This window comes from Mesoplodon bidens, assembly GCF_964165515.1.
Source record: "Mesoplodon bidens genome assembly, chromosome: 4".
In the NCBI taxonomy this organism is placed as follows: Eukaryota; Metazoa; Chordata; class Mammalia; order Artiodactyla; family Ziphiidae; genus Mesoplodon; species Mesoplodon bidens.
This window is the reverse complement of record NC_138160.1, coordinates 21,491,175-21,635,353: the sequence shown is the minus strand read 5'-3', so window position 1 is coordinate 21,635,353 and position 144,179 is coordinate 21,491,175. Positions and strand designations below refer to the sequence as shown.

The following is a 144,179-nucleotide window of genomic DNA, read 5'->3' as shown; positions in this document are numbered from 1 at the left end:
CTGGTGAGCATTTTAGACAAAAGTTGAAGGTTAAATATGAGATTGAACTGAATAATCTCAGTTGAGACTGAAATGCTGACAATAGCAACACAGAACTATCCTTGGGTTGACGTTGGAAACTTAGGCAGCCTGCAGGCCTATAATGATCTAAATAAGTTAGCAGTTAAAGAGATAAAGATGTGTTAGCAATTTGATAATGAGCTCTTCAGCAAAATCATGAGGAAGAGTAGATCTCAGAAAGGAATCCTGAGATATATAATATCTTTTCATGTGTGTTAAATTGTGTGGATTGTTCCTAAATTTCTCTATAGAATAGGTGATGAAAGTTTTGCTAGATGGAAGGATAACTGTGCATGTGTTAGTATATATGTTGTTCTGTGGGTATCTCTCTGTGTGTTCTGTTATTATATAATGCACTCAGATATATAACTTCTTAGGTAATAAGGAAAATCTTCTAAAAAGTTGGTAAATAACTACAATAAAATAATATGTAAACTGTATATTGTAATAAGTAAGAAACACCAAAAAAAGAAAAATCATAGTAGAAATTCAAACACTAGGTATCAAATGATGGACAGTTTGCAGTACTGGCTATCAAGTAACTTACATATATTTGCATGTGGGAGATAGGCAAACTGACAGTTACAACATAGATTGGTAGGTACTAACCAATCTTAGGGTGTCACAGGCCAACTGTATGCAGGTAACTCAAACGTAGGAATGAGTATAGAAACAGAAACCCTTCCTGGATTACTGGGTTTTTTTTTTTTTTTTCATCTTGGATCAGGGAACTTTGAGTGAGGCACAATATAATGTTTCACAAATTATTTCCTACCTAGCATGTGAGACATGTTTCAGAACCCCTTGAAACAGAGGGAGTGTTACATAAATGAAAAAAGATACTTCATTGTACTTTGTCTGTTTATGGTGAATACCTACCACAACCTATATATCCCTGCAGCTGTATTTTCTAGAGAAGAAGAAATATGCAATATCAGTTGAGAAAATCAACTGTTGTAAGAGCAGAACTGGTTAAAAAGAAAACAAAACAGAAGATGTGAAAGAGTGTAAGATCTTTGGGCCCATGGGAAACGAATGGAAACAGAAGGAAGACTGGATTCCCTGTAACAATAGTGGGATTATGCTCAGAGGGGAAATCTGTGATTGAATTATTGGCATTTCCCAATGGAGTTATGATTTAAGAAAAAAATTGATTCTTTGTACACATAGCTAGGTGCATGGATAGGCTTCCTATCTCTAACCACATTTCTTCCCAAACACTATAGTTACTTTAACATTAATTCCCTCTTTCTTGAACATAGCTATGTTTTTTACTGACTGTTGACAGTTCACATGATTCAAGTTAAATGTGTGGATAGTCGGTGCCTTCTTTTGCACTTTTACTCTCTGTGTGTTCCTATCATATTGAAATTTCCCTTAACTGGAGCATGACAAGTCTCAGGTCTTGTTTTCCAGGGCATTGCTTTTACTCCCTATCACTCAGTCTTTATTGCAAACCTTTCCTCTGGACCATTTATGACCATATATGCTGCTCCAGTCTCCCTTATATCTCACATGATATACCGCCTGTGTTATTAAGACTTGTTATGTTTATGTCCCCCAGAACACCTCTATGATCATCACATTCCCCTGTACACACACACACACACACACACACACAAATAGGTATAATATCCTTACACTATATAAAATGAATGTGAATAGTATGTTAATCCCAAATGTTAATTAATTTAACCTTGGCTAGTTTCTAGACAGTATTTTTATTTTGTTTATTTGTAAAATTAATTTACTCTTTAGTTTTCTGAATTTGAAAGTTTTCTTAGAGCATGGTAAGAGAAACTAAATTGTTGATATAATCTTTTTTACAAAATTGTTAACTATTCAGAATTTTTATCAGTAACTAGTAGATAATAATTAAAAATTGGGCAAACTTCCCCTGACAGCAGCTTTCAAACTTCTTTCCCTCAGACGTGACACATTAATATGTAGTAATATACTTATAAAAATAAATGATTTTTAAAAACTACCTTAAGTTGAAAAAAAGATAACTGTGTCAAAATGGAAATATATAGTCTTTAGCATTTTACATATTAAAACAATACAGTTTAAATTTCCAATCAAGAGGGTTGTTTTGAGAATTTATGAAAATGAAGACTTGTGTCCAGACTTTACTAGAGACTTGATATTGAATGTTTGAATGATGAACCTTTCCTACCTAAAATAAACATATAATCTAGTTGAGAAATAAGAGAGGCATAAAAGTGATCTGCATTGTACCACATAACGTGCTATTCTGTTAGCGGCACTAAATGCTATATCAGTTTAAAAGCAAGGTGTGAGACTACTTCAAAGCTATGAAATGTAAAACTTGCGATTTAGTTGAAATGGGAGGTAATATATTGATAGGAAGAAAAAGCATGAGATGGGTATGGGCCACCTCATGTTTTTATTCTCTCATGAGCAGATAATAAAAATAGCAAAATGTAGAGATTAGAAAGTAGAAGCATATTCGGGAATGGTTTTCATGTCCATAAATACATGAAAGGTTCAGGAATTTAGGAGGAAGGGTAGTTCTGATTTCAGATAGTGGGAGGGAGTGTCAACTTTTAATCCATTTGCAAGGCATGAAAAATAAATCTTGTATAATTATAGAGATGACATAATATGATCAGAGACACTCTTTTTGAAAATATAATGAACACTCTTCACAAACTGACTGATTCTAGAAGTGGAGCACATAATGAAAATTAGAATAATGCAGGGAAGAGGAAATCACTGTAAGAAATAGCATTAGGAAAAGCAGATTGTGTGGAGATTTGACCAAACATAACTGAAAGTAGATTATCTTTCCCCTACTTAATTTAAACTATTAAGTAAAGCAATTATACAAATTTTAAGACACATAAAAGTACATATTCTGGCATCACTTTTGTATATAGACTGCTTTCTAGTCAATAGTAAATTATGCAGTTTGTTAAAAAAATGTCATTACATTTTCTAATTTGGTTGGGAAAAAAAGGACATTGTTGCTATATTGTGGTATATCTGATGTTAAGAAGATATATTTTGAGCAAGAGAATAGCAGCCCCTGACACAGGAGCTCTTCTGAACTCTCACATCTAGGACTCAGTATTGCAGGGATCCAGCCTGGCATTCATGGCCTCATGTGGCGTTCTCAAAGATAATCTCACAGGACAGCAACATCAGACAAGATCACTCTGGGATCATGATAAAGGGAGATGGAAAACAAGACTGCATCATAATCCTGACTAAATACAGAAAAACACAAGTCACTGCTGAAAACCTCAAAAACATGACTCATTTTTAATTTCAAATTTGCTATTATTCTTCCTTTGCCAGTGAATTTCTATTTGTTTCTCAGCAGTGTGAGGTGTTAACTTTAATTTAAAAATTGGTATTGGGGCTTAGTTATTAATTTTTTTTCTTACAACATCAAAGCCTCTGAAAACTTCCATAAACAATCAATCAGTTTTAAATATGAATCGAAAAATCAGTATTTGATGTTCATGAAGTTTAATTAATGGCAATAGGTTGGAAAGATTCACAGAAACACACAAAGTCACTTTAATATTTTAATACATCTCTCTTCTAAATATAATTCTGTCATATTTTTTACACCTATATAAACAGCTTAATAAGTTATTTTAAGAAATAGGAATGAAATTAAAGGAAATAACACCTTAAATTTTTATTAATTATCAAAAGCAAAATAATCAAAAATAAGAGTAATGAACTCTTATACAAGTGCACCCCTTTTCTACAACAAAGAAAAATAACACTTTCAAGAAAGTAAGTAATTGTAAGAATATAGATAGTGTACTTTGTTTAAACAGCTCTATAGTTTACCTGGATGAGACTTATTGCATACATATTTTAACAGTTTAAAAATTTCTCCAGATTTAAATGTTAAGTCCCCAAATTTATAACATTATATACCACATTTCATTTCAGAAGAGAAAATGACCTGGTCTCATGGGTAGTTGCTTACAGCTTGGATATTTTGTAAACTTTTATATGAAGTATTAATACAATTTTTTTCATTCAGACAATTAAAACAATTTTCCTGGAATATAGTAGGGTACAAAATGTGTAGAAATCTTATAGTTAAATGGGATCAAATCAGACAGAAAAGATTTCCCAGACCATAAAATCTATGAAACCAGGAAGCAAGTGATTTAGCTTTCAAGATGTTAATTTACAGATCTAACTATTCATTTATGTTTGACATTAAAACAAATTTTGAATAAGTATTGTTACAGCACTTTTTCTAGGGACAATCTTATACTGGTTGGGTTATTCTGTCAGTTATTATATATTCATTATTAGATCATATAATTAATTACTGGGAGTCTACTCAGCTTTGTTCCATTTCATTAATTGTAAGGGAATATTTATCAAACGTCTTAAATCAAGGCTTAAAAGACAATTGAAGATATGAAGATATGAAGACAATTGAGTCACAATCATTTTGCCTCTATAAAGATTACCAAAAGATACATTTCCTATTTGATCTATTTAGAATTATTTTGTTGAAAAAATAATTATGTAAGCTCCAGATAAAGAGACATTTTACTCTTCAAATTGCAAGAGCAATGATAGATAGCAATATTCTAAATTATTCTTCTATACATATTTCACACTTGGCAATCCTATTCCCATTAAATTAACCAATCACCTTCCTGGGGTGAGAATTTCATGCTTCAAATATGGGTTGATTAAAGATTAGTATTCCTGGGAATTGGTCACCTGCTTCATCATTAGAGTTCAAGGGCTGTGGCTGCTCAGATGAATGAACACTGCAGAAAATTCTGAATATTTTAAATGCATGATTTGTTTCCCTGCTTTCTGTGTGTCTGAAATTGCTCAGTATGCTTACATAATTTTTTTCTTTGTGCCATACTCATATACTATTACTGACTACACTTAGAAAAAATATAAAATCAAGAATATTTTAACTGAATTTTAATTTAAAATTATACCTTGAGTAGAGGTTTATTTTACTTTTATTTTCACAAGTAAATATATTGTTGAAAATGTGCTTACTAGTTAGATAATGAAAATGTAGCACTCATATAACAGGAGATTATTTTTCTGGAAATTAACTTGAGAAGTCATCTAATTCCTCTCTTTTCCCATTAACAATAAATACTCAAATCATCTCAGGAATCCATATTTTAAAACTTTCAGGAAATGAAATACCATCTATAACTTTTTTAACCATTGCAGTCCTTCATATAATTACCTTAAAGTTTTAGAAAATAAAGATTAAAATATTTTAAAACACAGATTTGTCAGGAACTGTATTAATATTTGTTTCTCAACATCCAAATATCCATATTGGACTAAAAGTGTCTAAATAACAGATGGAAGTTCTGGTATCTGCCTTCCCAACTTCTTGCTAAGAAGATAATTTGGGAAAACAAATTAACTCTTAAGCCACCAGAGTACCGTTTGGCACACTTCTAAAAGTCTATAGACCCTGAGGTGTAATAATAAATCACTTATTTCCCGGCAAGGCTATGCATATTTGTCTGCCTGCCTAAGTAAGTAGGTAACATACAGTGAAGAACTTTTCTGTAAAACCACTCCATTTTTCTAATTATTTTAAAGTAGTGGTTATTCTATAATTACAAAGTAGTCATTTAAAACTCAGTAAGATGAAAGAAAAAATCAAGTAGTAAATTCTGAGACAGAATTAGAATGCCTGTGATGAATCCCCACTGTGGTAAAAATTAAGCATATAATCTGCAGGAGTGAAAGCACATTTTGAAGATTCTGTTCAAATAGTTGATGTAAAAAAGAATAGAAAATTTGTCAAGAATAGATGATATGCTGTAAAAGCCTGAAAGTTATTTACTCTAAATTATATTTTTATTATTAGCTCTGTCTTAGTAATTTGGAAATAAAAAATAATCCCCAAAGCCCAGAAAAACTTTAACTTAGCTTCTAAAATATAAATTATGCAGTTGGATCATGAAATGATTGGCATTATAGGCACAATTCATTTCAAAAAGCAAAATATAGCATATGAAGTCATACTCTTTCATTGTATGTGTTATTTCCTATGCTTATGGGGGATGAAGGGCATAACTGTTCTACATATAAAAATAGGTTTAAGCTTATTTTGAGTGTACATGTATATGACAAAGTTGGAAAAAAAAATGAAACCATACCTCTCCCTTACCCCAATCTTCCAGCTCCCCAAATCTTCAGGAAAATATATCATGTTTGTGTTTTAGCTTTGTGTTATGAATTGAATTGTGTCTCCCCAAAAAGATACATTGAATTCCTAACTCAGAATATGATCTTTGAATATAGTGTCTTCACAGAGGTAATCAAGTTAAAATGAGGTCATTAGGGTGGGCCCTAACCAATAAGACTGGCATTTTAAAAAGGCAGAATTTGGATAAAGAGACAGGCATGCAATGAGGGAAGGCAGTATGAAGACACACAGAAAGGAGATGGCCCTGTGACTAGAGCAATGTGTCCGTCCACTAGTCAGGGAACACAAGGATTGCCAACAAACACCAGAAGCTAAGAGAAACAAGGACGGATTCTCCCCTAGAGACATCAGAGAGAACATGGCCCTACTGACACCTTGATTGTGGGCTTCTAGCTTCCAGAACTCTGAGATAATAAATTTGTTAGTTTAAGCCACACAGTTTTTGGTGTTTTGTTATGACAGCCATAAGGGATCACACCCTAGATCACTGGGATAAACACAGTTCAGTCTGAGAAATATTCACTAAAATGGATTAGCCAGGGACAGTATATAAAAGAAAGATATGGTGAACAGAAGAAAGAGGAGAAAAAGAGGAAACAGTTACTGTAGCAGCAAAAGGTTTCACAAAAGAAAACCTGCAGAACACAAACTTCAGTATTAAAAGGAATATAATCCAATGACATAGCCTAAAAAATAGTGTACACAAATGTGGGAGATAGATTGTACTGTATTAAAAGAAAGCAGGGAAGTGGAAATGCAAATAGTAAGCTATAGAAATAACAAAAAATGAAGAACTACACAAAGGTGATTCCCCTGGTTTTCTTTGTCTCCTACCAAAGTAAAGGGAAATAGTCAAAATCACCACAAAAGACTCTTGAGTAGACATTTTAGAGAAGGCAAATCTCCATGGTAAAACAAACTTGAAATGTATTCAGTTGGTAGAAATAGTAAAATAAAAATAGTAAAATGCATTTTAATCTTTGGAGGTTTAAAAAATTCAATTTCTTGAATTTCTAGAGAGGTTATAATACCTGTACATGGTTCAAGGTCCTGAAAATATAAAATACTTTGCATTAAAAAAAAAGAAATAACAAAAAAGAAAGGTATAGGGATGGAAGAAAGGCTTGGACTTCTCAATTTTGTGATCACTGTTTACTGTCAGGAGGAGCTTTGTAGCTGACTTGTGCAATGGAACCATGTTACATTGACTTGAGAATGGAAACAGAGATAAGGAAATACATACTTGAGGGGTTGTCATTTTCTTTTTAACAAATTTGTTATTCATTCATCTGTGGTTCTAAGACATGCACTCATATATTTCTTGAATTATCTCTTGGTTATTTTGCTTTAATTTTGAAATGAATATGTTTAATTACCTGTATATGATTTTACTGATATGTTCAATTTTTTTTTTTACTTTTTCAAGATATTTAATGTATTTCAGACATTAATCATTATTTTCAAAATGGTATTTACTTCCAAATTTCTGACTGAACTTTAGATACTACAATATTACTATATAACTTGAAACTTCAAGTGTCTCCAACAATAGACAAGTTGAAAATGTCAGAATCTAAGCAGGAAACAGATGGCATATTCAAAAAAAGGAGTCACTTAAGACAATTTAGTGAAAGCATTCTGTACAAGATATGGGAAGGTTAAGAAGCATAGGATTAGGACTAATAAGAACAAAGGAAGTAGTGAAGGAAGTCTTTATCACCCTTAGGCCTGAAATGCAGAAGTAAAATGAAGTCCACAACCTTTTAGAGCTGATGGTTAGTAGAGGACTAAAACAGCCACTGTAGCATTAGATACAGGGAGTAGCCACTGTCAAGTGGTTGCCCAGTAGAAGACGAATCAGGGTACCGCATTCTCTGATTTCTCTTCTCCTGTCTCCCATTAGCTGAGCATAATTAAATCCATAGGTCAAGGTAGCTCAGTAGCACGGAGGTCAGCCTTCTGGATGTCAATGTCAAGGAGGGTTGATTAAGATGATGAAAACAGAGAATAAATAAACAAGTATATATATATATATATATATATATATATATATATATATATATAATTATGTAAGGTATTTTTTTCAGTAAAAGTAAATGTGATGCTAGCTTTATGAATTACTCAGAATAAAAGGTATAGTAAAACTATTTGATAAGTTATTAGGTAAATAAAATATCATATGAAAGAGGCAGGTGAAAAAAAGTAAATTAGAACACATTCTTAGAGTATACTTTGAATTTATCAATAGAAGTAAAAATAATATTAGGTACATTAAAACCTAACCTAATTTTGCATAAGGAAAAAGTCTAATAGGAACTTATTAAACTTTCATTGGAAGTTAATTGCATTATTTATATTAATACTGTTTACATTTATACTGCTATTAATTAATTATCAATTATAAATTTATTTAGAGTAAATGTGCTAAGAAATTTGAGTCCCTAGACAGCACTTTTAGTTTCCCTTCCCTCTAATTTATGGAAATGTATACTAAATACAAAACAGAATTAATAATTTCAAAGAAAATATCCTTAAAATAATTCAACTCAACTCAGTAGATTTGTATTTAAAATGAAAAGTTGTTATGCAATATTTAAATTACGTCTAACATAGAAAAACAAAACATCTTAAAAGTTTGATTGCCACAAGCTATTTTTAATTAAAAGTTAAATAAGAATAGTTTAAATTTCTGGCACTTCAAATTTAGGAAAAATATCTAAAAATAATTATACCTCAGCATGAAATATGTTATCCCTTTGAAAATATACTAATTCAATCTTCAAAAAATATTTAAGCCTAGTCTTACTCATGATATATTTCATGATTCTAATGATTCTTAATAATATATAGCTTATATCTATTTAACATCTATTAAATATAAACATTCATTGTTTTTACTGAACCTCTAAAGTTGCTGCTGCTTTTTTAGTAATCTTCCTCCATTCACAAGAATCCCCTGTTCTTCTCACAAGTGGAGAGTGGAAGCATTAAGGGTCCAGAAAACCGTTTTAAATGTGAAGTCATCCTTTTCTTGTTCCATCAGTCTCTATTTATGAATAATTCCTTCCTTATTTTCATTTGACATATTTAAACTGCAATGCCTATATTACATTACTGAGAAAGAGATCCCTTTGAGATGCTTAATATGTCTCTGTATGTTATTGCAGATGTATTGTTGAACTTCAGTGTATAAAGCTCCCTTAGCAGCATTCATACGTGGTGTGAGAAGGACCACCTCATACATATAATTTCATTTTGATTAACTTTTTAACATATTCATAGAGGCACAATCTCATTGACTTGGGTCTAGTATCAGTAAAGTAATAGCAGATGATTAAAATTCAGTGCATCAAAGTTATCCAGCCATCATTCATCCATATGTTTATCTTTCAGCAGAAATTTGCTGGTGTTAAGAAAATGATTGCATTTATATGTAAGCTCTTTTCCACTGAGCCAGCTATTCAAGAACAGGTATTTATTAAAGGAAGGAATTAGACCTGTGAGATAGGTATTTATAATTTAAGAATAGTAGAACTTCAGGATAGAACCTGAGAGGAAATAGGGTCTCCATGGACAGAGGAGTGAGGACAAGAAGAGGGGGAACATTTTTCACATTTCAGTTTTGTTTGTTTTTAACCTGTAAAATGCCATTAACAATAATATTGGTAAAATTATGTGACACAGTACATGTAAAAGTTTTATAACAATGCTTAACATTTTCCTTGCTGTTGTTTTGCTATTACAGAACTTCCTAGTAGAAAACAGAAATTTTCCATGACATAACTTTTCTTCAGGTGAAGAAATATCATAAAATGTCTTCCAAATTAGTATCTATAATTTATTTTTTTCATTTAAGTAAAAGGTGTTATTTTGAAATGTAAAAACAGATTACTTCTGTTTTGAAACCATATTATTTGTAATACAAGCTAAACGTAAGTGAAGAATCCTGGGATAAAGATCCAGACAGAGAGAACCCCAGAAAACAAGATCAACCTATTAGGGGCATTTCTTTCCAAATTCAAAAGCAGTGACTAAGACACTGAGGAGTAAACCGATATTTTGGCAGATCATCAGGGCAAAATTACAAATCAAGTTCCACCAAAGATGAAGTGTCCTGCTGACTCCCCAGCTTTCAGTTCAAACTCTGAAATGCTACACTACAGGCTACACTATAAACTTGAAATAGAACATCCCTCCTCAAATTCTTATCCTTCAAGAGAATAGAATTCCTGACTTTAGTCTGGGATAAGTCAATGACTGGTACACTTCTGGAAATAAGGACACCTTTTATACTCTTAACCATTATTGAAGGCTCCAAAGAATTTTGTTTACATGATTTATATTTATCATATTAGAAATTACAACATAATTTTAAAATATAGTTATTTATTTGCTTATAACAAAATCTAAAAAAAGTTGACATAAATAAAATACTTGATGAAAAAAGTATTTTCAAAAAACATAAGTGTGAGGCATTGTTTATTTAATATTTTTGGAAATACCTTTAGTCTAGTGTAATAGAAGACCACTAGACTACAGTATTTGCTTCTGCATTTGATCTGTTGTGGCATAACATGTCATGTAACTTCAGGAAAATGTCACTGTGCACTCATGAGAGAATAAGTGTAAAAAAGTGAAGTAGCATCTTAGCATTATTGTGAAAAATCATTTTGTCCCAGTGAACCTCCTGACAGTTATCCAGATCCCCACTGGTTGCCAAACCATGTTTTAAGAACCCTGTTCTAACTTAACTGCCTGACAGTAGGAAACATGGTTATTCTCAAGAGCAGTGTTTCTCACTTTTTTTTCTTCATTATCATACTGCTAAAGAACATTTTTTGATATATTTTTGCTAGTCACACTCCCTTCATGAAATTATTAACTAAGGAAAAAGATTCTGTTTGATAGGATTGAACTTTCAAATGCCACAAATCATTGTAACATCTAAGGAAATTTTTCACATGTCAAGAGGTGGTATTGCCCAAATTACACTGTATGATCTAGAGAAAGTCACTGTCATTCAGTCTCATAATATGTCTTCATTTTATTTAATTTACAAAATATGATTGGAATATAGATGATGGTGATTGTGATAGATGATTGAGAGGTAGATAGATAGATAGATAGACAGATAACAGGCAAAATAGATATAGACACACAGTAGGCCCAGTTAATTATATAATTAGACTTTATAAGATATGACTTTAGAAGTATAGAGATTATTTTTTCAATAATAAAAGACAATATTGTATATTTTCATAGACAGATAAAAGCTATAAAATTAAATAAAAATGATGTCCATGTCTAGGTCTGATTAAAGCAATAGTTGTGCTGAAAACAAACACAAAGTCAGATTACAAAATATGAGGACAGTTTTTCAATTTTAATTTTTAAAAAATTACAGGTTTACTGCAGAATATTTAAAAATGCATATATTTAATGATACAATTTGATAAGTTTGGAAATATGCATATGCACCATGATACCATCAGCACAGTCAAGGCAATAAACATATTCATCACCCCCAGTTAAGAATTACTGCTTTAGGGCCTCCCTGGTGGCGCAGTGGTTGAGAGTCCGCCTGCCGTTGCAGGGGATACGGGTTCGTGCCCCGGTCCGGGAGGATCCCATATGCCGCGGAGCAGCTAGGCCCGTGAGCCATGGCCGCTGAGCCTGCGCATCCGGAGCCTGTGCTCCGCAACGGGAGAGGCCACAACAGTGAGAGGCCCACGTACCGCAAAAAAAAAAAAAAAAAAAAAAGAATTACTGCTTTAAACATGGATGGACCTAGAGATTATCATACTAAGTGAAGTAAGTCAGACAGAGAAAGACAAATATTATATGCTATCGTTTATATGTGAAATCTAAAAAATATGATAAAATGGACTTTTTACAAAACATAAACAAACTCACAGACATAGAAAAACAAACTTATGTTTACCGAAAGGTAAAGGTGGGGGAGGAGAGATAAATTAGAAATTTGGTAATAACATATACACACTACTGTATATAAAATAGCTAAACAACAAGGACCTACTGTGTAGCACAGGGAACTACAGTCAATATTTTGTAATGACCTATATGGAAAAAGAATATATATATATATATATAAAATAAATAAAAATTAAAAAATTATACTGAAATTAGCAATACATTTCTCCTTAACAAAATAGAGAGCAGAAGACAGGGTAAAAGTCCTTCAATGTGCTTAAAGAGTAATAATTGTTAATCTTCAGTGCAATTCTCAGCTAAATCACTATTCAAAAATAAAGACAAATTAAATGTAAAAAAAAAAAAAAAAAAAAAGAAGCTTAATGCTATTCCCAACCTCCCTACTCAGGATCTTTCCCCTCTTTTCCTCCTTCTTTTGGTTGTTAAGTTATCAGTAAGATACATGAGGCCATCCAACTTTAACAGTCTCACTATTTCTTCTATATCAATCTGTTATCTATACTTGCTCTGCAGCTGTCATTTTATGACTTCTTTTAATTGAACTCTTATGATGAACTTAGACACTCTTTGTTCCTGGGACATATTTTTATTTGCTTACTTAGAAATAAAAGGTAAATCTGATTATTTTCTTTCCTGAACCAATATTAATCTTGTTTTGGTACACAATTAATATGTGAATGATTATAGATAGAGCTATATGTTCAAAATAATTCTTACTACTTTTTGATGATACCAATTAATTTCTCTCAAAATCCAGTATTATTGATGCTATTTTTTTTCTTTTTTTCTTTTCAATTTTTTTATTGAAGCATAATTGATTTACAATGTTTCAGGTGTACAGCAAAGTGATTCAGTTTTATATACACATATATATACATATACACATATATATTATTTTTCAGATTCTTTTCCATTATAGGTTATTACAAGATGTTGAATATAGTTCCCTGTGGTTATTGATGCTCATTTTTATTCAAGTTTAATATCCTTTCATTGTGGATATCATATTTATGTCACCAACTGACACTCAATTATTTTTAGGATTTTTTTTTAAATCTTGGATGATCTGAAATGTCACAACAATATATCTGGGTGATTTGTTCCATTCCTATTCCTAAGCATTATTGACTTACAATATATTTTTGCTTTCTAGGTCTTAGCATATTTATAATCTTGTATTGGTCTCTGTATTTTATTTTTTGGGATGTTTGGTATGTCTGCCTTTTTATATTCTCTAGTCTGTGTATTACCTCTAAATTTCCTTTCAAGCTTTCTGTACCTTGTCTTTAAATTTTTAAAAATTGGAAGTTGGGATTGACATATACACTACTATATATAAAATAATCAAGAAGAACCTACTGTATAGCACAGGGAACTCTACTCAATACTCGATAATAACCTATATGGGAAAATAATCTGAAAAAGAACAGATGTATGTATATGTATAACTGAATCACTTTGTTCTACACCTGAAATTAACAGAGCATTGTAAATCAACTATACTCCAATAAAAAATAAAAAATTTAAATAGCATGTAATTTTTATTTTACAATATATTTTATTAACTATCCTAGTGTGTACTATTTAAAATACTGTAAATAAATGAACAAATAGAAAGATATAACATGTTTCTAGATGGGAAGTCTCAACATCATAAATATATTAATTTTCTCTAAGTTAATTTATGTGCTTCAATTCCAGTAAATATCATCAGTTTAATTTTTTGAACTAGAGAAGTTTATTATAAAATTTAGAATAAATTTTCAGAAGAGTAGTCAAGATACCCAGAATAGAATGTGAGTGAGCCACTCCTAGCAAGCTTTTAAACTTATCATAAAATCTATATACTTAGAGCAGTTTAGTGTTGACAAGAAAATTGACAGACATCCCAATGAAATGGTAGAAAACCTAGGATTATACAAAGTATATTTGTAAATCATTATACAGTAATGAGACATCTCAAAACAGTGAAAAAAAGAGGACATAACAAAATCATTGATATTGGGACAGCTACATTGTTTGAGGGGGGAAAAAGAAAGCTAGATCCATTTTTCACCTCTATATCAGCATATATAATGAGTATATCAGATATATAAATGTAAAAAAATAAATACATACAATTACTAGTGAATTGTGAATTGTGAATTGTGAAGTGAATTTTTAATACATGAGTAGGAGAGTTTAATAAATATTCAAAATTCAGTAACACTAATGAAAAAGGTTTATAAATTTGATTATATAAAACATTACATAACAAAACACCATAAGAAAACAAGACAAATGAAAAACTGCAAAATGAAATTACAACTTATTTAAAAGAAAATGATTTCTAAATTTCTAAAGGACTTGGAAAATTGATTTTAAAAAAGGCTCGGAGGACAAAAGCAAATACTATGAATATTAAATGCCAAAAAAAACACACAAAAAAAACCAATGCAGTTGCTCTTATATATGTGACAAGAATCTCTGCCTCACTAACAGTAAGAAAAAATAAATAAATAAATAAATAATTGAAATACTATTCATTATCTCTCATATTGATAAAAATCTAAAAGTTGGATTATATGTTCACTTGGCAAGTTGTAGATCACAGAGACTTTATATATTCTTTGTGAGAATTCAAAATGGTATCACTGTTTGGGAGGAATTTGACAGTATTTTCCAAAATTGCACTTTCATTTACCCTTTGAACCAGAAATTCTATTTCTAGGAATCTATTCAAAGATAAAAGTTGCAAGTGATGTGAAATGGCTTATGGACAAGTCATGCATTTTAGCATTATTTGAAAAAAGTTAAAAGACCAGAAATAACTTAAATGCTGTTTAGGTTAACTGGTTGGAAAAATTACATTGCTTAGGAAACTGGCCACATAAACTGTGAAAAATCACCCAGAGAATGCTATGCCACTGGAAAGTAGAATGAAGAACTTTATAATTTTCTAAGCAGTTATCTCCAAAAAATGTTGTTAAATGAAAAATACAATGTGTATATAACTATATATAGTGTGCTATCTTTTTGAGTATCAAAGAGGAAAAATACAGAAATATATGAATATGTGTTAACATTTTAAAAGTAAACAGTGGCAAGATATATGAAATCTCAATAAAAACAATTACTTCTAGGAGCAAGGAGAAAACAAATAGTAGTAAGAAAAGATCAATAATATTCTCTTAAAATACTATTTCCTTTAGTATGATTTCATATCTTTGTGTGTGTGTGTGTGTGTGTTTCTTAATATCATTAGGAACAAAGATTATCTGCATTAGTTAAAATATACACATATATAATATATAGAAGTTAAATAATAGTCTTCAAATGTTAATTTCTTTTGGAAGTGTGTATTTAAGTGCATACTGTTTTTCCTCTAATTTTAAGAAATGTTAAAAATTATTTCCTAGCTTTGTTCATTGAAAAGCCCTAGAAATAAGGAATAACCCAGTAAAAATAATCACTGCTGTTTTCCAGATAGTTGTCCATAAGTACCATTTCTTATTGAGGTGATCCAGAGTTCCTTGGAGGGATCGATGATGTAGCTTCATGCCTTGTGATATCTTTTCATTCTTGGAATCAAAGGATTATCAACAAATCTGAGGGTTTTGTCATAAGACATATGAGCCTATATAAAGCAAGTCTCAGTTGACAAAGATAGAACAATTTGACCATAGGGAAAAAAAGTAGCTATAGCGAATTTAATAAACTTAAATATATAATTATAATAAATATATAAAATACATAATTATTCATGAGTTCATAATAACACTTCAAAAAATGTTACCTTTGGTAGTTTGTTAGAGTGCCAACTCATTATTTTGAAAATTGAGAAAGAATCAAGCATTTGCCTGTCTTTGCTCTGTTTCAGGGTATCAAAATAGTTGATGAGGAGTATTTTTACAGAGAAATCACGAATAAGAAATGCAAAAGGAATGCCAGAATTAGAAACTTAACATATTTTAACACTAATGAATTAATAAATCCAGGCAATATTCATCAATGGCTGTCTTAACCATTCATTGAAAGATTGGCACACTGACACTACATGAAACCACTAATCAATCTTAGTATCATTAGAGGAGGGATAAATAAAAAGTTTGTGCTGCTTGATATGCTGCAATATAACACAAAATCGCCTATAAGTTCTATTATTAAAATGATAAAAACAAAAGCATATACTTGGATCTAATCAAGTCTCCACAAAACTATCAGTTAACAGAAATATGACTGACGGAGAACATGCTAAATTATCTATAAAAAGAAAATTCCAGATTGTGGAAAGCACTTGTATTTACAAATGTATTCAGTTCTTTAACAAATAAATGGGATGGGAATAAAAGGAAATGGGAAGAGAAATAGGGAACTGTTGTAAATTAATGATTAAAGAGATATTAACCAAATGTAATGTGTTCTTTTCTAGAACTCTGTTTTGAACAAACAACGGTTATACATTTTAAGGAAAAGTTGATTTGGTGTAATATAAAGAGTGTTTCTCTGGGATGACAACTTTCACTCTTAAAGCACTAGCTCCTACCAAAAAGTTCGCTAAATTTATTTTGCGGGTGTTTCTCTGGTTTCATCCTAAGTGTAAGTTTAATTTTGGCTATTATTTAAACCAATCACCATGATTTCCGGCCTTCCTTCTCTCCATATTCTCCATAGTGGTTGAAATTTTGCTGTGAAATAGAACTCTAAAAACTCTCTGAACTTCTCTTGTATGTGATATCCTGCAGTGCTTTACTCATCAATTTGATTCAGTTTTCTCAGAAATTTGTGAATGTCTTGGTTCCACTGATGTCTCCTATTTCTGTCAGAAATTTTAGAAACATAATTCTTAAGAAACTTTTAAAATCTATAACATCAACTGCAATAGAAATGACACTAATGAGTTGTGTTTTATCCATCATGTTTATTTATTTATTTTATTAACATCTTTATTGGAGGATAATTGCTTTACAATGGTGTGTTAGTTTTTGCTTTATAACAAAGTGAATAAGCTATGCATATACATATATCCCCATATCTCTTCCCTCTTACATCTCATTCCCTCCCACCCTCCCTATCCCACCCCTCTAGGTGGTCACAAAGCAGCAAGCTAATCTCCCTGTGCTATGCGGCTGCTTCCCACTAGCTATCTATTTTACGTTTGGTAGTGTATATATGTCCATACCACTCTCTCACTTTCTCCCAGCTTCCCCTTCCCCTTCCTCATATCCTCAGCTCCATTCTCTAGTAGGTCTGAATCTTTATTCCCGTCTTGACCCTAGGTTCTTCATGACTTTTTTTTTTTTTTAGATTCCATATATATATATGTTAGCATATGGTATTTCTTTTTCTCTTTCTGGTTTACTTCACTCTGTCTGACGGTCTCTAGGTGCATCCACCTCACTACAAATAACTCAGTTTCGTTCCTTTTTATGGCTGAGTAATATTCCGTTGTATACATGTGCCACATCTTCTTTATCCATTCCTCTGTCAGTAGACACTTAAGTTGCTTCCATGTCCTGGCTATTGTAAATAGAGCTGCAATGAATATTTTGGTACATGACTCTTTTTGAATTATGGTTTTCTCAGAGTATATGCCCAGTAGTGGAATTGCTGGGTCATATGGTTGTTCTACTTTTAGTTTTTTAAGGAATGTCCAGGGCTTCCCTGGTGGCACAGTGGTTGAGAGTCCACCTACCGATGCAGGGGACATGGGTTTCTGCCCCTGTCCGGGAAGATCCCACATGCCACGGAGCGGCTAAGCCCGTGGGCCATGGCCACTGAGCCTGCATGTCTCGAGCCTGTGCTCCACAACAGGAGAGGCCACAACAGTGAGAGGTCCATGTAACACACACACACACAAAAAAAGGAAAAACAAAAAGGAACGTCCATACGGTTCTCCGTAGTGGCAGTATCAATTTACATTCCCACCAACAGTGCAAGAAGGTTTCCTTTTCTCCACACCCTCTCCAGCATTTATTGTTTGTGGATTCTTTGATGATGACTATTCTGACTGGTGTGATAGACTACCTCACTGTCATTTTGATTTGCATTTCGCTAATGAGTAATGACATTGAGCATTCTTTCATGTGTCTGTTGGCAATCTGTATATCGTCTTTGGAGAAATGTCTATCTAGGTCTTCTGCCCTTTTTTGGATTGGGTTGTTTGTTTTTCTTAACATTCAGCTGTATGAGCTGCTTGTAAATTTTAGAGATTAATCCTTTGTCAGTTGCTTCATTTGCAAATATTTTCTCCCATTCTGAGGGTTGTCTTTTCATCTAGTATGTGGTTTCCTTTGCTGTGCAAAAGCTTTGAAGTGTTATTAGGTCCCATTTGTTTATTTTTGCTTTTATTTCCATTTCTCTAGGAGGTAGGTCAAAAATGATCTCACTATGATTTATGTCATAGAGTGTTCTGCCTATGTTTTCCTCTAAGAGTTTGATGATGTCTGGCCTTACATTTAGGTCTTTAATCCATTTTGAGTTTATTTTTGTGTATGGTGTTAGGGAGTGTTCTAATTTCATTCTTTTACATGTAGCTGTCCAGTTTTCCTAGCACCACTTATTGAAGAGGCTGTCTTTTCTCCACTGTAAATTCTTGCCTACTTTATCAAAGATTAGGTGACCATATGTGTTTGGGTTTCTCTCTAGGCCTTCTATCCTGTTCCATTGATCTATATTTCTTTTTTTGTGACAGTACCATACTGTCTTGATTACTGTAGCTTAGTAGTATAGTCTGAAGTCCAGGAGCCTGATTCCTCCATCTCTGTTTTTCTTTCTCAGATTGCTTTGGCTATTCGGGTTCTTTTGTGTTTCCTTACAAATTGTGAATTTTTTTGTTCCAGTTCTGTGAAAAATGCCAGTGGTAGTTCGATAGGATTACATTGAATCTGTAGATTGCTTTAGGTAGAGGGTCATTTTCACAATGTTGATTCTTCCAATCCAAGAACATGGTATATCTCTCCATCTGTTTGTATCATCTTTAATTTCTTTCATCAGTGTCTTATAATTTTCTGCATATAGGTCTTTTGTCTCCTTAGGTAGGTTTATTCCTAGATATTTTATTCTTTGTGTTGCAAAGGTAAATGGGAGTGTTTTCTTAATTTCACTTTCAGATATTTCATCACTAGAGTTTAGGAATGTAAGAGGTTTCAGTGTATTAATTTTGTATCCTGCTACTTTACCAAGTTCATTGATTAGATCTAGTAGTTTTCTGGTAGCATCTTTAGGATATGCTATGTATAGTATCATGTCATCTGCAAACAGTGACAGTTTTACTTCTTCTTTTCCAACTTGGATTCCTTTTTTTCTCTGAATGCTGTGGCTAAAACTTCCAAAACTATGTTGAATAATAGTGGTGAGAGTGTGCAACCTTTTCTTGTTCCTGATCTTCATGGAAATGGTTTCCATTTTTCACCATTGAGGATGATGTTGGCTGTGATTTTGTCATATATGGCCTTTAATATGTTGAGGAAATTTCCCTCTATGCTTACTTTCTGGAGGGTTTTTATCATAAATGGGTGTTGAATGTTGTTGAAAGTTTCCTCTGCATCTATTGAGATGATCATACAGTTTTACTCCTTCAATTTGTTAATATGGTGTATCACATTGAGTGATTTGCATATATTGAAGAAGCCATGCATTCCTGGGATAAACCCCACTTGATCATAGTGTATGATCCTTTTAAAGTGGTGTTGGATTCTGTTTGCTAACATTTTGTTGAGGATTTTTGTATCTGTGTTCATCAGTGTTATTGGCCTATAGATTTCTTTCTTTCTGACATCTTTGTCTGGTTTTGGTATCAGAGTGATGGTGGCCTTGTAGAATGAGTTTGGGAGTGTTACTCCCTCTGCTATGTTTTGGAAGAGTTTTAGAAGGATAGTTGTTAACTCTTCTCTAAATGTTTGATAGAATTCGCCTGTGAAGCCAGCTGGTACTGGGCTTTTGTTTGTTGGAAGATTTTTAGTCACAGTCTCAATTTCAGTGCTTGTGATTGGCCTGTTCGTATTTTCTATTTCTTCCTGGTTCACTCTTGGAAGGTTGTGCATTTCTAAGAATTTGTCCATTTCTTCCAGGTTGTCCATTTTATTTGCATACATTTGCTTGTAGTAATCTCTCATGATTCTTAGTATTTCTGTAGTGTCAGTTGTTACTTCTCCTTTGTCATTTCTAATTCTATTGATTTGAGTCTTCTCCCTTTTTTTCTTAAGTCTGGCTAATGGTTTATCACTTTTGTTTATCTTTTCAGAAAACCAGTTTTCAGTTTTATTGGTCTTTGCTATCATTTCCTTCATTTATTTTTCATTTATTTCTGATCTAATCTTTATGATTTCTTTCCTTCTGCTAAGTTTGAGATATTTTTGTTCTTCTTTCTCTAATTGCTTTAGGTGTAAGGTTAAATTGTTTATTTGAGATGTTCCTTGTTTCTTAAGGTAGGATTGTATTGCTATAAACTTCCCTCTTAGAATTGCTTTTGCTGCATTCCATAGGTTTTGGGTCATCGTTTTTCATTGACATTTGTTTCTAGGTATTTTTTGATTTCCACTTTGATTTCTTCAGTGATCTTTTGGTTATTAAGTAGTGTGTTATTTAGCCTCCATGTGTTTGTATTCCTTACAGATTTTTTCATGTAATTGATATCTAGTCTCATAGTTTTGTGGTCAGAAAAGATACTTGATACTATTTCAATTTTCTTAAATTTACCAACGTTTGATTTGTGGCCCAAGATATGATCTATCCTGGGAAATGTCCCATGAGCACTTGAGAAGAAACTGTATTCTGTTGTTTTTGGATGGAATGTCCTATAACTATCAATTAAATCCATCTTGTTTCATGTATCATTTAAAGCTTGTGTTTCCTTATTTATTTTCATTTTGGATGATCTGTCCATTGGTGAAAGTAGGCTGGTAAAGTCCCCTACTATGATTGTGTTACTGTTGATTTCCCCTTTTATGGCTGTTAGTATTTGCCTTATGTATTGAGGTGCTCCTATGTTGCACACATAAAAATTTACAATTGTTATATCTTCTTCTTGGATTGATCCCTTGATCATTATGTGGTGTACTTCTTTGTCTCTTGTAATAGTCTTTGTTTTAAAGTCTATTTTGTCTGATATGAGAATTGTTACTCCAGCTTTCTTTTGATTTCCACTTGCATGGAATCTCTTTTTCTATCCCCTCACTTTCAGTCTGTATGTGTCCCTATGTCTGAGGTGGTTCTCTTGTAGACAGCATATATATGGGTCCTGTTTTTGTATCTATTCAGCCAATCTATGTCTTTTGGTTGGAGCATTTAATGCATTTACATTTAAGGTAATTATTGATATGTATGTTCCTATTACCATTTTCTTAATTGTTTTGGGTTTATTATTGTAGGTCTTTTCCTTCTCTTGTGTTTCCTGTGTAGAGAAGTTCCTTTAGCATTTGTTGTAAAGCTGGTTTGGTGGTGCTGAATTCTCTTAGCTTTTGCTTGTCTGTAAAGATCTCACTTTCTCCGGCAAATGTGAATGAGATCCTTGCAGGGTAGAGTAATCTTGGTTGTAGGTTTTTCTCCTACATCACTTTAAATATGTCCTGCCACTCCCTTCTGGCTTGCAGAGTTTCTGCTGAAAGATCAGCTGTTAACCTTATGGGGATCCCTTATGTGTTATTTGTTGTTTTTCCCTTGTTGCTTTTAATATTTATTCTTTGTATTTAATTTTTGATAGTTTGATTAATATGTATCTTGGTGTGTTTCTCTTTGGATTTATCCTGTATGCGACTCTCTGTGCTTCTTGGACTTGATTAACTGTTTCCTTTCCCATATTAGGAAGATTTTCAACTATAATCTCTTCAAATAGTTTCTCAGTCCCTTTCTTTTTTCTCTTCTTCTTCTGGGACACCTATAGTTCGAAAGTTGGTGCATTTAATATTGTCCCAGAGGTCTCTGAGACTTTCCTCCATTCTTTTCATTCTTGTTTCTTTATTCTGCTCTGTGGTAGTTATTTCCACTATTTTATCTTCTAGGTCACTTATCCGTTCTTCTGCCTCAGTTTTTCTGCTATTGATCCCTTCTAGAGAATTTTTAATTTCATTTATTGTGTTGTCCATCACTGTTTGTTTGCTCTTTAGTTCTTCTAGGTCCTTGTTAAACATTTCTTGTATTTTCTCCATTCTATTTCCAAGATTTTGGATCATCTTTATTATCATTACTGTGAATTCTTTTTCAGGTAGACTGCTTATTTCCTCTTTATTTGTTAGGTCTGGTAGTTTTTTGTCTTGCTCCTTCATCTGCTGTCTGTTTCTCTGTCTTCTCATTTTGATTAACTCACTGTGTTTGGGGTCTTCTTTTCACAGGCTGCAGGTTCCTAGTTCCTGTTGCTTTTGGTGTCTGTCCCCATGGCTAAGGTTGATTCAGTGGATTGTGTAGGCTTCCTGGTGGAGGGGACTGGTGCCTGTGTTCTGTTGGAAGAGTCTGGATCTTGTCTTTATGGTCGTCAGGTCCATGTCTGGTGGTGTATTTTGGGGTATCTGTGGCCTTATTATGATTTTAGGCAGCCTCTGTGCTAATGGACAGGGTTGTGTTCCTGTCTTGCTAGTTGTTAGGCATAGGGTGTCCAGCATTGTAGGTTGCTGGTCGTTGAGTAGAGCTATGTCTTGGCGTTGAGATGGAGATCTCTGGGAGATTTTCACCATTTGATATTACATGGAACTGGGAGGTCTCTTGTGGACCAGTGTCCTGAACTTGGCTCTCCCAGCTCATTGGCACAGCCCTGACGCCTGGCTGGAGCACCAAGAGCCTATCCTCCACACAGAAAAAGAGAAAAAGGGAAAAAATATATATATATATATCATTGCTCCCAAAGTCCACCTCCTCAATTTGGGATGATTCGTTGTCTATTCAGGTATTCCACAGATGCAGGGTACCTCAAGTTGATTGTGGAGATTTAATCTGCTGCCCCTGAGGCTGCTGGGAGAGATTTCCCTTTCTCTTCTTTGTTTGCACAGCTCCCGGGGTTCAGCTTTGGATTTGGACCCGCCTTTGCATGTAGGTCGCCTGAGGGCGTCTGTTCTTTGCTCAGACAGGACGGAGTTAAAGGAGCAGCTGATTCGGGGGCTCTGGCTCACTCAGGCTGGGGGAGGGAGTGGTACGAAGTGCGGGGCGAGCCTGCAGCCGCGGAGGCCGGCGTGACGTTGCACCAGCCTGAGGCGTGTCATGCGTTCTCCCAGGGATGTTGTCCCTTGATCACGTTACCCTGGCAGTGGCGGGCTGCAAAGGGTCCCCGGAAGGAAGGTGTGGAGAGTGACTTGTGCTCACACACAGGCTTCTTGGTGGCTGCAGCAGCGGCCTTAGAGTCTCATGCACGTCTCTGGGGTCCGCGCTGAGATCGGTGGCTCACGCCCATCTCTGGAGCTCGTTTAAGCAGCGCTCTTAATCCCCTCTCCTCATGCACCAGGAATCAAAGAGGCAAGAAAAAGTCTCTTGGCAGGTCCAGACTTTTTCCCGGACTCCCTCCCGGCCAGCCGTGGTGCACTAGCCCCTGCAGGCTCTGTTCACTCCACCAACCCCAGTCCTCTCCCTGCGCTCTGACCAAAGCCTGTGCCTCAGCTCCCAGCCCCGCCCGCCCTGGTGAGTGCTGGTCGGCACCAATCCTCTGTGCGGGAATCTCTCCACTTTGCCCTCTGCACCCCTGTGGCTGCTCTCTCCTCCGTGGCTCCAGAGCTTCCCCCGTCCACCACCTGGAGTCTCCGCCCGTGAAGGGGCTTCCTAGTGTGTGCAAACTTTTCCTCCTTCACAGCTCCCTCCCACTGGTGCAGGTCCGGTCCCTATTCTTTGTCTCTGTTTATTCTTTTATCTTTTGCTCTGCCCAGGTATGTGGGGAGTTTCTTGCCTTTTGGGAGGTCTGAGGTCTTCTGTCAGCGTTCAGTAGGTGTTCTGTAGGAGTTGTTCCACGTGTAGATGTATTTCTGATATATCTGTGGGGAGGAAGGTGATCTGTGCATCTTACTCTTCCACCATCTTGAAGCTCCTCTCTCTGAGACCCTTTTGAGCATTTTCTTTCTGAGTCACAGGCATCTACATCTGTTATTTTTCTTGTGCTTCCTTTTCCTTTTGGAAAAATAATGCTAATGAAGATAATACATTGTAGAAAATTATTCTCCTGACATTCTCTTAATTTCTTCTCAGAGAGAAAAAGAAAATGCCGTTTTTTAGTGCTTTTTTCAGCTTCTGGTGGACAGGTACTTATTAATCATACAGTAACACTAAATTGTTTCTATTCTCCTAAAGGGAATATCAGCAAGGTTTTTTTCTTTTCTTTCATTATTGTTGTTTTATTTATTGTTATTATTGTTATCCAATCACCTTTTTGAGGTGTTATCCTTAAGAAAGATAATATTCTCATATTGAGGTGTTATCCAACAACCTCAAGCAGATACCTATGATAATGAAAAAGTCATTTGTCTAGGCTGGATTTTACTTTTTAATTTAATTATTTGAATTAATTTCACTTTTTGTATACTTGCTTGTTTTTTTTTTAATTTTCCTAATTTTGTGATGCCACCTTGATTATAATATGTTAGTCTTATATTATATATTATCATTTCATCTCTATATACTGGCTTATGTATGAATATACTATATATTTTTAAAATCTGGCTTTATTGAGACATAATTGACATATCACATTATGTAAGCTTAAGTTGTGCACATTGATTTACATATTGCAAAATGATTACCACCATAAGATTAGCAAATACCTCCTTCCTGATATCATAAATGTTAGTATCTTAACCATTTTTTAAGTGTACAGTTCAGTAGTGTTAAGTATATTCACATTGTTGGGAAGCAATTTCCAGAACTTTTTTCACCTATCAAAACTGAAGCTCTATACCCTTTAAACAACAATCCCTCTTCTCCCTCTCCTCACAGCCTTGGCAACCACCATTCTACCATCTGTCTTATAATTAATTTTTAAACTATCTCTTATTGCTGAACATTTTGAAGACTTGACACTGTTTAATTTTACTCTCCACTAAAAAGAAAAAAGAAAAAGGAGTACAGTAAGATAAGATTTTTTCTGGTGTTTTCATTACTGTGTCTCTCATGCTAGAAACATATGTCTCAATGTGTAATTTTGGAATGAATGGCTCCTTCCAAAAATGAAACTCCTTCCAATTTTTATGTTTGATGATGAAAAATAATAAAATCTTTGAAGACCATTCAACTGAAGAATTATCAAAAGCTATTGGGCTATGGTTCCATTAAGTACATATACTTCCAAAAATAAATTATGAAATGTGTGACATTCATTTAGAAACATGAAAATGGAAAAGCTTATTCAAGAATGAGCTACTGTTATTTTATACTTATATAACATAAAATACATCATATCTAGGAACATATATGTTCAACCAAATTTTATTTTATTTTATTGTCTGATTTACAAATGACCTCTTTCATTTCAGTAGTCATTTTTAATATCTGGGGGGAATTTTGAAATTTTGTCATTTGAAACTAATGATGTTTTATAAAAAGTGAGAAAAAAATACAGAACATTAAGAATGCTTATTGCTCAGTAGTATTAAAGTCAACTCTAGTTGTAATTAAAATTTCATATAGTTTTGTTTTAATCACATATTAAATGTTAATCTTCTCATATGTTGTAGTTTGCTGAATATTTTTATACTCATCATTTGGGAATCTTGTAAAAACTGTAAAATAAAATTGAAAATATTCTGTTCACAATTGGGAATGAGTAGTAGATGGATAAATTGGCATTGAGACAGAGATGAGAATAAAGAGAGGTTGGTGTCCTAGAAGAACTGTCCTGGATTGATGTCTCCCATGAGATGGCATGTAATAAGATTCTCTCCTAAAAATACTCTTTTGGTACTAATTTCTTAAATCTCATTTGAACAAAAGAGAAAAATGGATGAACATAGAATGAGAAGAAATGACAGCTATTCTTATAATCAGTTGGGAAAAGAACACAGATTGAACCTAATTTTCTAACAATTTCTAATGTCAATTATATTTTCCTTAAAAGGTGTTTAACTATATCAGTGTATTTTGATTAGAGAAAGAAAGGGGAAGGGAGGCTAAATGACAAACAGTATAGAATTTTTCAGTTCTCAGTCTTGTTCATGTGTTAGAATCATCTATGTATGTGTGTCTGTGTGTTTCCACTCTCTGTTTAAAAAAAAAAAAAAAAGAAGCGTAAAATGATTTAGGGCCCAATAATAATTTTATCATTTTAATAAATAGTCATTTTTTTCATAATCTATACAAAATAAACTTAGAAGCTCATGTACACAGCACACACAAAGGAGTTTGGCTATTTTTCTCAAAAGAGTAAGTTGATCCTATTGGGAAAATGAGGTTTTCCTTTTCATGCAAGTAGCTTCTTAGTTGATATTTTAACTCAATCAATTGTAATTAAATTGAGACTAATTAAAATAGGAAATCAAAAACAAATGAACTGACAAGGTGAATCATTCCCTTAAGACTAAGAGGAAACTTAAAATTAAAAGTAATTTTCTCAGGCGAAGAGAAAATTATTGTCATTATAAATCAATTACCTAAGGCATTCTGAAGTAGTTTTATTGTAAGAAATAATGAACATGAGCCCCACATTGTTAAGATTACAAAGGAAAATAGTTGGCCAGGAAATTAATTTTAACATTTTTGTTCCTATGACTATCACACATATTTATTAAACAATAATCTAAATGTAGAGATGTGCCTAAGGTATCAGAAAGTGCAACAAAAGCATGGTTGGTATTATATCCTTGCAATTGTAAACCATAATTTTAGTTTATACATTTTATATGTGTCTAAATCAGTCATTTTAAGTAAATATGAAACATATTTGCTTTGTTTTACACTGTCCTCAAAATTAAATATCTAGGTTCCTGATTTTTGTTTCTCTAACATGTTAAAAAAATAGCATACAATTTCATAAATGAAAAAACAATATTAGATGGAGCCATAAAAATTTTCTATTTCTGTAAGTTAAAATTGGTCAAATATTGGCAATTTTATTTAATTTAACCTATACCATAAAATCAAATTTGTCCAATTTGTCCATAAGGATAATAGGGCCTAGAGAGGATTTTAATTTTTCTGGCATTGACAGCAATCGAAATAGGAGCAAAACCTTTCTGACTTTCACTACAGTGTTCTTTTGCTTATTCCACAAAATGTCAAGTAAAAACATGCTTATAAAATCATATACAGGTGTGAATACCTATGATTTTGCATATAAAAAAATCCTGATGATTTCCAAAGAGCTATTGTATTTCTATACTAGAATGAATCTTTCTTGAGACTAAGGATAAAATTTCAGGTGGGGCCGTCAACCCTAAGCTACTGGAGATGATTAAAGAAAAGAAAACCTCCCAGGATTTCACATCCCTTTTCTGGATCCCACTTGTCACAGTTCTTGTCAAGGCCACCAACACATCTTTCTCCTGAGTTTAGTGCACAGCCTCCTAATTGTAGTCTGGCCTGCTCCACTCTCTCCTCTATGGGCAGCCTCAGCAATTTCAACGGGAGGTCACCCCCTGCTCCTCTACCACCTTCCTCCCCTGCCCCTGACACACACCTTTAAATATCTTTATTGACTTCTTGTTGCCTTTAGGAATAATTCAAATCTTTATGGCTTTTAAATCCCCATTATTCTCTAAATAAATTAACCCCCAGACTCATGATTGTCCATTACCAAATGCTTCCTGCCCCAATCCAATCCCCTCTCCTGGCCAACACATCACACAGAGTGTATTGCATATATCTACACTAAACTTCTTTTCAGTTTTTCAAAATGTGTACTCCTCCATCTCTCTCATTCAGCTTTCCACGTAATTCATACCTTGTCTCTGTAACATACTTACTCAGGACTCCCTTTGATCCTTTGGAATTGCTTATATCTACCCAGTCTTCAGCTATCTGCTCAAGTGACACTTTTTTCTCAGATAGCTTATGTGACTCCCCAGCATACTCCATGGGCTGTGCATTAGTATTCTACTGATACTGCAAAAAATTACCACAAATTTAGAACATTAAAACAACAGAAGTGTATTATCTTATAGTTCTGTAGGTCAGAAGTCTGACTCAGATCTAACTAGGCTAAAAACCAAGGTGTCAACAGGGCTGAGTTCTTTCTGGGGAGGCTGTAGGGAGAATTCATTTCTTTGACTTCTTCAGCTTCAAGAGGTTGCTCTCACTCCTTGGCTCATGACTTTGCTTCAGCATCACAGCCAGCAATGGACAGTAGAGTTTTTTCTCAGATTATGTCACTCTGACACTGACTCATACTTCTCTCTTTTTTATAGGTAGCCGCTTGATTACATTGGGCCCAAAGAATAGTTAAGGATAATATTCCTATTTATGGGTCAGCTGATTAGCAAAATTAATTCCATCTGCAACCTCATTTCCTCCTTGCCATGTATGGTAACATATTTACAGGTTCCAAGAATTATATCATGGAAATATTTGAGGGACATTATTCTGCCTAGCGCAGCTGCTAACGAGACTGAATTATTGTGGCACTGCTTAAACCACGGGTATCAGACTCCCCTCCCACTCTCCGTAAACAAATTTAATAAGAATCAAACAATCTTATTCACCTTTTAGTCTTGGTTCTTAGCATACAGTATCTTATATAAACTAGGATCAAATATAATAATTAAACACAAGTTGTAAATAAAGCTGGGCATGTTAGCAATGTTCCAGAAAAATGTTAAATGCTTGGAATTGGCACTAAGGGTTATACCAAGTTGCTTCCTAGAAAATTTAAGAATCTAGATTAAGGCTCCACTCACTTTCATTCATGGCTCCCTTATTCTGAACAAGGATTACTTCTTTGTTGTCACTATTTTTCTTTTTATCAAAATGTTTTATTAAAAATCATATCCCTTTCAAATATTTTCTCCTCTCATTTGTGTCTGCATCTCTGACTTCCTTCTATACTTTATTCCCATTGCTTTCCATTTTTATGTTTGTTTACTATTTTTAAATAATTAGTGTGGGAGCTCAGAGTGAGTCATGATAATACAAAGTACCAAGAGCAGGCAAACTGTAAAGACAGTGAAAGGGAAAGACAGTTTGTGGGCCTCTTTAGATTACTGGTCTACATTCAAATGTAGTCTACTTGTGAGTTAATTCATTTAATTTTGTAATGGTATCTCATTTAACTATAGGCTTTTAAACTAAACTTTTATTATAGACATATGTGTCTTGGTATTTTCTTCTATTAGGTTATCATACTGTACCTAATGAATGCTTTTGTTATTGTTCTATTTGTTTAATGTCACCCTTACTACTATTATGTCTATTACCAAAGGAAGTAATTTCCCAGAGGATGACTGTGAAGAATTTAGATTCATACAGTTTACCACACAATCCGAACAGAGATGTTTTGACTAATTTACCCAGCGAATAGCAATTGCATTAACTTTTCTTACCTTATTTCTGGCACTACTTCCACGTTATGTGATGTATTACACCTTTCTCCATCAAATTTTGTCACACATGGTTAATTAAGCTTTAATTTTGCTGCAAAGTAATATCGGTGGGGGAGACACAGTATAACATATTCTAAGATCCTCATGCCATAGGGATTTCCTTCTTCATACTAACTTACAAATAGTGTTTATTCATTTTATTTGATTTATACAAATGCTCTTGTGGCCACAAAAATGCTGGAGAAGAAATGTGGAGACTTTTTGTACGCATCATATACACTTGCTGAGATTAACTAAATGATATTGAAAAGTTTGATATATAAATCAGTCATATAATTCCAATTAATTAATGATTATTTAAAATTTTAGCAATATATAAGGCACATCATATGAAACCTCAGAGAATAACATTTCATGATACCAAACTTGTGAAACTTTTATTTTCTGGGATTTTACCTTTTGTTCCCACAATTAATGTATTTATTTTCCTACTCAAATTATATGTAATTAATAAATTGACAAAATATAATATATATTAGGCAATTAATTTGTCCTAAGCCTTTTATCTTATGTATCTCTCACAATAGCTCAAAGTTAGCAGTGCCATTATTGACATTTTGAAACTAAGGAAACCAAACCTTATTAACATTACACTGTTAAAGGATATTTATTAATAAGCAGCTGACTTAGGATTTAAACCTAGAGATATTCAATTCCATAAACCATAATTATAATCAGCACATCATGGCGGACATTTCCAGGTGTTAATATTTCTTAGAATTGCAGCCTTTCAAATTATTCTGGGTGAAACCATGAACTGAGACCTATCATTTCATTTTAATATAAATGCTTGGTGTTTTTTTTTTTTTTTCCTGACTTATTGAGACAAAATTGACATATAACATTGTGTAAGTTTAAAGTGTACAGTGTAACGGCTTGATACACACACATATATATATAGTGAAATATTTACCCCAGTAAGGTTAATTAATCCGTCCTTTCCCTCACCTAGTAACCACTTTGTTGTTGTTATTGTTATGGTAAAAACATTAAAGCTTTACTCTCACAGCAACTTTCAAGTATACAATACTGTGTCATTAATTACAGTCACCATGCTGGACCTTAAATCCCCCAAACTTACTTATCTTATAACTGAAAGTTTGCAACCTTTAACTTGGTGTTTTGAGTTTTATAACAACTCTGACATTTAAGTTTGTTAATTTTCATCAACAATATTTGAATTTCCTCAATCCTTAACAGAATATGTGAGTGTGTGTGTGACAGACAGAAGCAAAGACAGAGAGTGTATGTGTTTGTGTGTGTTTGTGTTTTCTTGTGCCCAATATCCATGCTCCTCTTTTGGTAAACTTACTTTCCTTGGGAAATCACCCATCTCTACTCTCATATGTGGGATCCAAGTGGAACTGAGTCTCTGTTCACTCTTGCTGCATTAGTGGGTACATGACCTTGTACTGATCAATCAGTTTATTTCATAACCTAACCATAGTACTTGGTTTGGGGATGATAGGTCTGGGATGGTAGCTAATACAGTGACTCACATCCATGATATTTGATAGTATTAGAGTGAAAGTAATCTTTTTATTTCTATTGTGATTGCAAGGTATGTAGACATTTTAAGATTGATTTGCAACACCACATGGATGAGGCCTAAGAGGGAAGTAGAGGAGGACGTTGAAACACTAAACCTTTGGCTCCAGATATCTCTGAAGATAGCTTAACCTTGTCTTGATATTTTCATGTGTCAGTAATTCCCTTTCTTTGCTTAAGCCATACAATCTAGTTTGTCAAGCACAGTTTTATTCTATTGCTGACATATAATTTACTCTAGCTAACTTAATCACACAGGAATTCATTACAAGTTATTGGGTTTTAGAATTTACAAAATGAAAAAGGAAAAATCTTTGAGGCTGCCAGGCAGGAAAAGTGATTTTACTATATCACTGCCCATCCTGTAACCTCCGTGAATGTGGGGACTGTTCACTGGAAGCTCCACTACAGCCTCCGCAGAAGAACCATATGCTTCTGCTACCCTACTTGTAAAGAGATGGCCTCTTCCCAGAGAAATGCTATCTCACATTGCTCAATTTTGTCTTCACATCTACATGGAATGTCTACATGGAAGAACACATCTTGTGTGTCTCTTAGCTTTGAGAAAATATTGGAAATGTTTTCCTTTCCTTTCTTTCTGGTCTCTGTGGCACAATGAAGCACTATAGAAAATACTAGAATGGGTTCTGAATCAAGCAATATGCAGTACTGGCAAAATTAGCAACTGAAAGTATCCTGAATCTGAAAGTGAGATTTTGAATCATTCATCTCATAGATCAACCATCATCACCTCTCCAGCTTACCTTATCAGCTCAATGTTACCCTCTGAGAATGACTGCATTTCATGTCCATTTGGTGCTGAGAGTCTTAGCATTTAGGATGTTGTTACCCAATTTTCATAACTGTGAAATATTAGAGATCTAATATTAAAGACTATTTAATAACTCATCTGGGACACCTCAGTTCATACAAGAAAAAATCAGCTAAAATACAACCCATTGCCTTGCCTTAGACCATAGATTACTGGTGACTTCAGATTGTTTAAAAGAACTCGGGGAGACCATTCTAGCTATTCCTTCAATTCCTTTCTGCTGGTATGCCAGAATAAAGGCCCCAAAACAATCCATATTATGAGTGCAAGCTCAGACAGTCAAAGTCTGTGTGCCTTCCTCAACCTCACACAACTTCCCAGAGCAGTAAAGAGTTTTGTGTCTCTAATAAATATTATAGAAGTGTCAAAATTGCAGATTATAAATTATGGGAATTCCAAAACATGTGACCTGTTTCTATTTTTACACTAAAATTATAAAATCAAAATTTCCCATCATGATACAAAATATAAACACTCACTTGGAACAAATTGCTGGGATTTGCCATGGCTAGGGGATAATATGCTTTACCCTGTAGTGCTGGTTCATGACAACCAGTGGAGGCATATTTGTCCTTCTAGCCCTTAGATATTTTTGTTCACTACTCTCAGGGCAGATTATATTTCATATATCTGTCTATGTCAATTGCCAGTCATCCTTCCTTCAATATGTTTAAGCCATGCTAGAATTCTAAGTGTTACTCCAATTTGTTCCTGGTTTAGGATCGTGTCCTTGATGTTTTCTGTCAGTAATGTCCTGTGTCCAGGTGTTCAGGTCAACCCATGCCTGAGTCCTTGTTGTCATTGAGATCTTAACTCAAACGTCACCTTCACATCAAAACTTTCCCTAACCACCACGTCTGACTTGAATTCCTGACTCCAAGAAATAACTACCCAGCTTTATTTAGTTTATTTTTTTAATAACTCTCTGAAATTTTACAATTAATGTATGTTTTACTGGGGTATTGTCTGCTCCATCACTGAAACACAATCTAACTAAAAGCAGAACATCATCTTCCTCAACCCTGTGTTAGTGCCTGAATTGTACCCACATATTAATATAATTATTGATAAATTATTGATAAATAGAATGATTTTACAAACTAAAAAGTGAACTTTCAGGACAATTTTTTGAAAGGTTTGAATTCACCTACTTTGAGAATTTTTTTTTTTTGATCCCAAATCCTTATTTCTTTAATGTAGGTCAGAAGGACACACCTGTGAAATAAAACTGAAGGTCAGCCTTAGATAGTCCAAAATTACTTAGGTAAATTATGAATATTAAACAAAAATAGTGACTCAGGAAGGTTATGAACCTTGCAATTTTACCCCCTAATGATTATTTTCTTATTGAACAGAACTTGAAATTATGAAATTTAATTACTTAGCACTCCAAACATCTGCCATTAGGTTGTAATTAGGAGCAAGAGTTGGATTAGAGAATATACGCACTTTCAGGTGATTTTCCTGTGAGCTTATTTGCCTCCATTTATAGTACTAAAGTGATTAAATGCAACTTGATTCAGTATCTATTATCCTACTCATTACATTTCTTTCAAAGCCCATTTCTATAGAATTTTTTACTAATGGGTATTCATTTTTTCTTTCTTTCTTTTTCTTTCCTTCTCTCTCTCTCTCTTTCTTTCTTTCCTTTCCTTCCCTTCTTATTTTCTCCCTCTCTCTTTCTTTCCCTCCTTCTCTTTTTTTCCTGTGGTATAATAAGAAATATATTTGGTCTTTATCCCCAGTTTCTGGTACAGAGCTTCCAAAACCCTTGGAATTTCCTGAGTGATGGGTATATCTTTTGTTATTCATAAGGAACCTTTTTTGTTTACACTCGATTTTATGCTAATGAAGAGACTTAGAGGGGACCTCTGGATAGCCTTAAGATGGGGCTGGTCATCAGAAAGCCTGTTTGATTACAGGGTTGAAACTTTCAGCCCTACCTACTGACCTCTGGGAAGGAGAAAGTGGTGGTGCTGGAGATTAAACTCTATAAAATCTCTTGAACAATGAGACTTGATGTGCTGCCATTTTGGTGAACATGTGGAGGTACTGGGGAGTGGTATCCCTGGAGAGGACATGGAAGTTTTGTGCCCCTTCCCCCATACCTTTTCCTATTCATCTCTTCCATCTGGCTGTTCCAGAGTTGTATCCTTTTATAATAAATAGATAATGTAAGTAAACATTACCCTGAGTTCTATGAAACATTCTAGCAAATTATTGAATCTGAGCAGCGAGAGGTGGTAACTTTAATTTATAGCCAGTTGGTCAGAGTTTCAAGTGAAAACCTGTCCTTACAATTGGTGACTCGGTGAGGGAAATCTTTTTGGACTGAGCCCTTAACCTGTGGGTCTAACAGTATCTTCAAGTAGATAGTGTCAATTTTGAGTTAAATTTGTAGGACACCCAGCTGATGTCCACTGTGAATTGGAAAATTGCTTGCTGTGGAAAATCCACACATTGGAATATAGAAGTATTCTGAGAGAAGAGAAAGAAACAAAATGTTTTTTTCCTTTTACACTACTCCATGAGTATTTGTGGAGATTCTTAACAATTACTATCCCATTGTTAATTTTGACAACAGAAATGTCAAAAATTATTATTATCTTTGTGTGGTGAGATTAAGGTAATTTGTTCTTAATTTTTCCTTTTAGTATTTTTTAATTAATGATTATTCATTTTCTCTTTCTTTCAACTGAAACTATAAAAATAGAAAATATGTGGAATAATAGAATATTCAGAAGGACAGTTCACTATTTATTATTAAATGTATTACATTTACTTGGATATAAGCATGCACCTGGTGAGTGAAATAGTAATCAACTTATCATTATGTCTTAATATTTTGTCTGTTTTTTATTACCCCAGAAGAATGCACACACACAAAAGGGCATCTCAAAAATGTTAGTGGCTATGAGGTGTAGGATATACTAACATTTTTTCTATGTGAAATGTAGAGTTCACATAAATAACAAATACCCAGTAGAAGACATTTCATCAGACCTTTAATAAAGAATGACAGAGTAATTTACCAGTAAGTATTGCTATCTAATCCTACAGAACTGGGAGCTGAATTCCTAGCAATTTTGTTGTTGTTTCTTTTGTTGTTGTTTTTTCTATTACTGAAATAATCTGCAGGCTCAAAGCATGAGTACTCTGGGTCATTAGGTGTAGGTGTTAGGTAAATCATATGGCATTGCAAGAAACAAAGTCAGCTCTGAACCAGCTCTTATTGCCTGCTTATTTGGTTATCCCAATGTTCTGGAATATGGAATTGTTTTTGACAATTGTCAATCTCCTTACCTACTCTGTTTTTTCCTTCTTAAGACACAAAATTACAGAGAGCTGCCTTAGCATAGGTATCAACAAGTGAATGAAAGATATTCCCATGCTGCACTGTTGGGACTTTATTAACTTAATACTGTATGCATATTTCTTCCATATGAACATATTACAAGAGAAAAATAGACAATACATAGTGTATTAGTGTCATGTAATCATCAGAGAAAAATCCTGAAAAAGCAGAAAGTCTTGTAAATGATGCTAGAATTTTGCATAAACATTACTAACTTCTACAGTAATCTACCACATGCCCTCTGAACAAAGAGCCTGGGACTATGGAGTACATTTTTAAATTAATTTCTCTACTAATTGCAGAGAAGATGAGCCAGAACGGGATGAATTAGACAGTAGTCTGACTTTGTGAGGCATGTACTGCCTAGTCATATTTTAGTGGGAAGAAAAGGCACTAGCAAGTGGGCGTGTTAAATAAAGTAAGAAACAAGCCATGCTTGTTCTTCTGCCTCTGCTCTGCTCTGTTCATGCCTCAATAAAACTCCTCAGAGTTAATGTTAGGCTTTTTCCAATAAGAATGGAAAATGTTTCTTCCATGCAGAGGATGGTGAGAGGGACTGAAAATTTTCCCTATAATAATCTTCAGACTGAAAAGAGAAAGATCAATTGGAAATGCTATTCTTTCCATCACAAACCTATGAGGAAAATAAATGTAGCATTCTGCTTCATAATTATATAATTTTCTGCTTTAAGAGTCTGGGTGTTAAGCATACTTAATTTGAATAGGCTGTGGTTCAGAGAGGTTAGGGAGGATTGGAATAAGCTGACACTGTTAGTAGTGCAGTTGGTGTCTGAAGTCTTTCTTTCAGTTGACTGGCTTGGAGACTTAGAGAAATAGATAACTTATGACATATGAGTTCACTTTCACAAAGTTCTAAGAATATATTTTCAGTGTAGCATACTAGGAGCTATTAAGTTGGCAGTTATTCAATGAAAATTGTTTCTCGTCTGTGTCCAGTTTCTTACAGGAAACTAGTGGTTACAGTGCTGACAGATTGTGGGAAGCTCTGTATTAGGGATCATCAAAACAGCTAAATATCCAAATATATCACCCTAAAAAACATCAGACTATATGTTCACAAAAATTATATTTATAGACCAAGATTCCTTATCTAATATTCAGGTTTGGGACACAGTTTCTTTCCTGGAGCTAAATTTTGCACTGTATCCTAGATATATGATCTAACACATGAGCAGTCAGATTGCATCTAAGTAATCATGCACTGCCTACAGTATGCTTACCAGTTCAAGTTCTAGGACAAGACAGAAAACAGTAGGTAGATCTCAGCTACAAGCCCTGCTATTTAGCCTAGAAAAATTCCTCTTTGGTTCTGGTTAGATGGCCAAAGAAGGCAAAAGAGATCATGGTTCCCCTTAGCCTAACTAAAATCAATCCTACTGTCACCCAAAAATAGTTTTGGTACAAAAGCATTGATTTTAAGTACTCATGCACAGATACTTCCTAAAGGTCTCTGTACCTGGGAAATGGCCTGTAGCCTTTCAAAGTGTTTTGGATGCTCATGTCCTTCAAGTCAGGGATATTATGCACTGTTCAATTGTTTTGACGTCACTGTGCTAAGCCATATTCTCAGTTTTTGTTTGCTTTTTCTGTTTGTTTTAATTGTGTTCTCTGCCTCAGGAAGCTGAGCTCTGTGGAATGAACAAAAATGAATAGTTTTGTTTGAGTTTGACCAACATGATACTCAGGAGATTGGAGGACAGAGAAGGAGTTATATCTGGGTATTGATTTATTCTCTTTTCCATGCTTCTTTGCAACCATGGCTTTACGCCTCATTGACTACTGCTTTCTCTACTGGACCTTCCGGGTTTACCATTGAGTCTTTGCAGAACAAGAATATATAAAAAAGATAAAATTGTTAATATATTACTTCAACTGCTTATCTTTAGTTTTACATGGTCCAATAAATTAAAGAGCTGAGGGGCGCTGCATCACTGCACCATTAATTAAAATAACATGTATATGAATGGACTCAAGTAACCCTCAAAAACACAAGTTATTTGCAGGCAAGCATTGCTGAAATTCCCATAGTACTTCTGATTCATCATGCATTTTTCTTCAAAAAATACCTAAGGCACCTTGAGGAATTCCATGAGTTTAGTTAATGAATATTGAAAATGTGGGTCTCAATTATACATGGAAGAAGAAGAAGTGGATTTTCACTGGATTACAGGCAAAGTGACTCAGGAGGTCATTCTGTGCTCTGGTTATCCTCTGTGGTGTAACGACTCTAAAACAATAATTATTTTATTACATATCATGATTTCATAGGTCAGGAATTTGAGAAGGGCTAAGCTGGGTGGATCATCTATTCTATATGGTGCCAAAGAAGGTCATTTGATAGTACTCATCTGGTGGATTGTCTGGTCTGGAATATTTAAGATGACTTCACTTGCATACATGCCAGTTGACTTGGCATGTATAAAAGGAAGGCTACACTCAGCTGAGGTTGTCAACTGGAGGGTTTAATCATGACCTTTGCAGCATAGTGGCTAAAGAAAATTGAACTTTTAATATGGTGGCTTAGGGCTTCAAGAGTGAGTATTCTCAGTGAGTGAACCAGAAGTTAGTTGGCCTTGTAGAATATATCCTCATAAGTCACACAGTGTTTCTTTTGCTGTATTCCACTAGACAAATCATTCACAAGCCTGCCCAGGTTCAAATAAAAGGGACATAGACCTCCAAATCTTATTGGGAGGAGTGTCAAAGCATCTGTAAACATGTTTTAAAACCACCACACTATAAAAAGAAGTAGTGGGACTTTCCAGGTAGCAAAGTGGTTAAGAATCTGCTTGCCAATGCAGGGGACACAGGTTCAATCCCTGGTCCAGGAAGATACAACATGCTGTGGAGCAACTAAGCCCATGCACCACAACTACTGAAGCCAGCACTCCTAGAGCCCATGCTGCACAGCAAGAGAAGCCACTGTAATGAGAATCCCACACACTACAATAAAAAGTAGCCCCCACTCAGTGCAACTAGAGAAAGCCCACACGCAGCAATGAAGACTGAACACAGCTAAAAGAAATAATAAAATATATTAATAAATAAATAAATTTATTAAAAAAGAAGTGGAGGCAGGAAGTCTACCGTTTTGGCAGAAGTTTGAACAGTACATCTGGTTTTCCACGTTGCTTTGAAAGAAAGATGTTATCAACACATAGTGGCTATTTGGTTTAATGGAAGAACATGAGGAAATTATTGACAAGGATATCTGGTGGAGAATTACAAAATTATGAGAATGGACCTTTTGGAATCAGCACATGGTGTAAAGATATTTTCATTTCATTTAAGTCCACGTAAATAGTTCACAAATCTCTTAAAAATAATTGGACAAGATAACCTGTCCTGTACATGTCAGATAGTTGTTTTTCTAGATACTCCAGTGCTTACTCAATGAAGGTATGTATAAAGTGTCCATGGTGGTACAGATGGATGATATAAATGGGTGCAATAATATGGCTTTTGTTGCCCCAAGTCTTAGCTGGCTATAGCATATCTACTCATTGCCCAAACAATGTGAAATCCAGCAAGATACCATCAACAAAGCCCAGATGGATTCCTGTTGCCAAGGCTAATTACATTATACTCCTTCTACCATGAAGGAGGTGGCACTTTTTATTCATTGAGATAGACAGACATCCAGGTACTTTCTTTGTTCAAAGTGCTTCTATAAGCACGATTTCTTACCTAATAACTTCAATCAAAATCATGATATCTTTCACAACACCTTTTTCCAACTTGATGACAACTATCACTGTTAGAAAAGTAGGGCAGTGGGATTATGCCCATGGACCTTGCTATATTTTCCATGACTCCAAAGTGTCCAGATTAATAGAAATGTGGACTGTCTTACTAAGGACTCAGCTCCAATGTCAGCTAAGAGAAAAGCAGCCTTTCTCTAGGAGAGAGTGTCCTGATATAAGACATATACCATGTGCAATTCCACAAGATATGGGCTTTGGTTTAAGCCAGTGGATATCTCTCCAAGAGCCAAGATATATGGGTCAAGAACCTGTGGTGAAATGGTGAGTGTGGCCTTCCTCACCATTAAACCTAATAACTTATTGGAAGAATATTTTTCTTCACATCCCTGTGATTTGGACCCCTGTGATTTTGGTGGTTCTAATGCCCAAGGGGTAAATAATGTTACCAGGGAACAGTCATGATTATAATATATTGAAAATTGAGGCAGCTACATTTAGGTTACATATGCCTCTAAACCAAAAGACAGAGAATGTGATGGTTGTACTCTCTAAGGTCATTGATTGTGACTTCTGCAGATAGAGTGGGAGGGTATGGATTGGGGTTTCAGGTTTATATTAGATATATATTAGAAGCAAACAGTGTTATGTTTAGATTCCAAGAGGTTCATTGGGATGCCTATCCATAGTATTTTGTCCAATAGCACTGCTCAATGGAACACAATGGCAATTCAATAAAAACAGATTCTTCAAGGATTCAAAAAAAAATTAGTCCACTTAGATGAAGGATTCAGTCCAGTCAACTGCTGAGTTTAAGTAAAGGGAATATGGGATTAATTATATAAGAAGGTAGCTTTTACTTTTGACATAATCTTCCAGACCCACTACAAAAGTTGGATCAAGCTGTTTTATTTTATATTGTTGTTTTAGTCCATCTCTTCCATATATTTTGCTACCTTATGTGAACAACTACAATGGCACATAATGATTTAAATTTCAGGTGAATGGTGATGAATTCAACATAACCTTAAGATGGGATTTTGTGGGTCTCCTATGTTCAGGACACAATGTAGATCACCTTGAAAAAGGATACAAGAGAGTAATGAGGGATAAAAGGGGTTGACTATGCTGAATATATTTAACTGGCTTCCACGGGTCTAAATTCTAATATGTATACCCTAGTTTCTACTTCTTGAAGCAGGTATATTCAAACTACCAGTGTCAACTGTCTTCTTGATAACAACACTCAACAAACCAGAATGGAAGGGACCTTCCTCATCTTATAAAAGATATCTAGAGAATACCCACAGAAAATATCATACCTAATGGTGAAAGACTGAATTTCCTCTTAAAATCAGGAACAAGACAAGGATTCCTCTCTCAACATTTCTATTTAACATTTTATTAGTGGTTACAACCAGGGCAACTAGCAAGAATAAATAAAGTCATCCAGTCTTGAAAGAAGGAAGCAACATTCTCTCTATTTGTAAATGACATAATCTTTTTTTTTTTTTTTTTTTTTTTTTTTTTTTTTTTTTTTGCGGTAGGCGGGCCTCTCACTGTTGTGGCCTCTCCCCTTGCAGAGCACAGGCTCCGGACGCGCAGGCTCAGCAGCCATGGCTCACGGGCCTAGCCGCTCTGCGGCATGTGGGATCTTCCCAGACCGGGGCACGAACCCGTGTCCCCTGCATCGGCAGGTGGACTCTCAACCACTGCGCCACCAGGGAAGCCCCAAATGACATAATCTTGCATACAGGAAATCCTAAGAAATACTGTTAAAAAATATTAGAACTACTGATAAGCAAGTTTCACAAGATATAGGATATGACAGCAATATATAAAAATCAGTTGTATGTCCAGACACTAATAAAGAATATTCCAAAAACATGAAATTAACAAAACAATTCCTTTACAACTGTGTGGAAAGAATAGAATACTTAGAAATATATTTAATTATAAGAAATGAAAAACCTATACTTTGAAAACTCCAAAGCATTGTTAAAAAAAATAGAGAAGATCCAGATAAATGAAAAGACTTCTCATGTTTATGAGTAAGAAAACTTAATATAGGACGTCAACACTTCTCATAATGTCTACAGACTCAACACAATCCCAATAAAAGTGCCAGCTAACTTTTTTGCAACAACTGGCTAAATTGATCTTAAAATTCATGTAGAAAATGCAAGGAACCAAGAATGCTAAGACAATTTTGAAAATAAAGAGAAAAGTTGGAAGACTCTCACTTCCTGATTTCAAAACCAACATTAAATCTACAATAAAAAAGCTAGTACATTGCTAGCATAAATATAAATGTATAGTTCAATGGAACAAAATTGAGAGTCCAGAAATAAACCCTTATATTTACGGTCAATTTATTTCTGACAAGGGTACCAAAATAATTCAATGGTGAAAAAAATAATCTTTCCAAAAAATGGTTCTGCAGCACTGTAAATCCACATGCAAAAGAATGAATTTGGACTCCTATCTCACACCATGCACAAAAGTTAACTCAACATAAATCACAGACCTAAATGTAAGAGAGAGAACTATATAACTCTTGGAAGAAAATGTAGAAGTACACTTTCATTATTTTGGGTTAAATAAAAGCTTCATAGATATGACACCAAAAGCACAACCAACTAAAGAAGAAAAATGGATAAATTGGACTTCATAACAATTAAAAATATTTATGTTTCAGTGAACAAACAAAAACTGAAAGATAATTCATAATATAGAAGAAAATATTTTCAAATCATATATCTAATAAGAATCTTTATCTATTATATAATAAAGAATATTTATAGGTAAACAATAAAAAGCCAAGTAACTCAATTTTAAAATAAGACAAAGGATTTCAATTGGTATTTCTTCAAAGAAGATATACAATGACCAATAAAACATGAAAAAATTCTCAATATATTTAGTAATCAGGGAAATGCAAATCAAAACCATGATACCACCTAGGTGTCACCCACTAGAATGATTAAAATGTTAAAAGACAGGAAATAACAAGTGGTGGTGAGGATGTAGAAAATTTGAACCCACATTCATTGCTGAATTGTAAAATTATGCAGCCAATTTAGAAAACAGTTCAGGACTACCTCAAAATGGTAATGATGGAATTACCATACTTCTCAGTAATTCTACTCCTAAGTATACACCCAAGATAAGTGAAAATACATGTCCATACAAAAATAAACATTTATAGCAGCATTATTTGTAATAGCTGAAAAGTGGAAACAACCCAAATGTCCACCTCTGATAAATGGAAAAATAAAATGTATTGGGGTGGCCAAAAAGTTTTTTCATTTAGCGAATACATTGTTCAATACAATTATTGGTGAAATGAAAAATATGTCTTTTATTGTTACTTAAAACCAAATAAACTTTTTGGCCAACCCAATAGTGTATCCATACAATGGTATATTATTCAGCAATAAAAATGAATGAAGTATTGATACATCTACCGTGTGGCTGTACTTTGAAAGCATTACGCTAAGTGAAATAATCCAGTCACAAAAAAATCCAATTTTGTGATCCATTTATAAGAAATGTCCAGATTAGGCAATTCTATAACGATGGAAATTAGGTCAATTTTAGCCTAGGGCTGGGGAAAGGAGGGAGGGTAGGAAATGACTGCTAATGGGTACAGGGTTTGTTTTGGGGGTAATGAAAATGTTCTAAGATTATATTGTGGTGATTTTTGCATGACCATTGACTTGTACACTTTAAATAGGTGAATTGTTTGGTAGTTTAATTATATCTCAGTATTGCTCTTTTTTAAAAAAAAATAAACCTGCCTATCAGTTATATTTGCTTAAGTCTTAAGGACATCTCACAATGAACCTGTGAAGTTCCCCCTAAACTTAGTAGTAGTGGTACCATAATATTCCCCCAAAATGACCACATACTAACCCTTGGAACCTGTGAATAAGTTACCTTATATGGAAAAAAGGACTTTGTGGATGTGCTCTAGGCAGAACACAGAGGATATATATGTGGGGGAGGAACTATTTTGTATGATACTATAATGATGTGTATATATCGTTATACATTTGTCCAAACCCATGGAATTGCACAACACTGAGAGTAAACCTAAAGTAAACTATAGATTTTGGGCCATGTGGTGTATCAATAAATGTTCCTCAGTTGTAACAAATGGACCATTCTACTGGGTTATGTTAATAAGGGGGGAGGATACGGATGTTTAGGCACAGTGGGTATGTGGGAAATTTCTGCAACTTCCTCTCAAGTTTTCTGTGACTATACAACTTCTCTAAAAAAAAAGTATCTATTAAATCATTAAAAAACAAACCAATCCAAACAAACAAACAAAATAAGCAGTGGGTCAGGTCTGGCATGCAGGCTATCATTTGGTTACTCTTGGCTTAAACTAAAATACTCTACCATCTGTTCACCACAGAATTGCAGTGTTTTATTTATAAAATATAAATCTGATAATGTTCCTTCCTTGCTAGGAAAACATCAGTGAGTTTTCATATACACTACAGTGGAAAAGACACAGCCTCTTCTACTTTTACTATATCTCCAACCCACTGTAACTTCATCCCAGTTCCTAGTTATGTTAAACCAAAACTTGTTTATTTCAGTTGTTTCTTTCTCAGGGAATTTTTCCAGCTATCTTCTACCTTATGCATACTTTCCTCATATTGGAATCTATTATTTAATTCATATTTATTAGTTAAAATATCACTGTATTAGAGAACTTATCCCTATACAATTACATCCAAATGTGTTCTTTCTAGATATTCTTTCTCAGATAACTGTTTCTTAATAGGATGAAATATCACCATTTGTTTCCCTCTCCCCTGTTTTTCTCTATTGTAAGATAAAGTGCAAAAGGGGAGGGATCATGACTACCTTTACTCCCCTCTGCAGCTCTATTGTTAAATACATGCTCCATAAACATTTGTTGAATGCATAAGTGAATGAATGAGTTTCACAGTTAAAAGATGACAAACTGAGTGTCATAATATGCTAAGGACTGACAGTTAGATGATAGGATTATCTCCCAAACTCCCAGACAAACATATCTGAGTTACAGGAAAACTCTCAGATGAATCATCAGTCCAGAAAATATTTGCTCTATCTCTGTCATATAATATGAACCGTTTTAGTTTTCTAAGAAAGATAATACTGGAGTAAACTTTGAAGAATTGCCATGGTACATGATTTTAAGCATTTATTTGTTCTGTTTTGGTTTTGGTTGGTTGTTTTTTCTCTTTATTTCTTGTGTAATTTAGGATCAGAAAAAGCCCTTTTCGTGCAGGATGTCAAAGCACAAGCGTGGTGAGGAGGAATCTGTGCTAGAGAAAAGGTGGTGGAGATGAGAGATTGATTACACAGAGGGAACTGAACAAATAAAGTTGAAAAAATAAAAGCCAGATTTCTCAGTGTCAAAGAATGGTTTACAATATGGAATGGAAATAAAAATGTATGAACACTAATATTGGATAGAAATTGGACATATGGATAATGAAATCATGGCTTTCAATATATAGAAATAAATATGTATGTAAAAACACCTATGTATGTATATATAGAGATATTTATAAATGTAAATTTTATACATATTATATATGTCCACTATATAGACATAAATGCATACATGCATATATATGTGTAATATATATATATAGAGAGAGAGAGAAGGAGAGAGACTGAGAGAAAGAGACAGAAACAGAAACAGAGGTAGAGAATGAGTGCCTGAGAAAATGACACTCTAATGGCAACAGCACACTCAGCGCCCAGATCTTGGTTCTCAATAACCATTGTCCATTGAAAAGGAACAAAGTTCCTTGGAGATATCACTGATTCCAGGGCTGGAGCAGGAAAATTGTAAGATGATTCTGAAACATTTCATGCCAAAAGGCAGGAAAATGCTTGAAAGGTCAAATTGTTGACAGTCTGAGCATTGAAATAATTAATGGCCTAAGTAGGTTATAACCTATTGAATAAAAGAGAAAAAATAGGAGTCCATACTGATATAAATAAATAAATGTTTACATTGAAAGATTAATTAGATATGAGATATAACATAGTTTCAAAGCACATCTCCAAAAAATACTTAAGAAAAATTGGTAACGAGTGTCTTTTCAGAAGAGTAGCCTGACTGAACCCATCTTAATCAAGTGAGTGATCAATGTGAATATTATCAGAATAAATCAAAAGCATGCATCCCCTGAGAGAATGCTATGAGAGCATAGAAACTTTGTAATATTTCCACAAAAGATACATACTTTGAATCTAACCATGAGAAGACAAAAGCAAATTAAGGGATATTCCACAAAGTAACTGATTTGTAGTTATCAAAGTTTCAAGATCATGTAAGTAAAAGCAAAAGGGAGAGACTGTTCAACACTGAAAGAACATAAAGAGACATATCAACTGCATTTAGAACTGGACCATTTTGCTAAAAAGGACTATATCAGGACAAGTGATGAAACTTAAATAGGGCCAAAGTATTAGGTAGTAGTAATGTATCAGTGTTAAATTTCTGATATAGGTGTTTGTATTGTGGTTATATAGGATAATATCCTTGTTTGTAGAAAATATAAACTAAAGTGTTTTGGGTGATGGGTCCTCATGTTGGCAACCTACTCTTAAGTGTCTCAGGGGAAAATGGTCTTTGTACTGTGCTTGTCTTTTCCCTAAGTTAATGATTGTTTCAAATTTAAATAAAGATTTAAAATATTTTAAAAAGTAAAAAGATAAAAAACGATTAATTAATTTAGTAAAAATTCTATTGTACGATTTCCTTACACTGGCTTCATTTCAAAGTGATTTCTGAAGGTCATTCAAAACAGAATGATCTCCACCTGTGAGGAGACAATATGGTGGACAGTTTCCCTCAGATGTTTGATACAGAGGAGTTGCAAATTGGGATGAGGGAATTTCTACTAATCTATAAAGAAGGACAAGTACCAGAGTTTGTTTCTTCCATCAAGAAACATAGAATCCAGGGCTTCCCTGGTGGCACAGTGGTTGAGAGTCTGCCTGCCGATGCAGGGGACGTGGGTTCATGCCCCAGTCCGGGAAGAGCCCACATGCCGTGGAGTGGCTGAGCCCATGAGCCATGGCCACTGAGCCTGCACGTCCAGAGCCTGTGCTCCACAATGAGAGAAGACACAACAGTGAGAGGCCCACGTATCATAAAAAAAAAAAAAAAAGAGAGAGAGAAACGAAACATACAATCTGGAGAAGCAAGAAGAACTACAATCGTGCAGCCTGTGGAAGAAAAACCACATTCACAGAAAGATAGACAAGATGAAAAGGCAAAGGGCTATATACCAGATGAAGGAACAAGATAAAACCCTAGAAAAACAATTAAATGAAGTGGAGATAGGCAACCTTCCAGAAAAATAATTCAGAAAAATGACAGTAAAGATGATCCAGGACCTCAGAAAAAGAATGGAGGCAAAGATCGAGAAGATGCAACACATGTTTAACAAAGACCTAGCAGAATTAAAGAACAAACAAACACAGATGAACAATACAATAACTGAAATGAAAACTACACTACAAGGAACCAATAGCAGAATAACTGAGGCAGAAGAAGGGATAAGTGACCTGGAAGACACAATGGTGGAATTCACTGTTGTGGAACAGATTAAAGAGAAAGGAATGAAAAGAAATGAAGACAGCCTAAGAGACCTCTGGGACAACATTAAATGCAACAACATTCTCATAATAGGGGTCCCAGAAGGAGAAGAGAGAGAGAAAGTACTAGAGAAAATATTTGAAGAGATTATAGTCGAAAACTTCCCTAACATGGGAAAGGAAATAGCCACCCAAGTCCAGGAAGCACAGTGAGTCCCATACAGGGTAAACTCAAGGAGAAACACACCGAGTCACATAGTAATCAAATTGGCAAAAATTAAAGACAAAGAAAAATTATTGAAAGCAGCAAGGGAAAAATGACAAATAACATACAAGGGAACTTCCATAAAGTTAACAGCTGATTTCTCAACAGAAACTCTACAAGCCAGAAGGGACTGGCATGATATACTTAAAGTGATGAAAGGGAAGAACCAACAGCCAATATTATTCTACCCAGCAAGGATCTCATTCAGATTCGATGAAGAAATCAAAAGCTTTAAAGACAAGCAAAAGCTAAGAGAATTCAACACCACCAAAACAGCTCTACAACAAATGCTAAAGGAACTACTCTAAGTGGGAAACACAAGAGAAGAAAACGACCTACAAAAACAAACAAAAAACAATTAAGAAAATGGTCATAGGAACATACAGATCAATAACTACCTTAAACGTCAATGGATTAAATGCTCCAACCAAAGACACAGCCTCACTGAGTGGATACAAAAACAAGACCCATATATGCTGTCTACAAGAGACCCACTTTGGACCTAGGAACACATACACAATGAAAATGAGGGGATGGAAAAAGATATTCCATGCAAATGGAAAACAAAAGAAAGCTAGAGTAGCAATATTCATATCAGATAAAATAGACTTTAACATAAAGAATTTTACAAGAGACAAGGAAGGACACTACATAATGAACAAGGGATCAATCCAGGAAGAAGAGATAACAATTATAAATATATATGCACCCAACATAGGAGCACCTCAATACATAAGGCAACTGCTAACAGCTATAAAAGAGGAAATCGACAGTAACACAATAATAGTGGGGGACTTTAACACCTCACTTACACAAATGGACAGATCATCCAGAATGAAAATAAATAAGGAAACAGAAGCATTAATTGACACAATAGACCAGACAGATTTAATTGATATTTATAGGACATTCCATCCAAAAACAGCAGATTACACTTTCTTCTCAAGTGTGCACGGAACATTCTCCAGGATAGATCATATGTTGGGTCACAAATCAAGCCTCAGTAAATTTAAGAAAATTGAAGTCATATCAAGCATCTTTTCTGACCACAGTGCTATGAGATTAGAAGTGAATTACAGGGAAAAAAATGTAAAAAATACAAACACATGGAGGCTAAACAATACATTACTAAATAACCAAGAGATAACTGAAGAAATCAAAGAGGGAATCAAAAAATACCTGGAAACAAATGACAATGAAAACATGACAGTCCAAAACCTATGGGATGCAGCAAAAGCAGTTCTAAGATGCAAGTTTGTAGCAATACAAGCCTACCTCAAGAAACAAGAAAAGTCTAAAATAAACAATCTAACTTTACATCTAAAGGAACTAGAGAAAGAAGAGCAAACAAAACCCAAGTTAGCAGAAGGAAAGAAATAATAAAGATCAGAGCAGAAATAACTGAAATAGATTCAAAGAAAACAATAGCAAAGATGAATAAAACTAAAAGCTGGTTCTTTGAGAAGATAAACAAAATTGATAAACCATTAGCCAGACTTATCAAGAAAAAGAGGGAGAGGACTCAAATTAATAAAATTAGAAATGAAAAAGGAGAAGTTACAACAGACAACGCAGAAATACAAAGCATCCTAAGAGACTACTACAAGCAACTCGATGCCAGTAAAATGGACAGCCTGGAAGAAATGGACAAATTCTTAGAAAGGTATAACCTTCCAAGGCTGAACCAGGAAGAAATAGAAAATATGAACAGACCAATTACAAGTAATGAAATTGAAACTGTGATTAAAAATCTTCCAACAAACAAAAGTCCAGTACCAGATGGCTTCACAGGTGAATTCTATCAAACATTTAGAGAAGAGCTAACACCCATCCTTCTCAAACTCTTCCAAAAAATTGCAGAGGAAGGAACACTCCCAAACTCATTCTATGAGGCTACCATCAGCCTGATACCGAAACCAGACAAAGATACTAAAAAAAATAAATTACAGACCAATATCACTGATGAATAGATGCAAAAATGCTCAACAAAATACTAGCAAACAGAATCCAACAACAACTTTAAATGATCACACACCATGATCAAGTGGGATTTTTCCCAGGGATGCAAGGATTCTTCAATATATGCAAAACAATCAATGTGATACACCATATTAACGAATTGAAGAATAAAAACCAAATGATCATCTCAATAGATGCAGAAAAAGCTTTTGACAAAACTCAACACCAATTTATGATAAAAACTCCCCAGAAAGTGGGCACAGAGGGAACCTACCTGAACATAATAATGGCCATATATGACAATCCCTCAGCAAACATCATTCTCAATGGTGAAAAACTGAAAGCATTTCCTCTAAGATCAGGAACAAGATAAGATGTCCACTCTCACCGCTATTATTCAACATAGTTTTGGAAGTCCTAGCCTCAGCAATCAGAGAAGAAAAAGAAATAAACGGAATACAAATTGGAAAAAAAAGAAGTAAAACTGTCACTGTTTGCTGATGACAAGGTACTATACATAGAGAATCCTAAAGATGCCACCAGAAAACTACTAGAGGTAATCAATGAATCTGGTAAAGTTGCAGGATATAAAATTAAGGCACAGGAATCTCTTGCATTCCTAGACACTAATGATGAAAAATCTGAAAGAGAAATTAGGGAAACACTCCCATTTACCACTGCAAAAAAAAAAAAAAAAGAATAAAATACCTAGGAATAAACCTACCTAGGGAGACAAAAGACCTATATGCAGATAACTATAAGACAGTGATGAAAGAAATTAAAGATGATACAAACAGATGGAGAGATATACCATGTTCTTGGATTGGAAGAATCAATATTGTGATAATGAGTATACTACCCAAAGCAATCTACAGATTCAATGCAATCCCTATCAAATTACCAATGGCATTTTTTTACAGAACTAGAACAAAAAATTTCAAAATTTGTATGGAGACACAAAAGACCCCAGCTAGCCAAAGCAGTCTTGAGGGAAAAAAATGGAGCTTGAGGAATCAGACTCCCTGACTTCAGACTATACTACAAAGCTACAGTAATCAAGACAATATGGTACTGGCACAAAAACAGAAACACAGATCAATGGAACAAGATAGAAAGCCTAGAGGTAAACCCACGCACCTATGGTCAACTAATCTTTGACAAAGGAGGCAAGGATATACAATGGAGAAAAGACAGCCTCTTCAATAAGTGGTGCTGGGAAAACTGGATAGCTACATGTAAAAGAATGAAATTAGAACACTCCCTAACACCATACACAAAAATAAACTTAAAATGGATTAGAGACCTAAATGTAAGACTGGACACTGTAAAACTGTTAGAGGAAAACATAGGAAGAACACTGTTTGACATAAATCACAGCAAGATGTTTTATGATCCACCTCCTAGCATAATGGAAATAAAAACAAAAATAAACAAATGGGACCTAATGAAATTTCAAAGCTTTTGCACAGCAAAGGAAACCATAAACAAGACAAAAAGACAATGCTCAGAATGGGACAAAATATTTGCAAATGAATCAACAGACAAAGGATTAATCTCCAAAATATATAAACAGTTCATGCAGCTTGATATTAATAAAACAAACAACCCAATCCAAAAATGGGCAGAAGACCTAAATAGACATTTCTCCAAAGAAGACATAGCAATGGCCAAGAAACACATGAAAACCTGCTCATCATCACTAATTATTAGAGGAATGCAAATCAAAACTACAATGAGGTATCACCTCACACCAGTTAGAATGGGCTTCATCAATAAATCTACAAACAACAAATGCTGGAGAGGGTGTGGAGAAAAGGGAACCCTCTTGCACTGTTGGTGGGAATGTAATCTGATACAGCCACTATGGAGAACAGTACAGAGGTTCCCTAAAAAACTAAAAATAGAATTACCATATGATCCAGCAATCCCACTTCTGGGCATATACCCAGAGAAAACCACAATTCAAAAAGACACATGCACCCCAATATTCATTGCAGCACTATTTACAATAGCCAGACCATGGAAGAAACCTAAATGCCCAGCAACAGACGAATGGATAAAGAAGATGTGGTACATATATACAATGGAATATTACTCAGCCATAAAAAGGAATGAAATTGGGTCATTTTTTGAGATGTAGCTCGATCTAGAGACCATCATACAGAGTGAAGTAAGCCAGAAAGAGAAAAACAAATATTGTATATTAACACATATATGTGGAATGTAGAAAAATGGTACAGATGAACCAGTTTGCAGGGCAGAAATTGAGACACAGATGTAGAGAACAAATGTATGGACACCAAGGGAGGAAAGCTGCAGGTGGGTCGGGGTGGTGGTGTGATGAATTGGGCGATTGGGACAATATGTATACACTGATGTGTATAAAATTGATGACTAATAAGAATGTGCTGTATAAAAAAAAATTTGTGATCAAATGTATTCTATTGGAAAGAAGCAAAAATAGACCATATTTACTGTCTAAATTATATAATAATTTAATGTTATTTAGCATCTATTGCTGATGTAAAAAAGAAAAAGAAACATAGAATCTGGTTTCTCCACCCTATACTTTCTACTACTTATAATTTCCCAAATCTTTCAGTATTCTCTGTGATTATTTTATGCATATCTGAAATCATAAAACTTGTATAATGAATTTATCCACAGTGTTATTTTAAGGGAATGTTCTGTGTGCTTGAAACCTTTAAAAAGTGACTATTTTAAATGCAAGTTTATATTGCTACTCAAAGGTGGTCTATAAATTAAAGCTATTATAATTAAGATTAAGTTCTTATATTCATATTTTCATATATCAGTGTGAATAATAGTACTTAACTTTTTTTTTTTTTTTTTTGGCGGTACACGGGCCTCTCACTGCTGTGGCCTCTCCCGTTGTGGAGCACAGGCTCCAGACATGCAGGCTCTGTGGCATGTGGGATCTTCCCGGACTGGGGCACGAACCCGTGTCCCCTGCATCGGCAGGTGGACTCTCAACCACTACGCCACCAGGAAAGCCCAGTACTTAACATTTTGACATCTGATTTTATTATTCTCTCATTCAATATGTAATGATTTCAATGTATTTGAAGACAATTTTATTATTTTTGAAGAGCAATTTTTTCACTTGAAAATGGAAATGAAGTGAAAAATATGATCCAATGTGAAGAAATTTGCTTAACATTTTGTAATTAAAGCAAGCATTTATTCCTTTATACTATATGTTCTTATAAGTTTGTCATAATAATCATTTAAAACCTAAATGTAAAGCAAAACCAGTGATTAGTACCTTTTATTGTATTTAAACTTGTATTTTAAAAATCTTTCTGAAAAAGAATAAGGAGCAGGAAAATAGAGCAAAATTGAATAACTGAATATGCAGCATATAAATGTAACTGGAGTAGGAAAATCAGTTGTCAATTTTGTCTCTGAAAAAGCTTTGGGTTTCAGCCCCCTCTTCCTACCCCCACTATCAGCATGGCTTACTTGGACATGGATGACCACAATCTTAGCTAAGCCTTTTGACATTCCAATTTGGGGCATATGTTGCATAAGAGATACAATGCCCTCTCTATAGCACCATATGTATACTTGCCAATATAATCATTATTGAAGTTATTTATGGAGGTTCCCAAAAAAGTCAGACTTCTAGGAGAATTGAGTTAAAGCTATTAGTGTAGTGGTTCTCAACACTCACTGTGCCTCTAAATTACAGGGCAATGTTTTTAAAATAACAGTGTTTGGGGTTAACTTGTACAGATTCAGTTTTATGTCGTCCAAGATAGGACCTGAGCATTAGAATTTTTTTTTTTTTAAAGAGGCCTCCAGATAATGCTTAAGTTGATAGGTTTGGCCAACAGTGATCTAGAAAAAGCAGCAATCTTTCATTAAAGGCCTTCAGAGAAAGATGAAGGTCAGTGTTTTTTAGAGCATCTTATAGAAATTTGGTTTCAACAGTAGGACTTGGAACATTATATTAGGTGGAAGATCAGGAAAGGGAGAAGCAAGTAAACCCTACACCAATTCAATCAAAGCAGCTATATTTAATTGTGTGCTTTTTTCTTCCTTGAAAATAATTCTCCTATTAAATATATTTTTAAAACACTAATTTAATTCTACCCCAAGAGAATCCCAGAGATGTGAAATATCTTGCCAAGATCACACAGATAATTTAAAGTACTCAGAACATGTTCTGCTGGGAGTTAGTCATGCAGTTATTTTTTCATACTTTCATTTTTTCCTCTCAAGTAAGTTAATTATAATGATGTTGACTGTTGCTGATTTTTAAAAACTAAGTTTTAATAAAATCAGAAATAAATATTTGAGGAACAGTTGTTTTAGGATTCTCTAAAAACCAAAGAACAGGTATCTTTTTTTTTTTTTTTTTTTTTGCTGTATGTGGGCCTCTCACTGTTGTGGCCTTTTCCGTTGTGGAGCACAGGCTCTGGACGCGCAGGCTCAGCGGCCATGGCTCACGGGCCCAGCTGCTCCGTGGCATGTGGGATCTTCCTGGACCGGGGCATGAACCCGCGTCCCCTGCATCGGCAGGCAGACTCTCAACCACTGTGCCACCAGGGAAGCCCAGAACAGGTATCTCTTGCTTTTCAAAAATTCTCTTTATACCACGTCACTTTTATGAAAGACTTAAATTACTACCTGTTTTTTCTAACCAAAAGAAATCCAAAGAGGATTTTCGATTTTATGAAAAAAGAAAAAAAAAAGGTGTTCAACGTTTGTTTTTCAGTGGGCCTCTGTAATTGAGGCAGTGTGCACCCTGAGGGAGAATGGCATCACAAAGCTCCTTCCCCAGGAGCTGCACTTAGCATCTCAGCATCAAGCCACCATAGCTTTGAACTCTGTCTGTGATCATGTGTGCTTTATCTCAATTTATTTTGTATATCCGTTAATAAGATGTGTCCTAACGTAACTGCTTCTTCACTGTAGCCCATTCTGGCTAAAGAAAGATTTCATAGGACTGGTCTACTTTCAGACAGTGGGGGAAACCCTGTAGTTGAAAGATGCAGCTTTCAAGTCAAATGTTATTAATTAAATATAAACTCCACCTAGTGTCAACTTGCTGAAACTGCCGTCATATGCTACATTGATTTTACAAATACTGAAATCACATGCAGTTATCTTTAAAATCGTTTAGTTAGACCTTGTCAAAGATATAGATGAAATCACAAAAGTTAGATGCTTTATTTCTCCAATCACATAGGTATGCAGAGCTAGAGCCACACACAGATATGTAAAAACTATACTTATACTTGCTACTGGAAAAACAGTATGGTCCATATTATTAATCTCAGAACCTCCATGAATCATCAACCCACAAAATAATTTACTGTAACATAGGCACTAAGTTTATCTGTAGGTAACCTGTTCAAAAAATTGAGTTATTGGGAAAGAGAGATTCATCCAATTTTTTGCTATATAATGCACTGAATTTTTAAACTTAGTGTTCTCAGGGCCATTCTCCATATGTTGATTTTTAAGTACAAAAATAATAATTATTCAAATATGATTAGTGACTCTGTATGAGTCATTTAAATTTATATATTAAAAGTAATATATTTGAGATATCATTATAAAAAAGCAATAAGCGTATGTAAACACAAAGTGTTACATATATGTGGGTGGTATAGATTGAGAAAATCATGACCTAAAACCTTTCTCCTGTAGTGAGTTGTTTGAGGCTTGGCAGCCATGGGAGATAAAACACTGCTGCATTTGAAGGCTGGAAACTTTCCACCTATGCAAAGCTTGAATTTGAAATAGAGCAAAGAATTCTAGTTAATGATACAGATTTTGCAGCCAGATATATATATGTACATCCTGGATCAACAACTTCCTCATTATGCTACTTAAATACTCTGTCTTATTTCATAGTCTTTAATTATGTTTTAATCTTTAAATCAATCACAATAATATCTAACTAAGAGACTGGGGAGGATTAAGTGACTTACTATGTATAAAGGGATGCAAAACAGTGTCTGGAAAATAGCAGTTTCTTGATATTTTATTAATTTAGTTTTTATTGAAGTAAAACATATAAAAAGTATAAAAGACATTAGGTGTAGAATTCAGTAAATTGTAAGAGTATTAATATTTAACCATCACCCAGGTCAAGAAATAGATCAATGCCAACAACACTGAAGACTCCCTTTTCTCCCTCCCATTATCTACCTTGTCCTCCCATCCCCAAAGAAACTGCCATTTGACTTCTAATACTGTAGATGTTTTGCCTGTTCTTTTTTAATACACATGTGAAAATATTCAGTATACATTCCATAGCATCTGATTTCTTTGCCTTAATGTATTTTTGAGAACCATCTGATTCTATACAACTTACTTTCCCATTTTTACTTTTGTATGGTATTTCTTTATATGAACATAACACATTAACTGTTTAAAACTACAGGTGAAATATACTGTTTTACTCTCTTAATGATGTTTGTTCATGAGCAGAATAAATTAATTTTATGTAATATTATTTACCATCATTTTCTTTATAGTTGCTGCCTTTTGTCTCACTTAAGTCATATTTCCCTAAGTAAGGATTATGAAATTATTTTCCTGTATTATTTTCTTGAAGCTTTTTGTTTACTTTCACACTCATCTACAATTCACTTAAAAATAATTGTATTTGTTAAGCAGGAGCGAATTTTTATGTATTTCTTTATAGATATATAAATATCCAGTTGACAGAACATCATTCTTTGAAAAGATTGTCTTTTCCATACTGTTCTACAATGCCACGTGTGGTATAAACAGAATGTTCCTACACGCATCAATCTATTTCTGGACTTTTATCTCTGTTTCATAGGTGGGTCTATTTGTCTCTTCTTGCACCAATACCTCATAATCTTATTTGATGTAACTTTATAGGATATCTTGCAATTTGGTAAAGGAAGTCCTTTGACTTTGTTGGACTTCTATATTGTCTTGGATGATCATATTCTTTTACATTGCCATGCGTATTGTGAAATCACCAAGTCCATTTCTGGAAAAAAAAAAAAGCTTCTGGGATTTATTTGGGCTTTTTAAAATCTCTAGACTAATCTGGGTAACATTCTTATCATTATAATACTGAGTTCTGATTCATATACTTTGTAAATGCTTTAATATTTTATTTATTTTTAATATTTCATAACATTTCAAAATGTTCTTTGTAAAGATCCTGCACATCTTCTGTTAAATTGTTTCCATGTCTTTCTTCAAGTTTTATTGAGAAATAATTGACATACTTCACTGTGTAAGTTTAAGGTATACAGCAAAATGGTTTGATTTGCATATATTGTGAATTGATTGCCACATTAGGTTCAGCTAACATCCATCTTCTTATACAAATACAATAAAAAAAAAGTTCTTCTTGTGATAGAACTCTTAGGATTTACTCTCTTAATTTTCTTACATATCTTATAGCAGTATTAGCTATAGTCACCAAGCTGTATATTACATTCCTAGTACTTACTTATAAGTGGAGACTGTACCTTTTGACTATCTTTCTCCAGTTCCCCCCACCCCCTTCACATTCTGCCTCTGGTAACCACAAGTCTGAACTCTTTTTCTATGAGTTTTTTTTTTTTAATTCTACATATAAGTGAACTCATACTGTATTCATCTTTCTCTATCTAATGTATTTTACTTAACATGATGCCTTCAAGATGTCCCCCACTTTTATGGCTGAATAATATTCCTCTGTGTGTGTGTGTGTGTGTGTGTGTGTATACAACTTCTTTATCCATTCATCTATTGATGGACACTCAGACTCAGGTTGTTTTCAAATCTTGAACATTGTAAGTATTGCTGATATGAACATGGGGGTACAGATATCTTTTTGAATCAGTGTTTCATTCCTTTGGATATATTCCCAGAAGTGGAATTGTTGGATCATACTGTAGTTCTATTTTTAATTTTTTGACTATACTCCATATGTGTTACATAGTGGCTGTACAAATTCACAATCCCTCAAACAGTCCACAAGGGTTCCCTTTTCTCCTCATCCATGCCAGCATTTATTTCTTTGATGATGGTCATTCTAATGGTTTGAGGTAGCATCTCATTGTGGTTTTAATTTGTATTTCCCTAATGACTAGTAATTTTGATCATTTTTCATGAACCTATTGACCTTTTATATGTCTTCTTTAGAGAAATGTCTATTCATATTCTTATCCCATTTTTAATTGAGTTATTTGGGGTTTGGGGGTGGGGGTTGTTTGCATGTTTACTATTGAATTGCATGAGTTCTTTATATATTTTGGATATTAACCCCTTATCCGATATATGGTTTACAAATATTTTCCCCAATTTATAGGGTGTCTCTTCCCTTTGCTGATGGTTTCTTTTGCTGTACAAAAGCTTTTTAGTTTGATGTAGTCCTGCTTGTTTACTTTTTATTTTGTTGCTTGTGCTTTAGGTATAATATCCAAAAAATAATTATGAAGACCCATGGCAAGGAGCCTATTCCTAGGTTTTCTTCTAGGAGTTTCACAGTTTCAAGTCTTACACTTAAGTCTTTGACCTATTTTGAGTTAATTTTTGTGAGTGGTGTAAGAAATTGGTCCAGTTTCTTTATATTACATGTGAATATCCAATTATCACAGCACCATTTATCAAACAGACCGTCTTTTCTCTAGTGAGTATTCTTGGCTCCCTTGACAAATATTAGTTGGCTGTTTATGCTTGTTTACTTCTCGGCTCTCAGGTCTGTTCCATTGGTGTATTTGTCTGTTTTTATACCAGTGCCATACTGTTTTGATTATTGTAGCTTTATAATATAGCTTGAAATCAGGAATTGTGACGCCCCGTGCTTTGTTCTTCTTTCTCAGGATTTCTTTGTCTATTCGGTGGTCTTTGGTAGTTCCATGTAAACTTTAGAAGTGTATTTTTCTATTTCTGTAAAAAAAGTGCCATTGGAATCTTGATAGGGACTGCATTAAATCTATAGATGGCTTTTGACAGTACTGACATTTTAACAATATTAATTCTTCCTATCCATGAATACAACATAACTTTACCTTTATTTATATTTTCTTTTATTTCTTTTTTCAATGTTTTATAGTTTTTAAAGTGATCTTTCACCTCCTTAGTTAAATTTATTCCAAAGTATTTTTCACACTACTGTAAATGAGATCAATTTCTTTATTTCTTTTTCAGGAAATCCATTGTTAGTGTAAGGAAAGATTGATTTTTATATGTTAGTGTTGAATTCTGGATCTTTACTAAATTCGTTCATTAGATCTAACAGTTCTTTGGTTGAATATTTAGGATTTTCTATATATAAAATCATGTCATCTGCAAATAGAGAAAATTTTACTTCTCCCTTTCCCATTCTGATACTTTTAATTTCTTTTTCTTGCCTGATTGCTCTAGCTAGGACTTCTAGTACTATGTTGAATAAGAGTAGTGAGAGTGGGCACTCATCTTATTCCTGATCTTAGAGTAAATGCTTGCAATTTTTCACCGTTTAGTATGATGTTAGCTGTGAACTTGCCATATGTAGCCTATTACATTAAGATATACTTCTTCAATGGCTAATTTGTTAAGAGATTTTAAAATCTATGAATGTTGAATTTTGTCAAATGTTTTTTCTGCATCTGTTGAGATGATCATGTGATTATTTTTTTCATTTTAGTAATATGATGTACCAATTTATTGATTTGTGTATTTTAAACCATCTTTGCATCCCAGGAATAAACTTCACTTGATTGTGGTGAATGAGCCTTTCAATGTTCTGCTGAATTTTGTTTGCTAGTATTTTATTAAGAATCTTTGAATCTATATTCATCTGTGATATTGGCCTATAGTTTTGTGGTTTTTTTCTAGTAGTGTCCTTTTCTGATTTTGGTGTCAGGATAATTCTGGCCTCATAAAATGAATTTGGAATTGTTCTTTCCTATTCAATTTTTTGGAAGAGTTTGAAAAGGATTGGTGTTAATTTTTGAAATGTTTGGTAGAATTCAGCAGTGAATCATCTAGTCTTGAACTTTTCTTTGTTGGGAGAGTTTTGATTACTGATTCAATCTCCTTAGTAGATATTAGTCTATTTAGATGTTTAATTTCTTCTGGATTCAGTCATGGTATGTTGAATGTTTCTGGGATTTTTTTCATTTCTTCTAGGATGCTCACTTTGTTGACATACAGTTGTACATAGTAGCCTCTTAATATTCCTTGAATTTCTGTGGTATCCATTGTAATGTTTCATTTTTCATTTATAATTTTGTTGGTTTGGGTTCTTTCTCTTTTTTCCTTGGTTGATATAAGTAGGGTTTGTCAATTTCATTTATCTTTTCAAAGAACAAATTCTTAGTTTGGCTAGTGTTTTCTATTATTTTTATGTTCTCTATTTTATTTATTTCTGCTCTGATTTTTTTTTTTTTTTTTTTTTTTTTTTTTTTTACTAACTTTGGGCTTAGTTTCTTTATCTGGGATCTTTCTTGCTTCTTAATGTAGATGTTTATTGCTATAAACTTCCCTCTTAGAACTGCTTTTGCTGTATTCTGTAAGTTCTGGTATGTTTTATTTCCATTTTCATTTGTCTCAAGAAACTTTTTAATTTACCCTTTAGTATCTTCTTTGATCCATTGTTGTTCACTAGAATGTTGTTTAACTTCTGTGTGTTCATGAATTTTTCAGTTTTCCTCTTGTTGTTGATTTCTAGTTTCATGTCATTGTCAGTAGAGAAGATAGTTGGGATGATTTCAATCTTCTTGAGTTGGCTAAGTTTGTGGTCTAACATATGGTCTATACTAGAATATGCTCTATACGTGTTCTGTTGTTTTTGGATAGAATATTCTGTATGTGTCTGTTAGGCTACTGTACATAGGGCTATTGAATGGCCTACAAAGTTTCCTGAGTTCTCTAGCTAGGTCCCCTGTTCAGACAGGCTTAAGGCTACCCAGAAATGAGTGGGGCTATAAATGAGTGCAGCAAGCAGCTCCAAAGCCATTAAAGCTCTTTGTCGTCTTAACTCAAAGTGACCCACTCCCCAAGTTCTCTGGCTGAATAAGCCACTGGCTTTGCTTTGCAAACTATCAGCTCTGCCTGCCTTTCCACTTGAGTTCCACTGGACCACACATGTACCAGGAGTTGTCACCAGTTCTTCTGGTCAGATAGGGCCAGAAGACACTTTTTACAGTGAGTGGAGCTGTGTCTCAGCTCCTAGTGGAGCTATGTCTCAGCTCCTTTGCCTAGGCAGGAGGGTGAAGGTCCACTCCATGTTACTATCAATTTCCCAAAAAATTATTTCTAGTTCGGAGAGGCCCAGAACTATCACTAGCCTTGGCTATGAATTAACCCCCTTGCCTGGGCATAGCACAGGAATACTCCAGTCCTGATACTGAATTTGCTCTGGGGATGATCAACGCTGTCTGCCCTTCTCATGGCTTGAGCACCTTTGGGCTGCACAGCTTCCAAGAGTAGTCACCAGCCCCCCTAGTCAGATGGGGCAGGAAGACACTCTCTACAGTGGGTGTGGCTGTGACTCAGCTTCTTGCCTGGGTATAAACATCCTAGACTCTAGGGCCAGCAAAACTCCTTGTTTGAAGATGTGAACAGGCAGATCTGCATCCTGTCAAGTTCCCTGGTCAAAGTGTACCCCTGACTTGGTTCTGCAGATGAGCAAAGCCACTGGTTGGGATTACTTACTACTTGGGCACTGCAGGTATGAACTTTGTCAACCAAGATCTGTGTGCTGGTTGTTGCAAGCCCCTCCCCCCTTTCTCCATCACAGTCAGATTCCCAGTAATCACAACCCACAGGTTCCCCTGAAATCCTCATGGTATGAAACCAGAGCAGGGGCTCCCACAAAGCAGCCCCATTGCTAAGAAGTGTTGGTTGTTCCTCCTGGGTTCTCTTTTCCCACTGGAGGTACTGGAGGCTCAGTGGAGGTTGTGCCATGTGATGCTGCTGCACTGGCTTCAGGGAGGGACAGTGTGGTCAGTGTGTAGTCACTTCACTTATCCTTCCACTGCAATCTGTCTTGATCTCTGTAGGGAAAGGGTGGTGCTCCATCCTCACCCCTGTGTTCTAGGATTCTCTCAGTGATGTATTGTTTTATTATCAGTTGTTAGTTGTTCTTCTGAGGGAGAATGAAGTCAGGCACAACCTATTTCATCATTTTGGTGATGTCACTCCCCCCAATATTATTGATCATAAATAGTGTTATTTTTGACAGTTTTATTTTCTAATATTTTGTTTCCACTATATGGAAAAACAATGCTGATTTTTGTATATTGACTTGGAATTCAGGGACTTTATTGAAATCATGTATTTACTGTTGATGTTTATAATTTAATTGTAGATTATTTTGATTCTATGGTAACAATTTTTGAAAATAATGATATTTCTATGTGGTTATATGTCTTTGTCAATCCTTTGATTTCTTTTTTTTTCTTATTGCAAAGACTAAGACTGTGTGTACAGTGTTTAATGTTGATAAAATTTGTAGATTGTTAAACATTTATTTGTGCCTGATCTTAAAGGAAAATTTTCAAACTGCTGAAAAAATTATGTAATATAGGTCAGTAACTGATACCTTATTACCAGATTAAAAAGTATTTCTTTGGGTCTGAATATCCTAAGATTTTTTTTTTGAAACACAAATAGATGTTAAAAATTATCAATTTTGTCTGCATATATTGATATAATAACATTTGTTTTTAATAATATTAATAGGGTGAATACATTGTTTCTTTGTGGTAAGTGCAACTTGTATTCTGAGATTAAAGTAAAATTGGCCATGACTTAGTCACCATTCTGTGTATCATCTGATTAAGTTTGATAATATTTTCTCAATGATATTTCATCTATTTATCTTTAAGAGTTAAAATGCCCTTCACAGGTTGTTGAATCAAGCTTACATTGGCCTTATAAAATGAGATTAATAGTATGATTCAGCTAAAAATATTTTCTATTTACATTTGAGTACTTTCATCTATGGTTTATCTGGTAGTGTTTTGTTTAATTTCAAATATTTGTAGATTTGTTCTTAGTTAACTTTTTGCTATTTATTTCTAGCTTAGTTCCACTATGTATAGAGATCATAGCTGTATGTTTTAAAACATTTATAATTAGATAATATCTACTATATGGCTGAAGAAAAGTCAGTTAAAGTAACTATTCCGAGTACATTTGTGTACTTTTTAGTTGTGGAGTGTGTTATTCAATATATGTCAATCTAGGTTGCTTGAATCATCCATCTTTTTATAATTTGTTAATATACTTGCTTTGTGAGTTTTTAAGAGAGGCATGGTAAAAAATCTAACTTTTTTATATGCTTGAATATTTACCTTTTAGTTATTTCAAACATATATATATATATATATTAGGGCCATGAACATGCAAAGCTAATTGTTGTATTTCCTATGGAATAAACTTTTGATCTTTAAGACACAACCCATTTTTCCTTCTAGTTAAATTTCTCCTTAACATCTTCCTGAGCAGGTATTTCAAGAGTTAAACCATCTTGATTAATGTCCATGAGCTATATTTCTCCATTCTATTAATTCCTCATTTTTCTTACCTTTTAGTAAAGTTGGTTTCTTATAAATTACATATGGTTGGGTCATGTTTTATATTCCCTCAGGAAAGCTTTGTCAATTTAATTTGAGAATTTATTTCATTGAATAGGACGTAATGACTTATGTATCTGAGTAATACTATCTTTTATTTGTCCCACTTGTACCATATTTCTTTTTAATCTTCTTTCTTTTGGATTTTTAAAAATTGCATTTCAGTTCTATATGATTTTATAGTTATACATTCTTTTACTTTTCTTAATGAGGTTAATTATAGATTATAACATGCATCTATAAGTTTTTTAACTTCCAAAAAATTGAAAGATATTAGAACATTTTTACCATTTTCCATTTCCTCATTGAATATGCTATTATTGTTTTCTGTTACACCTATCTATATATATGCATATGTTTATATGTGTATGTGTCTGTGTATATTTGTGTAATGTTATGTAAGTATAATTAAACTCCATAAAATTTTGACAGTAGTATTCATTTAGAAGTGCCACATCTTAGAGTTTCTACTCCTCTTTATTCCTTCCTATGCCTCAAAATTGCAATGTTAGATTATTTTTCTTCTGCCTAAAAGTCAACCTTTAAAAATAGTAGTATGAGACTAAAGATGACAAATGTTCTTTTTTTGTCTATTTCTTTATTTAAAAAATTAAGATCTTTATTGGAGTATAATTTCTTTACAGTGTTGTGTTAGTTTCTGCTGTATAACAGAGTGAATCAGCTATATGTATGCATATATCACCATATCCCCTTCCTCTTACATCTCCCTCTCACCCTCCCTAACCCACCCCTCAGGTGATCACAAAACAGCGAGCTGATCTCCCTGTGCTATGAAGCTGCTTCACACTAGCTATATATTTTACATTTGGCAGCGTATATATGTCAACACTACTCTCTCATTTCATCTCAGCTTACCCTTCCCCCTCCCCATGTCCTCAAAACCATCCTATATGTCTGCATCTTTATTCCTGTCCTTCCCCTAGGTTCTTCAGAACATTTTTTAAAATTTCATATATATGTTTTAGCATACAGTATTTATTTTTCTCTTTCTGACTTACTTCATTTTGTATGACAGAATCTAGGTGCATCCACCTCACTACAAATAACTCAATTTTGTTTCTTTTTATGGCCGAGTAATATTCCATTGTTATATATGTACCATACCTCTTTAGCCATTCATGTGTCAGTGGACATTTAGGTTACTTCCATGTCCTGGCTATTGTAAATAGTGCTGCAATGAATACTGTGGAACATGTCTGTTTTTATCATAAATGCGTGTTGAAATTTTTCAAAAGCTTTTTCTGCATCTATTGAGATTTTCATACATTTTTTGTCCTTCAGTTTGTTAATATGGTGTATCACATTGATTGTTTTGCATATCCTGAGGAATCTTTGCATTCCTGGAGTAAACCCCACTTGATCCTGTTGTATGATTCTTTTCATGTGCTGTTGAATTCTGTTTGCTAGAGTTTTGGTGAGGATTTTTGCATTTCTATTCACCAGTGATATTGGTCTGTAGTTTTCTTTTTTGTGACATCTTTGTCTGGTTTTGGTATCAGGGTGATGGTGGCCTTCTTGAATGATGTGGGAGTGTTCCTCCTTCTACTATATTTTGGAAGAGTTTGAGAAGGATATGTGTTAGCTCTTCTCTAAATGTTTGATGGAATTAATCTGTGAAGCCATCTGGTCCTAGGCTTTTGTTTGTTGGAAGAATTTTAATCACAGTTTCAATTTCAGTGTTTGTGATTATTCTGTTTATTTTTTTCTATTTCTTCCCGATTCAGTCTTGGCAGGTTGTGTTTTTCTAAGGATTTGTCCACTTCTTCCAGGTTGTCCATTTTATTAGCATATAGTTGCTTATAGTAATCCTTCATGATTCTTTATATTTCTGCAATGTCACTTGTTACTTCTCCTGTTTCATTTGTAATTCTATTGATTTGAGTCGTCTCCCTTTTTTTCCTAATGAGTCTGGCTAATGTTTTGTCAATTTTGTTTATCTTCTTAAAGAACTAGCTTTTAGTTTTGTTGATCATTGCTATCATTTCCCTCATTTCTTTTTCATTTATTGCTGATCTGATCATTTTGATTTCTTTCCTTCTACTAACTTTGGGGTTTTCTTGTTCTTCTTTCTCTGATTGCTTTAGGTGTAAGGTTAGGTTGTTTATTTGAGATGTTTCTTGTTTCTTGAGGTAGGATTGTATTGTTATAAACTTCCCTCTTAGAACTGCTTTTGCTGCATCCCATAGGTTTTGGGTCATCATGTTTTCATTGTCATTTCTTTCTAGGTATTTTTTAATTTCCTCTTTGTTTTCTTCAGTGATCTCTTGGTAATTTAGCACTGTATTGTTTAGCCTCCATGTGTCTGTGTTTTTTACAGATTTTTTACTGTAATTGTTATGTAGTCTCATAGCACTGTGGTTGGAAAAGATGCTTGATACAATTTCAATTTTCTTAAATTTCCTGAGGATTGATTTGTGACCAAAGATATAGTCTATCCTGGAGAATGTTCCATGAGCACTTGAGAAAAATGTGTATTCTGTTGTTTTTGGATGTAATGTCCTATAAATATCAGTTAAGTCTATCTGGTCTAATGTGTCTTTAAAGCTTGTGTTTCCTTAATTATTTTCATTTTGGATGATCTGTCCATTGGTGAAAGTGGGGTATTAAAGTCCCCTACTATTGTGTTACTGTCAATTTCCCCATTTATGGTTGTTAGTATTTGCCCTATATATTGAGGTTCTCCAATATTGGGTGCATAAATATTTACAACTGTTTTACCTTCTTCCTAGATTGATCCTTTTATCATTATGTAGTGTCCTTCTTTGTCTTCTGTAATAGTCTTTATTTTAAAGTCTATTTTTTCTGATATTAGAATTGCTACTCCAGCTCTCTTTTGACTTCCATTTATATGGAATATATTTTTCCACCATCTCACTTTCAGTCTGTGTCCCTAGGTCTGAAGTGGGTCTCTTGTAGACAGTGTATATATGGGTCTTCTTTTTGTATCCATTCAGCCAGTCTATGTCTTTTGGTTGGAGCATTTAATCCATTTATATTTAAGGTAATTATTGATATGTATGTTCCTATTGCCATTTTCTTAATTGTTTTGGAGGGTTTTTTTGTAGGTCTTTTCCTTCTCTTGTGTTTTCTGCCTAGAGAAGTTACCTTAGCATTTGTTGTAAAGCTGGTTTGGTGGTGCTGAATTCTCTTAGCTTTTGCTTGTCTGTAAAAGTTTTAATTTCTCCATTGAAAATGAATGAGACCGTTGCTGGGTAGAGTAATCTTTGTTGTAGGTTTTTTTCCCTTTCATCATTTTACATATGTCCTGCCACACCCTTCTGGCTTACAGAGTTTCTGCTGAAAGATCAGTTGTTAACCTTATGGGGATTCCCTTGTATGTTGTTTGTTGTTTTTCCCTTTCTGCTTTTAATATTTTTTATTTTGTATTTAATTTTTGATAGTTTGTGTATTGCCATGTTTATCCTTTGTTTTATACAGTATGTGACTCTCTGAACTTCCTGTACTTGACTGACTATTTACTTACCCATGTTAGGGAAGTTTTCAACTATAATCTCTTCAAACATTTTCTAAGACCCTTTCTTTTTCTCTTCTTCTTCTGGAACCCCTATAAATTGAATGTTGGTGCATTTAATGTTGTGCCAGAAGACTCTGACACTGTCCTGAATTCTTTTCATTCTTTTTTTCTCTATTCTGCTCTGGGGTAGTTATTTCCAATATTTTATCTTCCAGATCACTTGTCCATTCTTCTGCCTCAGTTATTCTGCTATTGATTCCTTCTAGAGAGTTTTTAATTTCATTTATTGTGTTGTTCATCATTGTTTGTTTGCTCTTTAGTTCTTCTTGTCCTTGTTACATGTTTCTTGTATTTTATCCATTCTATTTCCAAGATTTTGGATCATCTTTACTATCATTACTGTGAATTCTTTTTCAGGTTGACTGCCTGTTTCCTCTTCATTTGTTTAGTCTGGTGGGTTTTTACCTTGCTCTTTCATCTGCTGCATATTTCTCTGTCTTCTCATTTTGTTTAACTTACTGTGCTTGGGGTCTCCTTTTCACAGGCTGCAAGTTCGTAGTTCCCATTGTTTTTGGTGTCTGTACCCAGTGGTTTAGTGGCTTGTGTAGGCTTCCTGGTGGAGGCGACTGGTGCCTGTGTTCTGGTGGGTGTGGCTCCATCTTGTCTTTCTGATGGGGAGGGTCACATCCGGTGGTGTGTTTGGGGGTGTCTGTGTAGTTAGTATGATTTTAGGCAGCCTCTCTGCTAATGGGTGGGGTTGTGTTCCTGTCTTACTAGTTGTTTGGCATGGGGCATACAGCAGTGGAGCTTGCTGGCTGTTGGTAGACCTATGTTTTAGTGTTGAGGTGAGGATCTCTGGGCAAGCTCTCACTAAGTGATATTACTGGGGGCCAGAATGTCTCTGGTGGTGGTCCAATGTCCTGAACTTGGCTCTTCCACCTCAGAGGCTTAGGACTAACACCAGGCCAGAGCACCAAGACCCTGTCAGCCACATGGCTCAGGGTCATGAATTAAAGATTCATTTTTTTTTTTTAATTTAATGCTATGTGAGTCTGGAATTTTGGAGAAGTTTGTTTTAAAATATGTTTTCTTTGTTTGGGAGGGTGAAATTTTATGGTTATATACAGTTTTCAATTTATGTTATTCATTCATTAGTCAAATTAATAATTTTTAAAACAAAAGCAAAATCAATCCTGCATTATTATTCACTATTTTACATTTTAAAGATAAAAAGTTTCATTTATAAAAGAGTTTTGCAAACTGTTATGAAAGTTGGAATGATTGGGCATTTGAAACCAAGAATATTTAAGAATTAAGTTAAAAAAACCCACGAGAATGCCATCAAAAGTCAAATATTATTACAATAGTTGTAAATGTCATACAGGTCTGCTATTAATTTTACTGGTATTCTTTAGGTAGCATCTGAAAAAGTAATTTTTCTGTAAAATTTTACTCAAAATATTCATTTATTAGTCATTTATATTTAAAGATCTTTTTAAAAACCTATTCATATGTATAAACTTTTATATTTTTTTATTTTAAAGTTTATTAGTGTAGAGAAACTCTTTTTACATTAAAATAACTTGAAGCTAAAAGTATAGTTCTATATTTAAATATGGCATTTTACACTTCATTTTTTAAGTAAGCATATAAAAGTCCTGAAAAAAACACTTACTCTAATTTTAAAAGGTATACACCTACATATATTCCTGAACATTCTTTTAATGATAAAATCTTGATTGTCATAGGAAAGTCCAAGCATATTTTAATAGTCTATAGAAGTTATCAGATGTGTAAGTACATGTTATCAATTAATATTTGATATGTAAGACACAAATAAATGTTGCTGGAAACTTTTTCAATCTGATTTTTAAAAAAATCTTATTTTAGTCTAAGTAGTACAACAGTGACATTTCACTTTACACTTTCCCCTTAATACAGGTATGTCTTGCCTTCTCTGTTTATAATATTTATAAATATTTTCTTTCTAGCACTATTTCGGAAAATAAATTTAACTGCCAGTTTGGTAATACATTATTTATTAATACTTTTTTCTTTTAGAATCGTTTTAGGTTCACAGCAAATTTTAAGGGAAGATAGATTTCCTACATACCCCCTAACCCAGCACATGCATACTCTTCCCCATTATCAGCATCACTCATCAGAGTGGTAGATATGTTACAATTGGTAAAGCTACATTGATACATCATAATCTGGCAAAACCATAGTCAACCTTAGGGCTCACTCTAGTTGCTGTACAATTCTTTGTGTTTGGACAAACATATAATGACATAGATCCATCATTATGGTATCACACAGAGTATTTTCACTGCCCTAAAAATCCTCTGTGCTTTGCCTATTCACCCCTCCCTCTATCCAGTCCCAAGCAAACACTGATCTTTTTTACCTTCTCCATAGTTTTACCTTTTCCAGAATGTCATATTGTTGTAATCATACAATATGTAGCTTTTCAGACTGGCTTCCTACACTTATGAATATTATGTATATTATATGATATTATAATATATAATAGGATATATTATGTAATATATAATCCTGTTATAGATAATTACATTGTATATACAATATTATATATCAGTAATATACATAGGCATAAGTAATATGCATTTAAGATTCTTCCTGTCTTTTTATGGTTTGATAGGTCACTTCTTTTTAACATTGAATAATATTCTATTGTCTGAGTGTACCACTGATTTTTTATCCATTCATCTACTGAAGGACATCTTGATTGCATCCAAGTTATTTGGCAATTATGAATAAAGTTGAGTTAAACATCCTTGTGTAGGTTTTTGTGTGAAAATACATTTTCAACTCTTTGGGTAAATACCAACAGGTACAATTGCTGGATCATATGGTAAGAGTATGTTAGTTTTGTAAGAATCTAGCACACTGTCTTCCAAAATGGCTGTATTATTTTGCAATTCCACCAGCAATGAATGAGATTTCCTGTCGCTTCACATCTTCACCATCATTTGGTGTTGTCAGTGTTCTGGATTTTGACCATTCTAATAGGTGTGTAATGATATCTCATTGCTGTTTTAATTTCCATTTTTCTTGATGACATATGATGTGGAGCATATTTGCTTATGCTTATTTTCAGTGAGGTGTCTGTTAAAGTCTTTGACTCATTTTTGGTCCTATGGTTTATTTTCTTATTATTGAGTTTTAAGAGTTCTTTGTATATTCTAGATAACAGTTCTTTACCAGATGTATCTTTTGCAAATATTGTCTTCCAGTCTGTAGATAGTCTCTCATTCTCTTGACATTGTCTTTTGCAGAGAAGAAGTTTTTAATTTAGTGGAATCCAGCTTATCAATTATTTCTTTTATGGATTATTCTCTTTGGTGTTGTATCTAAAATGTCATTGTCAAATCCAAGGTCGTCTAGGCTTTCTTCTATGTTACCTTCTCCAGCTTTTATAGTTTTGCCATTACAGGGAAGCCTGTGATCATATTGAGTTAATTTTTGTGAAGGGCACTAATATAAATTGTATTGTGTTTTCAATTTTAGATTCCACTTGTTTATTGCTGCTTTTTAGGAAAGCAATTAACTTTGTATATTAACTTTGTATCCTACAAACTTGCTACACTTGCCTACTTCCAGGAGATGTTTTTGTCTATTTTCTCAGATTTTATTACATAGACAAGCATGTCAGTGATTTTTTCAGTGGAGTGAGTTATTCAAAGATATCTGATAAAATCTCACAGCTGTACCTTTCTCTAGGAAATGTACTAACTCTTACTAATTTGCAACTACATAAAGGGGAGCTGTGTTGTCCAAAAGATTATGCTGATGTGTGTGTGTGTGTGTCTTACCAAGGCATCCAGAGTACTTGCCACTTCCTCTGATCAGGTTTATTTAATATTATATCATAAATATAGAGGATCAATGTGATGTTCTGCAGAATATCTAAGTGTTGTAAGTATGGTGTAAGATAAACCATAAATATACTATGGGGCCTACCACAGATGTGATATTTCAGGAGTTTTAGTATTTTTGTGGCATGCTGGGATATCCCTTGAAAAGTTAAAGACAAGATAGGACAATCAGTACTTCCTGCCACTTTAAAAGAAACACAACACATGTTAGACTTCCTTGAGGTTTGCAGGCAGTATATTTAATGCTTGCAAGAAAACTCTGAAACTAAGATCTATTTATCAGGTTACATGAAGGGTTGCTTATTTTGAATATGGTTCTGAGCATGAAAAGTCTCTGCTGCAAGTTGACACTACAGTACAAGCAGCCTTGCCGCTCAGGCCATGTGAATAATCTGATCCCAAGGTATGAGAGGTTTAGGTGGTAAGAGGTTAGGCTGGTGACACCAATGACAAGGCCTAATAAGAGATTCACACACTGATCCTTAGAGTTCTGGCACAAAGACCTGCCATCTCCAGAAGATAATTATGCACCATTTGAAAAGTATCTCCTTACAAGAAACTTTACATCAATATACCAAGCAGTCAGGATTGACCACTAAGTTTAAGTTCAGGTGAGCCCAGAAGGCTATAGACTAGAAGTGGCCAATCTAGAACTGGGTTCAAGTGGTCCAGAGGGCACATGTAAACTGCACAAAAGATGATCAAACTCCCATGTTATTTTCCACTATTGTGTTGATAATTTTTTTGTCAAATGGTATCTATGACCTTATTGGAATTACCTATACCTAGCTGATGGAGAATGGAAAAGCCCAAGGTTAATGCAAGGATAAATTAACTTAGTATGGGTGTGCATGTCATGGTCTGCTTATGTTCTATAGTACTAAGCAAGCTTGACCCTGAAAGACAGTGGTGAAGGGTGTATTCTCAGTAGGCAGAGTTTGGGCAGTGTTACTGATCATCCACTTTGTATAGAAAGAGAATTGTCCTGAGGAAAGTATATACAAGAGGCATGTGGATGGACCTATAAGACACAAAATATACTATGTGAATATTTGCATCAAGAGTCAATGCCCTTCAGAGAGCATCAACTGCAGAAGAAGCATTAAACCACCAAGTGCACAAGACTCTATTAAATTAAGTGTCATTAAATGTCAGCCAGTCTTCATCACTGGGCATCCCAGTGCTTATGCCATAGATCATGAATGGAACAGCCATGGTAGTAGAGATGGAGGTCCAGCAGCTCACGATCTTAAACCAGCTTAATATCATTCTTGCTGGTGCTGAGTGTCTGACCTGTCAGTACCAGAGAACAGTGCTAAGTCCACAGTACAGCACAATCCCTCAAGTAGGAGGACAAGTTATTTGGTGGAAATTTGGTTACAATGAACTCCTTAGAATCTGGAAAGGGCAATGACTTACCCTGAATTGTCACTCATTCTAGAAATAGTTTTGCTTTCCATTTGTGCTGTGCTTCAGCCAGCTCCACTACTTAAATACATACTAATGTGGGATCTCCTATAACATATCCTCAAACTAAGGGTTCTTAACAGCAAAAGGACTGCAGCAGCGTGCACATAACTATGGTTCAGCCACAAACTTCACTGTCCTGAAGCTGTTTGTCTGATAAAGCAGTTTCACAGCCTCTTGAAGAAACAGCTGAAATGCCAACTTGAAGATGAATCTCTGAAAGGATGAAATGCTGTCATTCAGAATGTGGAATAATCGTTAAAGTAATGGCTGTGATACACTGCGTTGTTTCCAATAGATGGAGTACATGGGTCTAGAAATGAAAGAATGGAAGTAGCAGTGGTTCCACTCTCCAGCATTCCAGTGACGAATTTGTGCCTCCTGTCTCCTCTAGACTCCTTGAGTGTAGAGTAGGTCACTTCCACAAGGAAATACACTAAGATTTTCATTAGGCTTAAAGCTATAACTGCTGCCTGGTGTCTTTGGGCTCTTTATAGCAGTTGATCAACTGGTTCAGAAGGAAGCTACTATACTACCAAAGGTCATTAACAGTGACTACCAAAGGTAATTAACTGTGACCATCATGAGGGTTGCTGTTCCATAACAAGAGCAGGGCAAAAGGTACACGGCAGTCAGGAGATCCTGTGGGTATTTCTTGGTGCTTCTCTGCTAAACTTTAGTTGTAAATGGGTCAGTAAATAGACACACTTGATAAATACACAGTAACCAAGGCTCAGAATCTTTAGCGATCAGAATTTCCACCATGCAACCACAAAGACCAGTAGAAGTACTAGTTAAATGTAAGAGGGGTCTTGATTGGGTAGCAGAAAAACTAGATGATACGTTTCAATTACAGCCTTAGACCAACTGCAGCAGCATGTACTGCAGTTCATTGTAATAACTTTTCTATTGTAAAACTTCTCTTAAGTTGTGGCCAACCTTTGGCCTGGATGAAATGAACTAAATGTGAGAAGGAAGCAGATTTGAGCAGTACAATCCATTGGCCATGGTGGAGACTAATGACGTCATATTTAGATTCCTTTTATTAGGACAGTGTATCCTAACTGTCTTAAGGGTTGTCTCTTACTGGTTCATAGCTTCCTCCCTTTTAAAGGTTTACTGTTGTCCAAATAAAATAGGTTATGCTCGCTTCAGGGGACAACCTACAGTCAATGATTGGCTGACAGGGATACTTAACACCTTCCTCTTGCCTCAAGCTGAGGCCAATTTGTTGGACTCTTCATGCTCTGGGACATCTCATGAAATCAGACTGAAGCTACTCCCCTGCTGTGATCTCATCCAACTTTTGTCCTATTCTGCTTATTTCACTCACTTTCTCCTGAGATGAAGAGAGAATTCATTCAAAAAACCATGTGCAACTAAAACCCTGTATCAGCCTGTTTCAGGAAAGCCAAATTAAGACACTTTGTGACTGTGAGATTTTAAATTAAAAGTACGAATTTTCAGCTGTCTCAATTGTAATCTATTAAAGGTACAGTTGACCCTTGAACAATGTGGGGGTTACGGGTCCTAACCCCGGTGAAGTTGAAAATCTGAGTATAACTTTACAGTAGGTCCTCTGTATCTGTGGTTCTGCATCTGCAGGTTCATCCAGCCCTGGGTCATGTAGTACTGTAGTACATATATATTGAAAAAAATCCACATATAAGTGACTCCATGCAGCTCAAACCTGTGCTGTTCAAGGGTCAACTGTATATGTTCCTGCCATTGCTCTGTAGGTAGAGGTTTCTACAAAATCAGCCACTCTATAATTCCTAATACCCTGCCTTCGGTCAGCTGAGTAGTTGAATGTTGCAATAATAGTGTCTTCTATATGTTATTATATCACACAGTACAATTTTCAAATGCTGAGAAGAAGATAATTTGCTTGGCTCTGATATGGAATATATATTCTGGCCTTTTTCTAACTGTATCTTGTACCACTGGTTCAGGCGTTTATAGAATAGTGTTCTTGTACACTTGATCTCATGTCACTTCTGTAGACTACAGTCCAGGCTCCCATGGCTTTGGGCTTCTTACAACAAAACTGAGCTCATGTCTAGGTCTGGCATTGGCTTTGTCCTAAAATGTGTTGCCTTGAGGGCAGACCATGGTACTGGTGAGTTAATCCCTAGGCCTGAGAGAAAGTTATGCAACTGCTCCTTCGGAAAGTGCTAAAATGTGAGGTGCGGACTTCCACAAAGGCAAGTGCAAAGCCCCTTGTCATATATGGTACAGACCCAGAGGCACTGAGGCTCAGGGTGCTGGCTCTCCTCATATCATCATGTTCCAGGACAGAATTCTTGAAAGTGAGGATTGTAAACTCACACCTGACCTTTCAATGACTGTAAAGATATGTTTTCAAGGTAGGAGAATTGAACATTATTTATTAATGGCTTTAGCTTGTTTAGATATTTTAATTATTTAATCATATATATGGATCTTATACTCTTGCAAATGTTAGGTTGGACTTAGTATTGCAATCGTTAGTTTAGACCATAATTTCTATATTTGAACCCAGGTAACATATTTGTATAATGAACATTACAATATGTTCAAGCATTCCACATGCACAACTTTTTCCCTTTGTTCATCTTCTGCATCTACACATTTTTTATACTTACATGCCTGAATTGTGAAATGCACATTAACTCATATTTTTTACAAATACATTTCATTTTATTCAATACTATCACCACTACTAACCTCATTATGTCTATTTGTATTATTTCTCTGTTTTTGACATAGTTTGTAACACCTCTCCATTTTGTATCATATGAGAACCTTATTAATATTCCATTTACTTGCTCTTCTAAAATTCTTAATTAAAATGCTAAACAGGATATTAAATCAGATGGAGGCAAAGAATGACCTCTGTGACAGACCAGAAGACAACTTCCTCAATGTAATATTGCTATTTATCATGTTTCTTGATATATTACTTCAGATAGTTTTCTGTGACTGTGAAATCAATTTAATATTTTCCTAAAATACAGTTTTGCTTTAAAACTTTACTCATGGATCTCAAGATCATCATTATAACCTGCAAGAAATAGACTTCTTCCATTTTATAAAAATTGTTAAATAAATGTTGTATGATGAATACTTGTCTAATCAGGATTCAATTTAAGAAGTGTTTTGTTTTTTCAAAACACTATCATGAATCATAATTAATGTAGAAAACATAGACTTCTGGTTTAGTATATTTAAAAAATGGGATTTTTGTAGGAAAATATGAATATCTTGTAGGAATTTGTTCAACACATGTCTATAATGTTCATTCTTTCCTTCTAAGCTCACTGTATTAGGGCACTGAGGCTTTTACTTAACAACCAGAGACTTACTTAACATTTTTTTTTAAATGGCTGAATAAAACTCACTCACTAACTCAGAAGAAACTTGGAAGATTCTGACACCCATTCAATGTAATGTGGAAATCATCATTTCAAAACAGTGGAAAAATTTGAATTGTCTCATGTGTTCATATACGAATTTACTTGAACCACTCACTCCACTGAACAAAACGTATGTTGAAGGCATATTGTCCTCCTTATTTAAAAAATATCTCAACTAAGTATTCTTTTTTTTTAACACCACAAGAGGAGTGGTTTAGGGATGCCACATTTTCTGGTTGTTAGTTTTTCTTTAAATATAATTTGGGGTCATAGTGTACCTAACAACCATATTTTTTTACACATTCCAGTGTATATTACTACTTTAATATCCCTAAAATATATCAGTTAAACATCCTAACATGTACAAAATACATTTAAAGGGACAGGGATGAGAATAAAAATGTTAAAAAGCACCCCATAATAATAAACATCTTGAAACATTTACTTAAAATTATTTAATTAAACATTTGCAAAGTATAATCATATAATTAAAATGAATGCAATTAAAGTAAGTTTTAAGTAAACCATAAAACCTATAAAATTTGAATAATTATAAAACATAGAACACGTATTTTGGAGATTATTGGAGATTATGAATACACATCTTTTCAAAAGCTTATGCCTAATATTATGGAACGCCATTACCATTCCCCATTTAAACCTATGATACATGAAGCTTTTAAAAGTTAATAATGGACACAATAGTGAATAATAAAGGACAATGTTCCTGCCCTCATAGGCCAAAATGGGCAAAATTTTACAAACTAATTAATATTATGAGAATTCCAGAGAGTGAGAGTATTGGAAATATAAGCAGTATAGTTGGAGAGGATGTGATTGAGGGACAGAGGGAGTTTGTTTCTTTAAGAGGATTAGGAAAACAGATACTTCATCATGATTTTCACCAAACTTCTGGAATTTAATGAGTTGTATGTGTATATCTTACAATGAATGAATCCACTATCTTATGAGAAACTTCAAATTGGGCCCCCAGAACAGAGGAAGAGCCTCCAGAACTCTATGGTGATTTATGCTGAAATATTTCAGCACTTGTCAGAGAACAGAACTAATCTGAGTTATTTTAGTAATTTAAGTTGTGAAAGCTTATTTTACGCAATGAAAAGTAGGTAGTATGATAATGACTATGATGATAATTAAGTCTACGTTGAAGTATACGTTAAGATACTATCTTCTCTGTGTCTATCATTATATGCAAGGTAATATTTTATACATATTTATAACATTTCCTTCTCTGTGTTTAACTATTATAAACATAAATAACTTTTTCAATTTCATCTTAACTCTATTAAATGTCTTCAGTGAATAGTATATATAAAAAGATATGTGCGAAAAGAAATAAATTGAAAATAGTTATCATAGTAAAAACAAGCAGAAATGCAATAACAATATAAGATACAGTCTAAAAGTATCCCTCAGCATCATCTGTTTATTTTTGATGTATCTATCTTTTGTCACAAAAATAAGAAATTATGTAATAATGATTTGTATTTTGTATAGCAAAAGTGGAGCCTTAAGAAAAGGTAGGTATCTACATTTCAAACTTATTGGGTCCAAAATATTTTGTCAACCCCATTAAACTCCTTAAATCAGGTGCCTAATTAAAGTCACAGACATCCTGTCCAGGGCTTCAGAGTTTGCCAGTTATTCTTCCAAATAGATGAGCCAGTTGTTGAATTATAGATTTGTGCTGTGGAAAATTATTATGTTAGTGGTAGTCATATATTCATTAACTTTATGTCTAAATGGAAAAACTGAAGTCTATTATACATATTAAAGTCGGGTGGAAGAAACTATAGAACTTGACCATTCTCTTTTAAAACCAATATTTGCTTCATCTTTTTGTTGTGTGAATATAGCACCCATAGACTGTATCTGGCAACTAAATGTCAATTTAACCTTCAGGCTTTGCAAATTTCATCCACATTAAACTATATCTCGTAAGTGGAGAATGTCACAGAGTCTAAGTGTATGCTCTAGATCTTTACTTATAATCACTCTGCTGTTAGAAAAAATAAGTAAATATTACAATGTTTATATTCTGGACACCTAGGGCATAAATAAATTTTATTTCTTAGATGAGTCACTTAAGAGATGAGCTTGTTCAGGAAATACTGGTTTCAAGTCTATGAAAAGGGAAAAAAAATTTTGGAAGGGAATCAGGGTATGGAACGATCAAAATGAAAGTTCACACTAAATGATGCATCTTTTCATTCAAGTAAATGTCAGCTATCAGTTTCAGAGCACTGTCCTGATTTTTAAGAATAAAGCCATGAATACAGTGCAGAATATGATGAAAATAAAGATCATAAAAGTTTGGGAATTAATAAAATTCTACATTGCAGAAAAGAGGGTGATTTCTTTTAGCATATAGGACATAGGGGTCATTTTCAGAGGCTGTCTTTGGAAATGTAGCCCTTTAAGTGGCATTTCATTCTGTAATATTAAAGAGCAATTTTTATAGGCCAGTTTTTTCTTTTATCTGAAGTCAAGTGGAATGTAGAAATAGTTCTACAAAATATTCAGAGAAGAAATATCCTTTTACCTCTTTACCTTTGGGGCAGGGACCCAAAGAGTTTTATTGATCTAAAACCCTGGAGCAATTTGATGGTCCCTAATCAGAGAAGTACAACTGAAACAACTAAACAATAAAAAAAAGTTACTAAGCTACACTTTACTCCCAAATCATATGGCAGCTTTCCTGCATATTATAAACCATCAACGTCAGATAGTAAGTTGTACAGGCACTGGGTGTGTAGAAATCTTGACTGACATGTTTGGATTTTATTTCTGATGCTTCCAAAAATGATATTTTACATCATTTGCAATCCTCATGGAACCCCTGATGTTTTAGATAATTTTTATCTAATAAAAATGTTTTGTAATTCATTTGGTTCATTTTAATTATTGGATAATATTTTTTTACTTTATTATTTTAATCAAATTAATGGCAAAACAAAGCAAACTTGAAGACTGAAATGCACTTCATAATCAAGGGTTATCACAGAAAACACAAAAGCTTTATATAAGAAAAATTCCCAGAGTAATTACTTTTATTAGAACACATTTACTTTTGGAGTAAACAGAGTTTAAAAATCTAAAACTAACATTACATTATGTTTCAACTTAATTTAATATAAAATTTAATATAATTTTAAAAGAGGATGGACTAGTTTATAATTATTACATTTTAGCAACATGATCCTACTTGGACCCAAATGTATACAACAATTCCTGATTACTGCTATCAATTTAAGATATTGATGGATGTTTGTATTAATATCCCAACTCCAAATGGTTTGAACAGTAAGACACTCATTTGTCTACCTCAAAATCTGAAGGTATAACTATTTAAAGGTAGGTTAATTAAGAGACATAAAAAAAGACATCCATCCACTACACAGGATTTTTCATCCTCTACTCTGCCTTCCTCAGCAGTTTGACTTTTGTTCGAAGGTGGAAATTTTCCCCAGAGATCCCCCTGCAGATTCCACCTTGTGTCCTTTGGCCAGAATGGCATTATTATATGTCCACTCTTAAATGAACTACTAGCACCCAGAAAGGAATGGCCATGATTATTTTTACCTAATGAAAATTAATCACTACCCTTGGGGAGGATGGGGAGAAATGGTGTAGACAAAGGGAGGGGGCCGCCATAGAAGAAAGGAAACAAGTACTAAGCGATAACGAAGTGTATTTTTCACACCAGCGATACTGGGAACTGTTGGTTTATTAGAAGAAACTTTGTGAATCAATAAACTGATTTGACCCCTCCTGCAAACCCAAGGGAAGGAAGAGAGAGAGAATTATTCAAAATGAGGAGACTACATGTATTTTCTCCAGAAAAGATAGCCTAGCATTGATTTTTAAAAGCTAGTTGGTCCCAGAAAGTAGGGCAGGATTTGAAGATATTTTTAATAATATTCTGTCTGTCATGAATTTGAAAAAAACAGTACTAAAATATATTTGAGTGATTTGAGCAGTGCTGACATGCCTCCTACTTTTTACTTTAAATCATGACTATCTTTTTTAACCTTTGATTTTAAGCTTTTAAGAGAAACATTTTATATTTACATGGCATATTCAATTTAGGATCAAGAAGCAGTCCATAAATTGATTTACTAACTATAGACCATGTTCTGCACTTAATTATTCACCATTATATTCCTCTTTGGAGTCTTAGGACAAAAAAAAATTTAGTTTCTCCCAATACTGAAATAAATTCAGTCATGTCTCTGGGCTATTTGGAAGCTATACAATTGTATAAATTAACACTCAGTAGCAGCTTAGAATTGCTCGCAAACATTTTAACTATAGAAACGCATAAAAACTCTCTTGCTGATATCTAACTAGGGAGAAGTAAGAGAGGAGAGGAAAGGAGAAGACAGGAGGGGAAGAGAAGTGAGGAGAGGAAAGGGAAAGGGAGGGCAGAAGAAGAAAAAAAATCAAGAAGTGTCTTAAGAAAAGTGAATAGGAAGTATTTTAATCTATTTTTAAAAGTTCAGTGCACTTAAATTAACTGCTTTACTTAGAAAAAATCAAGTATGCCACTTTTCTTGTGAATTAAGCTAATTACAGAGCCCCAAAATGTATTTAAAAGGAACTGTCAATTTTTGGATTAGAAACACGTAATATTCATTATTATAATACTACATCCCTCATCTTTATTCAAGTAATTTCCTGTACTTTTTTATGTGAGCAATAAATTCTAATACAATGGAGACTCAGATTAAAATAAGATCTTATAGTGTTTGAATCAATCAGAAACAAAATCAAATATTACCTCATATTTAACACAGTTGTGATTTTAAGTAGAGTCAGTGAAAGACTCAGTTCTTAGTAGGCAGAACTTAGTTTGAATGTACTGCTTGTTCTGCTAAAAAAATTTTGTTTTTGATGTTGTTTAACAAATCTAAATTTCATTCATTTAGCTGAAGAATAACAATAGTAAAGCATATCTTTGTTAAATCATCTAGGTGTACATATATATGTATTGTACATGAGAGAATGTGAGACTGAATATGTGTGTGTTTCTTGTACAGAGGTTTGTATATATACAAATAAACATAAAAATTTAATTCAAAATATGTTATTTTAAAACTGAAATCAGTGTGATTGATATTCATCGGTACCTTGATATTTCAGTCTATTTTCAGTAGTACCTAATAATTTTATAAAGCCTTTTACAGAATATGAAAAATCAATTCAAAATTTATTTTAAGCTTAACTAATATTATCTGAAATTTGCTATATACACACCAAAGAAACCCAAAAAACTAGTAATCAAGAAGAACAAACTGGAAACAAGCATTTTAAAATGATAAACTGTTTTACATAGTTCCAGTTTGCATGGGGAAAAAAAATCAATTATTTTTAACTTTAGTTTCTAACATGGTTAAGATACATTTAGAAAAATCTAAGAAGCTAGACGTATAGTGACTTGATATTCATTTACATTCAATTAGAGTATAAATTTGAAAATAACAAAATCAAAACCATGCTAGTATGTTTGCCATATGTGTGAGATGTGTAAGTAACATTTCTGGATTTAGATAGCATTAGAATCGATTAAATATAAATACCTGCGTTTGAAAAGTTTTTTTTTTTTTTCATATTAGTTAAAATCTAGAGAACTTGCTTCATAATCATTGTAATTTATCCAGGCAACATGTACAAACAATATGGGCATACATTCTTTATTGATGATTTTAAATAACTCGATTTGAAATTCAGATAATTTAAGTGGAAAACAGCCATTGGCTCAACATTCTTTTATTAAAATGGTGGACATAATGACCAACCCCTGAACTGTCAGCTTCTTGTTGCCTGGTTGTTACATTACTATATGCAAAGGCCCGCCTCTGAAATCCATGTGTAGGTATCTGGTTTAAGCTTATTATTTATAAGTTTGGTAAACATATGCATAAGTTCTGAATTTATTTTTGTACTATAGGCCAATTTGAAGCATCCGAGTCCTATAAGTATGTCGTGTAAGTATAATAATTTGTGTATATTAATAAGCCCATGTACCTGAATAATACAATCTGAAACTTTGAATTAAAATCTTGTTTACCAGTAGAGAGGCAAATTCTAGCCTCATTTATCCATTGGTTTACTAGACATGTGACTGCAAATCTTAAAACCAGAGAAAGCTGAGAAAACTGTATTGGCCTAGTGCCACATTTCAATGACTCAGTAATAAACTCACTTTGTTTACATTGATATGATGCACTTGAAAGACTGAACATATTTCATATAATCAATAAGTATACCATATGTTTTAGTGAAAATTATCAATAGTTGTCCTGAGATTCAATTATTCATTCATACAATAGATACATAATCAATGCCATATTTGTCAGATATTGTGATATAACAATGAGATACATAGTAATTATTACAGTATTTATTTGCTGATTTTACAGAGTGAGATAACATCTTGACCAGCTTCACAAAAATAGCATGTACCCAGAAGTGGAACACAGATTTTTTTTCCATCTTAGCCAGCAAGATACTTATGTTCCATTTCAGAAACACTATGTCTTTAATGAAGATTGAGGAAACATCACTATCGTATCAGCATATTTCTAAATGCCCACAATGTAAATATGGAAATACCTTATTGTCTCTGTAATATAACCCTTTTTCAAATGCTTACAGTATTATTATCACGCTTATAAGAAACTGTAATCATATGTTTCTTTTCACTGTAACTATTCTCTCATAGGTATATGTTTTATTTCACCAAAACTACAGGTTATAATACTGATAAAATAATGTGTTCATACAAAGTTAGAATTGAGAACTATTCTTTCAAAGACTCTGGTGGGCACTGATTGTTTTAAAAAAGAAATAATAATAAATCAAGAGGGCAGGAAGAAACTTTTAGGGGTGATAGATATGTTTACAGTATAGATTGTGGTGATGGTTTTATGGATATATACTTATCTCCAAACTCATCAAGCTGTGTAAATATTAAAAAGGTACAACTGGGCTTCCCTGGTGGTTCAGTGGTTGAGAGTCCGCCTGCCGATGCAGGGGACATGGGTTCGTGCCCCGGTCCAGGAAGATCCCTCATGCCGTGGAGTGGCTAGGCCCGTGAGCCATGGCGCTGAGCCTGTGCATCTGGAGCCTGTGCTCCACAACAGAGAGGCTACCACAGTGAGAGGTCCGCGTACTGCAAAAAAAAAAAAAAAAAAAAAAGTGCAACTTTTGATTTTATTCTATTTATCACTTATGGGCCTTTCTTCCATCTCTTTCATAGTAGAGAGATTAACAAAACCCAAAGAACTTAGCAAAACTAATTTAGGAATAAGTAAAGTGCTACAGAACAATTATTAAAAAAACTGAAGAACTACTTAGGAAGATTTGCACAAAGAGAAAAACCAAGACAAGGTGAATATCTTCCCAGATTTCATCAAACTCTTAAGGAAAAATGATACCCATTTTATATCATCTTATCTTTCACATAAATCATTCTTTTAAAAGATGTTATCATTGTTACCTGAAAAGAATAGTACAATGAAAAGAAATTATATAGAGCCATCTAACTTATGAAGATGAATTCAAAAGCATTAACCAGAATATTGGCAAAGCAAATTAGCATTAATATAATTTATGAAGTAATAACCTCCATGGTACTAGTGATTTCCTAATTCTCATGATGATCTCAGAGAAGTTATTGTATTATTTCCTTGATAACCTATATTAATGATACATACATTATTTTATGTTTCAAATTTATATTTGACAAGTTAATAAAGAAAAACATTTGAACATCCTGCTATGAGCAGCTATCATTTATAGTGCTTAATATGTACCCATTTTTTAGTAAAATAACGTTCAAAAAGATGATCCAAGAGATCAGTGTGTCTTCTAAACTATCAGACAATCTAAAAATCTTATATATCATCAAATTAAAACATAAAAATATTCAAATAACAGCCATAAACAACAACGAAGTGAAGAAAATACAGCAAGTATGTTTTATCAAGGGCAATCATACCTGCTTTAGAGAGCTATTTTTCACACACAAAAAATTAATAAAACAAATACCTAATGCACCTTATGTATTCATTAAAACACAAGCTCCAAAATCACTTATTCCTAGTGGCTGGAGGTAATTGAATTCTATTTCTTTTAAATATTAAGTGTAAACAGTGTTTACCAAGAATTTAGGTATATACAAGAATTTTGGAGAACTTTAATATCCACTAGTTCACTAAGGTCACTGTTTAGACATGAATAACTGAAAGACCCACCCAGCAATGTCTCATTATATGAAAAAGGCCCAAACAAAGCACAAGCTTGGTTCAAGGAAGGGTGTCAAAGAGGCAGGTGTCAAAGGAATGATTCTAAGATGCTCAGTACCTAGTATTCAGATTGTCTTTTCCCTTAGTACACAGTCATTATCAGACCTATGTCTGTGTCTCTTGCTGGAGGAAAGATCTACGATAAAAAGTGAACAAAAGGTAAATTTAGCTTTTTGAATAAAATATTTTGTGGGCAGTGCTATCAAAGATAAAACATATCTGTATTATCAGCCAAAGCTGCAGCAGTATCTGAAAACTGGATCCTCTACAATGAGCTGGAATTTTGGAGGGAATATAGAGGAATGGTGCCGTTCTATAGCAAACATGATTTCCACACACTATTACACAGAACAGCAGTGGGTAGTGTGACGAGTCTGAAAGGGAGCAATATATTGAAGGTGAAAACATACCCAAATGGTGATTGATCTTTCTTCAAACTTGATACCTTGTTTGTGGCTCTAATAGCTATACAGTGTTTGGTAAAAGCTAACTATTTCTACATTCAAAATAATCTAAATGCATAATATTTTTATATACATATTTTTATACTATAGGTATATTTTAGCCATCTATAATGGAAACTACAAGAAAATTACTTTTGACTTTACATTTTTACCTTTACTCTTTTTCTTAAGAAAAAAGGCTATGCCAGTCAAATATCAAATAAAAGTGATCTTAAAGTAATTTTGTAGTTTATGAATTTTAGAGTAAATATTTATGTGAGGTATAACTGAAGACTACTTTCACAAATTATATCATTTGCAAGAGCACTTCAGGTGTGTATTTGTTTACTCTTATAGCTTCATTTTATAATTATTCTATATTCATTATGAATCATTTAGTAATGATATAAGAGCTTTTTTACCAAGACATTATATATATAATTAATAGAGATATGAAAAAATGTCTATGCATACTTGGCTTATGATATTTTTATTATTGTTTTAATCTTTTATGTATAAAATTCTCTCAGTTAATATTCCTTTAAATTAGAGTTTTGAAAGTTTTTTCATCTCAGAACCTTTTTAAATTCTTAAAGAGAAAAAAGTGATCCCAAAAATGTGATTTTTAATGTGATATATATATATATATATATATATATATATATATATATGATTTGTATTGTATTAGTAAATAAATGTAAGAAACTTTTTTTTTTTTTTTTTTTTTTTTTTTGCTGTACGCGGGCCTCCCACCGCCGCGGCCCCTCCCGCCACGGAGCACAGGCTCCAGACGCGCAGGCCCAACGGCCACGACCCACGGGCCCAGGCGCTCCGCGGCACATGGGATCCTCCCTGACCGGGGCACGAGCCCGCGTCCCCTGCACTGGCAGGCAGACCACCAACCACTGTGCCACCAGGGAAGCCCCTGAGAAATTTTTAAATTTATGATTTAAAAACTGATCTATGAATCAATTTTAGAATACCAAAAATAAACCCATTACATACTATTGAAACTGCACTCCTCGTGTGGGACTCAAACCCAGCCAAAACTCAGATTGTGACTCGGACCCACAGGCTGGAACTTAACCCACCTGCACCTCAGATTGGGACTTGAACCCATGATCCCTGACTAGAAGGGGACTTAAACCCACTGTCTTTTGATTAAAACCTCTCACCTCATGTCAGGATTTACTGAAGGTCGGGTTCTTTTGTCTGGTTACCGAAAGAATTCAGTGGGAGGGAAATCAGCAGGCAAAGGGTGAGTTTATTATCATAGGATGTTTGTGAGAGATACAAGCGGGCTGGCAAGGGAACTCAGCAGCCTGGAGAACAAAGAGGGCTACATTTTTATAATCAAAGAAAAAGCAGGGAGGGGAGAAGACCACCTTTTTCCTCATTCTTGGGCAGACATCAAGGCTTACATCATTAGTCTCTCCTTTGGCTCTATATGGTTTAATGGGGACTGTCATGGTGTTTAAATCATTATTTAAATCATACGTATATTAGCAAAAGGGTGGTAACATATACCATAATATGGTAATTTATCTCAGATTTTTGTATAATGTCCCCTTTCACCTAGTTTCTTTCCCCTTTCACCTATATTTTTATCTTGTCTACATCAGAAATGCTACTTTTCCAGGACTATTAACTCTTTGACTTCATGTATCACGATTCAGACCCTTATGTATTGTCTTGTGTTTTAATTATCAGGACTTGTGACTTCAGTGTATATGAAGCTTGGATGCACCTGGTCTTCTTCAAGGTAGTGTAGACTGTTGTTACATTACTAGATTCTTTTCTCGAGTGGTCATTAGCTTACAACAGTCTCCCAAACTCCCTTAAAATTCCCTCTGTCTTTAATCTACTAGTGGGATTTCTAAACTGACTATTTAACTTATCCTAATCTATCCCTATCACTAACACAACCAACACATTAAAAAAATGATGTTCTGACTAATTTAAGTCAGAGGAATGATATTGTTTTATGTTTTTACACCTATCTTTAAGTCTGCTTTAATAGAAGATAACTTGACTCCTATATCTGTTTCTGCATTCAATTTGTTACAAAATGTTTTAGTCAAAGGATATAAAGGAAATCCAAAAAAGGATGAAATCCAGGAAAGGATTAACAATTAATTAGCTTTTGAGATCATTGTGCATATTCATCCTGATCCAAGCTAAAAGAGTATAAGTGAAATATGAAACCATACCAATGAACTTGTCATACTCTACTGAAATCAATGTCTATGTTGCACTGTAAATGGACCTAATACACAAGTATAATTTTGTCCTTTGTTACTTTGGAAAATATTGCTTCAATAGTTATACAGATCTTCTGAAAGTTGATATACATTTATTAATATTACCATTTATTTCATGGGAAATTCTTTCAGTGTTGAGGAGCCATCAGCTGACAATTCCTAAAATTCTACTTTTTGCTCCAGAACATTCATTTTGCTAATAGCAATGATCAGAAAAAGTTGTTTTCCTTAAAGTGAGTGGCTCACTTTAACTTCTCTGTAAAGTGTTTGCAAAACACCCAGGTCTGAATTACCATGATTTCTTTTCAAGATTTTTTTTCAGTAAAAATGGTTTCCCTTGGGGGAAGAAAAAAGTATTTAGTTTAGCTCACAACTCAAATAATCACACTGGTAGTTTTTTTCTGGATACAAGAAGCAGATGCCCTTAAAGAGGACTTTCAGAGTTTCTTTGGAGGGGATAATGGCAGACTCCAGGAGAGCTCACACCAAGGAGTACTTCCCAGACTTCTGCTGCCAGTGTTCTTGTGCCTGCAGTGAGCCACAGCCAACCCTTGCCTCTGCAGGAGACCCTCCAACACTAGCATCCATGTGGTTGACAGGGTCTTGGTGCTCCAGACGGGGGTCAGGCCTCAGCCTCTTAGGTGGGAGAGCTGAATTCAAGACATTGGTCCACCAGAGACCTCCTGGCCCCACGTAATATCAAATGGTGAAAGATCTCCTAGATATCTCCATCTCACTGCTAAGACCCAGCTCCACTCAAAGACCAGCAAACTACAACTAGCAAGAGAGGAATACAACCCCAACCATTAGCAGAGAGTCTGCCTAGGAGCATAATAAGTTCACAGACACTGCAAAAACAGAAAGACAAGATCCAGCCTCATACACAAGAACACAGACACCAGTTCCCTCCACCAGGAAGCCTGCACAAGCCACTGAACTAACCTTACCCACTGTGGACAGACACCACAAACAACAGGAAATACGAACCTGCAGCCTGAGAACAGACGCAAAATGCAGTAAGTTAAGCAAAATGAGAAGAAAAAGAAATACACAGCAGATGAAGGAGCAAGTGAAAATCCACCAGACCAAACGAAGAGGAAATAGGCAGTCTACCTAAAAAAGAATTCACAGTAATGAGAGTAAAGTTGATCCAAAATCTTGGAAATAGAATGGAGAAAATACAAGAAACATTTAATAAGGACATAGAAGAACTAAAGAGCAAACAAACAATGATGAACAACACAATAAATGAAATTAAAAATTCTCTAGAAGGAATAAATAGCAGAATAACTGAGGCAGAAGAACAGATAAGTGACCTGGAAGATAAAATATTGGAAATAACTACCCCAGAGCAGAATAAAGAAAAAAGAATGAAAAGAACAGAGGACAGTCTCAGAGTCCTCTGGGACAACATTAAATGCACCAACATTCAAATTATAGGGGTCCCAGAAGAAGAAGAGAAAAAGAAAGGGTCTGAGAAAACATTTGAATAGATTAGATTAAAAACTTCCCTAATATGAGAAAGGAAATAGTCAATCAATTCCAGGAAGCACACAGAGTCCCATAGAGGAAAAATCCAAGGAGAAACACACAAGCACATACTGATCAAACTATCAAAAATTAAATACAAAGAAAAAAATATTAAAAGCAGAAAGGGAAAAGCAGCAAATAACCTACAAGGGAATCCCCATGAGGTTAAGAGCTGATCTTTCAGCAGAAACTCTGCAAGCCAGAAGGGTGTGGCAGGACATAGTTAAAGTGATGGAAGGGAAAAAAACTACAACAAAGATTACTCTACCTAGCAAGGATCTCATTCAGATTCGACAAAGAAATAAAAACCTTAACAGACAAGCAAAAGTTAAGAGAATTCAGTACCACCAAACCAGCTTTACAACAAATGCTAAAGGAACTTTTCTGGGCAGGAAGCACAAAAGAAGGAAAAGACCTACCAAAACAAACCAAAAACAATTTAAAAAATGGTAATAAGAATAGACATATTGATAATTACCTTAAATGTACATGGATTAAATGCTCCAACCAAACGACATAGACTGGATGAATGGATACAAAAACAAGACTTGTATATATGCTGTCTACAAGAGACCCACCTCAGACCTAGGTACACCTACAGACTGATAGAAAAAGATATTCCATGGAAATAGAAATCAAGAAAGGTGAAGTAGCAATTCTCATGTCATACAAAACAGACTTTAAAATAAAGACCATTACAAGAGACAAAGAAGGGCACTACATAATGATCAAAGGATCAATCCAAGAAGAAGATATATCGATTGTAAATATTTATGCACCCAACATAGGAGCACCTCAATACATAAAGCAAATGTTAACATCCATAAAAGGGGAAATTGACAGTAACACAATAGTAGGGGACTTGAACACCCCACTTTTACCAATGGACAGATCAGCCAAAATGAATATAATTAAGGAAACACAAGCTTTAAATGACACATTAAAAATGGTGGACTTAATTGATATTTATAGGACATTCCATCCAAAAACAACAGAATGCACTTTCTTCTCAAGGGCTCATGGAACATTCTCCAAGTTAGATCATACCTTGGGTCACAAATCAAGCCTTGGGAAATTTAAGAAAATTGAAAACATATCATGTATCATTTCCAACTATAATGCTACGAGACTAGGTATCAACTACAGGAAAAAATCTGTAAAAAATAAAAACACATGGGAGCTAATCAATATGCTACAAAATAAGCAAGAGATCACTGAAGAAATCAAAGATGAAATTAAAAAAAACAAACCTAGAAACAAATGACAATGAAAACACAACAACCCAAAACCTGTAGGATATAGCAAAAGCAGTTCTAAGAGGGAAGTTTATATCAATGCAATCCTACCTCAAGAAACAATAAACAGCTCAAATAAACAACCTAACCTTACACCTAAAGCAATTAAAGAAGGAAGAACAAAAAACCTACAGTTAGCAGAAGGAAAGAAATCATAAATATCAGATCAGAAATAAATGAAAAAGAAATGAAAGCAAAGATCAATAAAACTAAAAGCTGGTTTTGAGAAGATAAACAAAATTGAAAAACCGTTAGTGAGACTCATCAAGAAAAAAAGGGAGAAGACTCAAATAAATGGAATTTAAAATGAAAAAGGAGAAGTAAAGAGTGACACTGCAGAAATTCAAAGAATCATGAGAGATTACTACAAACAACAATATGCCAATAAAATGGACAACCTGAAAGAAATGGACAGACTCCTAGAGAAGCACAACGTTCCAAAACTGAAACAGGAATAAATAGAAACTAAAAAGAGACCAATTACAAGCACTGAAACGGAAACTGTGATTAAAAATCTTCCTTGTTTGTTACAAAAGCCGAGGACAGGAAGGCTTCAGAGGCAAATACTATTAAACATTTAGAGAAGAGCTAACACCTATCTTCTCAAACCCTTCCAAAGTATAGCAGAGGGAGGAACACTTCCAAACTCATTCTACATGGCCAACATCACTCTGATACCAAAACCAGACAAAGACGTCAAAAAAAAAAAAAAAAAAAAAGAAAGAAACTACAGGCCAATATCACTGATGAACATAGATTCAAAAATCCTCAACAAAATACTTGCAAACAGAATCCAACAACACTTTAAAAGGATCATACACCATGATCAAGTGGGCTTTATCCACTTGATGCAAGGATTTTTCAGTATATGCAAATCACTCAATGTGATATACCATATTAACATATTGAAGGATAAAAACCATATGATCATCTCAATAGATGCAGAAAAAGCTTTTGACAAAATTCAACACCCACTTATGATAAAAACCGTCCAGAAAGTAAGCATGCAGGGAACAAACCTCAACATAATAAAGGCCATATATGACAAATCCACAGCCATCATTGTTCTCAATGGTGAAGAGATGAAACAATTTCCACTAAGATCAGGAACACGACCAGGTTGCCCACTCTCACCATTATTATTCAACATAGTTTTGGAAGTTTTAGCCACAGCAATCAGAAAAGAAAAAGAAATAAAAGGAATGCAAATCAGAAAAAAAAGAAGTAAAACTGTCACTGTTTGCAGATGACATGATATTATACATAGAGAATCCTAAAGATGCTACCAGAAAACTACTAGGACTAATCAATGAATTTGGTAAAGTAGCAGGATAGAAAATTAATGCACAGAAATCTCCTGCATTCTTATACACTAATGATGAAAAATATGAAAGACAAATTAAGGAAACACTCCCATTTATCACTGCAACAGAAAGAATAAAATACCTAAGAATAAACCTACCTAGGGAGACAAAAGACCTGTATGCAGAAAACTATAAGACACTAATGAAAGAAATTAAAGATAATACAAAGAGATCGAGAGATATACCATGTTCTTGGATTGGAAGAATCAATATTGTGAAAACAACTATACTACACAAAGCAATCTACAGATTCAATGCAATCTCTATCAAACTACCAATGGCATTTTTCACAGAACTAGAACAAAAAATTTTCACAATTTGTTTGGAAACACAAAAGACCCTGACTAGCCAAAGCAATCTTGAGAAGAAAAATGGAGCTGGAGGAATCAGGTTCCCTGACTTCAGACTATACTACCAAGCTACAGTAATCAAGACAGCATGGTACTGGCACAAAAACTGAAAAATAAATCAGTGGAACAGGTTAGAAAGCCCAAAGATAAACTCTCGCACACAGGATCACCTTATCTTTGATAAAGGAGGCAAGAACATACAATGGAAAAAAGACAGCCTCTTCAATAAGTGGAACTAGGAAAACTGGACCGCTACTGTAAAATAATGAAATTAGAACACTCCATAACACCATACACAAAAATAAACTCAAAATGGGTTAAAGACTTACATGTAAGACCAGACACTATAAAACTCTTAGAGGAAAACATAGGCAGAACAATCTATGACATAAATCACAGCAAGATCCTTTTTGACCCACCTGTTAGAGAAATGGAAATAAAAACAAAAATAAACAAGTGGGACCTAATGAAACTCAAAAGCTTTTGCACAGCAAAGGAAACCATAAACAAGACAAAAAGACAACCCTCAGAATGGGAGAAAATATTTACAAATGAAGCAACTGACAAAGGATTAATCTCCAAAATATACAAGCAGCTCATGCATCTCTATATCATAAAAACAAACAACCCAATCCAAACATGGGCAGAAGACCTAAACAGACATTTCTCCAAAGAAGTTATACTGATTGCCAACAAAAACATGAAAGGATGCTCAACATCACTAATCATTAGAGAAATGTAAGTCAAAACTACAGTGAGGGGGCTTCCCTGGTGGCGCAGTGGTAGAGAGTCCGCTTGCTTATGCAGGGGACACGGGTTTGTTCCCTGCTCCGGGATGATCCCACATGCTGTGGAGCAGCTGAGCCCGTGAGCCATGGCCACTGAGCCTGTGCATCTGGAGCCTGTGCTCCACAATGGGAGAGGCCATAACAGTGAGAGGTCCGCGTACCGCAAAAAAAAAAAATAAAATCTACAATGAGGTATCACCACACACCAGTCAGGATGGCCATCATCAAAAAATTTACAAACAGGGCTTCCCTGGTGGCGCAGTGGTTGAGAGTCCGCCTGCCGATGCAGGGGATGCGGGTTCGTGCCCCGATCTGGGAGGATCCCATATGCCGCGGAGCGGCTGGGCCCATGAGCCATGGCCGCTGGGCCTGCGCGTCCGGAGCCTGTGCTCCGCAACGGGAGAGGCCACAAGAGTGAGAGGCCCGCATACCGCAAAAAGAAAAAAAAAAAAAAAATTTACAAACAATAAATGCTGGAGAGGGTGTGGAGAAAAGGGAACCCTCTTGCACTGTTGATGGGAATGTATATTGATACAGCCACTATGGAGAACAGTATGGAGGTTTCTCAAAAAACTAAAAATAGAACTACCATAAGACTCAGCAATCCCACTACTGGGCATATACCCTGAGAAAACCATATTTCGAAAACAGTCATGTCCCACATTGTTCATTGCAGCTCTATTTACAATAGCCAGGGCATGGAAGCAACCTAAGTTTCCATCGACAGATGAATGGATAAAGAAGATGTGACACATATACACAATGGAATATTACATAGCCGTTAAAAAATGAAATTGAGTTATTTGTAGTGAGGTGGATGGACCTAGAGATTGTCATACAGAGTGAAGTAACTCAGAAAGAGAAAAAACAAATACTGTATGCTAACATGTATATATGGAATCTCAAAAACAAAAAAAAAAGATTCTGAGGAACCAAGGAGCAGGATAGGAATAAAGGCACAGATGTAGAGAATGGACTTGAGGACACTGGCAGGTGGTAGTGTAAGCTGGGATGAACTGAGAGAGTGGCATGGTCATATATACACTACCAAATGTAAAATAGACAGCTAGTGGGAAGCAGCAACATAGCACAGGAAGATAAGCTCGGTGCTTTTTGTCCACCTACAGGGGTGGGGTAGGATTGTGGGAGGGAGACACAAGATGGAGGAGATATGGGGATATATGTATACATATAGCTGATTCACTTTCTTATACAGCAGATTGTAACACACCATTGTAAAGCAATTATACTCTAATAAAGACATTAAAAAAAGAGGACTTTCATTCATTGTAGCATTATTCATGATAGACAAGATATGAAAACAAGCCAAATATTCATCAATAGACAAATGGATAAAGAAAAATTGGTATGCACATACAATAGAATATCATTCTGCCTTAAAAACGAAAAAAAAAAAAATCCTGGCTCTACCTGTAAAGCATTATGCTAAATGAATTAAGTCAGTCACAGAAGGGCAAATACTGCATTATTCCACTTACACGAGTTATCTAAAATAGTCAAACTTGTAGGAGCAGAAAATAAATGATGGTTGCCAAGGTATGGGGAAGGGAAAATAAGAGTTACTGTCCAATGGGTATAAAGTTATAGTTATGCAAGATGGATAAGTTCTAAACATCTGGGCTACAACATAGTGCCTACAATTAACAAATGGTGGGGTAGCTTGATCAAACACTTAAAAATTTGTTAAGAGGGTAGATTTCATGTTAAGTATTCTTAACATACACACACAACATGAGGAAACTTTTGGAGGTGATATGCATGTTTATTTCCTTAATCTTTGAGATACACACATACACGGTGTATGAATGTAATCAAATTCATCAAATTGTAGACATTAAATTTGTGCTGTTTTTTGTACATCATTTATACCTCAATATAGCTATATTAGAAAGCAATTTGGAAAGATGTGTACTCAGGGTCAAGATATAAGTTAAAAATTGTAAGATGCTTCAGGGATATTTCCATGTATCTTTTGTAAAGGTATAACAATATTTGACTTTTAAAGCACAAATCATGTCTATGTTTAATAGGACTCTGATTTTATCTTTCTTCAGCAACTTTATACATAGATGCTACAAACGTGAGTTGAGAAACCAAGTTGTCTAATCTCCCCTTCTAAGCCAAACATCTTAACTGCAAGAAAATATATTTTAACTAAAATTCTAAAAAATAAGCTTCAGATACCTAAAAGATTCCTCAATTAAAAAAAAAAAACTATTGCAAGGCAAGAAAGCTATGTATTGTTTGTGTTTCTGCATAAATGCAAAAAATGGGGGTTTCCAAATAATGATGAATTATTGGAAAATAATATTACAGAGATCATGCTAGTTATAATTGCACATAGCTAGTAAGAGTATGGTGTGAACTCTAAAAGAAAATTGAATTAATCTCTGAAAAAATATATATATATTTCTACCTATGTATCATCTATCTATGCACTGTCTATTTCAGAATATTCTAGGAAACATAAGAATATACTGTACACAATTCCATTCACATCCATTAGTCATGAGAGCAATTACCCCATCAAAGTCATGTAGTATTTAGATAGCTGCACTCTACAATTATGAGAGAATATTGGTGAAAACAAAAAATAATGTTTTAGTGTTATTTTAGAAATACATTTGACCCCAGGTCTCTCTGAAAGAATTCTGCATCAGAATTGTGAACCACTAATTTATGGAAAGATTTCCATTCCCAGAACATTTATATTTATTTTAATTTCTAGGAAATGGTTCACTTTGCCAGCTTCCTTTTCCCTTCTATGATATGTATATGTGTGAATTGAATATAAAGAAAAAGATAAACATGTTGAACTCTTTCATACCAAGGAAGTCTGCAAGCATAACATATTTTCTAACTCAGGCACAAAATGACCGAGACTCTGGTTTTATATTTTTTACTGATAATAAGATTACACTTTGAATATTTCAAGTATGATTATTTTCTTCTAAGTTTTCAATTCACTTTTCAAATTACTTTTAAGTATTTATTGATTCTTTTCTGAAATTAGAGTATAAATTGTGTGTTCCATCCATTGTAGAAAAATTGAAAAATAGAGTGTAAAAAATATTAAAATTATCTGAAGATTTGGTATACTCAATGAATCACACTGTTTTATGAATTCCCTTACCATTACAATAATATTATATTATTTATTATTTATAGAACATACAAGAATAACCTTCATTTTAAAGTACTGTTATACTCTAGGGATATGTGTGTGTGTGTGCTTGTGTTTGTGTAGGTTTGTGTGTGTATGAATGTTTGAGTATGTGGATATTCTTTTACATTTGTATTCAACAAAATGCTCTACAACTAGATTTTCTATTATTTTCATTGATCTAATAAGTTCATTTTTTTTGTTCTAGTACACCATTGCTTTACCTTTTATAAAGAAATAATGTATTTAAACATAAGATAGCAAATCTAGCCTTCATTTTTTCAAATATGTTTGACATCTACTATTTATTTTGTGTTTGTATTGAAATTTTGGAGTAACTTTGTGTAATTGAAAAACAGCCTTATGGTGATAGAGTATATTTAAATAGAAATCTTATTCAGAATCATTTATAGTATTGATTTAGACAAGTATTCAATCATACTGTGTATTATATTTTGATCAATATTGAATATGTATAATGGAATTAACTTCTAGGAAATTTTTAGGAAATAACGTGTCATTTGGGTTATTTGGTGATATGGAATATTCATTCTATTTTATTTTCTATCTTGTTCTAAACACATATAATTTTGATCTTATTATCATTGATATATATGAGAGTTATTCACTTTTATAATTTTATGTTGTAGAAGAGTAGTGTGTCCAACTCTTACTGTATATGTTCTAATGATACATTAGCTTCTTATAATCTTTCCAAGTAGAAAGTCATATCTTCTGTTAATTAGAGCAACTAGCCAAACTCTATCAGTCTTTTCCATTGTTCTTCCTCTTCCTGCAGGACATCATTAAATAACTGTGGTGGGCATTCCCTTCTTATTTTCAATTTTTCAGTAAACTGCTGCTAGTGATTTACCATTAAGTATGTTACTGCTTAATAGGTTGATTTAATCATCATGTTCAAGATTCTCTTTTATCTCAAATTATGGTAATTTCTTTTCTAAAATAACCCATTCGTTTATGTTTGAATATCTTTTCAGAATTTCCCTGGTGATATATATCATACAATTAATTTTCATATAAAGTGAGATTAGCCATACTGTTATATTTCCCAAAGGGCAGCATATGAAGCCTGAATTTGGCTTAGATTTAACTTATAGTATTACAGTGGGATCCTTTGTTAAACTATAATTGTTGAGCAGGTTTAGATGCAGTCAATTAAGTTTGTACTTTTTAGCATTGTCCAGACATGCACTATTAAGATACTACTAAAATCACTATACTACCGCTTCATTTTCTAATTCTCTGAGTTGATAAAATACATAAGAAAATGCAATCCTCTGATACCCTGCTCCTAGGAATCTTTTTCTTTGTGCTGCTACCTCTTAATTTAATTAATATTTCTATAAATCTCACCATCCCCTACCTCTGCTTTGCATTATTTTCCTTGGAAGTTGTCATTTCTGAATAGGTTAATTTAAAATGATTTCAGTCACTATTCATTGTTTACTATTAGTCAATAACTTTCAGGAGAGAAATAGCATCTGAGTGATTGAAAATCAACTTACATTGCAAAAAGATGGCCACTTAAATGTTGGTTAGTATAATTTTATTCTTTTTGGTTAGAAGACTGAATGGTGAGGTGTAAATCATGACTCTTTCCCTTGATTCAGTTAAATTCAATGTGTTCAAATTTGCGTGTCATGAAATAAAATATGGATAGTTTAATGTTTTCCTCTAGTCATCTCTAGAGTAGATTGTTTACAAAAAAGACTTTAATTATCCTATTCTCTGTAATCATGTCCTTGCAACTTGATTTTGCAATGCTTTTCATCGAGAAAAGGAGTCTCCTCCACTCTTTGAATCTAAGTTGACCTTATGATTTATTTTAGTTAGTATATTACAAAGTTACAGGTTTCTAGTTCTAAGCCATAGCCTTCAATATCTGAGTGCTTCAAGCCTCCCTTTTGGGTCTCTTCCACTACTATGGAACACATGCTGGAGGAGAGCTCAGTTTTCCAGACATCCATTCTAGATCAGCAGTCAACAGAGCTGCCTATAGGTAGCCACAGATACATGAGGGATCAGAGCTGAAATCAGAAAAATCTACTCAATCTATCATTGTAATAATGAGTCTGACTCTGTTTGATATTTGGCTGCTGACAACTTTTGGGCCTTATCTCTTCCTCTTTCCCTTCTGTCTCAAATCTCAGAAAGCTGATAAGAATATCTGTGTACTCCCTCTTGTGGTGCTCACAGAATTTAAAACTATATAAGCCCTTTGCTGCACACAAGAACCACACCCTGGTGCCACTCCCTAACCACTGTGAAAACCCAAGGCAGTCTCCTTTCCACGCACTCTCCAGCCATTTTTAGGCCAGCTTGGAAACCTTTCCTGGCCTGCTCTTACCAAAATATCTCATTATATAAGTAATAAACTTTTTGATGTCTTCTTTTTCTGTGTGTGTGATCATCTGTCTTGACATTTGGGGGTGGGAGGAGCTGGCATATCCTGTTTCTGGAGAATGTCTAAAAGAGCCATAGACTTATGAGTCACATAATTAGTATTGTTTTAAGCCATTGAAGTTTACAGGTGTCATTATGATTTATATTTAAGAAAGATTATGTTTAGAAGCATATAGGATATTTTTGTTTTTGTTTTCAGAGTTGTGGTATATTTCTGTACATAAGCATGGATTATCTTTAAGAGTGTATTATAAGCATTTTAAAATAACAATGAGGGACATTTCATGATTGTCCCTTTTAGTGAGAAATCTAAAATGAAAAACTAAGGAGCTCTATTATTTATCTCTTGTTACAATAGATATTTAGTACTTCACAATTTTCTATGAATCAGAAGTCAGGCATTGGTTTGTATGGGTCTTTTGCTTAGGACCTCACAAGACTTCAATAAACATGTAGGATAGGGTTGAAGTCTCATTTGAATTTTGACTAGGGATGGATCCACTTTCAAACTCACACAAATTTTTAGCAGAATTCAGTTCTTTGCATCTTTAGAATTGAGGACTCAATCATCTTTCTGTCTATCAGGCAATGACTTTCCTCAGTGACTAGAGGTCTCTCACAGTTACTTGCCAAGATGGTTTCCAAAAATGGCTGCTTGCTTGTTCAAACTCAGCAAGGAAGAGAGAAAGAAACTCCATCAAAATGGGTTCTCCAATTTTATGAAATGCAGTCATTTAGTAGCAAAAACATAATCATATATATCCTGACATTATTCTCATTTTCTATTGATTAAAAGCAAGTCACATGTTCTACCGACATTCAAAAGAGATCACATAAAGGCATGAATATCAGAAAATAGGGATCATGAGGGTCATCCTGAGAGTCTAGTTGCAAAGGGACAAATTTTCTGCAAATCCATTTGTTCACTTAAGCTAATATATTATTTCTAGGACAAAGGGAATTATTGAAACTTGATTAGATAATAGTTTTTTCAAATTATGTAATGGCTAGAATTATTTATTTTATTTTTTTGTTTGTTTGTTTGATTACAGTACCATGGAAACTTCAATTACGATTAAAGTTTTGGTTAATGCTTACCTGGTTTCAATTTCAGCTTTGAAACATGACTTCTTTTAACCCTAAAAAGTTATTTACTAATTCTAAATGTCTGTTTCTTTGGCTGATAAATAGTGCTAACAATGATGCCTGCTTCATAGCATACAATGAAGCTATCTTAGCTTTATTTTCAAAACAAAGCAAATTTGCAAAAAATGTTTATTACTATTTTTACATTACTCTTTTGGCATTTAACTTTGTTTTGGCCATCATATTATGAAGTCATATATGCAAGTGAATTTGGGGGCAGCGATTGTTAGGAATAGTGACTCTGGAAACATACCTAGAAGCATGCAGATAAGATCACGGCCTGTGCTTTTTTTTACATATATATATGTAAATGTAGCATATCTTTTTTTTCATTCTTTTCATTCTTTTATTTTTTTTATTGTTTTCTGTATCCTTGTATTTAAATGAATTTCTTTTAAGGAACTTAGAATTTGGTTTTGGTTATTTATTCATTTTGACAATCACTTTTTTTTGAAAATCAAATTTTATTGGAATTGATTTATAATTTTATTATGTTTCATGTTGTGACTGACATATTTTGGTTTAACATCAATTTTCTGGATAAATATTACATGAAAGGTAATGGAAATACAGATGCAGAGAATAGATAAATAAATTATAAATAAATAGATAGATAGATATTAGGGGTAGAGGTATGAAAGCATTAGGTAAGTATTGTATGAAAGCAATTTATTTTATATATATCATATATATATATTGGTTATATATCAATAACCAATGTTAATGTGATACTGAATAAGTAAGCTTTATAATACAGTATGCAAATTTATTAATAGATAATACAATAAAATGATATTTAGGATATCCAAATTTTTACATTTTTACTAGTTCTAAGTGAAGTAACTAATTAAGCTCTTTTCTTGTTCCTTTGAAGAAAATACCTTTAACCTAAACTCATTTGGTAAATTAAAATATCTGGTCTGAAGACCTGTAATTAATATTATATAATTTGTGTGTATTAAAGATCCAGTTTTTATTTGTTACTCTTAAAACAAGCTGTTTCTAAGTTTATTTAATGTGTTTATGCTTTCTTATGACTTTTAATTTGAATAAAATAGAACTATATGTTTTATTTTTACATTACTTTATATAACTAATAATCTTCTGGAAAATGTGCCTCTAATATATTAAATCAATATTCAGAGTGATTCAAATTAGATTACTGAAACGTTTAACTATAATATTGAAAAATACAGTACATAGAATTTCTAAGTATTGTGAAAAGTTTGATAATTTTATGGTGAAAAGGAGAAATAAAGTCAGTCAGATATTAAAAAATAATAAGACAAAATTAGAAAGTTCTCTAAGACTAAAGAAAATAAAACATTATGACTGCAGTAAAGGCATTTTCAGGAAATAACTGAAGGGAATATAAACATACATTACAGAACTAGAACTAGATACTTGAGATGGAGAAATGTGAAAAATAAAAACTCTATTTGTTTTGAATTTGATAAGCACCTCTTACCACACCTTCCTCTTCTTACCATTTATGCTATATGATGGTTAATTTTATGCACCAGCTTGACTAAGCTATAGCACCCCGTGATTTAATTAAACACTAAGTGTTGCTGTGAAGGCATTTTGCAGATGGGATTAACATCTACATCTACAAGTTGACTTTAAGCAAAGTAGATTACCTTTGATAATGTGAGAGAGCCTCACCCAACCATATGAAAGCCTTAAGAGCAAAAACTGAGTTTTCCCAAAGAAATTCTTACTCATGACTATAATGTCAGCTCCTGCCAAGTTTCCAGCCTGCCAAGCTACCTAATTTTAGACTCAGGACTCCAACATCAATCCCTGCCTGAGTTTTGAGATTGCTGACCTGACTTATGAATTTTGTTCTTACCAGCCCTAACAATCACATGAGCCAATCCTTAAAAAACAAACAAAAAAAAACTTTTAATACATTCACATATAAATACATCTATGTATATATATGTGTGTGCATAGATCTAGACATAGATCGACAGATATAGATATAGATATATATACATACATAGATATATCATATTGGTTCTCTAGAGCACCCTGCTTAATACTGGCATCAATTATAAACCAACTACTCATTTTTTCCAAAAAAACTCCAGACCTTTTTTATCTCCACTGACTTGTAGTTTTTATAAATACTTCTTGTCTGAGGTCCCACTCCATCTTTATAATTATTTATTTTCACTTGTTCATATGGATTGCCACCCCACTGTAATTTGGTGCTTTCTAGAAAACCTAGATTTCATATCCCCACCTTTGGGCTAGAACCCATGGGAGAATCCTAAAGTCAAAACTTCCCAACTCTCTGATCATTCCTCAAATCAGAATATTCTAGTACTGCCCCCAAACCAGTTTCTTTTGATCTACCCCCTATTTATTTGATATCACCCTATATGCATCCTTCATAACATTTCCCAGAATTTGTAATTGTGAGTAATTGCATATTTTTGAAGTTTAGTATTTTACTCCACTAACCAGGCAATAATATCCATGAGCTAAAGATTCTTTTTTTTTTATAACTGTGTGCCCTGTTCCTTTAGGGTTTGGACAATAAATTGATGAAAATATTTTTACTGAAAGAGCAACAAAAATGTGTTTCATTGATAGAGAAATGTTGTGATTTTTACTTTCCCTTTCAGTAGAATCTTCCTTGATTAAAAACACTACTGTCCTGAAATGTTACATTTCCTGGGTGATTGAAAAGAAGTAGGAAAGGGCAAATGTATTTAACAAAAAAAAAGTGGTTTTGTTTTGCTTGCCTTAGCCAAGTCTCAGCAGCAGGTGTAGTTTGTTTGCATGATCCTTAATTAACATGACACCAGCTCTTGGGAGAAGGTCTTCCCCACACCAAAGAGAAGAATAGCTCAAATATATCAGCAAGGGAAACAGGAGGTGTTTACCCAGTGTTAGTTAGTGGTATGCATATGTGACTGTAACTCCACTGGGTTCTCTGAGGCTGGTTGGATCTTGGTCAGCATCCTAACTTTGTCTCTAATCTTCATTCCTTATCACCATGTGAAACCCTATTGCTTGCAGCTCCTTGGCCCAAACTAATGTCATGATTCATGTCTTCCTCTTCACAACTCCCAGTCCACAAGTTCATCATCTTATCCAATGGGGCTGAAGGATTAGCTGACATTATTTTCTTTCAGAAAGAATATGTGTCATTTTTTTAATCACATGACATTTTATTTTTCATTTTCAAGCGTCTATGTTCAAAATACAATTTGATACCAGATCATCAATAGGCAATGTGGAAATCAAAGTTTGTTTTTCTTATGTTGGTAGTATTAAAACATTTTGACTCTCTGAAGGATATTGAGAGTTTTAGGGAGATCATGTTTTTCATCCATTTCTCTACTGTTCTGCAATTTATTCAGATTTTGAAGTTTATCCATCTATTTCTGTTTACACTCTAAGACAAATGTTTCTCTCGAATAAATAACTTGCTCAATGTTTTACAAAAAATAGGAGACAAATTTGGTCTGGGGACACAGGGCCTTGACTCTGTTCTTCTTTTCTTTCCATTGTTCCAGGCTGTCACATTTATATATTTCTGAAGTAAAATTAACTAATCAGAAATAGTGGAAACTGTCAGTACTTTGGTTTTGAATCAAAAGCATAAATAGAGATATGGTCTGACACAATTTAAAATGTTTTGTGGTTTTATTTTTGATTCATTTCATAATATCTTCCCTAATGATATTTTGAATAGCCTAAAATTTATCAAAATAATTAGATTCCTAACCTATTTTACTGGATTTTGTGACCAAACAGATTTGCAATACCTTTATTTATTACAGTTGCAATTAAACTGCTTTCATTTATGAATGTATCAAAGTATACTTTCTTTAGTTATAAAGTACATGATTTCACTATGTACTGTAACCGTTTGATATTTTTATAACAGAATTGGTGAGTAATGAAACACTTTAATAATGCAGCCGCATAGCACAGGGAGATCAGCTCCGTGCTTTGTGACCGCCTGGAGGGGTGGGATAGGGAGGGTGGGAGGGAGACGCAAAAGGGAGGGGATATGGGAACATATGTATATGTATAACTGATTAAATTTGTTATAAAGCAAAAAATAAAAAAACAATAATTATAGAATTTACAATGGTTAAGCTGCATGATATACTTCCTACTATTTTGAAAAGACATAGGAATAATTTGCATAATTTACACTTATATGATTCACTTCTAAGTGTAATGTAATGTACAGTACTAAGCTGATTAATCTTTCCTTGGTTTACTATCCAGAATGTGGTCAGAGTTTTAGTGAATTAATTTGACCACGATTATGTGTAATGGGCTGAAGTTACATTAATCTACTAAATGATATACCCATCAAAGCTTATGAAGAACTAATTCATATGAATAAGAACTAACAATATTGATTATATTTTCAACACAAGGAAAGAACACTGTGCATGGTTTTGTAACTTAAAATTAAACTTTAGTCTATGTAAAAAGATACATATTTATTTTTTCAAAACACCATTTAATTTTTCATAGGGTAATGGTAGTTGAAGAAATGTGGTGGGTAGCATTTTTTAGAGAGAGTACATAATTATATTAACCCAAGTGTAAGAAATGTCTAAAATGTACTATTATTAATTTTAATGCATAATAAAATATAAATTACAACTCCATGAAGAAAATTAAAATGGAAGATTATAAAAGATCATTATAGATTCAATTTGGTAACTCTTTCATATTCGTTAATAATCCTCCGAGTGAGAAATCATCAGCACTGGGAATGTACCCTTAGCCAGAAAAATCAGTCAAATTTTCTACCTTAGTTCTTAACTTTCTTTAATATAAGTACATAAAACACACACACGTACACATCATATGCACATACACACCATACACACACAAACATCCCATATAATTTACTTAGCATGAATAATGTTTTTAAAGAATATATAGGGCTTCCCTGGTGGCACAGTGGTTGAGTCCGCCTGCTGATGCAGGGGACACGGGTTTGCGCCCCGGTCCGGGGAGACCCCACATGCTGCAAAGCAGCTGGGTCCATAAGCCATGGCCGCTGGGCCTGCACGTCTAGAGCCTGTGCTCTGAAACGGGAGAGGCCACAACAGTGAGAGGCCTGCATATTACAAAAAAAAAAAAAAAAAGATTATATAAATTAAATATAAAATTATTCCTGATACTCTTACTAGAATCTGTATGCATTTTTTAATTCAATGGTTATTTAAATATTTTTTAGAACTTTTAAATCTATGACATGTGTTATGGACTGAATGTTGTATCACCTCAAAAATTTTCTGTTGAAATTCTAATCTCTAATGTGATGATGTTAGGAGGTGGAGCCTTTGGGAAATGATTGTCTTGAGGGTAGAATCCTCAAGAATGAGATTAATGACTTTATGTCCTTTCTGCCATATGAGGACACAGCAAGAAAACAGTTGTCTACGAACCAGGAAGGGGGCCCTCACCAGACATCAAGTCAGCAGGTGCCTTATTCTCGCCCTTTTCTCAACCTCCGGAACTATATTAAATAAATGTTCTTTAAGTCACACAGTCTATGATGGTTTATTATAGAAACCTGAATGGAATAAAATAGCATATATTTGAAAAATATGATCGGTGAGAAATGTATGGTTTAAGTTTGAATGAGTTTGATTATTATGAAAAGATATTTGTTATAAAGCCACTTGAATGCAGAGTATACAGATTTGATACAATTGCTTAGAGTCAAATATTAAAGCATCAAACATTGAGGCATGTCCCTCAATTTATGCCAAAACAAATTCAGTTTTAAAACACTAATATTGAAATAATTTGAAGACATATTAAAACATAAAATCCTAGGAAAGAATGAAGCTTGTCAGATTTACTGCAGAGAAATTGAAAGATTCTATGTCACAAAGACCATGACTAAAGCTAAAAGCAAATAATAAAATCAGGAAGATACTTGATTGTTTATATTTTCACATAATCTTTATTAAATTATAAAAAAGTAAATATGAATTTGGAATTGAATAACAGTCTCCATACACTTCAAATATGATAATTTGCCAACTTCCTCTTACTTTCCCACAAAGAAAATCCACTTTCAGGACCTGAGATTTATTTTCCTTCCTCCTTCTCTCTCTTTTTCTCTCTCCTTCGCTCTTCACAGACATATATATATATATATATATATATATATATATTTTTTTTTTTTTTTACAAATATATAATTATATGTATAAAGTATTACCCTTCCAACTTGTTTCTTTGTGCCACTGGGAAAAAATATCTTAGACATTTGTTTGTGTCCACAGATATGGATAAAAACTGCTATTTATGGCTGCATAATACTCCATATATCCTAACATATGTGGAACAAAGAATGAAAAGATTAAGCATGAGACCAGATTGATGGGCCAACTCACAAGCCATTACATTTTGTGGGAGGGAATATCTCAGGCATAAGGCGGGGTTTTCCATGTCTTGTCTCCTCATAACCCCTTCTTGGGATAAAGTGCTGAGAACTGTCCCAAGCAGTGGGTTGTAATGACAGGTAAAAGGGGTGGTTATGGAAACAACTGTAGACCTGCTGCTTCTAAGCTCATTCCCACCCCATTCTGGGCCAATACAATTTTATTTATTTGCTCCCTTGGATGACTATACCTTGAGTCCCACTTTCTCCAGGATGCCAACTGCACTAGCTCTGTGCGAATGACATATCTTGTGCACTTTAACTTTTTTTCCATAATATAAGTATTCTGGCTTTGTATTTTTGTGTATTTTAATCTAAGGCCCTCATTCCTGCTCTGTGTTCTCAGGTACGTGAGCAATCTTAGGGATAAGTCAGCAGCAGCTCCGGGTCTGCACAGCAGGAATACTTTTTGTTTCTATATCACCAGAGAGAACAACTATTTGGAACGTAGAGCCTATTGAACTACCTCATTTTTGCCAATTAGAGCTGGATTTTCTGTCATAGTGTTCCCTTGAAACCCCACCATCTTCAATGTTTCATGGAAGACTAGATTCTAACTGGGTTGCCCCATGACTTGGTCTCCTTCTACTGAAAGATTGGAAATTGGTCTGATCAGGAAAAGGTGGTGCAGAGAGGTTAGGAGAGGCTGGGCCAGGTAAAAGGTGCAGAGAGGAGCAGTCTAAATTAGGCAAAGGTCATCTGTACATGTGATAAAGGATTCCTTTTCCAGACCTCTAATCCCAGGGCACAGGACTCACTTTACATACCAGATGCATCCGTCACTGGATTGGACTAGGCCTACCATGCACAACAGGGTGTATGTGTGTGTTTTTGTAAAAAATGTGACTTGGTAAGGATAGGTTTTAAGAGCGATGCCTCTGTACCCATCTTGAGCTGCACAAGGATGTATATATGAAGCAAGGACAAGATCCTTAACTTTTAACAATTCTGGGCTATTCCTCCTTGGCTTGCCGAGAGACCATCAGCCATGGCTTCTTTGTGGTTCCCAGAGCCAGTGTCCTGCCCTGCTGCAACAGTGATTAGTGTCATGGATTAGCTAAAGGAGAAAAGGGGATTTTGTTTACATGCTGTGAGCTCACTGCAAACCTACCTCACTGTGTTGTAATGGGGCAAATGCAGTAGAACATATTGGGTGATGTGTGTCTGATCCTGGGTTCTTGTCTCCCCCAACTGCTGCCCCCCTATAACTATTATATTTGTCTGGGCTTTGTATGACTTCACAAGTAGCCAATTTGGTGATTGCTAGGTGGCTTAGTTTGTGTAAATATAATGTGTTGGTCTTCTCCATGTTCTTTTGGGGTTTTATTGTTTACAAATGTCTTTTTATATTGAGAAAAATAGCCAAAGTATCTTTGACTAAAGGTTTTGTACCAGGCAAAATGATCTGAAACATAGGCTTGGGGGCCCCTCACCTTGAAGTGAGGGGTCTTAAACCACACTTTTGTGTTTCCCTTCCCCTATTTCTTATTTCAAACAAGATCTTATGTCCTAAAAACTAGATTCCTACCCCTTTGTCTTTCCCCCTTCATGCTCCCCCAAAATAGTCCATACACCTCTGTTTAATTTGTGGGGTATCTGTGATTAAATGATTTGTGCAAAAATCCTAAGAACTCTCCATCGCTTGTTCCCAGTCTCCTGAGTCATGACCATTCCTTGATGTGATTCATGCCAAACAGACTGCTGCCATTGGATGAATTAAAACCTAGTTTAATCTCCAATCCTAGGTTGGAGAGAAGCAATGAGGGGGCCTTCCATGTAGAAAGTGGGGTTGGGAGACCACAAAAGGAAAGATGAATGTATATCCAAGTCACTCAGGAACTTTTATGAAGGTGCAAGAAACGTCAAAGTGGCCATGGGATTGTTTAATAGGAGACGGATGAATGTAACTCCACGTTTACTGCTAGAAACCAAAGCTTTCTGTGAAATCTCGAATTTACTTGGAGGAAGAGAGAGTAGAAAAACATGTACCTGTCTACTCATTCTCTCATCGCTTCCCCTCATTCCTGAACTGCAGGTGAATGATCCTCTTTGGGCTTTGGCGACCGCATCTAGGCAGTGTTTATTTGACGGTAAAATTTGCTGTGCCAGGTACTTCCTTTCCCATTTACTATCATTTTATAACACACGTGCTGAGCCTTTTCCCTTATTCTTTTCCTTGGGAAAATACAATGAATAAAGACTTACTGGTACTGAAAAAAAAAAAAAAGCAATTACATGACATTATATGAATATGCAAGTCACCAGAGGAATGATGTTCGTCATGGCTTAATTGATGTAAAATTATAGAATAAAATCATTTTATTCTTTTTACTCTCAGATGAAAAGCTTAGCTTACCTTCAAAGCTTAAAGGGCATAAATATTTTGATATGATTGGAAACAAAAGCACTAATGAAAATATTAGCTCCTTTACTGTTTATAGCAACATTACCTATTCATTTATCACTACTATTTCTCCTCAGATACTTTGTACATATCTCAGAAGCAACCAAGATGAGGAAAGAAAGTGTAGAATTTTAATAAAAGCTATACTTCTAAGTTCCTAGGAGTAGACTTTTAATTTTAGTTCTCCTAAAGAAATTTCTACTTTTTTGCAAAGATTCATATATGCTACAGTGAATCTATCCTAAAGTAGAGACTACATAGGGTATTTGACTACCATAGATACAGCTGAAGATAACTAGAAAAAAGTAGTATTTTTTTCTGCCTACTTTCTTTCCAATTCTCTTACTATTAAGCATCATCGAAGCTTTTCTTAATCATGTCTCCCAAGAAACTATTATACAAACACAAGAGCTCACTCTTATTTCACCTGTCTTGATTTTTTTTGTGTGTGTGTGTGGTATGCGGGTCTCCCACTGCCGCAGCCTCTCCGGTTGTGGAGCACAGGCTCCGGATGCGCAGGCCCAGCAGCCATGGCTCACGGGCCCAGCCGCCCAGTGGCATGAGGGATTGTCCCATACCGGGGCACGAACCCGTGTTCCCTGCATCGGCAGTCGGACTCTCAACAACTGCACCACCAGGGAAGCCCCTGTCTTGATTCTTGATTGCAAGGTAGTTTCCCAAATGAATGCTTGAGTACTGAGGGCCCAGTGTGTGTTGCCAGCCTCACTGAATGAATTTAAGAAGAGAGAATCCAAAGGAAGAAATGCCAGGAAAAGCTCTAGCTGCTCTACTGGACAAGCAGAGGCTCCTTGAGGTTTTCAGTTTCCCATGCAGAACTCAGCTGACTGCAGATCACTGTAGGGAGGAAACCCATGAGAGACCGTTGCCTGATCAATTCAAGGATTTGAAGACTATCAGGTAATGCAGCCTAATGAAAAGAAAAAAAATGCACAGGGAAAGTAAAAAAAGAAAAAAAAAACAGTTGATTTGAAAGTCAATACAGAGAATTTTGTACCAATTGCTGAAGAAAGAAGGATGCATGTGTCTCTAAAGGGTACAGTGGCATGGCTGCAATGGCCTGTACAGGTTATTAGATAAACAAATGTTTGTGTCAAACAGGGCAGAATGAGTGCCGGGTTGCAACTTAAAGTATCAGAAATGGCATCACCTGTAACAGCTGCATTGGAAAGGAATGCATAAATAAGAAAGTGTAATTCTATAGGCACTTAAAATTGTCTGAACACAGTATACATTTAATTTTACTTTTCTCTAAAAGAGCAAAAATACCACAACTTGATTCAGATATTCCAGGTTATGTTCAGAATTATGAAAGAGAATTGAGTGCACAAAGATCATCTTCAAAGTCAGTCAACAGAGGACCACGTTCCCCAGAAGTTTATACACTGGCCTGAGTACACAGCCAGTAAACTCCATAATCTTTGTAAACTCCAACACTAATTAAAATTTTACATACATTAAATCAGCTAATCATACAAAAGACCTTTTACTTTTACTATAACTATTTTAAGATGAGATAACAGAAGCCCAAAGAATGCAACACCAGTGGTTGCACGGTAAGAATTAGAGGTGAAATTCAAACTCAAGTTTCAGAGTGTATACCCTTCACAATGACACAGTGTCATTGCCTTGAATGCTGAATGGCAATATAAGACAGGATAAGTAGAAAATAGTTGCAAGCATCCCTCTCCCATACACGTATTCATGATTCTTGAGAATGTAAATATGCAATCACATTTCAGTAGCATTATTTTAGCATTTTAATGTGTTTGTAAAACATTTACAAATAAATATAAATTGTACTTATTTCCATAATTCAGGGATACATGCATTAATTTCCAATCTGTTATACTTTTTTCAGACTTTTCTCTCACTATTCCTTCTTCTCTGTGAGTTAGGAAAATCATTTTTTACTTCAGAAAAATAATGATCAGATGTGACCCTTTTGTTATATAAATTCAAAGCAAATATATATTCATTGTTTCAGAGTAAGAATAGAAGTCATGTTTAACCTGAATATAGCTATTAGTATTATGGTTTGGTAGTATTAATATTTGTCAGGTTCTATTCTAAAACTGAGAATGAAATTTTATTTTTATTTCAAAAATTGTGTTTTGTTTGGTGGGTGTTAGGAGACCAAAATAAAAAGCAGATAAATGTTTAGATAGAATATAAATCTCTACAGCTTTGTGCTAAATACTTTTTCTTGTTTACTAGAAAATGAAGTTTTTCTTTTTTTTGAGGGTTTGGGTTGTTTTTAGTTTTTTTTTTTTTTAGCATTTTTGTTGGATGGTTGACACTACAGGAAAAGATTGAAAAGGAAAAGCAGAAAAGTTTTTTATGGATTTGGTAAGCAATGAAAATGAACAATGTTGCTTAGAAACCTAAGTGATAATTTGTGGCAGGAAGCTGTGGAAAGATCCAGTTTACCAGCTCTACATGCAATCCAGCACCATTTTCTCACCTTGGAGAGTTCGGATGCAGCATCCTTGTCATAGAACTGGGATTTTACAAGAGACACCATTAACACTGGCTTCTCAGAGGGTCCTTCTGGTAGTCTCTGAGGCGTAGTCATCAGCTATGGAAGGAGTTGGAGAAAATTATTGTGGCAGAAACGACGGAGTTACTGCAGTGGACAAGCTGTATGGCAAGCTCATGTGTGCCTTCTCAAATGGGCAGCCAAAACAAGGAGGGAGGTTCCTCAAGGGTGGAGATTCCAGGCAACAGAAAGCACACCCTTGGGGATACAAGTCCTCTTATTTGAACATTAAGTGTGACTCATTTTGTAGATGTAGACCTGTGATGCCAGGGTGTGTGCATTATGTGTATATGTGTGTGTGACTGCATAACTTTTTTTTAAAATCACATTTTTCTGTAGTATAATGTTTCATTACCTGCTTCTTTTTCCTTAGAAGTATAATGTGAACATTTTCCCCAAACATTAACGCTTTGAAAATTAAAATGCAAAAAATAAGTTGATTCTTCCCTTCTCCCTCCATCTAAAGTTCCATTACCATTTTCTTCCATTTCAAAAGGATGTTGGATGGAAATTTCAGTTTCCCCTTCTTATAAGATGTACAGTACTAACATGTATATCTTGAAATTCAATGATCTTATCTAAAATAACAGGCAATTACCTCTCTGCCTCTTCTCAGGGCATGTCTCTCTTATCTGTGGAAAGGGCAAGATAAGTGTCAGCTCATAGCAACTTAATATCACAACCTGGTATTTTTTTCCCACTTAAAAGAGATTAATTTATTGAATTGTTTCTTAAAATGTGATTGCATACATGGATGTTCCAGGGAATAATAGAAGTCATAGCTTAAAGTTGGTGTGTTTCCTTGAGTCATCCATTGTAATTTTGGTTGGTAATAAGAAGGTAGAGAAAAGTACTTACAAATTTTCTGAGCCGTGTCTGTGTTTTTTGCTCACTTGATGTTCTTGAATATTTTTTTTTATCTGAATTCTAGGAGGGGACGCCAGAAAGGCTGTGGTGGAAACACACAGGCTGGCTCACATCATATTGGGGGGTGGCAGGATGGCTGAGGCTAGGAGCTAGCCAGAGAAGTAGTTCAATAAGTGACCCTAAAGTTCCTTGAACTTGTATAGTAATTGTGGTTTATGGTCTGTTTTATCTTCTTTTGAGTCTTCAATCAATTTTCTTTAAAAATTAAATCTTATCCTTTACTGGTCTGTGGAGTAATAAGAGAAAAGATGAGTTCTACACTTAGGATGTATTAATAAGAGAAATTAAGAAAGAAAATGCATAAGATATATTACTTAAAATGTTTTTAGATATTCCCTTTTTAGTAGATCATCCCACCAATTTTTATTTATGTCAGCTTATTATTTTAAATGACTCACTCTCATTTGTTAGCAAACAATAAATGCAACCACAATTAAAAAAAATAATTTTAAAGAATAAAGTTATTTATGTAATATGGACTTGGCAATATTAAGAAATACACTACATAATAGTCACTTCTCAAATGTAGGAAATAATGAACTAAGAATAATTTGGGTACTATCCAATAAACTAAAATTTTAAAGATATATTTTTTTTCAATGCAGGTGTTTGGAAATGTATAGAGCTGGAACTTTTTCAATTACCGATAAGCACAGCACATCAATGCAAGTTGCAGTTAGGCAATCCTGTGTATTTTAGAAAAGGTCAAGCTGTGCAGAGGAAATGAGTGCAGTTCATATGCGTGAGAATTTAGAAAGTACAAGCTGTGACAGTGAATTCCAAATCTTAACTAATTACTGGTGGTTTCTCCAAATAAAATGATACTGAATGTTCAAGCATGCTTAGGAGGAGACTTTCTACCTTAGTTGGAGTTTTAAAGAAAATGATGTTATTTTTTTAAGAAGTAATTTATAGTTTGTAATATCTCTTTTTTAATAATCATGCCTTATGATTCTAATATACTGTGAGACAAATAGGTCATTATTCCTGTTTGACTGAAGAGAAAAACAAAACTCAAAGAGAATTGGCAACTTGTCAAGGTCACACAGGTTGTAAGTGACATAATACATGAAAACTTGTCCTCCGTTTCTTGGAAATATTCACTAAACATAATCTGTTTTAAAATCAGAATGGAATTTTATTGGGGTCTCGTCAACACATTCATGTAAATTCTTATACAGGGTTTCACAAATTTAGATAAGCTACAGAATGCTTCAGAATTATATTCAGATTGTTGCTTTACAGGGTTAATGTTTTTAAAACATCAAGTCAGATTAAACCAGTATATTATTATTTTCAGTAATTCCTAATCATCCTAAAATTCTTTTATCAGAATTCATGTGTGATTGACTCAGAAACATAGAATTTTTTTAAAAACATGCAGACAGCCATTTCCACTAGTTAGAAGGATAACAGAGCTTGGTGTCCACCCCAAACCTACCCCTTTGGGCATAGAAATGAGAATATGATAGAAAAATCTCTGGGGAAAAAAAAAGAGAGAGAGAGAGAGAGAACAAAGAAAAATAGGTTTGACTCCTCTCACTTATTTAGAATGGAAAGCAAAGAATAAGGAGGGTGCAGTTAATTTCAGAGTCATCACCTCCACTACCACCTTCAACTCTCAGAGTCAATTTCCAGATGATTATGGAGAATTACCTGAAAAGAAGTTGTACAAGCATGACCTAGAAACTTAGAATTTCCCCACCAGGGACCTAAAGAGAATTAAACCTTAATGTCTTAAGGTGTTCATTATGTATAATGAAAACTTCCTATTTATCTAGTATATGGTACTAGTACCATCCATTGGACACCTGAGGGACAGTCACTCAAACAATGTCCACTGTTCTGTGGTGCAGATAGGGAAGGCTAGTGTCAAAAGGCTTGCCATCAGACTGAGAGCCTTATGTCAGAGAAGGAATATGCTTATTTGGATGATAAAATGCTGTTTTTGTCTCAGAGTCCACTCTGGGTGACCAGAGTTCCAAGGCTCTGATAAAGAGACATAGGGTGGTTGTTACAAACTCTGGACATTAAATGCCTAAAGCCTAAAAGAGGAGCCTGCAAAACTTAGAATACTTAAAGACTGATGGCAGTGCAAGACAGGTGTTCAGTGACAGACTATGACAGAAGTTGACAGCGTTTCCCTGGTGACTATGTGGGACAAGCCAGCGTACCAGCAGATTCAATGAGGACATATGGCAGTGTGCAGATGTAGGTGGCATGGACACCTCAACCAGGAGATAGTGTGGGCTTTGAGCAACAAGATTTCGTTATTGTTGTTTCTCTCTGTTTGTTGTTGTTGCAGCTGCTGCTGCTGTTGCCATTGTTCAGTTAGAGTGAAATCTGTCCTAAAATCAAAGCTAGTTATAAACAGACATGGAAGCTCAAGTTTGCATAGAGGTTCAGTTCTCTCTCTGTAAAGGATATAAGTCATTGCATCATTATCAAGAGACTGTTCATCTTCTGGTTGAATACTGAAATCCCTTAATCCTAAATACATATTTTGCACTTTAATCATTTAAACCTTTTAATTTTTCTCCTTTGTACTTGTCCAAATGATCCTGATTTATCCCAAGTTACAGGAACTATAACAAAATAGAGATATTTAGTATAATGACAAAAATTACTGACTAAAATTCTGATACCCTAATCTTGCCTACACAAATTATTTCTACATTATTAGTATATATCTTCCATAATTTTTGTATTAAAGTTAACAACATAGTTAATTTTGATAACTCATATTTAGTACCTTGCTTCTAGACACTATTTGCCAGATTTTTGCTTATTTTTCTTCCTCATTGCATCTTTTTCTGTTAATTTTAATTTAAGAAATGCTGAGTATGTCAGGAAACTATCAAATTCATTTTTAATTTAAATGCTCTTCCGTGAATGACAAGGATGTCTTCCATTTGTGGTTATTTAAGTACTCAAAAGAATGCTTTCTACTGTAAACTTATGAAAATTTTAAGTACTAAGTCAATGATGATTTTCTACAGATGTCATCTGATGTATTTTTCTGAATATTTTACTCCAAAAAAGAGCTATCTTTTACCCCTCATTATTTAATGGTTATAGTGCTTCTTAGATATCTGTTGTGCTTATCATAAATTATATAAGATAAAATAAAAATTCTGTAATTGTAATGTTTGACTGATTCATAACATAATATTTTAATAATAGCTCCATGATATCCACTTCTATCTATGTGCATTACAGAACAATACTAATGATTAACTTTTATTTCAAATCAACATCAAAGCATCTAAAGAAAAAAAAAAAGAGACCAGGAAGTGTTGTTACTGGAACATCAACCTCACACTTTTACCACATTAGCCAGTTGTGAAAGCTCTGTGATGTAGACAAAAGTTATAGACTGATAGATAATATTTATGGAACAATATTTTCTCAGACTAGATTTTTCTGATGCTTGTCTCTAATGTTTTTTATCTGTGAGTGCTGCTCAGACCACAGGACAATGATCTACAAGTGGCTCCTTGGTGATGTCAGAGGAAAAGGTGACAATTTAACTTTGCACATGTATATCTCACAAAATTGGAATAAAATTTTATTGATTCTCTTGGACATTTTATAATGTTCTTCAAAATACACCTTGAGGGCTTCCCTGGTGGCACAGTGGTAGAGAGTCCGCCTGCCAATGCAGGGGACACAGGTTTGTGCCCCTGGTCCGGGAAGATCCCACATGTCACAGAGTGGCTAAGTCCCTGAGCCATGGCCTCTGAGCCTGTGCATCCGGAGCCTGTGCTCCAAAATGGGAGAGGCCACAACAGTGAGAGGCCCACATACCGAAAAAAAAAAAAAAAAAAAAAAAAAAGTACAGTGACTTCTTTTTTGATATATGAAATAAACTTTTTTGGCAGTAAGAAACAAACTTTCTTTTTAATAAGAATAAAGAGTTAAAAATTAAATGAGATCGGGCCTTCAATAATGCGGAGGATTAAGACATGGAGATCACCTTCCTCCCCATAAATACATCAAAAATACATCTACGTGTGGAACAACTCCTACAGAACACCTGCTGAATGCTGGCAGAAGACCTCAGACTTCCCAAAATGTAAGAAAATCCCCACATACTTGGGTAGGGCAAAAGAAAAAAGGAAAAACAGAGATAAAAGAATAGGGAGTAGACCCGCACCTCTGGGACAAAGCTGTGACGAGGAAAAGTTTCCACAACCTAGGGAGTTCCTTCACTGATGGGGACAGGGTGTGGGGGACACGGGGAAGATTCAGAGCCACAAAAGAAAACACAGCAACAGGGGTGCAGAGGACAAAGTGGAGAGATTCCCGCACAGAGGATGGATGCTGACTAGAATTCACCAGCCTGAGAGGCTTGTCTGCTCACCTGCTGGGGTGGGGGTGAGGGCTGGGAGCTGAGGCTCAGGCTTCGGAGGTCAGACCCCAGGGAGAGGACTGGGGTTGGCTGCATGAACATAGCCTGAAGGGGGCTAATGTGTCATAGCTAGCCGAGATAAAGTCCGGGAAAAAGTCTGGACCTGCCATAGAGGCAAGAAACCTTTGTTTTGGGGTGCTCGAGGGGAGGGGATTCCTTCCCAGTGTGCCCACAGCAGGCAGAACACCACCTAAGCAAGCTCCAGAGATGGGCATGAACTGTGGCTATCAGCTCAGACCCCAGAGATGGGCATGAACCACGACCATTGCTGCCACGGCCACCAACAATCCTGTGTGCAAGAACAGGTCACTATCCACACCCACCCCAGGAACCTGTGCAGACCACCACTTCCAGGGTCCCATGATCCAGGGACAAGTTCCCCAGGAGAACACAAGTCATGCTTCAGGCTGTTGTAATGTCATGCCAGCCTTGGCCCTTGCAGGCTCACCTCAAATTCCACTTACAACAACCATACCCCTCCCTCCCCCTGGCCTGAGAGCAAGAGAGCCCTAAACAGCTGCTGTTTTAACCCCTTCCTGTCAGGGTGGGGAACAGACTCCTGAAGGTGGCCTACACAAAGAAGTGGGGCCAAAACCAAAGCTGAGCCCCAGGAGCTCTGTGGAAAAAGAAAAGAAAGGGAAATTTCTCCGTGCAGCCTCAGGAGCAGCAGATTAAATCCCCATAATCAACTTGTTAAACCCTGCATCTGAAGAATACCTGAATAGACAATTAATGTTCCCAAAATTGAGGTAGTGGACTTTGGGAGCAACTGAAAACTTTGGGTTTGATTTCTGATTCTAATCTGATTCTGGTTTTATGTTTATCTTAGTTTAGTATTTAGTGCTTATTATCATTGATGAATTTGTTTATTGGTTTTGTTGCTTGCTTCCTTTTTTTATCTATATATATATATTTCCCCTTTTCTATTTTTGGAGTGTGTATCTGATGCTTCTTTGTGATATTGTGTCTGTATAGGTTTGCTTTTACCATTTGTCCTAGGGATCTGTCTGTTCATTTTTATTTGTTTGGTTTTGTTTTTGTTTTTTGCTCTTCCTTTTCTTGTGAGCCGTGAGGCTGGCAGGGTCTTTGTGCTGCAGGCATGTGTCAGGCCTGAGACTCCAAGGTGGGAGGGCTGAGTCCAGTATATTGGACTACCAGAAATCTCCTGGCCCCGTGTAATATCAATCAGTGAGAGCTCTCCAAGATCTTCATCTCAAACCAGATTCAGCTCCACCCAATGGCCAGCAAGATCCACTACTGGATGCCCCATGCTAAACAACTAACAAGCCAGAAACACAACCCCACCCATTAGTAGAGAGTCTGCCTAAAGTCATACTGAGTTCACAGACCCTCCAAACACACCACCGGATGTGGCCCTGCACACCAAAAGGATAAGATACAGTCCCACCGACCAGAACAAAGGCACCATCCCCTCCACAAGGAACCCTACATAAGCCACTGAACGAACATCACCCACTGGGCAGAGACACCAAAAATAATGGGAACTACAAATCCTCAGCCTGCTAAAGGAGAATCCAAAGACAGAAAGATAAACAAAATGAGAAGAAAGATAAATATTCAGCAGATGAAGGAGAAAGGTAAAAACCCAGAAGACCAAACAATCGAAGAGGAAATAGGTAATCTACCTGAAAAAGAATTCAGAGTAATGATAGTAAAGAATATCCAAAATCTAGGAAATATGATGGAGAAAATATTAGAAATGTTTAACAAAGACCTAGAAGAAATAAAGAGCAAAGAAACAATGATGAACAACACCATAAATTAAAATAACAATACTCTGGAAGGAATCAATAGCAGAATAACTGAAGCAGGAGAACGGGTAAGTGATCTGGAAGATAAAATAGTGGAAATAACAGCCTCACAGCACAATAAAGATAAAAGAAAAGAACTGAGGACAGTCTCAGAGACTTCTGGGACAACATTAAGTGCATCAACATTCGAATTATAGGGGTCCCAGAAAAAGAAGAAAAAAGAAAGGGTCTGAGAAACTATTTGAAGAGATTATAGTTGAAAACTTCCCTAAAATGGGAAAGGAAATAGTCAATCAAGTAAAGGAAGCACAGAGACTCCCATTCAGGATAAATCCAAGGAGAAATATGACAAGACACATATTATTCAGACTATCAAAAATTAAATTCAAAGAAAAAATATTAAAAGCAGCAAGGGAAAGGCAACAAATGACATACAAGGGAAACCCCATAAGGTTAACAGCTGATCTTTCAGCAGAAATTCTGCAAACCAGAAGGGAGTGGCAGGACATATTTAAAATGATGAAAGGGAAAAACCTACAACCAAGATTACTCTACCCAGCAAGGATCTCATTCAGATTTGATGGAGAAATGAAAACCTTTATAGACAAGGAAAAGTTAAGAGAATTCAGCACCACCAAACCAGCTTTACAACAAATTCTAAAGGAACTTCTCTAGGCAGGAAACACAAGAGAAGGAAAAGACCTACAATAACAAACCCAAAACAATTAAGAAGATGGTAATAGGAACATACATATTGATGATTACCTTAAATGTAAGTGGATTAAATGTGCCAACCAAAAGACACAGACTGCCTGAATGGATACAAAATGGAGACCCATATATATGTTGTCTCCAGGAGACCCACTTCACACCTAGGGACACATACAGACTGAAAGTGAGGGTATGGAAAAAGATATTCCATGTAAATGTAAATCAAAAGAGAGTTGGAGCAGCAATTCTTATATCAGACAAAATAGAGTTTAAAATAAAGACTATTACAATAGACAAAGAAGGACACTACAAAATGATCATGGGATCAATCCAAGAAGAAGATATAACAGTTGCAAATATTTATGCAACCAACATAGGAGCACCTCAATACACAAGACAGATGCTAACAGCCATAAAAGGGGAAATAGACAGTAACACACTAATAGTCGGGGACTTTAACACCCTGCTTTCACCAAGGGAAAGATCATCTAAAATGAAAATAATTAAGGAGACACAAGCTTTGAAAGACACACTAGACCAGATAGACTTAATTGATATTTATAGGACATTCCATCCAAAAACAACAGAATACACTTTCTTCTTAAGTGCTCATGGAACATTCTCCAAGATAAACCATATCTTGGGGCACAAATCAAGCCTCAGGAAACTTAAGAAAATTGAAACTGTATCAAGTATCTTTTCCAACTACAGTGCTATGAGACTAGATGTCAAGTACAGGGGAAAATAAAACTGTAAAAAATACAAACACATGATGCTAAACAATACACTAGTAAATAACCAAGAGATCACTGAAGAAGTCAAAGGAGAAATAAAAAAATACCTAGAAACAAATGACAATGAAAAGACGATGGCCCAAATCCTGTGGGATGCAGCAAAAGCAGTTTTAAGAGTGAAGTTTATAGCAATACAATCCTAACTCAAGAAACAAGAAACATCTCAAATAAAAAACCAAACCTTGCACCTAAAGCAATTAGGGAAAGAAAAAGAACAGTAACAAAAAAAAACCCAGAGTTAGCAGAAGCAAAGAAATCATAAAGATCATATCAGAAAGAAATGAAGGAAACAGCAGCAAAGATCAATAAAACTAAAATCTGGGTTTTGGGAAGATAAACAAAATTGATAAACCATTAGCCAGACTCATCAAGAAAAAAATAGGGGAAAGACTCAAATCAACAGAATTAGAAATGAAAAAGGAGAACTGACACTGCAGAAATACAAAGGATCATGAGAGATTACTACAAGCAACTATATGCCAATAAAATGGACAACCTGGAAGAAGCAGACAAACTCTTAGCAAAGCACAACCTTCTGAGACTGAAACAGGAGAAACAGAAAATATAAACAGACCAATCACAAGCACTGAAATGGAAACTCTGATTATAAATCTTACAACAACAAAAGCCCAGGACCAGATGGCTTTACAGGCTAATTCTACCAAACATTTAGAGAAGAGCTAACACTTATCCTTCTCAATCTCTTCCAAAGTATAGCAGAGGGAAAACACTCCCAAACATTCTATGAGGCCACCATCACCCTGATACCAAAACCAGACAAAGATGTCACAAAAAAAGAAAACTGCAGGCTAATATCACTAATGAACATACATACAAAAATTCTCAACAAAATACTAGCAAACAGAATCCAACAGCACATTAAAGGCATGATACACCATGATCAAGTGAGGTTTATCCCAGGAATGCAAGGATATTTCCGTATATGCAAATCAATCAATGTGATACACCATATTAACAAACTGAAGGATAAAAATCATAATCTCAATAGATAAAGAAAACGTTTTTGACAAAATTCAACACCCATTTGTGATACAAACTCTCCAGAAACTGGGCATAGAGGCAACCTACCTTAACATAATAAAGGCCATATATGACAAACCCACAGCCAGCATTGTTCTCAATGGTGAAAAACTGAAACCATTTAATCTAAGATCAGGAGCAAGACAAGCTTGCCCACTCTCATTGTAATTATTCAACATAGTTTTGGTAGTTTTAGCCACAGCAATCAAAGAAGAAATAGAAATAAAAGGAATCCAAATCAGAAAAGAAGAACTAAAGCTGTCACTGTTGGCAGATGACATGATACTATACATAGAGAATCCTAAAGATGCTACCAGAAAACTACTAGGACTAATCAGTGAATTTAGTAAAGTAGCAGGATACAAAATTAATGCACAGAAATCTTTTGCATTCCTATACACTAATGATGAAAAATCTGAAAGAGAAATTAAGGAAACACTCCCATTTATCACTGCAACATATAGATTAAAATACCTAGAAATAAACCTACCTAAGGAGACAAAAGACCTGAATGCAGAAAACTATAAGACATTGATGAAAGAAATTAAAGATGATACAAACAGATCGAGAGATATACCATGTTCTTGGATTGGAAGGACCAACATTGTGAAAATGACTATACTACCTAAAGCAATCTACAGATTCCATGCAATCTCTGTCAAACTACCAATGGCATTTTTCACAGAACTCTAACAAAAAATTTCAAAATTTGTATGGAAACACAAAAGACTCTGACTAGCCAAAGCAATCTTGAGAAAGAAAAATGGAGCTGGAGGAATCAGGCTCCCTGACTTCAGACTGTACTACCAAGCTACAGTAATCAAGACAGTATGGTACTGGCACAAAAACAGAAATATAAATCAATGGAACATGATAGAAACTCAGAGATAGAGCCATGCATATATGGTCACCTTATCTTTGACAAAGGAGGGAAGAATTTACAATGGATAAAAGATAGACTCTTCAGTAAGTGGTGCTGGGAAAACTGGACAGGTACATGTAAAAGAATGAAATTAGAACATTTCCTAACACCATACACAAAAATAAACTCAAAATGGATTAAAGACCTAAATGTAAGGCCAGACACTATAAAACACTTAGAGGAAAACATAGGCAGAACACTCTATGACGTAAATCACAGCAAGATCCTTTTTGACCCATCTCCTAGAGAAATGGAAATAAAAACAAAAATAAACAAATGGGACCTAATGAAACTTAAAAGCTTTTGCACAGCATAAACAAGGCAAAAAGACAACCCTCAGAATGGGAGAAAATATTTGCAAATGAAGCATCTGATAAAGGATTAATCTCCAAAATACACAAGCACCCCATGAAGCTTAATATATATAAAAAAAAAATCCAAAAATGAGCAGAAGACCTAAATAGACATTTCTCTAAAGAAGATATACAGATTGCCAACAAACACATGAAAGGATGCTCAACAACTCTAACCATTAGAGAAACGCAAATCAAAACCACAGTCTGTTATCACTTCACACATGTCAGAATGGCCATCATCAAAAATCTACAAACAGTAAATGCTGGACAGGGTGTGGAGAAAAGGGAACCCTCTTTCACTGTTGGTGGGAATGTAAATTGATACAGCCACTATGGAGAACAGCATGGAAGTTCCTTAAAAAACTAAAAATAGAGCTAACGTATGACCCCAGAATCCCACTATGGTGTATATACCCTGCAAAAAATATAATTCATAAAGTCATGTACCACAATATTCATTGTAGCACTGTTTACAATAGTTAGGACATGGAAGCAACCTAGGTGTTCATTTACAGATGAATGGATAAAGAAGCTGTGGCACATGTATACAATGGAATATTACTTGGCCATAAAAAGAAATGAAATTGTGTAATTTGTAATGAGGTGGATGTACCTAGAGACTGTCCTACAGAGTGAAGTAATTCAGAAAGAGAAAAATACCATATGCTAACATGTGTATATGGAATCTAAAAAAATAAAAAAAATATTCTGATGAACCTCAGGGCAGGACAGAAATAAAGATGCACACATCAAGAGTGGACTTGAGGACATGGGGAGGGGGAAGAGTAAGCTGGGATGAAGTGAATGGGGATATATTTATACATATAGCTGATTCACTTTGTTATATAGTAGAAACTAAAGCAGTCATATTCCCATAAAGATGTTAAAAAAATTAAATGCACCTTTCAAAGATACATTTTTTTAATGTCACAAGCTTGTACAATCATTTGTCAAGGTAATGACAAATAAATTCAAAAGAGCAAGAAAGAAGTGATCATAACTAGTTTTTGACAAAACTTAACTTTACAATTGACAGTGTTGGACACCCCATAATATTAATAACATAAACTATGCAAAGGCAAATTATTTTTTATGTACATAGTGACCAGTGTTCTAATTTACAGGTAGTAGAAACTGATTTTCAGAGTCTGAATCAGTACTGTGAGACTATTAATATATGGTAATGCTTGAGGAACAAACGCTGGAGGAAAAATGAGTGCTTTTCACTGAAATTTCATTTGAGCATTCAAGTTCTGCTTCTGATAACGGTGGAGTATTTTTTTTTTTTTTTTTTTTTTTTTTTTTGCGATATGCGGGCCTCTCACTGTTGTGGCCTCTCCCGTTGCGGAGCACAGGCTCCGGACGTGCAGGCTCAGCGGCCATGGCTCACGGGCCCAGCTGCTCCGTGGCATGTGGGATCTTCCCGGACCGGGGCACGAACCCGTGTCCTCTGCATCAGCAGGCGGACTCTCAACCACTGCGCCACCAGGGAAGCCCACGGTGGAGTATTTTGATCAAACACATTCTTGGGGATCTCACACACACACACACACACACACACACAGAACACACACTGAAATGTAGTTTAAAGATACTTAAAATCCTAGAGAGTGACATAATTCAGGAGAAATCTGGAAAGTGAATGGGGTAGAAAATTAAGAAAACTGTCATTGGTGATTATGTTGCTCTGTAATTAATAAATTACCTGAGGGCATTTTCACTCCTCATGATATAGGAATACTGGAGCTCCATTAGAAGAAATGGTGATACAGTTTTAAAAGGGCCAAAAGAGAGACTTTAAGACTACAGAGGCACCTAAATAGTGGGAGGAAATTCTGGAAAGTAGAGTCTTGGTATAAACTCTGTTCAAAACACTGACTTATCCCCCAAGTTCCCATGGATGTGGTAAATATCAAGAATAATTGTTTAAATTTTTGCTGCTATAAGAATACCATGGATTGGATGGCTTAAAACAGAATTTTATTTCTTACAGTTCTGGAGGCTGGAATTAAAAGTTCATGGTGCCAGCATGGTTGCATTTTTGGTGAAGGCCCAGTTTCTGATTTGCAGACAGCCATCCTTACATAGTGGAAGTGGTGAGACATCTCTGTGGTCTGCTTTATAAAAGTGTTAATCCCATTCATGAGGACTCCATGTTCATAACCTAATCATCTCCCAAAGGCCCCACCTTCTAACACCATCACAATGGAAGGTAAGATTTCAACCCGAATTTGGGGCAAGACACATTCAGTTCATAACAGTAATGATGGAAGGTAATGGGTGGAAGGCAGAGAGAAGAGAGTAAGTATTTTAACTACTGCCAACTGCAAGGGAAATAGACCAGAAAAGTCAACCATCTGATATAAAAAAAAAAATGAACACTGTCCTGGGAAAAATAAATAATCCAGAATATCTACAATGTATCAATATTTTCTGGTATATAATCAAACTTTGCAACCTGTGCAGGAAAAGATAAATGTAACCTATAACCAATAAAAAAGACAATAGAAGTACATTATGAGGTATATAGATATGAAATTTTTAGATGATAACTAGATTATGAGATTTTTAGCCATTATCTTTGAATATCTTTTCTACCCTTCTCAGTCCTCATCTTCTGATATTGCTATTGTGTATATATTGGTGCACTAAAGAGTATCCCTCATTTCTCTTTTTTCTCTCTATTATTCAGATTGCATTCTCTCTTTTGTTCTATCTTCAAGTTTGCTGACTCTTTCTTTCGTCAGTTCAAGTTTACCTTTGAGCCCCTCTAGTGAATTTTGTATTTCAGTTATTGTACTTTTCAACTGTAAAATTACAATTTATTTTTATTTCTTTATTGTTATTTTATATTTAATGAGACTTTATCATCATGCTTCCCTTTACTTCTTTAAACGTTGCTTTCTTTTGTTCTTTGAACATATTTATAATAACTGCTTTGTAGTTTTATCTCCTAATTCAGCTTTAGCTCTTCAGCTTTCGTCTTTCAGAACAGAAATTTTGCTCTCCTAGAGGACTGGGGCAATAGTGATAGGAGAATGATTATTCTAAGTCTGCCCCATCTGGGGTAGAACCTTTGCCCTTGGTGGAGGTAGAAAATCCAGCTGCTGTTGCCTGAGATAGTACCTCTGCAACACAGAGCTAGGAAGATGAGAATTACTGCCAGCTTACCCTTCCTGAGGAGAAACAGGGAAATTAGTCATTAGACAGGGGGCTGAAGGCAGAGGAAACCCTGTATTCTTGCGTGAGTATTTCAGGGGTAAGGCTTCAATCAGGTTGAACTGGGACAGGGTGGGAAGGGAGTGGGCCATGGCTCAAATGCCACAGACTTCTAGTGTTTTTACTGAGATTTAATATATCTTGAAAAAATGTTTCCTCATTATATCTCTATGTCCTCAGGATATCATTCCAGAATTCATCTCAGCATAAGCATAAGAAATGTAAAATTACTTCATTAAATTGATATTATTAATACCATGTTCATGATTCCAGGCTTTTTGCTCAAGAGGCATATCTCAAGGATATGATCACTATTATGATAAACTTAACCTACTTCTTCTGCAATAATATTCAGTATATGTAATTTTATGGATAATAAAGTCACAATTTTTAAAATTATAAAATTGTGATTTTATGACTCAATCAACATAAATTTGACTCTTTTCAAATATTTGATTATTTTTCTTATTATTGGGAAAAGAATGAGGTTATTAAGTATTAAAAGAAAAAGGAACAGAGGGAGTAAGAAAAGGTAAGTAAATTGGGGTAATTTTCCCCTTGATTAATTAATATTAAAAATTCCAAAATCTGAAAATTTAAATCATACCTAATGGGTATATCTACTCTAAAGAGACACCTTTATTAGTTAATGTGATATAATAATAAATATATAACAAATGTACATACATAATAAATATAATAATATAAATATCAGTATTTATCTTTGCTTACAATCTATGTTTCATTTTAATGAATTGTTTTTTAGGGTTATTTGCTCCTATCTATTAGAGTTGACTTCAACTCTTTAAAGTTTCTACTTTTATATTGGTCAACCTTATCAGATGCTTGTCACTGTTACTATGGATTTTGAAGTTATAACTTAACTATATGACTTTTTTAATATAGTAAATAAAGTGGTCATTTGATAGAAATAAAGATATCCATATTTTTATCATATAAAGAAATCCCAATATACTACTTTAACTAACGATTTTTAGTTTATAGAACAAGAATGCTAAATATTAAAGATGAAGCATATGAGTTTGGAAAATATATCATCAACATTGTACTGTATTCTTTTTAATTTCAAATTGCAATACCACTTTATACCATATCTATCTAAGTAGAATATTTTTTTTAGTGTTGTCAAATGTAACACATATATGGGGTGAAAATAGTTTTAAGGTTTTGTGAATATCTTCTCTAAAGTTTATAAATGGAAGACCTATTTTTCTATTGGTAATTTATCTCAAAAAAATTGTGTCAGCTATTTAAAAGTTATTCTTCAACATAATAAACGTTGTCATCTTATGTAGCACAATTGCATGTAAATGACAACTCTGACCAATAAAGTTAAACTATTTTAATGAAAACTAGGTAAAGCTTCTGCTGAGTATCAGCTGTAAGTATCCCTTTTATACTTTACGGTAGCTGAAGGCTTTATAAGTAAATACATTGCAATTGTGTTTGTTAAGGTTGTTCAGAAGAAGGGTTATAATACAGAACATGGCTGTAAGCAAAAGCAGTAAGATAATATGTATTTTTCAATTATTTTATATTTAGAAAATATAGGCTATTACTCTATTGGAAATTATAGGATATCATAAGAATTCATATACAACTTTTGGATTCCAAGTATAACCAAAATTAGCAACTGAGATCAAGTAAAAAAACATAGAATAGGTACAAATTCTGATGAACATATAATTTTTGTGTTTTAAATGACAATAAGTACTCTCACTAAAATACCTTACATTTTTGTCGTTGTGTTTTTAATTGTAGATCTGTAATGTCATTAGAGATACAAATTAACCAATTCCTCTCCTCCAAAACAATCTACTAATTTAGTAGGCAGATGATCACAGTGAACCTATAAATATTGAGCTATATGGAAAAATTATGTGAAATTTCTATAATTCTTCCACCAAAAACAAATTATATGAAAATTTCACACTTAAAACTTCAGCTGAAAAAATTATATATATATATATTTTTAATTTAAAATTTTAATATATTTTAGAAATGTTATCTATAGCTCAACGCATATTGCTTAAAATGTTATTAAGGTAATTATCCCCATCTCAGTTTCGCAAGATGCAAACAAGATATATTAAAAACCACAAGAAAGTACTGACTTTAAAATTAAAAAAAGAAAGCTAAAGCAAATATCTATTTCATTATATAAATATTTGCAAATCAAAATTATAGTTTTTGTTTTTTACATATCCCTGGTATTTCCAACTTTTCCAAAGGGCTCAAATGTCTTAATTTGTTTTAAAAAAAATACTAAGCTTGGATTTATGTACAATATGATTCACTATCTTCATATAATACATTAGGGAAAATATCTCCAAGAAATAGTGCAGAAGCAAGAAATTGCTGGTAACAAGACACAATTTCATCAGTGTTGAATATAATGCTTCAGAATATTCACTGAGAATATATGAAAAAGATTATGTTTATAAATATACATAATATATGTATGTATATATGAAAATATATATGTAAATATGCTTCCAAAAGAGCATATTTAACAAAAATCTCTTCATTAGACAGTTTATCAACACAAGAATTGTGTAGCTTCACCAAATGGATCTTCTCTATTCCTAAATAACAATTTTTGCAGATTTTTGGCTATTAGACAAAAATTATTCCAGAAAATCTTTATTTCTTTATCTACTTTATGTTGTCTCTTCTACCAAGCTAGTTAAGTCACTTTGTCTAATAATACATCTTAAAGTCTTTATAATGGGGCTTTTATGCATGTTATTATGTGTATAAGCATGTTTCCTTCATCCTACAGCATCTTCTCATTACTAGATTTATCACTCTATCAGTCCTATTTCCCTCAGATATAAGTCCTTCATTGAAATATTTAGACATATTGTTTATTTTTTTAAATTATTGTTCAAAATATTTTATTCCTCAAATCCTACCTCCATAGGTAGAGTACATTTATCACCCTGTCAGCTTAAGCTTGTCTATGTAACTTGCCAGGTGGGATTAAGGTAAGGAAGGTGAAGCAAGGCCATGCACATTCAAGGCCATATTAAAATAATAATAATGATGATAAGTAAATAAATAAATAAATAAATAAAATATGGTGAGAGGAAACGTTTGGAGGTGTTGGATATGTTTATGGCATAGATTATGGTGATAGTTCACAGATATATATTTATCTCTGAATTCATTAGGTTATATGCATAAGTATGTATAACTTTTTGTATGTTAAACATACCTCTATAAAATAGTTTAAGTTTGCTTGATATTTTGTTCCTTGTGGAACTTTCTGCATTTTTAAAATATTGCATTAAAATATTTTTCATCTTGCCCATTAAGGTTTTTGGCAGCCCCTCAACTTTTGTGCCCCAAGTGAGAGTCTCAGTTACCTTACCTTAGTGGTAGTCAAGTTTTGGTCTTCTGAATGTGTTACCAAGTTGAAGCTTGTACTGCTCACTGCCGACAAGCCAATAAATTGAGAGACGCGGTGTTGGGGCAAGGAATAGCAATTTTATTTGGAAAGCCAGCAGACCAAGAAGATGGTGGACTGGTGTCTCAAAGAACAATCTTACCAGAGTTAGAATTGAGGCTTCTTTTATGCTGAAAGGAGAGGGTGTGTGGCTGGTTGTTGCACATTTCTTGGTTCTGGAATCCTTTGATTTTGCAGTTGTCCACGTAGGTCTGGTCACAGTGTTCTAAGAGTTATTCTCTGTTCTGCAACTTTTTATCTCCATATGAATGAAAAATTGTTATACCTTTAAAGGTCAGGGTCTTGAGAATGGGCTATCATATATATTTCAGGCTATAAGCAGCATCCTTTTACAAAGGTGCAGAGCCAGCCGGACTAAGCACAAGCAACAGAGCACAAGGGTTAGAGCTAAAGGAATAGATCCAATATGGAGTCAGGTTTATTCTCTCTTACAAATGTTGGTTAATATGGCAGTGGGCCTAGACATTCAGAGACCTCTTGTGGTGCTGCTTGCCCTCTTGTACCTATGCTGTTACCATGAGAAGAGCATATCTTAGACAGTCTTTTGCTCCCAGGAGGATGACAGGCTAGCCCTGAAGGCCTATAACATGAAGCAGAGCTTCCCAGAAGTCTCAGCCTGAAAAATATACTCTGACCCTCTGCCAACCTCAAACTTCATGAGAATGCATAATTTGTTTTCCAAAACACTGACTTTGTGATAGATTTTATGCACTATCATTTAGAGTTAGCTAACTAATTCAGGTTCTATTTCTAAAACTTAAACACATTCTTTAAAGCAATGTAATCTGTCCTTACACAAATTACACTATTGGACCTGTCTTCCGTAATGTTACAGATGAACTCAACAATGTAAAATAAACAAATATATTTCAATCTGTATTTATATTTCTACTATTTTGGCTTGGTATAAGCCAACGTAGTCTCTGTTGGATAAACAAGCCCAAAGCCCTCCACCTACCTAGAAAGCCATCTTCAAACATTTTCCTTACATGGGAGTGGCTTTCTCTATTGCTAGGCTGCAGGGTATCTCTATTTATAAGAGTATCATCAGCACATACAAAAGGTATGTGAGAAGTATTAATGTATCAGCCAATGAGGGACGCATGCCTCTGGATACAACCTTTGTCACTTTAAAGAACAATTCTAAGTTGAGATTTTATACAGTCTCTCAGAGATTTTAAAGTGAAGTTGAGTCCTACTTGCCCATAGCATTAACCTCTTTTTCATAATTTTCTTAACTTTCTCACTTCTCACGTCACCCATTATTCTTCCTGGGATTACCTCCTAAATAAACTATGTGTACAGTTGTTTCAGGATCTTCTTTGGAAGGATCCCAAACTAAAAGAGTTGATGCTGATAAGTGAGGTTATATTTTAAGGACGACAGATAAAAGGGTAAAATCCAAGGTTTGAGAGAATTGACTCATTTTAAAAGTTGACTAACTTCACACTTTGGTAGAGTTCAAGTTCTGACAAGGAAGGTATGGGACCCTGAGAACTGAGATAGGAACATCTGAACCTCCAGTTTCCCCTAGGTTAGAGCCTAGACTATTGGCCGGTAAAAGGGGTCCTTTTCACCTTGCTATAGCAAAGCAGTCTCCCAATGCCTATAAACAATGAAAAGGTCTCAAAAGATTATTTATCGTCCTCAAAACATAGCTTTACCTCCATATTGCTTCCAGACCAAAAATTAAGTGGGTGTAAGCATAGCCTGAGCAATGAAGAAACATTCTCTGCAATACTGGGAAATGGATTTTTACCTAAATAAATAAATACATACATAAATAAGAAAGGGTGGGTGGGGGAGAAAGAAAGAAAGAAAGAAAGAAAGAAAGAAAGAAAGAAAGAAAGAAAAGGAAGGAAGGAAGGAAGAAAGAGAGAAAGAAAGAAAGAAAGAAAGAGAGAAAGAAAGAAAGAAAGCAGGGAAGGAGGGAGGGAGGGAGGAGGGAGGAAGAAAGGAAGGAAGGAAAGAAAGAAAGAAAGAAGGAAGGGAGAAAATATAAATTAAAGGAAAGGAAAAGCAGCAGAATCAGGCTACCAGTTACCAATAGGAACAAGAAGAATATATGTTGTTGTCGATCTTAAGAGTGAACTAGGTGACATGGGAGGCTGGATAACGGAGATTTACTGATATGAGATCGTTGTCCTATAACTCAGGAACCTGACCTATTATGCTGCTAGAATGACACCCAAGCCAGAAGAGATAAAGATGTGGAACTACCAGTAGAGTTTTGAGGCAGGATTGAAAAGACTCAGAAAGGCATGCATTGAAGGATATATTTATTACATAAAAACAGAGAAGCATCAGATGAATATATTACCCAGAAGGGGCCAGAGGACACTACCTCCATTAAGGTGATTAAAAGAATACAAAGGAAGCATTAACATTACTCAACATCTCATTGGTGGTAACCAAAATCTTTGTGGGAAAAGTGCCACCAACTTGAATTAAAAGAGACTGGTGGCTGTTTGAAAGTAAAAATACTTTTAGGTCCTGACTTTCTATCTACAGAAAGCATGCTAACAGAATTGTTCAGTTACCAAGGAGGGTGTATTCTCTAGTGTCTACTATGTTATGGACTCAGTTCATCTCACAATAGGTCCAGTCATTCTATGGACCCTTCCTGTTGTCTTTTCCCTGGTCTTTCACTATGTAATGTAGAAATATACTGGGCAGAATAATAACATACTCACAGTAGTTCTAGGACTTAGTAAGTGGGATTATGGTAATAGAAGCCAAGTTGAAGACCTAGAAACTTCTTTCCCTTTAGTCAAGAAAGTCAGTTGGAGAAATTAAAAAACACATCAGCTTATATAGCAAAGATTAATGTTACCCTTAAAGTCAAAACTGGAAAATATTCTGCAAGCCCTGGAAAATGGTGAGAAATAAACCCTACACAATTTCAGGGACTTGCACTATAGGGACATTTTTAATATCTAATGGTTTGGAGACATCACCTCCAAGATATAGGATGAGTTATTAAGTGTTGCAATTATTACCATGAAGAGAGAGGCACAGTACATGATGACAATCACTTTGTATTTTGCAGACAACATATAGTACAATTGAAAATATTGCTCCAACTGAGTGACTCAGAAGGCTGCCATATTTGAGTGGGGCCCAGAGAAAGGGAGAGCTCTTCAGCAGGTTCAGGCTTTGATACAAGCTGCATTGCATTTAGCAATCTGACCCCACAGACTCTATAGTGCTTGCGTTATCTGTGGTAGATAGGAATGGCATATGGTGTCTCTGGCAAGCTCCAATATGAGAGACATTATACAGATTCCTAGGGTTCTGGAGCAAGATCATCTGCAGCATATAACATTTGCCCATTCAAAAAGGAATGTCTGAGGGAATTCCCTGGCGGTCCAGTGGTTAGGACTTGGTGCTTTCTCTACCAAGGGCCCGGTTTCAATCCCTGGTCAGGGAACTAAGATCCCACAAGCCATGCACATGGAGTGGCCAAACAAACAAACAGAAAGAAACAAAAAGGAATGTCTGATAGGCTACTGATCCTACTCTTGTTTATATCAAGAAATTATGTGACCAGCAGTCATCTACCATAAGCTGGATAGACCAAAAGGGCATCGATTTGGGTGAACACAACACAATCATGTGTACATTTAGGAACAGCCTCAGTCAAGTGTGGAAAGCACACACACATACACACACACACACATACACATACAATCTACAGTTTACAATGAGAGAGGATGAACTCCAAGTAACTGTGGATGGTGTTATGAGTTGAATTGTGGCCAGTAAATATTCATATGTTGAAGTCTTAACTCCTAGTACTTCAGAATGTGACCTTTTTGGAAATCGATTTATTGTGTATGTTATTAGTCAAGATAAAATCATACTGGAGTGGGATGGGCTCCTAATCCAATATGACTGCTGTCCTTATAAAAAGGGGGAAATTTGTACATAGATATGCACATAGGGAAAATGTTATGAGAACTAGGGGTTGAAAAATACCTCAGAGTCCTTTGCTGTGAGAGGACAATTTTAAGGGGTGTTCTCTATAGTCTCTGAAATGAACCACTCTGGGATTTAGTGCCAGGTTCTTATATCTTATAGCTATAACCAATTTATTAACACATGCTTTATTGACTTCCTTCCCTTCCTTTTCACACTTTGTCACACCATGTTACAGTTGGGCAAGGAAGCATCATGAAGCACTCTAGCAAATCCCCTAAGTTTGACACATATTCCTTTCTATCCTTTTGATATTTCTTAGGTTCCTTCACTAAATAAAATACTTGTAATCAAATTCTTGTATCAGGATCTGCCTTGAGGAACTCAGAGTAAATATAAGGTGGCAGAAAGCTTAGCTGGAAAATGGAATTATGGTCATGACCACGATACCATTCTTTTTGTTTTGTGAGATCAGCAGAGATATGAGGTCATGGTTTTTCTAGAAGTATCTTTCTGGACAGCTACAGCACGTAGCGGAATTATCACTAAAATGTGCTCAGCTCTTTTTGGAGAAACAACCAGAACCAGTGGACAGTCCTTCTAACTATTGGAATACAAATAGAAAGCAGTACTTTGATGTCTATTTTCATCAACAAATTTACAAAAATAAAAAATTTGATAGTACCTAGTATTGGAAAATGGGTAAAAACACCCTCATAAACTTCTAGAAAGATAAAAAGTTGTTGCATCATTTTAGCAAAGCATTTTGGTGGGTAGTTGGGAACCCAACCAGAATCCCTCAGTCCATAGCTCTTCTATTGGCCATCCATCCTTCTGGAAATTTTGTATACCCATCATTTTGTTGTTGTTGTTGCAACTCTACTTCCATGCTTCTCTGCTCTTTTGGAAGCCTGAAAATGAATTTTCCAATAGTTTTTCCCAATGGAAGGCACTAGCTATGGGAAACGGGAGAAAAAACGAACTCATGTGCCCCTGTCCTTTGGTTTCTGGATGCACCTCCAACAATATTAGGGCCAAATGCAATTCCTGCTCAGGCTATGTGTTTCCAGCACTGACAAGCAGAGGGTGGCTGTCACCCTTGAAGCACAGAGCTCTTTAGTCCTTCAGCAGTCTTGGTAGCAAAACTTTATCAAGGGCTCTGGTTTTGGTGGAAGCAACATCAGTGAGTGCCTTTACGTTTCCCTACTATGATAGCATAATATGGAATGTGGGCCCCTGGATTTTTGGAAGACTATGAGAGTGTAGTAGGGATATTCTAAGGCAGCCAAGACAGCTGCAGGATCTCTTGCAATTTCAGAGGCAGAGGAATTATGTGATAAGAGCAACATAATTTTGTTCTTTCAACCTAGAGGTAGTAGGTGTTACTGAAATTATTAATCTCACAATAATCTCAGCTTTTGAATTTTGTTCTCTCCGTTCTTATGATACACTTGTAATCAATTCTCTGTTTCAAATACTCCTGTTTGAAATACATAGAGTGATTCTGTTTTCTAGAACCAACTTTAACTGCTAGACTTCTCATCCCTGTTTCTACTTCATCCTTCTTCCATGAGTTGGCCCACTTTCTATTATGCTTTCTCTTCTATTTCTTACCTTTTAAATGTTTGCTTTCCTCAGGGATCAATTACTGGCTTACTTTTCTGTGCTATATGTGTACACCCTGGGTGTACTAAATACTGACTACTCCCTTGTATCTATCTCCTGTGAAATCTCACTTTGAGGTCAAGACTGTCCGTTGAAAGTCTCCTCTTGGCATCACAAATATAAATATTCAAATTGATCTTATCTTCACAGTGTGCTCTCAATATGTTTATTCTGTCATTTCAGTCCATTCCACAGCTATCCAGTTTTTTAAGTTATATACTGGATTTATTTCTTTGTAATTCCCTCTTTCTTAGTCTTTCAAACCAATCTTTCACCTAGTTCCATTGCTTCTGGTTTCTGAGTATCTTTTGAAATTCTTCCCTGATGCTCTGTTATTTCATTCTTGATTTGTAACAACATATCTCAGAATTCACTGTTTAACCCCTCTAATCACCTTAAGGTTTTCTACCACCGTGATTTTATAAATGAGAAATTTAAGTGCATACCTCTCTTTGTTAAAAGTTCTATTGGGTTGCCAAAGTCCTCGGGAAAAACTCAAAGCTTTTTTAGTGAGACAGGAAAGACAATCAGGGACACAGTGTGTGTTTATCTTGTTTGGATTCATTACTAGCCACTGCCTCCTTTGAACTTTTGAGTACAGTTTCATTGAATCATTTGGACTTCTGTTAATGTGTTATGAACTCTCTCTTCCTCTGTACCCATTTATTTCTTTTTATCTTCTGTCTGGAATGTCTTTCTCCACTTCATTTCCCTGGCTAACTCAGTCATCCCAGATCAGTTCAGGCATCCAAGTGTGTAGGATGACATTCCTATGAGAACTATGCATTGCTTCTATGTGTACAATAACCCTTGATGCATATTTCTCTCTTGTTTTTCTACATTTTACTCACTGGCTTACTGATCTATCATTTGTAAATTCATGGGGGATCGCACAGTTCCCACCTCAACATGGAATCTCAGAGACATTCAATAAAACTCTCTTTCCTGGTGCTATTTTCTCTACTTCTATCAAATAGCTACACCTTATATTTTAAATTATTGTTATTTTTATTTTGATTATTAGTTTTCCCTTTTAATAAATATATTATGTTTCAGAATGATGTATGTCCTTTCAAATCAGGGTTGATAGGATTTTTGTGTGTCTACCTATCACTGTGTACTGAGTAATAAGTTTCTTAGTAAACATTTTGACACTTATTCTGGGAATATTTTCTGGGGAAATATTCATAACATTTTATTTTAGGAGTTCAGAAAGAAAAAAACTTATGTTTTTTTTTATCTTATAGTCTAGACTTAAGTACATAATTCATGTGAAAATAATAATAAGATAATTGATAGCAAATTTCTGAGTTAATGATAATAAGTTCATGAGGAACACAGAAAGGAATCTTTGTATAGTCAGTCCATCAGAGCCAAGTTCAAATCCTGTTATTTGCTAGACATCAGACCTAGGAGACATTACATAACCTCTTTCAATCTTAGTTTCCTCATCTGTAAATTAGGTATAATTATTATGACCTCCTCAAGGATTTGATGAAGATAAGATACTGCACATAACTAAGATACTGAACATAAACCATTCAGCCCATTTGACACATAATAAGCATTCAGTAAAAATTAAGTGTTATTCTTACAGAAGTTGGGACTTGTGGTGGACTTTTTAAAAATATGGGTATGAATTATTATGGGTTAGATGTAGGGAAGAGAGAGGGAACTTCAAGGAAGTGTTACCAAACAAAGTTGCTGTGTCCAGTGAGACCAAGTAAACTGTAACGTTGAAGTTAGGAGCAGAGAAAGTTTATCAAAGGTCCAAGCAAAGAGAACGGGTGGCTCATGCTCAAAAACCCCAAACTCCCTGATGGTTTTGGGGGAAAAGTTTTTACAGGCAAAATTTGGGGGGAGGGCTGCAGGGTGTGTGACCTTCTGATTGGTTGGTGGTGAGGTAACAGGGCAGTGCTCCAGGAATGTTGTTCTCAGCCTGAAGTTGCCATCTTCCACCTGGGTGGGGGCCTTGGTTCTTCAGAAGAGCTCAAAGATATTGTTACATATATTTCTTGAGGAGGAACCAGGACCCTGCCCCAAGGCTGAGCTATTTTTTTCTTGACTGCTCCTCCTTTGTTTCTGTGTTCCCTCCCTTCCCTGATAAACAACTGTTTGAATCTGCCCTTTGGAGCTCAGGGCAGGTCAAGGAGGCTAATGAAGCCTATTTTCTACAATCAAGAAATAGGGGACACGGAAAGGATTTGTATCCAGGAGCCCCACAGTGTCCCACTCAGTTTCAGAAGGAAATTGGCTTATGTAAATAAAAGCACTCAAGGACTATTGCAAACCAAAGATACAGTAATTCCAGTAGAATGTATAACTAGAGAGGAGGGGGAAACAAATTTGGAGAGGTGAAGTATACCTGATTTGGATATACAAGAGAGCAATGCCAGAATAGTTAAATTTCATAAAATTGGTAATTAGTAGCCATTGTAGTTTTTTGAGTAGAGAAATAAAATCATGAGGTTTAAGAAGGGTTATGCTGGACTTATAAGGAAATTTGTATATCCCTTGGTGTAAAAAAAAAACAAAAAACAAAAAAAAAATACATGAAATAATATAAGACTTGAATAATTGGTGCAGACTGTTTCTTTAATCAAGCAGTCACACCATTCGCCGTGACAGTCCCTTAATTCTGGGTTGTGACTTTGTGCTAAAGGGCAGACTGGTAAGTTTCCTCCTTAACTGTGAAATTCTTCACTTTTATTGTTTCTCACTTGCACTTAAAACCCTGTAAATGTTGTCTTATTACACTATTATGTAACACAATAACTGTTATCTCTCACTTTTCTATGCTGAGCTATGCAAGGAACCTTCTGTCAAATAAGTCAAGACCTCTTGCCAGATGAGAGTGATTCATCAAAACTGCTGAGCTTTTTCAGAATAATCATCCTCACAATGTATTACTAAAGACCATTAGCAGTCTTTAATTTTTCAGGTTTGGTGCAGCATAACAACTTTATGTTTCACTGTTCCTCTTTCTAAAGAAATCAATGGTTTTAAAACTAAACTAGTCATGACAAACATGTTAGATTCATTAGCATCTGCCCTGGTTGTCTGCATGGAGGTTATATTGCAAACCTGATTTGCATTTTTATCTGCAAGGAGCAAAAGGTTTGAATTGTCTAAATGTTTACTTAATTATTGCTCCCATTCTATTCCACAGCCATTCACCTCAAGCCCTCCACAAGCAGAAAGCAAGACTAATTAGTAGCTAACTGATATTTTTTCAATAGTGCAATAGAATCTCTTTCAATACAAAGAAAGTCATTTCATTATACAGTGCAGAGAACACTTAGTCATAATAGCAAATATAGGAGTATTTGTTAGGTTTTCAAAATGTTGTATTTTAAATAAGAAGCACCTGGTTTTCTCTGCTAGGTTTTACTTCTTAAATAGGAAGAGCTTATAACTACTCATTTATTTTTCACAAAAGGGCTGACTACTTCAGTCTAAACAGGTTAAGGATAGTTTCCTGGAGGAGATGAAACATGAGCCAAAGAGAGTGCAGCAAATTAGCCATCAGCTTGAAGGGAGGATGGAGCACAAGGCATTCCACACAAAGAAGTAATCACTAGCAAAAATTACACTGTGAGAAACATATTCCAAAGTTTTATTGCTGAATATAATTTATATTCATGAAATGTATTCAAATCTCATAGTAATTTTTCAATATACATTTAGTAAAAGGTATATGGAGGGACTTCCCTGGTGGTCCAGTGGTTAAGACTCCATGCTTCTACTGCTGGGGGCACGGGTTCAGGTTTTTTTATTTTTTTTTAAATCAAATAATTTATCTTGTTTTTCTTATATAAATTGTACTATTGGTTATCCAAATAGTAAATGAAGGTAAATTTATCTTTTAAAATATATTCCAGAGACTTCACTGGTGGTCCAGTGCATAAGACCCAGGCTCCCAATGCAGGGGGGCCGGGCCCGATCCCTGATCGGGAAACTAAGTTCTCGCATGCCACGTGGTGTGGCCAAAAAAACAAACAAACAAACAAATATATATATATATATATATATATGCATACATATATACCATGTTTATATATGGTATATTGAAAAGTAAATTTTCCTAACTTCATATAAAAGATGTGTGTGTTGAGTAAAATTAAAAAGAACATATTTTTCCTTTTAACAAACATAGCATATGAATTTTATTCTGTTGTGAATAATTTTCTGTACTCCCTGAAGGTCAAATGACATCTAACTCACTCACGTGTCCTGCCTGTCCATGGACTCAGGAGACTTTGACAAAACTGAGTAAACAGTGAAGAACTGCACTGATTCTTCAGACGGTGATATTGGAGAGTAGAGGCAAACAAACTTGGAGATTTACTGACATTACATATCTTGACAGAGAGGAAAAGTGATCAGAAATTATTATATTTGAGATATTTGACAATTGACAGCTGAAGTAGTTTGTTGAGATGCATATTTATCCCAACGAAACTTAATGTTTTTTTTCTCTTTAGTGATATACCACTTGTTTTCTAATTTTTGAATAGTAAAGCATAACTAAAACTTAAAAATTCCTTGAAAGGCCTTAAGAAATATTGGAACTTACCAGTCAAAGATCATCAAGAACACTTCCAAATTCATGGCTAGACCCATATGGATTTTGGTAGCAAAAGAATATGAGAACCTGGGCTGTCTTGGTAAGGGGAAGTTACTAGGGGCTTTTTATAGGAATTGGGATTGAGCTGGATGATTCTAAGTGAGGGTTAAGGAAATCAAAGATACTCCTGGCAAGAAGCAGGGATAATTAGGTTATTGGGTAGCTTGTTAGATTTTATCTAGAATACAAGAAGAAGCTTGGCTAGTGTTGTCAGTTTAAAAAGAAACAGAAAATGAAGACTGCATAGTCTTTTTTTGAATTTTTAGTCTCTAAATATCAGTCTTATTTCAAAAATTGTCACAAAGTGGTTACAGAAAGACCTTGTTTGATCTTTTAGTATATTCTATGAGTGTTGTTTGTAATGGCCTAGCTGCCTGCTGCTGGTGGCCAAGGCTGGGTTGGCTCATATTTTATTCTATACATAATAAGATGCCTAATTCTATACATTTTCAGAATTGTGCTGATGAGAAGTTGGACTAGAATAAGTTCCTCATGTGTTTGTAACTGCAGGATGTATTGTTTAAACATGTTCTGTGACAATGCCTACACGGTAGCATTTAAGTCTCTGGACAGAATGTATTAGCCAATTGCAATACAAATAATTTCCTACTGCAAAGTAATTATGAGTCCTAATAATAAACCCTGAAAGAAGAGACATAGATTAACAAACACGGACCAGGAAAGCATATCTCAAAGAACAGCCAGGCCTGTTCTAAGGAGTAAAGTGGTCATTTTCATTAGACTATTCATTTATTGTTCTATCTGATCACAGTGTTTTGTTTATAGGTACAACAGGAAGTGTTTGCTATAGTACAAGTTCCTCTTGACTAGCCAAGAAAAATCAAGGCCCAAGTGATTGTCTAAGGAAACATGGGCTCTTGCATATAAACTACTTGCTTGAGACTCCAGAGCAGACTTGTGGTCATTTATGATTAAAACAGGTCAGAAACAGAATTCAGAACTCTTTTTTAGTTGCATTATTCCACAACTGGATTCAGCTCATACAGCATACATGAGGAGGGGGTAGATTATGATTCCTCCAGATAGCTAACTTAAATAGCACATTTGGCCTTATTTTGGAGTTCTCTGGGTATCCTTACTCCTATAGATTGAGTATGACATGAACAATGGATATTTTGAGTAAAAGCAAAGCTATGCAAAGTTCTTTAATGGTAGTCCCAGTGAAATTTGTATCCTTGACACTGGAAAGGAAAGTTGGAATTCCCTAGGTGAGAAACAAAATTAAGCTCTTTTTGCTTAACTATTGTAAAACAGTAGCTCTCTGGTTAAGAAAAAACCTCAGTCCACCCTGAAAATAAGCTAACAAAGACCAGATCATATTTATAGTCCATTCCTAAGGACAAATGGTTTGGTTAACAGTGTTTTTTGGAATGGTCATCAGCTAGGACATTCTGGGATTTTAAACTGGTGTTTTGATTGACAATCAACTTTAATTATGGCTACCTATGTAGCAGCAAGCCATCTAAAACATATTTTAATTGGTTTGTCACATTTTCATAGGAGATCATATAGAGGTTAGGAAGCCTCTTTCGTCAAAGCATTTAAAATGATCCAAAATGATGGAAGCCCACCTCAAAAGCATACCTACCATCTATATAAATATTTGTGTTTCTATCATTTGTTAGCTGGAAAGCTTGCATAAGGATGAGCAATTTAGTTATTTGAGTTGATTTAACTTCTGAGAGATGTTTGTACTTTAATGATGAATTTATGTCTATGATACTGTAGTGAGCTTTATACCTGTTTGGTATGAATCATTGACACACAGCATTAAATCAGGGTTATTCAAAGGAGTTTTTATAAGTTATACACTAGGCATGAATATTTCCCTAATGGAGTCAGTGGGTTCAGGGTGTTAGAGTGATGGATCGTGATATGAGAGGAAAGTGAAAATGAAGGCATTAGCAAATCTCCAGAGACTTTAATTTATCCTGTGAAGTGTACTGTGGATGTCAGTGACTGACAAGGGTATTACTCAATTATTTTGTTCATTTAAAAATGGATTTGCTGACAGTTATTATATCAGTCCATGCATAAAACTTGAGTATGCTTCTTTTAACCTGAAAAGAATGCAGTCATTAAAACATACTCATATTAGTATGTTTTAATTATACATAATTAACCTAGAATAACTTCACTTCTCTTTTTAGCATATTCACATTTCTTTCCTAGATTTCATAAACAAAGAAACTCTCACAATAAATGAGAAGTAACATCTAAAGGATGTCAAACAAATCAAACTATCCCCATTATATTTTTAAGGTGAAGAAGAAAATCTTTGCTTTACCTGTGGCCATAAAATCCTAACAGTTTTATTTATCCTAACATCAAAACAATTTAATTAATCTGAATTTCAAGGCTGAATTTGGAAAAGGCAAAATAAAAGAGAATGTTCAGAAAGGATAAGATTTGAACAAAAATAATAGATATTTCTATGTAAGAAATAGTTACAGGCAATATTTTAACCTTAGAAATAAACATCAATGATTACTAGAAACATTTAATAATTCTTTTCCAATAATTAGAGACTTAGGAAAAAAAAGACATAATTAAATTATGTCCAAAAGTCACAAAGAAGGCAAAATTATGATTCCATCATTTTATGAAATATTGCCTTTTAATATATTTGTTTTTTAATACAGTTTAAGGTATCTTCACATATATCTTATACATATGAACATAAACAATATGTTGTATTTGGTGTATAAATTATTGTCATGTGGATAATGCAATATAAAATACTGTAAAGTAAGGGGATGGAAAAACATATTCCATGCAAATGGAAACCAAAAGAAAGCTGGAGTAACAATTCTCATATCAGACAAAATAGACTTTAAAATAAAACTATTAGAAGAGACAAAGAAGGTCACTACATAATGATCAAGCGTTCGAACAAGAAGAAGATATAAAAATTGTAAACATTTATGCACCCAACATAGGAGCACCTCAATACATAAGGCAAATACTAACAGCCATAGAAGGGGGAAATCAACAGTAATACACTCATAGTAGGGGACTTCAACACCCCACTTTCACCAATGGACAGATCATCCAAAATGAAAATAAATAAGGAAACACAAGCTTTAAATGACACATTAAGCAAGATGGACTTAATTGATATTTATAGGACATTCCATCCAAAAACAACAGAATACACATTTTTCTCAAGTGCTCATGGAACATTCTCCAGGATAGATCATATCTTGGGTCACAAATCAAGCCTTGGTAAATTTAAGAAAATCGAAATTGTATCAAGTATCTTTTCTGACCACAACATTATGAGATTAGATATCAATTACAGGAAAAGATCTATAAAAAATACAAACACATGGAGTCTAAACACTACACTACTTAAAAAGGAACTGATCACTGAAGAAATCAAAGAGGAAATTAAAAAATACCTAGAAACAAATGACAATGGAGACACGATGACACAAAACCTATGGGATGCAGCAAAAGCAGTTCTAAGGGAGAAGTTTATAGCAATACAATCCCACCTTAAGAAACAGGAAACATTTCGAATAAACAACCTGACCCTGCACCTAAAGCAATTAGAGAAAGAAGAACAAAAAAACCCCAAAGTTAGCAGAAGGAAAGAAATCATAAAGATCAGATCAGAAATGAATGAAAAAGAAATGAAGGAAACAATAGCAAAGATCAATAAAACTAAAAGCTGGTTCTTTGAGAAGATAAACAAAATTGACAAACAATTAGCCAGACTCATCAAGAAAAAAAGGGAGAAGACTCAAATCAATAGAATTAGAAATGAAAAAGGAGAAGTAACAACTGACACTGCAGAAATACAAAAGATCATGAGAGATTACTACAAGCAACTCTATGCCAATAAAATGGACAACCTGGAAGAAATGGACAAATTCATAGAAATGTACAAGCTGCCAAGACTGAATCAGGAAGAAATAGAAAATATGAATAGACCAATCACAAGCACTGAAATTGAAACTGTGATTAAAAATCTTCCAACAAACAAAAGCCCAGGACCAGATGGCTTCACAGGCAAATTCTATCAAACATTTAGAGAAGAGCTAACACCTATCCTTCTCAAGCTCTTCCAAAATGTAGCAGAGGGAGGAACAGTCCCAAACTCATTCTACGAGGCCAACATCACCTTGATACCAAAACCAGGCAAGAATGTCACAAAGAAAGAAAACTACAGGCCAATATCACTGATGAACATAGATGCAAAACTCCTCAACAAAATACTAGCAAACAGAATCCAACAGCACATTAAAAGGATCATACACCATGATCAAGTGGGGTTTATTTCAGGAATGCAAGGATTCTTCAGTATATGCAAATCAATCAATGTGATACACCATATTAACAAACTGAAGGAGAAACACCATATGATCATCTCAATAGATGCAGAGAAAGCTTTCAAAAAAATTCAACACCCATTTATGATAAAAACCCTGCAGAAAGTAGGCATAGAGGGAACTTTCCTCAACATAATAAAAGACATATATGACAAACCCAGAGCCAACATCATCCTCGATTGAGAAAAACTGAAACAATTTCCGCTAAGATCAGGAACAAGACAAGGCTGCCCACTCTCACCACTCTTATTCAACCTAGTTTTGGAAGTTTTAGTCACAGCAATCAGAGAAGAAAAGGAAATAAAAAGAATCCAAATTGGAAAAGAAGAAGTAAATCTGTCACTGCTTGCAGATGACATAACACTATACATAGAGAATCCTAAAGATGCTACCAGAAAACTACTAGAGCTAATCAATGAATTTGGTAAAGTAGCAGGATAAAAAATTAATGCACAGAAATCTCTGGCATTCCTGTACACTAATGATAAAAAATCTGAAAGTGAAATCAAGAAAACACTCCCATTTACCACTGCAACAAAAAGAATAAAATATCTAGGAATAAACCTACCTAACGAGACAAAAACCTGTATGTAGAAAATTATAAGACACTGATGAAAGAAACTAAAGATGATACAAATAGATGGAGAGATATACCATGTTCCTGGATTGGAAAAATCAATATTGTGAAAATGACTCTACTACCCAAAGCAATCTACAGATTCAATGCAATCCCTATCAAATTACCACTGGCATTTTTCTCAGAACTAGAACAAAGAATTTCACAATTTGTATGGAAAAACAAAAGACCCTGAATAGCCAAAGCAATCCTGAGAACGAAAAATGGAGCTGGAGGAATCAGGCTCCCTGACTTCAGACTATATTACAAAGCTACAGTAATCAAGACATTGTGGTACTGGCACAAAATCAGAAAGATAGATAAATGGAACAGGATAGAAAGCTCAGAGATACACCCACGCACATATGGTCACCTTATCTTTGATAAAGGAGGCAGGAATGTACAGTGGAGAAAGGACAGCCTTTTCAATAAATGGTGCTGGGAAACCTGGACAGGTACATGTAAAAGTATGAGATTAGATCATTCCCTAACACCATACACAAAAATAAGCTCAAAATGGATTAAAGACCTAAATGTAAGCCAAGACTATCAAACTCTTAGAGGAAAACATAGGCAGAACACTCTGTGACATAAATCACAGCAAGATCCTTTTGGAACCACCTCCTAGGGAAATGGAAATAGAAACAAAAGTAAACAAATGGGACCTAATGAAACTTCAAAGCTTTTGCACAGCAAAAGAAACCATAAACAAGACCAAAAGACAACCCTCAGAATGGGAGAAAATATTTGCAAATGAAGCAACGGACAAAGGATTAATCTCCAAAATTTATAAGCAGCTCATGCAGGTCAATAGCAAAAAACCAAACAACCCAATCCATAAATGGGCAGAAGACCTAAATAGACATTTCTCCAAAGAACATATACCGACTGCCAACAAACACATGAAAGAATGCTCAACCTCATTAATTATTAGAGAAATGCAAATCAAAACTACAATGAGATATCATCTCACACCAGTCAGAATGGTCATCATCAAAAAATCTAGAAACAATAAATGTTGGAGAGGGTGTGGAGAAAAGGGAACACTCTTGCACTGCTGGTGGGAATGTGAATCAGTACAGCCACTATGGAAAGCAGTATGGAGGTTCCTTAGGAAACTATAAATAGAACTACCATATGACCCAGCAATCTCACTAGTAGGCATATACCTTGAGAAAACCATAATTCAAAAAGAAACATGTACCAAAATGTTCATTGCAGCTCTATTCTCAATAGCCCGGAGATGGAAACAACCTAAGTGTCCATCATCGGGTGAATGGATAAAGAAGTTGCGGCACATATATACAATGGAATATTACTCAACCATAAAAAGAAACGAAATTGAGTTATTTGTATTGAGGTGGATGGACCTAGAGTGTGTCATACAGAGTGAAGTAAGTCAGAAAGAGAAAGACAAGTACCATGTGCTAACACATATATATGGAATCTAAAAAAAAAGTCATGAAGAACCTAGGGGTAAAACAGGAATAAAGACACAGACCTACTTGAGAATGGACTTGAGGATATGGGGAGGGGGAAGGGTAAGTTGTGACAAAGCGAGAGAGAGGCATGGACATATATACACTACCAAACTTAAGGTAGATAGATAGTGGGAAGCAGCCGCATAGCACAGGGAGATCAGCTCGATGCTTTATGACCGCCTGGAGGGGTGGGATAGGGAGGGTGGGAGGGAGGGAGACTCAAGAGGGAAGAGATATGGGAACAGATGTATATGTATAACTGTTTCACTTTGTTATAAAGCAGAAACTAATAAAATCCTTTAAAAATAAAATAAAATAATAAATTAAAATACTGTAATGTAAACTATTATAAGTATGCAAATCAATAACTTTACAGATCATAGCTTAGCTTTAAAATAAAGCTACTGTTATCAGCATATTAAATAAAACAATATATATAATATTAAATATGACACCTTAATGGACTACAAAATTCTCTTGAAAACTATATAAACTATACTTGCCATTATGAACATATTTTTATAGTTTTTTAAT

The 144,179-nt window shown here is 34.6% G+C and overlaps 1 long non-coding RNA gene across 1 annotated transcript; it reads left to right on the top strand.

The window, feature by feature from the left end:
* Positions 1-60,590: 60,590 nt before the first annotated feature.
* Positions 60,591-122,297, top strand: LOC308616581. The gene is made up of 3 exons (XR_014015726.1): positions 60,591-60,657; positions 85,307-85,358; positions 122,268-122,297. It is a non-coding gene; the product is annotated as an uncharacterized lncRNA (long non-coding RNA).
* Positions 122,298-144,179: the final 21,882 nt, after the last annotated feature.